Source organism: Leiobunum rupestre, chromosome 1 (assembly GCF_980474605.1).
Source record: "Leiobunum rupestre chromosome 1, qqLeiRupe1.1.hap1, whole genome shotgun sequence".
Taxonomy (NCBI): domain Eukaryota; kingdom Metazoa; phylum Arthropoda; class Arachnida; order Opiliones; family Sclerosomatidae; genus Leiobunum; species Leiobunum rupestre.
In genome coordinates this window covers 73,235,210-73,352,327 of record NC_143384.1, presented here as the reverse complement: position 1 = coordinate 73,352,327, position 117,118 = coordinate 73,235,210, and the positions used below count along the sequence as shown (strand labels likewise).

General features: G+C 35.6%; 5 protein-coding genes across 19 annotated transcripts in view; all 5 read left to right on the top strand.

Moving 5' to 3' along the window:
• Positions 1-5,952, top strand: part of LOC149966344 (prestin-like) — a 12,413-nt gene extending 6,461 nt beyond the window's left edge. Inside the window, exons 2-9 of the mRNA XM_090153059.1 lie at positions 1-348; positions 1,587-1,831; positions 1,894-2,061; positions 2,134-2,808; positions 2,881-3,167; positions 4,187-4,518; positions 5,186-5,364; positions 5,732-5,952. The exon at positions 1-348 is cut by the window's left edge and continues 126 nt beyond it. Coding sequence (XP_090009185.1) covers positions 1-348; positions 1,587-1,831; positions 1,894-2,061; positions 2,134-2,808; positions 2,881-3,167; positions 4,187-4,518; positions 5,186-5,325 — 2,195 coding nt within the window. The 3' untranslated portion in view covers positions 5,326-5,364; positions 5,732-5,952. The remainder of the gene's footprint in view (positions 349-1,586; positions 1,832-1,893; positions 2,062-2,133; positions 2,809-2,880; positions 3,168-4,186; positions 4,519-5,185; positions 5,365-5,731) is intronic.
• An 8,107-nt stretch (positions 5,953-14,059) lies between these two features.
• LOC149966343 (prestin-like) lies at positions 14,060-23,444 on the top strand. Of its 4 annotated transcripts, none has more exons than XM_090153032.1 (13): positions 14,060-14,089; positions 18,614-18,901; positions 18,992-19,160; positions 19,235-19,641; positions 19,705-19,775; positions 19,897-19,990; positions 20,051-20,098; positions 20,165-20,695; positions 20,813-20,908; positions 20,996-21,102; positions 21,165-21,234; positions 21,294-21,403; positions 22,442-23,443. In XM_090153032.1, the coding sequence occupies exons 2-13, from the start codon at positions 18,632-18,634 to the stop codon at positions 22,761-22,763; spliced, it is 2,295 nt and encodes a 764-aa protein (XP_090009158.1). In that variant the 5' UTR covers positions 14,060-14,089; positions 18,614-18,631; the 3' UTR covers positions 22,764-23,443. The 4 variants fall into 4 exon arrangements, with proteins under 4 accessions (XP_090009158.1, XP_090009149.1, XP_090009167.1 ...); XM_090153023.1 differs by lacking the exon at positions 14,060-14,089 and adding an exon at positions 17,151-17,224; XM_090153041.1 differs by lacking the exon at positions 14,060-14,089 and adding an exon at positions 18,141-18,302 and having other exon boundaries at positions 18,614-18,889; positions 22,442-23,444.
• Positions 23,445-24,693: 1,249 nt separating this feature from the next.
• Positions 24,694-33,766, top strand: Hcf (Host cell factor). 5 transcript variants are annotated; one of them, XM_090152996.1, is made up of 20 exons: positions 24,695-24,944; positions 26,082-26,391; positions 26,585-26,787; positions 26,909-27,364; positions 27,437-27,781; positions 27,897-27,950; positions 28,016-28,336; positions 28,396-28,571; positions 28,635-29,127; positions 29,200-29,361; positions 29,808-29,986; positions 30,056-30,173; positions 30,235-30,326; positions 30,400-30,985; positions 31,037-31,129; positions 31,198-31,347; positions 31,426-31,838; positions 31,910-32,215; positions 32,280-32,659; positions 32,865-33,766. In XM_090152996.1, the coding sequence occupies exons 1-20, from the start codon at positions 24,734-24,736 to the stop codon at positions 32,902-32,904; spliced, it is 5,088 nt and encodes a 1,695-aa protein (XP_090009122.1). In that variant the 5' UTR covers positions 24,695-24,733; the 3' UTR covers positions 32,905-33,766. The 5 variants fall into 5 exon arrangements, with proteins under 5 accessions (XP_090009130.1, XP_090009122.1, XP_090009108.1 ...); XM_090153004.1 differs by having other exon boundaries at positions 24,694-24,944; positions 30,400-31,129; positions 31,561-31,838; XM_090152982.1 differs by having other exon boundaries at positions 30,400-31,129; positions 31,216-31,347.
• Positions 33,767-33,962: 196 nt separating this feature from the next.
• Positions 33,963-36,138, top strand: LOC149966341 (mitochondrial glycine transporter A-like). The gene is made up of 9 exons (XM_090153051.1): positions 33,963-34,264; positions 34,367-34,528; positions 34,614-34,720; positions 34,799-34,895; positions 34,964-35,034; positions 35,105-35,210; positions 35,372-35,441; positions 35,548-35,909; positions 35,974-36,138. Exons 2-9 carry the CDS (start codon positions 34,424-34,426, stop codon positions 35,998-36,000), a joined length of 945 nt encoding a protein of 314 aa, XP_090009177.1. The 5' UTR covers positions 33,963-34,264; positions 34,367-34,423; the 3' UTR covers positions 36,001-36,138.
• Positions 36,139-36,331: 193 nt separating this feature from the next.
• Magi (membrane associated guanylate kinase, WW and PDZ domain containing protein magi) lies at positions 36,332-81,710 on the top strand. 8 transcript variants are annotated; one of them, XM_090153189.1, is made up of 24 exons: positions 36,332-36,419; positions 36,503-36,830; positions 36,940-37,327; positions 59,780-59,893; positions 61,869-61,988; positions 64,491-64,601; positions 66,695-66,917; positions 66,997-67,140; positions 67,212-67,294; positions 67,549-67,606; positions 67,687-67,751; positions 67,835-68,812; positions 69,323-69,544; positions 71,184-71,926; positions 72,898-72,982; positions 76,290-77,258; positions 78,013-78,389; positions 78,660-78,852; positions 78,960-79,082; positions 79,151-79,318; positions 79,405-79,439; positions 79,517-79,687; positions 79,762-79,900; positions 80,626-81,710. In XM_090153189.1, exons 3-24 carry the CDS (start codon positions 36,973-36,975, stop codon positions 80,781-80,783), a joined length of 5,634 nt encoding a protein of 1,877 aa, XP_090009315.1. In that variant the 5' UTR covers positions 36,332-36,419; positions 36,503-36,830; positions 36,940-36,972; the 3' UTR covers positions 80,784-81,710. The 8 variants fall into 8 exon arrangements, with proteins under 8 accessions (XP_090009315.1, XP_090009353.1, XP_090009344.1 ...); XM_090153227.1 differs by having other exon boundaries at positions 36,503-37,327; positions 67,835-67,939; XM_090153218.1 differs by having other exon boundaries at positions 36,503-37,327; positions 67,835-67,972.
• Positions 81,711-117,118: the final 35,408 nt, after the last annotated feature.

The window sequence follows — 117,118 nt, the reverse complement described above, 5'->3', positions numbered from 1 at the left end:
AAGCGTTGACCCAACGGACATTTGACAAAGTACACGAAGCTCGCAAACCGGTAAAGAAGGCTTTGAGCAACAGGGCTGAGACGTCAGTCAGGTCCTGCTTTACCGGACGCCGTTGCGTAAGCATGGTCAAGAATCGTTTCCCCATCCTTGATTGGCTGAAGAATTACGACGTCAAGAGTGACCTCCTGGCTGATTTGATTTGCGGAATCACCATTGCTATTTTTCAAGTGCCCCAAGGTATGGGCTACGCTATGCTGGCTCAAGTACCACCGGTTTATGGCCTGTACACTTCGTTCTTCCCGGTTTTAATCTACGCACTAATGGGGACATCAAAGCAAGCTTCGGTTGGTGAGTGAACTACCCCTTTTTATTACTGTTGCATTTTGGACAGGGCCGGATTAAGACTTTTAAATTTAGAAAATGCGGTGTATCCATAGATGTATTGGCGTTTTTTTTCATTTTACTGCTCGAGATTCGCTCAGAATCAATGTTTGAAGTTATTAATCTCTCTGCGATTGATAGAGAAATTGAACATAATTTCAAGATTGTTTCGGGGAATACGTAAAAATCTTGCTGTGAGAGACATCTCGATTCGTTGATCTATCCAAATCAAAAAAATGATCAGAGCACGCAAATGGAACATGAAACGTTGATCGGGTGATCTCCAGCGCGGGAGAGCAGGCAAATGTAACGCCTTAATTCAAAATATGAACAATAATTCACCATTAGCGAGGTTGAAAACCAATGTTTGTACTTTTGAAAAGTTTCCTCTTGCTCCGTAATCGCGAAGTCTCTTGATGCCATAAGCCTGAATCCTGTCTAAAAATATAGAAATAATCCACATCTCAATTTCTTCTTTCTCAATCTTGAAACAAATTTCGATTTGGGACGTTTTGGGTTGTTTCATTAAAGGGATTAGAATCTATATCTGCTAACAAGCGATACCACTTGGGTCTTAACGTAACTAGCGCCCTAGGTTCTGTTAAAAGCTTGGTGGCAGCTAAGAGAAACAAACACAAGGAGAACGCAGCTAGCCTTTAAACACGCTAACGAACGGTTGTGTACGAATTTCATTGGACGAGCGTCACGAGCCTTTACGCTGAACGTTTTACGGACGGGGGGGAAAGACAATTTCCGAATTTTCCCCTTCTAACGGCAGCAGGCGCTAAAGCGTCTAGCCAATGAAAAATGTACACAAAATCCACGACTTTTGACTGGTTGCGTTCTCCTTGTGTGGGGTGTTGTGTTTGTTGCTCCTAGGTGGCAGAAACTTTAAATTCCTTGATTCACCAATAACCAACATGATGCATATTAAAATTAATTGTTGTGAATCTCGAATTATTCGTAAAGATTTTATAGTTCCAAAACAAAGAAAATAATCTGAATTATTTCGCTATATTGTTTAGTTTCCACTAGCTCGAGCAACGTACAAACCTTTTTACTTGCGTAAGCAAAAATACATAATTTAGTGGAATTTAAGCTGAAGACAGTAACGCCAAACTATTCATACCATAAAATTCATTTTGATCTTGTGTAAACTAGGTTTCTATGGATGCTCTATTAATTACGATAAAATTATTTCGCAGGCGCATTCTCTTTGACCTCTCTGATGACGGGCGCTATCGTGATAAAATGGGCAGATTTCAACAAAGGACTTGACGAAACGCGTACCAACTCCTCGGTGCCGGGAAATCACAGCGTCGTATTCGCACCCGATGGTGGAACGCTGTCCATCGGAGGAGGACACGTCCGAAGCGACGACCAAGAATTCTTGGACTTGTCCCCCATCGAAGTGGCCATAGTCGTCGCTCTACTCTGCGGTATCTATCAGGTACATAGTGTCTTTTGCCTAGTTCGTCGATGGTTCGGGTTGTAATTTGTCTTTCGTAACAGGCTGCCTTCGGACTTCTTCGACTCGGCTACTTGGCCGTGTACTTAAGCGAACATTTGGTCAGCGGCTTCACCACCGGAGCGGCCATCCACGTCGCCACCAGTCAGGTTCAAAACATCTTCGGAATACCCAACTTCCCCGCCCATCACGGAGCCATGAACCAAATTTACGTGAGTAATTGCCCTACTGAAAAGCGTGGGACTCTTCTGGATTGAACCCAATTTTATTGCCATGTCCTACAGACTTACATCGACCTGTTCAAACACATATCAGAGACTCATCTGGTCACCTTCGCCATCTCGGCCACGTGCATGATTATCCTCTGTATCTTCAAGTTCGGGGTCAATCCGTGGGTTTCCAAGTACAGTCGCGTTCCGGTTCCGATTGAACTGTTGCTAGTCATAGCGGGCACCGTGGCATCCCACTTCCTGTTCCTGCATCCAGACCACGGGGTGGAAATTGTGGGTTACATTCAAACTGGATTTCCAACCCCCACAGCGCCTGCTTTCTGGTCCATGGGCAAGCTAGCGGTCGAGAGTTTGGCCGTGGCCATCGTCGGGTTTTCGTCCACGGTGTCCCTGGGCAAGATTTTCGCTCAACGTTACGGTTACGAAATCGACGCCAACCAGGAACTATTTGCTCTGGGAAGTTGCAATCTTTTCGGGAGTTTCTTCTCCTGCATTCCTTCAGCGGCATCCATCTCCAGGTCCAGCGTCCAGGATGGAACGGGCGGTCGAACCCAGTTGGTCAGTTTGATAAACTGCGCCGGACTTCTCGTGGTTTTGTTGTCGTTGGGGTCGCTACTGGAACCCTTACCAAATTCGATTTTAGCGTCGATTATCGTGATCTCTTTGAAGGGTATGATATTCCAAGTAAAGGACTTCGTGAAGTACTGGAAAGTTTCCAAAGTTGATGGGGTAGGTTGCCGCGAAAAATTAATAAATATTAATTTCGAAATGATAGTTAAAATATTTGTTTAAATCAAACAGTTGATCTGGATGGTAACATTCCTATCAGTGCTGTTAATAGACGTGGATATTGGACTGCTAGTCGGCGTTATTTTCTCGTTGATTACTTTGGTCTTCAGGTCTCAAAGGCCCAAGGTATTCCTCCTGGGAAAAGTGACCGATACGGATGTCTATGTCCCTGCTGATCGGTATGCGAGAGCCAAACAACATCCCGGTATCAAGATTTTCCGCTTCGGTGGGCCATTGCATTTCGGCAACGTGGAGTATTTTTCGAATGCGTTAGAGAAAGTCACGGGAATTTCAACGAGGTAAACTTAGATAGGAGAAATTGCTCAATATCCTTTACCATTAGACTATATATGTATACACTTTTAATGCCTACGGAAGAATATGGTGGCCCTGACTATTTTAATTGAAACGTGGTTTATGTAGCACACGGCGTGCTAAGTTAGGCTAGTCGACGTTAAACCTTGTCTGTGCTCTTTACAAAAGAGGTAAATGTGATTTTACGCGGAATAGGCGGTTAAATAAAACTTCACCCAAGGAAATCGCCAAGAAGTAATATTTCAGAGAGCCAGGACTGAAATAATGGAATCTTTGCACCTGTCATGTTTTTGATAAGCTGTAATACATTAAAAAAGCTACCCGGTTAAAAATAAACACTAATTGTATACCGCACCGGTGAAAAAGGTTCTATTAATATAATAAACACTATTTACAGTTAGGAGTAAGAAACACAAGGAGAACGCTGCTATCCTTTAAACACGCTAACGCAGGGTTGTGTACAAATTTCATTGGACGAACCTTTACGCTGAACGCTCTACAGGCGGGAGGAAGACAATTTCCCGAATTTTCCCCTTCCGACAGCAGCAGGCGCTAAGGCGTCTAACCAATGCAAAATGTACGACTTTTGACGGGTTGCGTTCTCCTTGTGTGGGGTGCTGTGTTTGTTGCTCCTAGATAAACAGTGACTTGCAGGTTCTGGCTCTCGGAAATATTACTTCTTGGTGATTTCCTTGAAGATGTTTTATTGAAGCGTCCAATATATAAGTTTCCCGAAGAACAGGACGTAGTTCGTAGCACGCAGTGGCGTAGCTGATGGTCCGCAGGGCCCGCGGTGCGGGGGGCCTCGAGCTTCGGGGGGGGGGGGGGGCGCTAACCATTAAAAAATTAAAAGGGGGGCGCATAGAAATTTTGGCGGAGGGGGGGAGGCTTTGAGTTCTCAGCTACGCCACTGGTAGCACGGTGCAAATGGATCCGTTGACATTGCAAGCGCATATACGCAGTTTCCTGCCTTTACCATGTAGTTGACAAATTTGTTTTCAAGTTTGGCTGGTGGAAAAAAGAAAAGTCAATCAACTTTAAGCTCAAACACGGTTGAGGAGTCTGTCTCGGATAGCAAAGCTGTTTTAGACATGGACATGGCTGTAGTTGATTTTCCGGATCACAGCGAATCGTCAACCACGAAGCCGGAAACCAACTCATCAGCGAGTAGCAACAGTCTTTCCAGTTGGAATTCCGACGATGGAATGATTCGTCACGTCATTTTGGATTGCTCGTCGTTCAGCTTCGTGGACAATTCCGGAGTCACCATTCTCAAACAAGTCTTTCAAATGCTCACGAAGGCCAACGTGCGTTGCTCCTTGGCAGCCTGTCCTTGTAAGTATGCTTTTGTTTTCTTAATTAATGTTAGCGCCCTATCACCCTTTAGCTGTAGATGGCGCCACGGTCAAAGAAATTATAATTTGAAAATTAACCTTAACAGAAGTTAACACTCTCCGCCATAGATGGCACTATATTAAGATTTTAAACTATCCAATCAGGGAAGAGAATTTTGTATTTTAAATCTCGACAAAACCGTTCTCCACTAAAAACTGAACTTTCAACCAATCGTTGAAAATGAAAATTATGACATGCTGCTATCAGAGTGCCATCTACTAACAAATAACGCCATCACCACGTTACCTCGGATGAATATTACCCCTTTAAAGACGTCTTTGCCCCTTAAAAATTGTAAATCGATCTATTCCAACGTTGCAATAAAACTGAAAAGTCAAGACTGATTTTAAGAAAGTAACTGCGTTAGCTTCTGATAAACTTAAAAAATATAGCTAAATATTGTCTAGTTGTGGACTTAAAAGGCAAAAATTTATATATATATATATTTTGGCAACCCTGTTAACAGATTTAGTACCCTATAATTGAGATTTTCGTAATTTTTGAAGAGTTTAAGTGTAATTTATTGGTAATATAGTCTCGTAACGCAAACTACCCAATAATTAAGAGTAAAAATGTTGCAGACCTTAAAAGATATTTTTTTTTACAGTATCAGTATTTAAAACATTAGAAAAAGGTGGCTTTTTCATTGTGGTCCCGTACGAGTATGTTTTCCCCACGATACAGGATGCCATCATTTGCGCCCAAAACTCCGAATCAAGCCCTACTATTCCAAAAGAACGTTATTAGTTCAAATAGACACCCATCAATGGAACCTCAAGAATCGGGGTACAGCTACATGGGTACAATAAGAAGTACATAACATATACATAACGATAAAAGTATCCATCAAAAAAAATGTTATGTATTACTGTCTAATGTAAAATGCACAAATTACACTCCTTATGGTAGGATGTAAAATTTAGACACGTACCACACCCCAGATATGATATAAAATGCAAATTATACTCATAATTGAAGTTGTTTCAACAGGAAAATAAGTTTTTAAAATCTTCTTACTAGTTAGCTGGAGCCTTTGAATGCCATCTTGTTTCAAGGTATTAACATTAGCGGTATTGAGAGGATACTTATCTGTTAAGATATATTTTGTGTACTTCTGGTAAATATTTCCATATATAACAACTTTTCATTTCAGATTTTAACTAAGAGATAATCACTCGATTTTATTGAAAATATAATTTTCAATATTTTAGACATTCATCTTCCATCTTTATTATTATTTGTATTTGTTATTCCTTTTTTCCCCAAAATGTAAAATGTATCTATTAGTGACTTGTTAGTGCTTTTGCGAACTGTCAAATCATGTCTTCATAAATCATTGTATATTAAGAGCGCTTTTTAATCAATAAACTATCAAAATAATTTGCAATGTTTTTGATACTCATTGAATTTCTAAAATTCTAATACATTACCATGCTTTTCCCATTATTTTAATTCCCAATGAACTGTATTCCTATTTCCTCCAAGGGGCGGAATTCGGAAGCTAATAAATAGAATTTGGGGAAGCCCATGAAATTTTAACCGGGTTTCCATGCAATAGAGTTGCAATGGTTTCACAGAAGTGAACATCAGTGGCGTAGTCGAAATAGGCGCTTAAATTAAACGTCTTCCCAGAAATTGCCAAGAAGTAAATTAATTTCCGACAGCCAGGACTCATAAGTTACTATTTATATAGTGCTTGTTGAAATATTAGAAAGCTGGAAACTTTTCTCGAACATATAACATCGGTTTTTTGCTAAGCCTTAACATGCCAAAAAAAGTTACGTGGTTAAAATGTAACACTTGTTGCATACCGTACTGCAAAAGTAATACTTTTAGTTCTAAAGCAATTAGTTTTCATCTTTTTCCGAAAGATAATTTTATACGAAATGAATTAACTCTGCCTCCATGAGAAGCCTTAAAATTGCCCGGTAATAAAAATATATTCCGTATAATTTTAATTATTTATACCATAAGAGGATGATAATAATAATATCTTCTTATACTTAGTTTTAGTAACAATATTTTATTTTGCCTTCAAATATATTATCGAAAATTAACGTTAGTATGTTCCTTATGCACGTGAGCCGACGCAATTCTTATCTGACGCAAAATTCTCATGAGGGCAAAAACGCGTCTCCAATTGGCTTAAGTATGACATTTTGGCTAGCCATTCTAACCGTTTAACCGACCGACCGGAAATAGCTACTTCCCAGATGAATTTGGAGAGGGGAGTAAAAACCGAGTATCTTTTATTGAAGCGTCCATTCCCATTGCTGGATAGTAAGTTCTTGGAGTAGAGAAGTTGAACTCCAAGGTAAGTTTTCCACGAATTCCCACAACCTTATTAAGCCCCGCCCACGAAAACTCAACGGAAAACATGCCATATTTTTTAAAATATTTGGAAAATGAACTTCATAAAATTAAATTTTATTGGAATTGCAATTTTTAAATATTTTGGTTGTAAGGCCTATGAATTTATTGATTGTAATATTAAGAGGCTCCTCCTTTATATTATAAAGTCCCAAGATTCACTAAAATACACCGCTCCAGATAATTTTGAGTTTTGTATTGATAGTCCAATAAAAAAAACATAGGATAAATACCTCCAGACATAAAAATTTCCACAAAATCAACGTTTTTAAAAAAAAAAATAACCTTTTTCCCACAAAGCCAAAATGTACCCCAAAAGTCACACAATATGGGAAATTTCCCACAAACTGGGCACTGGGAGCATTTTACGTTGTTTTTAATAGTGTGCGCCCCCGAAACAAAATCCTGGCTACGCCACTGCCATTATAGCTGTTAGAAAGAGCTTAAGGAGTACCGACAGATGAACACTTCGTTTTTACTACGCAGAGTTACGTAATTTCGGGCTACAAAGGATGTGCAATAAATTTGCCAAAAATTCTATAATTTTGAAGTGTCTTGTACTACAATACTCCTATATTAGAAGCTGGGTAAAAATGCCGACCCACCCAGCAAATTTTGAATTTAAATGAAAGACCAATAAGAAACTGCTCAGCTATTTCGTGACACATCATCTGAAACGCAGACGATTTTAAACCGAATGACTAAACTAAGCAAATCTGGGGAAAATCGGTTTTTTACTTGGAAGTTTGCTTGATGAGCGCTTATCGTCATAGTGACGTAGGACGTTATTGAACGGTGTGATTTCTAGCAAAGATAATTTAAACTCGTACCCTAGATTCGAAATCACTCTCTCGCACGTTGCCGATAGCGTTTACCCACTTCCCGCTGGAACTCAGAAAAAATTCGGTCCATGGTTAGCGCCTTACCGCAACCGATGGAGCCCGATTTTTCTGAGGTCACGTGCCGGAAATAGGTAAACGCTTCGTAACAAAACCGTCAATAGGAAAGCTCTCAGTATTCTAATCTAGGTTACGAGTTTAAATTATTTTTGTTTCTAGTCAGCGCTGTTTGACGTCAAGACATCAAAAAAACTTCATGGTTTTTTTTTATGAGCATCGGATGCCCATCGCGTGACGTCAAGTCGGAAACGTGAAAAATCGTACAGTAACAAAATGTTGGCATCGATTACTCAGCGATGTTTTTGATGAGCGTTACTGAACGTACCCAAGAAATTCGTCGCCATAAAATTCAAATTTCGTAGGGTTGGTCAACATTTTTACCCACCTTTTAATATAGGCGTGAGTCTAATCTTTACGACTCCATGCTGTTACTTCATGTTGTTTGGCTGATATTCCTCTTCGCGACCAAAACCATCGTTACGCACCCTTTGGTTCACCATTCAAACCTAGATAGGTAGCGCCTAAAGTTTTTCTCATGGTTGTTCGTAAATTTTACTTCATAAATAACGATCCTGGCATTTGATTTGAATATAATTTTTACAACGTTTGCTATTCACTCTTTTTCGCGCCTTTATTTGACCCCTCTTACTTGCCTCCCGCTCGTCGGCCATTGCCTCTGCTATCAGCAAAGATAATTTAAACTTCGTACCCTAGATTCGAAATCACTCTCTCGCGCGTTGCCGATAGCGTTTACGCACTTCCCGCCGGAACTCAGAAAAAAATTCGCTCCAATGGTGGCGCACTACTGCCATCTAGGGATAGAAACTAATTTTTTTTTTTGGAAGTTGCGGTGCGTAATTTGACGCGTTTTGCGTTCAACTCGGAAGTTTTAAAACATGATGGACCACAATTATAGCACTAAAAAAGTTTCAAATCGAAAGAAAAAACCTAGACTTACTAAAGGTGAGTAATATCATCTTACAAGCGATTCAAGCATAATTTGACTAAACTTAATAGTTCATTCAATTTCATTTACCATTTTAATAGGGTTCGTGTTTAACATCGACATTCTTAAGGAATATTTGCCTGAAATTTTAGAAATTCTTCAAGATTGGCATCATTGCCGAAAGAAGATATTCAAGCACCAGAATTACCATTTGTTAAAGTAAGTTTTTATTGGAAATATATGATTTACAATTAAGCGTGTTTCTATAAATACTCTTGTTTTAAATAAAACAAATCTAGGCCTAAATATGGCGCCTTACCGCAACCGATGGAGCCGATTTTTCTGAGGTCACGTGCGGGAAGAGGGTAAACGCTTCGTAACAAAACCGTGAATGGGAAAGCTCTCAGTATTCGAATCTAGGGTACGAAGTTTAAATTATCTTTGCTATCAGCGGGGATCCTAGCATCCACTCCTTGGGTATCCGTAATGGAGGATTGGGCTGAAAGGGGAAAATAAAACATGACGCGCCAAGGAAAATACCGCGAAAAAGAGTGTATATTCATAGACTAAGGAACCTTCCTTAGTCTATGGTATATTTTGATAGGTTTATTTAAGAAAAAAAAGGACTTGTGACTTTATAATTTGTCTGTAGCAGACGCTAGATGTAGATCATACGCGCTACTTCGGAGTAGCTAGCGCCGTTACCCCACCTAGACTCGATTCAATCGCGAATAGGCGCTTAACTTAAGCTTTAAATAAAACATCTTTAAGGAAATTGCCAAGAAGTAATATTTCAGAGAGCCAGGACCCGCAAGTTACTTTGTATATAGGCTACGAGCTTAGGAAATATAGCGTTATACGCCTTAATATCCGTCAACTAAATATGTGAAGAAATAGTAGACGACTTTCTAATTCTGTTTTGCGGTTGAACCTTCAGCTGTTGCGCAGAGATAATTTTGAACGAGCAGACAGCTTTCATATATTCATTTTAAAACTTAGTCGGTAGGTGGCGAATTTGTCGATAAGCACGAGGCCTATGGCAGAGATAGTATCATAGAAATCTTATAACATAGAATGATTCCGTTTAAATACAAAATGGGCCATTTACATTTTCGGAGGTTTCATCATTATCAGCCAATCACGATTCAAAGAGTGACTACGGCAACGACTCGTTGCCATCTAGTTTGAGTTACTGAACGATTTTAGATTACGTCACTTTAAGAACCCGCATTTGATTGGCCCACGTCAATCGAGTCACGGCCCCCTGCACGCGCTCACCAATGCGAAAGCGGTTGAAAGGTCACGCGTTTCATTGCCCAATTGTAAAGAAGGGTAAAGGCCAATACCCTATATAAAGCCATAAGTATTTTAATTTTACGGTCCACTAATAAGCGAGTTTCAATAATAAATAACTGACACGCGCAGATAGATAAAAGCAGACCAGGGCTGCGTTCAACAACTTTTAACGGAGAAAAACCGTTGAGTTATCGTTGAGTTCTTTTAATCAACACTACGTCACAAAAATCTAAAAGTTGTTGTACGATTTATAGTTCGCTGACTTAACGAACAAAATATCGTCTGCTACCCCTTCTTTAACTTTGTCGAATGACGTCACGACACCGATGAGCAACGGAAAAACCATCTCGCTCAGCCGATGTTTCCGCTGAGTCTCCGATGATCAACGTGACGTCAAAAAACCCGTTCAGCAAAAAACCGCTGACCGTTGAGCTCAGCGCTGAGCTTTTTTTGAGTTGTTGAACGCAGCCGAGGATGGTAATTTGACGTCATACCTCAGAGTGACCTCGGTGTCGGTGACCTATTTTGTTGTGGCACGGCCAACTTTGATCACGCGCTGTTAGCGCGCGCTACAGCGGCCAACACATTCGTCGAAATTCCGCGAGCAAGGATTTTCCCCCTATAAACTGTACTATAACGTGTAGGAGCTCAGCGCCACGCTCGGTTATTATATTGGCTTCAATGTCAAAACTATTATAAAAATAATAATCCGCTAGGGGCGCTCACGTCATACACATCTTTTGCTAATAGGTTAACACAGAAACGTTAACGAATGAGATCATAGAAATCTCATAGGTAACTAGAATGCTGCCGCCTACGGCCGAGCTTGACGCCAGTTCGCCTTGAACCTTCAGCCAATGAGAGGCCGTAGAGTGGTTCCGCCAAGGAGGATAATAATCCTCCTTGGTTCCGTTACTATAGCGGGAGATAGGTGAAGTCATTCTCTCCGGTGACATTAAATTCTTGGCAGAACCACTCTTTGAGCTCTGATTGGCTGAGATCTGGCGTCGTCTGCCACGGCGTTTGGGCCATTTGCCAGTTACACGGCAGCATTCTAGTTACCTATGAGATTTCTATGAATGAGATGGCCGCTGTAGCGCGAGAGATCGAAGTTGGCCGTGGTTGTGGCCAGTACTTTCCTAATAGTTATTTAACTTATTTTTAAATCAGACAGATGGCGGTGTGATTATTGAAATTCACTTATTGTATGTTCCATGTTACGTTTTTTCTATGGAAATGTTAGACAGATTACAGAGGCATACTTATTGACATTTATATACATATGATACTACAGTGGAAAATTGTAGTACCTACAGCATTGAAATACTTCTATATTTACATAATAATCAGCTTTGGTTTACGGAATAAATTGTAACAACAGTGCTAAAATACTTCAATGAATATAAGATCCCTTGGGCATTTTCGAAGGAAAGATCCTAAATATCGGCTTTTGAAAGCCAGACGGCTATGCTGAATTTGTTGATAATAAAAAAATCGGCCCGCTATCGCCATCTATTAACCATTAAATGAATTAAAAATGTTCGATTTTATAATTTATGCGCGAATTACGACATTGATCTGGTGGAAAATACGAAAGTCAAGCGTCTAAGACGCTTAAAGCATTGTTTTCACTTCGTTAATAATTTCTCGGTCACGTTTTTGTGAATCTTTCGACCAGAATAAAAGAAAATAAACAATTTTCAGAAAACGTCTTTGGGCCTCTTCACTCATTATCTACCAATTTCACCAATTTAAGCGTTTTTTGATAGGGCTTTCAGCCTCCAAAGTCTCCCGTGATAATTCATAATCGTGTTTACACATAAATTATTTCGCGCCGACTCTAAATTTTAATTAGGTAAACGTTATTTATTCTAACGTGTTTAAGTGAGTTAATCGGTCGATTAGAAATATTATACGCATAATAAAATCAAACGGAAAAATTACAGAAAAACAAATTTTCTTTGGAAGAAAGTTTAATTAGTCCAAAGTAATTGTTCAATTCCATATCAACTATTCCAATTAAGTATGACTAAAAGGAAAGTTAATTATTTCAGTCTGTTAGCTAAACTGTATTAGATTATTTATTTTTAGTTATAGTAGTTTCAGAAGCATATTATATACTTATAAAAGACAAGTGTCTATACTATTAATATTATTTGCTTGACCTGCACACAACTCACATTGTCTTCTCAAATACATAATTACATTGAGTTATTAACACTTAAAATTTTTGGAAAATGAACTTTTTAAAATTAAATTTTATTGAAATTACAATTTTTAAACATTTTGCTTGTTAGGCCTATACATTGTTTGATTGAGGAATTAGGAGGCGCCTCCGTTATATTATTTCTAAAATCCGAAGATTCACGAAAATACACAGCTCTAGATAATTTGGATAGTCAAATTTAAAAAACCGCAGATATGAAAATTTCCGCAAAATCCAAGTTCAAAAAAATAACTTTTTCCCCACAGAGCCAAAATGGACAATATGGAATATTTTCCACAATCTGGCAACACTGCACGAATTTCCCGCCAAACCGCGGATATGTACACCGTATCACGGATCAATATTTACCGAGCATATTACTTTTCCTAGGCATGTAAAGCTGTAATATTACACTGCAGGGAGGCCAGATTATCAACCAAAAACGCGCCAAAATAAAAATGAAAAAATGCCCAAACTCCGCCAATCCTTATTTTGAAAAGCAGCCCAAAACTGTCGATTTTCCCAAAAAATTAAACGCGAAAATTAGAAATTGTTTTTAATACGCGTATGAGTCACATGACCTAGAACTGATAAGTAGAGCTGTTTTTGGCGCGAAAATGGCAGACTCCTTAAGCAACCGACTCGAAAGTGGCAAGAGTCTTGCTTTACGAAGACGAGCGGATTATTTTATTTATTTTAAATTTTAATGGTTTTTGTCTTTTGGCGGTATTTTCTGTACAAAAAATAGTACGAAAAGCCCCATTTCCCACCAACAGCCAACCCTTTATTTCCAGCCAAATTTCTTGAAAAGAAGCCCAATTAGCTGCTTTCCAGCCCAATATGACATCCCTGTTACACTACAATCATGGACTAATTAATTAGTCCATGCTACAATGGAATAAGCACTAAATATTAAATAATTTTCCAAATGTAATAGTTTTAGTAACTCGTTAAGAGTCTTTACATGTTGAATTTGCGCTTTAGTTACGGCATTTTATTGTTAATTTAAAAATGATAGTGAAACCGTCAATTTTTAATGTGAAAATAAATTAAATTGTTTGATGTAAGGCGTTTATTTTAAAACTAGGGTATTCCCAGATAATATACTAAGAGTTCAAGATAGAAAAACTACTTTTTTTTACTTATTTCTCGAAAAATATTTTAGTCTATTTCGAAATCCGTATGAACTGTACCGTTTATTTTACTTTTATTACCAGAAGTAAATAAAATGGCTCTAACGAGATAAGTATCCATCTAGGAAGTAAAAATGGAACATTGTACTTTCGCCGGTTGAAAGGTTTTCACGTTTATTACTCCATCCCCCTCCCCCACGATAGGGGGAGGGAAACATGTCACCGGCATCTGCTTCAATCGGGTCACAGACGTCGGTTGCAGGAAACCAATGAGAAACTGTTAGAGCATGAGGCGAATTGAGAGCAATGCTAAAAATGAAAATTATGTAAAATATAAGTATATTTACTTATTTATGGTTATATGACGTATTTCAACGCGTTTTGAAAAATTAACGAACAACTGCGAATATATTTTTTATATATTTTATATATTTCATTAGCATTATAGGAAAATATATACTTATCTCTAAGAAAGAGCTTATATACTTCTGTCATTACTTCAAATCTACGCTTGACTGCTCTTATTGGTTGAACAACTGAAGGGGAGGTATCGAGAAAAAGCGTGCTTTTTTAGAAATTAGGAGACGAAAAAATCACCCCTCGAAATATAAAACTTAGTTTTCTATCGCCCTCGGAAGAGAGCAGTTGCATTTTTCAAAAGGTAAATAAGAAAAGTTTCTTTGTTATGTTTTTGTTTTGGTTATCTAATTAAACTTATAGACGCTTGATAGCTTATCGGTGCGGGAAAAAACCTTAACCCGATTTTTAGGAGGACTTACTCTAATTTATTTTCTATTATTTTTAATATTGAAATAACCTTGCGATGAGTTGACTTATTTTTTTATACTTTTAAAAACAAGTTGGTCATGAGACGGAAATAACATATTTTCACGATTAGTCCAATCCCATAAAAGCTTAACGAGTATGTTTTCATCTTTAGAGGGTATATACTCTCTAGTATGTCTGTCGCAAATATTAACCGCTGTCTGCTATGATTTTATAAACCCTTGTACTAAAATTTGTACCTTTCATTTGTGCAGAACGGACCTAGACTAAACAATACATTGACCTGTCTCCAGCACTGTCCACTTTGCACATTTAAGTAAAAACGGTTTCGGAATACCGCTTTCCCAAAAGGTTCTTAAAAGCCTCGTTGACAAATCATAGACCTGCTTATAAAGTTCACACGTACACCACAAGTATAATTGGCGCTGTGGGTAGCTTTCTGGTAACGATAGAAATCTCTTCCGCTAGCTAGTTTTCCTTTAGGGCCAAGGCTTATTTAAATTTAATACGCTTTCAGAAGTACAAATAATGCTTATTTTGGATAAATAATGGCAAATTATTGAAACCAGAAGTTGATAATATATCTGTGACGAGAGAAGTATCCACCTACGCCATTAACATGAAACATGTAAATTAGCAGGCTCCACGCAGATTCCGTTGGATGGCTCAAAATTCACCGCGCGTATCACTTCGCTTAAAGATGCAAAATGTAAAACTTATACATGGAGGTACTTAGACTAAAAACGCGTTTTCACTTGTATTTATGCGCATCAAGGTAGCCTGGTATCATATGTAACATAACCCCCCATAAGTATGCCATAAAAGCATTTAATTAATGAAACCATGTTCACGGGATGTGACTTAAATTACGTCACTAGACTCACTACCAACTCCGTGACGAAAAACGCGTCATCAACTTTACAGATGTGAAACGGAAGATAATGAATCGGATTTTGAATTCCTCGCGCATTTTTAACTTTAACAATCTGCTGCTTAGGTCGTGCCTAGTGATTTCGATTCCGTAACAACCTTAATAGGAGTATAAGAATTTACCGTTTTCTGACCCACTTATTGTAATATTTCCCTTGATAGTCATTCTGTCAGCAAAAACAGCAGCTGAAGTATATTTTTCAGCTATGTAGACGAAGATTTAAGCCCGTTTAAAATAAACCGGTGTGTTTTGACTGTCTTTAAGGTTTCATAAATTAACGGGTTTTCAATTAGAATAGGCTTTATCTTTATACTGCCAAAGCTGAGAATTTTCTATGCATCGATCTGGCAGCATTTTTCAACAAGGGGGCAAGACAGTCAGAGAGGGGTTTATTTTACGTGTGACTAACAAAACGGAGACACTAGACAATTAAAGAATGGACCTCAATTGAGGATATGGTTTGGGTATTTAATTAACCGTAAAATGTTGTAAATTTCATTTTAATTACTTCTTTGAAAAGAAACGTTAGTCTGAACGCTTGGATAACTTTTCACTTAAATCAGCTTTTATCAATTTCATTCCTGAAGGTTTTTGAACTCTAGTTTTTCCACAAGAAAAAATAATATTTATTTCAGTAGAAAATACTGGTTTAGGCGTGTAACGTATTTCCATATTTTATGTGTAAATGGGATTGTGAACTTCTATAAACGAATTTCACATTTCTGCCGCTAGGTTTAAGAGAAACTAGGGGTGATTGGCGCTAGTTACGTTAAAAACAAATTAGCGGATAATTGCTCGATTTAGTTCCTATTTGACATCAAAGTGACGTAAATTAATGTTTATGAGTTGCTGATACTGTCATAAGTTATACCATAAGTGTATAACATTATACCATAAGTGTGACACTTACTATTCTTCACATATAAAAGTTTTACTGAGAGCTATTAAGTATTCACAAGACAGACTGCATTCAGGGCTTCGTCGCCGTTTTTTGTCCGCTTGCTAACGCGTCACACGTAGTCTTTGACAGCGCCTCGCTAGGGGGAGATTTTCTTCTGACGTCACTTCGTTACTAGCTCTCAGTAAAATATTCCCCAAAGTGACAAACTTACGGAAGTATATTATAGACTTATGGATATACATTTACCAAAGAAAACCATAAAAAGGACAGACACAGTTACAACTAGGAGCAACAAACACAACACCCCACACAAGGAGAACGCAACCCGTCAAAAATTGCCATCTTGTTCTCAAAATCCATAGATTCCTCTTAAGAAAAAAGTCGGAACTAGCGAAACTACCGCCATCTATTAATCGGTTTTTGTTCTTGAAATCAAAATGACAGACAAATATTATTATTGGAATACTAGCAAAAGAGCGGCTCTTTTTATCATACGAAAATGTCGCTATCTATCGGTGGCACTTTACACTAAAACCCATAATAATGTAAAAAAATATATGACGGTCTATTTAAACTTACCCTTTACGTCGATTAAACTTTTATTGGAAGAAATTTGGATCACATTTAATATTTTTGACACATAAAATAACTCTTGGTTCTCTTTTTATCTCCACTAAATACAAACAGTCGTGGAAGGCCGTTTTTATAATGCTACGTGCGTTTGCCTGTGATGGAGTGAAGAAAAGATAAATATCAAAATGATTTCGCCGAGTCATATCAAAAACCTAAACACTCCAGATTCAGACCATCTTTATTAATTATCTTCACGGCGAAGTCATAAACCCTCCACCAAGACAGGGTATTCGGAAAATTGTTATTACGGATAAATCTTAGTCACAATCGTTCTTGGGGTTATCAACGATATTAACCTGGATTATAGTTCCTTAATTTATACCGAAAGCTTGATAATAAAATCATTTATACTAAAGACGTCATAAGACTTTCTTAATCCACCTATATATACATATCTCTCAGGTACAACATTTGGAGTCTATATTTTTTCAGTTAGCTTGGGATAAGTTGTAGGTTTTAGTGGAGAATATCTGAACAGGAATTTGCATTGTTTTATAAGTGAAAATTAATTCACGAAGTACTAGGATTACTCTCTGTTTTAGCTTGTAAGTACATGGAGACCGTATAAATTAATCTCTCAGAGATTGTCATGAATTGATATGGATGTAGTTACTTTACTGTTTCGTTGAATAGAAAAATTATGTACAAATGGCGTTTTGCACTAATTGTTTTATTTATACAGGTTTGCCACAAAATTTTAGATTGAAATTCCATGACTATTCCCTGTTTTCCCTGACTATAACAAATTTTCCCTGACCTTTGGCCAAAATTTGTATTTTATATCATCAGAAGTTAATAAATTTAAATTGATTTATATTTCAGTAAAAAGGTTATTGCGATGTTTAAAATATTAGCCAAAATTTCAAGGAAATAAATGATAATCATAGAATTTGTCATAGATCTAGAGTAAAATTACCTTCAAAAAGTGCCAAGATAAAATTTAATTCCTTGAAATTTCCCTGAGTTTATACAAACTCTTAGAAATCCCTGACTTTTTAGGCCCATTTTTAAATTATCTGACTTTTCTCTGATTTCCCTGACGTGTGGCAACCCTGTTATAACTGTTTAACCTTTTGCGTGTAAAAAGCTGTTTACAAAATTTGCATCGGATGGTCCATATTCGAAATAAAATCCAAAATAACATTTAAGAAAGTTAACTATACTTAAACGGTTAAAAACGTTAATCGACATTTTAATTCCATATTTTTCGAGACAGTTTGTTACGTTAGAAAGGTTTTACTAGAACCGTTAAAATATCATAGTACTTTGGCCTTTGCAAAATGATGGTTCAAATTTTGGCGGTAACCGGAAAATTACGAATGTTCCCAGTAATGCGGGCTAGTCCTATCGGCGAAAATTGGAACTTCAAACCATAATATTGCGTAATAATGTTTTGACATAAGGTTGACAGGCCGGGTTTTGTCACGTCACTTCTGTGACTTTTTGTGGAAACATGTTTCGTAGGAGGGTGTTTTTTGTTTTAAAGAAACCGGAAAAATGTTCTAATTTGATCGGTTAATTACCACTAATTGATAATTTATGCTTAGCTAATCGTTTAACAAACCGAATCCCAAAATCCTGTGATATTTTCACTAGGCGTAGGTACTTATTAAATAACAAAAGGTAATTAGATTTTACGTTAAAACTCTTTTAATTACATGAAGCTTTATTTAAAAAAAGTTTATGGGTTGGAAACTAAACGTTGCAACCACAATGCACCATTATTCGTTTAATTTTTTTATCCATTAATTTTAGGTACAGCTATCTGTTTACACAATGTGACAGCTGTTTAATTATTTTAATCATTTTGCTTAAAGGAAATACGTATAATTTTTTTTCTGTCGTAAAGAGATAGTTGTTGAATATTATACATTTCTCTTTGAGCTTATAATTTGATATATTATTTGAGTTGATCCCTATTTTCTCTATTTCAGTCTGATTAAAGAGCCAGCATGTCCGATGAAAGCAACCACTCTTTGCATCTTCACATCAATCCTACAAATGAAATACAGACAGAGATTACAGAAAATGGTATCTTGGACTGTAATTCAAATGGACATAGTCAACAACGAGATGTTAAGCTATGCCTAAACGGTCACAATGATTTGGAGAAGCAGTTAATCAAGAGAGTCCGTTTTTCCGTCCATAGAGATGCATTTGATCAACAAGAATTGGAAAACTTATACCATATTGAACAAGAACCAAAATCTGTTAAGTATAAAGTTAGTTTGGCATGATTGAGACTTTTTATGAACTTTTCGTAGTCTATTTTTAATTTTTTATGCGTTTCATTATTATGTATTGTTTTGCAGATCTTAAAAAGACTGAAAGCATCATTTTCCGTATCAGGATTGGACATATTAAATTTTTTAAGATCCATATTTCCAGTTCTATCTTGGCTTCCCAAATATAAACTGAAAGAAAATTTATTCAACGATGTTATAGCGGGTTTCACAATTTCTATTCTCCACATACCACAAGGTTTTTATTTTTATTTTAAAATTCGTAAGTGTACTATTTTTTAACAAGCTTAATTTGAAATAAATGTTTTACAGGAATGGCATATGGCCTTTTAGCTTCAGTAGAAGCAATAAACGGATTATACGTGTCATTTTTCCCTGTTTTGATCTACTTTGTGATGGGCACTTCGAGACACATTTCGTTAGGAACCTTTGCCGTTGTTAGTTTGATGCTAAGTTCTGCGGCTGATCAACTAAATGCCGTTGTTTCGCGAGAGGTACCTTCTAAATTGTCATCTGCAGCTGGAAACCTGAGCCACTACATGGTTTCCAAACAAGATGTACCATTAATGCCATTTGAAAATGATGCTTTCAATGGTTCCTTGGATTATAGTTCAGATGACCAAGTTTCGTCCACTTTTATTGGACTTGATCCAACTCTGTGGCCCCCTACGCGATTGGAGGTTTTGACAGCCATGTGCCTCGTAACTGGAATATGGCAGGTTAACATTTCCTATTCGTATAGTACCTTCAGGAATTTATGTTTATGTTTACAAATTTTGCAGGTTTTGATGGGAGCTTTCCAATTAGGATCCTTAACGGTTGTTTTGTCCGATCAACTTGTCTCTGGCTTCAGGTGAGAAATTTTTTATTTTATTATTCGAAATATTAACTTCATTATTCTGAATATTAACATCATTATTCTGAAAATTAACTTCATTATTCTGAATATTAACTCACGTTACTTAAAAAAATAGTACTGGTGCTGCAGTTCACGTTGCCACCTCCCAAATGAAAGATCTGTTTGATATAAGAGTGAAAAGATACAGTGGTCCCTTCAAAATTGTTTATGTATGTTTATCAATCTGTGTGTTAAAAAAAAGTTGTTATAAAAGTGTTTCACAATTTCAGTCGTACATTTCTATTTTTGGAGATTTGGGAAACGCTCGAATGGCTACGGTATTTATAAAAATTGTTAATCAAAATATTTATAGATTAATAATTCTGGTTTATTGTTTATGACAGATTGTAATTTCTGCGAGCGCTATTTTCATCCTGGCGATAGTGAAAGAGCAGATAAATGCCAGATTCAGTAAATCTTTACCGATGGCAATCCCCATCGATTTAATTGTGGTTATTTTGGGCACCTTGGTATCTTTCTTGGCGGATTTTAATGGCAACTTGGGCGTTAAAATAATGGGCACGATACCCACTGGTCTTCCCACACCGCAGCCGCCTAGAATAGATTTACTGCCTAAAGTTATGATTTCCAGCTTAGTCGTTGCTATCGTAGCATTTGCCGTGTCTTTGTCAATGGCCAAGATATTTGCAAAGAAGAATAAATACACCATTAGTCCTAATCAGGAATTATTAGCTCTCGGATCATCGAACATTGTTTCCTCTTTCTTCCAATGTTATCCAAGCGCTGCCTCTTTATCAAGATCCATCGTTCAAGAAAGATCGGGTTGCAAAACTCAAGTTGCAAGCCTTATTTCCTGCGCAATTCTGTTGATTGTCTTATTAGTCATTGGACCATTATTTTACACCTTACCTAAAGTAATAATTTAATTTACAAACATCTTTTTAAACTTCACCTATTATTTTATAATTTTATTTTAGTAAGCAAATTTATAATATTTTTATTTTTAGTAATTTAATTGTTTATTTTGGTAGTGCATTTTATCCAGTATAATTCTGGTAGCTTTAAAAGGTATGTTTATGCAAGTCTTGGACTTCAAAAAAGCGTGGAAAATATCCAGATCTGATGCTGTAAGTAATTTGTTAATTTTTCCCTTTATTTTTCACCTCTTTTCTAATCTAAAAAAATTTACAGTGAAATTATATGTTACTTCGTAGATGATCTGGCTGGTTTCCTTTCTATCCACGGTTTTGATAGACGTGGATTATGGGCTAGTTTGTGGGATAATCTTCTCGCTACTTACGGTTCTAATTCATTCTGTCACGTATGTTATTATTTTTAATCCAGCTTATTTAGATTTGGTCTAATCAAATCTTTTAAATACAGGCCACATAGATGTTATTTGGGAAATTTGCCACATACTGACATTTATCTCGACACTAAACGATATCCTGAGGTATAATTTTCTATATTTTTATGACACTTGATTTTTATTTATCCTTAATTATTCTACAGGCCAAAGAAATTACAGGAGTCAAAATCTTCCATTTTGGAGCAGCTTTGTATTTTGCAAATAGGGAAGTCTTCAAGACTGCGATCACAAAATTACTCGAAGATAATACAAAGTAATTAACTAATTATATTATTTTAAGGCTGTGCGAGTAGTGGTTTTAGGCAATCGAGTCGGGTATCGAGTAACAAATTGTTTTTCAACTATTTGAGTTGAGTAATATTGAAGGCAAGTCGAGTAATCGAGTAATTAATTAAGGGGAAATTTTCTCTTATTTGAGTCGAGTAATTAAGAAAAAACCTCGAGTAATATTTTTAACGAGTCGGGTTATTGAGTACTTGATTAGGAGCTGGTTTATTCAAGAAATTATTAAATTAAATTTAAAAGGAGTATAAAGTAACTTAAATCAATGCTGAAAAATATTCCTTTAATTTAAATGATCCACAGTTTCCACAACTTTGTAGGTACCGTTTATTGCCCCCCAAAAAGTTGTAAAAACACCTCTTTGAACTCTGAAGCAACGATGATAGAAAAAACAAATACTCGATGAGTTTAGAAAACAGCTTATTCGAGTAATCGGGTATCTGACTATGCAATTTTTTGGTACTCGATAATCGACGAGTATTTTCCAATTATTTATTCGAGTACTCAACGTCAAAAATTGGTGAGTAATCAATGATGTTAGAGTACTCGCACAGCCCTAATTTTTTTGCTTTTACATTTTGAATTTTTGTTGAGAATATGATAAAAAAACTTTTGGGGTTAAAAAAGTAAAAAAACCCATATTTGGGGACTAAAATATTTTTTATAATGAGTTAACAAAATATTTTTGCAGAAAATCAAAAGTTTTTAATATTTTCCTTTTTTCAAATAAGTATGACATTTAATATTAATAATATTTTCTGACTGACTCCCCCAGCTGTTATGTGGATTCGCAACCGCACTGAGTATTTTGTTATCGTCTTTGGTAATAGTATATCTCCCCTTGGGCACATTTAGACACGCCACTGAGAACTTAATCAATTGTTATTGATTGCGCAATTACTCTGAAAATCAGTCTGGTGATAATTTTTGCTAAATGTCATATTTACTATATGTTACGTGACTTATGATATAGTCTATATAAAATTGTTACACATGGAATTTTTTATAGAGACCAAGATTCTGCAAAGGAATCAAATCATAAAGCTATATTCCATCATTTAATTATTGACTGTTCCTCCTTTTCCTTTTTGGACTATGCGGGAGTCGAGATGTTGATCGAAGTATCCAAAGAGTTGAAAGAAGATAAAAAAATTAAGGTATTTTTGGCAGGCTGCAGTGTGCCAGTGTATGAAAGACTCGATTCCGCAGGTTATACCTCAAAAGTGGCCCAGCCTTCTATTTTTCCCACAATTCACGATGCTGTTCTGCATTGTAGTCAAAAGCCAAATCAACTTCATTTAGATGGAACATGTACTAGTTCAGTGTCTTGAAATTGCAGTGATCACATTTGATAAGGATTAAGTGAAACAAATCGTAGAACCAGTCTAGATTAAAACTAAAGAGTTTTATAAATACATAAAAAGAGTTATATAGTGGCCTTAATAAAATTCTTAGTCTGCTACTAAGTCATGTAATAACTAATAAGGCTAAATGGCTAACGAATGTATTTTTAAAAAATATTGAATGTTGATTTTAAAGAAGTTTCATACAGAAAGCCACCAGACAAAGTTTCTAGTATAAAACTATTTAATTTATTTCTAGTTTTGATAAATTAAATTAGTTTGGCATTTTTGTAGTCCTGTTTTAAGGAAGCCATTTCATAGCCTAGATTTTATGTTTACAGTTTTAGTTTAAAATCAGTATTTACTAAATAGCTTTATTATTATGCGTAATTGATGTTTATCATTTCAAGATTGTGTAATTACAAGAATTGTTAGAGCATTATTATTTACATTCCTTTTTACCAGTTTAATAATCATTGATGCCATGTAATGTTGTGATACGCGGTGTACTCTTAAAAGTATTTAAAAATTTGTACACTTTATAGTAACAAACTTGAGTGCAATATGTACAGAAAATACGGAATAACTATTTTTTAGGAAAATTGTAACATTTTTCTGTACAATTTATGCACAAAACGTTGTAAAGATGTAAAATTTTGTATTATTAAATAAAAACAGTTACATGGTTTTTGAAAGAGTTTATATCATCACCAATATAAATACTTTATTTAAGCTTTTTTGACTTGTTAGTTGCATTTAGTGATTCTACAAACAAACATACAAAATGGATTTGCATAAAATCACACACTTTAGACCAAAAATGGCCCGTTATGTGACTAAAGACATCTGGAAATAATTCTGATAACATTTTATCAAATACTTTAAGGAATACAAAACCAGTGCAACTTAAAATTGCTAATATAAAATAGAACCATTCTTTAGTGCGCCCTTTTTTAATTATTACCAATAATATTACAGTCACAGTTGCTATTATATGAATGAATAACGCTACATCAAATCCTAAATCCCAAATTAACGTTATAAAGAAACTGAGTATGGACACAGGCATTATGAATTTTATAAGTACCCTTGGAAAAGAAAGAGTTTCGCAGCCCCATAGGAAGGTCCAAGCGAAAAAAGGTAAAGTTACCCATTGATCTAAAACTGCGGAATGAATAGTTTGGTACACAATACGATAACATTGAATTGGTCCATAAAATAAACACATCCAGGAAAACATGCATAGCCAAAAATCATTGTTTTTGGATTTTACAAGCCAGTATGCACCAATTATAATGTATCCCAAGTTTACAACAGTGTTTGCAGGCATGTTTACATAATTATACAGCCATGGAGGAAAGCTTTTCGGATATTTTTCGGCGTAATGTTCTAGCCCGCACTCCACGTTTATCTTATCAAATATACCTTGTTGAATTAGCATAATATTAATAACTATAACGCTTAAAACGGGTAATAAAGCTTGCAAAAGCACACTTTCTTTATCTTTCATGCTCTTTTTTTTACATATAAGTAATTTAAACTGAATGAAAAAACCACTTCTCAAGTATCAAGGAACTACCTGAAATGCCAACGATTATTTTAGAATTTAGTACTCAATAATACTGAATCCTTGTATATATATTCTCCTTGGCTGCATGCATCCTGAGTACGGTATTTCTTCTTCAATTCTGCTATTACGGCCAACTTAGGAAGAGGCATTCTATAAAATTATTTTATTTCCATATTTTACTAATTAAAAGCTCTTTGTGCATCGGTAAGAAATTTTCATTCACTAGAACAAAAAATACTGATGAAAAAACAGGCAAACGGTAATCCTTTAAAAAAAAAACATTATTTTTCGATAATAGGGATAGTGAGTTCATTTTAAAAATTTCTTATTTCCACCCCACCTTCTACCTTCTTCCCCAAAAGTCAGCTGTCTTTTTGGCGGACAAAACATGGCGGCTCCCATCTACACAGCACCGAGTTTTATCGCTTTGACCGGTTCGTCGATGGCACCAATATTAAAATGGAAAAGAATTTCGCAAACAACAGGTCCAGCGCCGCGACCCAGGCACGGACATCGAGCTGTTGCAATTAAAGATCTCATGATTGTCTTCGGTGGAGGAAACGAAGGAATCGTCGACGAACTTCACGTTTTCAACACAAGTAAGTTAACCCTAACCGCTCCCCATGGTTGTCCCAGACGGCCAAATATCCAATATGGCGGCCCCCGGCCCTTAGCGTATCCGTGACAGTAGTGTTTTTCATAAAACAGGTCTTGGGGAACACTAAGCCTACTTGACATTTCCCTCCCACTTAATACCAGCTTTTATTCAAATTAATTCTCGTCTGAAAATTCTTCCCTCGATTTCTATATAATGGCGGCCGATATTTTGCCAGTTTCCTTCGTCATAGTTATTTTTTCAAGGATATTATCACCCTTTAACGCGGTGCTAAACTGCCCTTGGTATAAATTTCCAAAATGGCAGCGCCCCTAAATTCACACGCTGTTTTTTGTTTTACATTAAAAACAACCTCGGATTTATATATTATCAATATGCAGCTTTAAAGAAAATGACATTAGTATTCTCTTCATATAATCAGTTAACAATAATTAAGTGATAATTAAAACAATAGCACAAAATGTATTTTGTCTATAATCTATTTGTTTAGACAACGAATTAAAGCGAAAGAGAATGACCGGCTAGTTAAATGTACTAAAAGTTGTGAATATCCTAGAAAACACCGTCTTAAGGACAGGTTAAATAAACAAGGAAAGATAGTTTACAACAAAGTTTTAAGCCTCTGCTCTCCCGCCAAATTTAGGCGGGCTTTTTTGGGGGAGGGAAGCTCGTAGTTTTTAAGCCAGTAAATTGACGGCTTTCACTCCAACTTATTTCTATACTCTTCAGTGAAACGCTATCTAGTACTTTAAGTATCGATAGTGGCTGGGTCTAGTAGGCTTTATTAGGGCTTTCAGGTGACTTAGCTCTCAAGTACCTCTACCGGCTCTCTTTGGAAACCATTCGGGGATGGAGGAAGCTGTTTTATAGAGGGGTCTTGCGCAATCGTTGTTGTTTGGGGGACTTTCATAAAATCCAATTTGAAGTTTTTTGATAAGGGTTTATTCCTAAAGCCTAAAGTGTTTTCATTACTTGACCCGCCCATTTTGCTCTTAGATTAACCAACATTGCATTATGCATATATTATATTAACTTTTAAAAATTAAAAATATTTTAGAAGACTTTCACTAGGTAGTACAAGTGCAAATTTTTAAGTAATAATTGTTCCTTATTTCATTAGCAACAAACCAGTGGTTTGTACCACCAGTTAAAGGAGATGTTCCCCCAGGCTGTGCAGCCTATGGCTTTATTTGTGATGGAACCAGGCTTTTGGTTTTCGGAGGAATGGTGGAATATGGCAAATATTCAAATGAGTTATATGAGCTTCAAGCTAGTCGCTGGGAATGGAAGAGACTTAAACCACGGCTGCCTAAAATTGGACCTGGGCCATGCCCCAGACTTGGTCATAGCTTCACCTTGGTTGGAAGCAAAGCTTACTTGTTTGGAGGCCTGGCGAATGATAGTGATGACCCTAAGAACAACATTCCAAGGTAAATTATTAAAAAAACTCTTCCCCAAAGTCTATCACTGTATAAGAATATGATGAATTTTTGATTTAATTACCATCTTTCGGGGCTTAAACAGTTATTGCAGATAACATCAATATTCTGAAGAAAAATAAAATGATTGCTTTAATCATTTGGTTTTTATAAATTTGTTATATATTATGGTTCCCTTTTTCAGGTATCTGAATGACCTCTATATCCTTGATTTTCGCGTTCCAACCTTGATGTGGGAAGCTCCTCAAGTTTGCGGCCAACCACCACCCCCTCGGGAGTCGCACACTGCTGTTGCTTACGGTGGAAAAGATGGAAAGAGGCATAGACTAGTTGTTTATGGTGGAATGAGTGGATGTCGTTTAGGGGACTTATGGCAACTAGAAATAGGTAAAATCAAAATCCAGAATGTTTTAGGAAAACTTCCCTATTCTTCAAACCCTCTGTACTTTCTTGCTCTAGCTTTCCTTGTGTTTTATTCTACCTCCTAATTTTTAAATTTTTTTGCCAGATTCCTTAACGTGGATTAAACCCGTTGTTCAAGGTTTACCACCATTACCCAGAAGTCTCCATTCAGCAACTCTGATAGGTCAAAGAATGTTCGTTTTTGGTGGTTGGGTACCGTTAGTAATGGATGACAATAAAACTGCTACACACGAAAAAGAATGGAAATGTACAAACACTTTAGCATCTCTTAACTTGGAAACAATGACCTGGGAAGCATTCGCTATGGAAGTTTTTGAAGATGCCATTCCAAGAGCGAGGGCAGGTCATTGTTCAGTTTCGATCAACAGTCGTCTTTACATTTGGAGTGGTCGAGATGGATACAGAAAAGCCTGGAATAATCAAGTGTGTTGCAAGGACCTTTGGTACCTAGAAACTGACAGGCCACCTGCACCAACGAGAGTTCAACTTGTAAGGGCTTCAACTACGACTTTGGAAGTGTGTTGGGGGGCTGTTCCCACAGGTACTTTGGCTACTTAAGAACATTTATTTAAGACTTTGCAGAATACTTTAAATAACTTTTCTTTGCTCTTAGCTGACGCATATTTACTGCAACTACAAAAGTATGACATGCCTCCGGCATCTGGAGTAACTCCCGCTGCTACTCCTGCGACGACACCCACTCAGGCTCCATTTACCCCAACTCCAGCTCCCGCTACCATTCCTCAAACACCCACAACTCCAACCTCAGCTCCACATCAGACACCCATGCCTTTGTCCACAATCCAACCTCAAGCCCAGCCACATCCAGTGGCCTTGGGTACAAGTTTAATTCAACCCCCTTCCACTCCACCAACAACTGTGACAGTCATGCGCCCCCAGACTCCAAATCAGCCTACTTTAGCTCGTCCGTCATTACCAGTGCAACCTAGATTAACATGTGAGTTTTGTATTCTATTTACTAATTTACCTAGCCGTAGTTATTATTATTGTAGTAATAATAACAATATTGTAGTAGTTAAATTGGTACTTAGTAATTTTGATTTTATTCTTAGTGGCACCCACTCAATCTCCAGTGAGAATGACTATGGCTTCTCCAGGCATGCGTCGTATGTATTTTGTTTCCCGTTATTAACATTTTCAAAAGACTTGCAATAAATTTTTAATTATGTAGCTGGAACAGTTACTGTTGTTAGAGCCAGATCTCCAGGTCCGGGAGGAATGACTCAACAAATTAGGTTGGTTCAAGCTGGATCTCCCGGTGTTGGTCAGATCATCAAGACAGTCCAAGGGAGTCCGGTCAGCACAACATCAGCCAGTTCTAATATGAGTGGAATGGCAGCATTGGCAGCAGCCGCAGCAGCTACCCAAAAAATTAGCACAGCTAGTACAACTGTTGCCCAGTCCCCTTTGCAAAGTACCGCAAATATCAGAGTGATGTCCCCTTCGCTATTAACGTCTCAAGGTGTCAAAATAAGCCCTGTACCTGGAAGAAGTAATTATTTTGCCTTTGTTGCTTATATGTTATTTTTATTATATTAACTATGTTTCTAGCCATTACCGGAGCTCAAATGTTAAGAATGGGATCTCCAACTACAATTTTAAAAGCTGCTCCTGGTCAACCTGGTAAACAAATAATTACAGTGCAAAGAGCTCCAGGTTCCGTTGGGGGAAATCAACCTCAAATTGTAACTTTAGTGAAGACAGCTCAAGGTGTAACTGTAGCATCTGTAAGTATTTTGATCTTATTGGTTTTGGTTTGAGCCTAATGTAATAGTCAATTGTCCATGTAGATGCCCAAAATGAGTCTTATACAAGGGAAAGGTGGTACCATTCAAGGCCAAACCATACAGGGCAAATCTGGTATACCCCAAGGTGCCACGATTGTTAAATTGGTTACAACCCAAGCTGGGGTTGGGGGAAAAACTGCTTATCTTACATCTCAAGCTGGGCAAAGCCAGTTAGTAAATTTATCTTCGTTAACTGGACAAGCGGGTCAGGCAGGCCAGAAGATAATGACAACGTTACTAAGAACGCTACCTTCGAATGTCATGACCATGGCTAAACCAGGTCAAATGGCTGGCACAGTTACGTCAGTTGCTGGATCCACGGCAACAACTTCAGGAGGAATGCAAAAACAAACTATAGTCATAGCCGCACCAAAACCTGGCCAAATGGCTGGCACTGCTAAAATATTAACAACAGTTCCGAAAGGCTTGACCAATACGTCTACTTCCCAGATTATCATGAGGACTGTTGGTGGGACATCCACCACTGGTGAAGCTGGTAGGTTTTAAAAAAAAATATTTATTTTCTATTAGTGTTTGTTTTTATAATTTTTGTCAACTATAAATATAGGTAAAACGGCAACAGCTGGTGGAAATGTTTTTTCCATACCTGCTGGTGCACAGCTAAACACAGTTAGTGGTCCTGGAGGAGTTAAAATGATTGTAGTATCATCAGCAAGTTCCACTCCTGGCCAGCAAACTTACACTATTGTCAGTAATGCGTCTACCTCTGGTACTTAAAATTTGGTGTGAATTTATCCTTTTAGTTCCACATCAATGTACATATATTGAGTGGCCCTATTGCTATGGTCGAAATGTAATAGTAGTAGTTTAATGCCGCGACAGCAGTAGAAAGGGTGCTAGTGATGAGTAAATAGAATCTTTTTTAAAACTGGACTCCGTAGTTTTCGATCCATGCGCGAGACGGGAAGCTAACGCTCACATCCAAAGAGATAAATTATTTCCTTTTGGAACACCCTCTGAGTATGGAATGGTTTATAAAAAATTGATTTCTTAGAAACCACTTAGACCACATATGTAAATGATACGTCAATTCATGAGGTATAAAATTTTCTCAATAGTGATGCCCCTTTGGGGCCATACATTTGACTGATGTGGACCTAATGTTATGGCTGGGCCAACTTATTCTTACATCAAACTAATTCTCCCTTATTAAAGGACAATCAGCACTTGGAGGTACCCAACTGGTGGCTGTTCCTGCTCAAAGCATTATGCCTACTGGGTCCCAAGGAATTACAAAAACCATTATGACAACTGCAGGCCTTCAAAAACTTGTAACTTTGGTTTCGCAAAGTCCAAAGACTGTTACAACACCATCTGTAACTGCAGTTTCTGGGGTAAATGTGATGATTTTTAACTGTATTCAAAGTTTATATTGTATTTATTTTTATCTCATTCTCCTGCAGGGTATAAATAATGTAACTGATAGTTCCCAAGCAAAAGTTATGATTGTAACAGCCCCTCCAACAGCTGTTCCTGGCACTTTAGCTGCATCACTTGAACAAGAAAGCTTGGCAGATGCTGGTATGTTTTTTGTATATAAATAGATGTTATGTAATTGTAAAGGCTTACACTTTCACTTTAGTTAGAAGTTTGGATTCCTCTCAAGTTCTTGGTGCTGTTCCTATGGAATTGGACAGTTCACTATTGGGCTCCGGGGATTCAAATGTATTGAATGTATGTTGGTTTAAACATGATTTTCCATTATATTGTAATTTAAATTTACTCTTGTTAAATTCTGTATTTATAGGTTATGTCATCTTTGGAGAATCATTTAATAGCTGCAACCGAAGGAGCCCAAGTTGATGACAGTGGCAAAGCTGAATGCACAGATGGAATTCATTGTGGAACCGACGATGAAGATGAAAAACCAAAATGTACAGATGGTATTCATTGTGGCACTGATGATGAAGATGAAAAACCCAAATGTACAGACGGAATTCACTGTGGAACCGATGATGAAGATGAAAAACCCAAATGTACGGATGGAATTCATTTCGGAACCGACGATGAAGATGAAAAACCAAAGTGCACGGATGGTATTCACTGCGGAACCGACGATGAAGATGAAAAACCAAAGTGCACGGATGGTATTCACTGCGGAACCGACGATGAAGATGAAAAACCAAAGTGCACGGATGGTATTCACTGCGGAACCGACGATGAAGATGAAAAACCAAAGTGCACGGATGGTATTCACTGTGGAACCGACGATGAAGATGAAAAACCAAAGTGCACGGATGGAATTCACTGCGGAACCGACGATGAAGATGAAAAACCAAAGTGCACGGATGGAATTCATTGTGGAACTGACGATGAAGATGAAAAACCCAAATGTACAGATGGAATTCATTGTGGAACTGATGATGAAGGTGATAATAATGAAGCTTCAGCTCCCAGTGCTTCTGATCTAACAAATCCAACTGTCATGGACATGCCAACAACACTTCCTCCTCCAACTGAAACCCCAGTTTCGCAAGGTAAATTATCTTAAATTTTTTGAACATTTTTTATTATCAACTTGGGAATTTGAAATCTATCTTTTTAGCTTCCACGACGGGTGAAGCTGTAGAAGCCAGCGCAGCCATGATGTTAGAACAACCTGGAGAGGCTCCTCCGATGCAAATGTGTGCAGATGATCCACCAGCACCACAAACGGCAGCGGTGACACAACAAATTGCAACAGCAATAAAAAATAGTACGTAAATTTAACTACTCCCCAGGGAAATTCAGTTCACTAGGCTGAATTCAATTTATTTTGTTTCCTCATTAACAGTGCAAGAATGCAGTGATCCGGGGGCTGAAGCCATGGACACTACAAATCCTGTTGATGAGGGAGGGGGGATTACCACGCACACTACCGCCCCAACTACCTTAACTTTGAGTGAACCTGAACAATCTAATCCTTTAGCCGCTTTAGCATCAGCTGCAATTTCATCAACTCCAAATCAACCACTAATATCAACACCAGTTAAACCAGTTCTAACTCCGATAACCACTGTGACACCATCTCAACCTATTCCCGTAGCATTGATTCAGGCGGCTTCTAATGCAGGTGCTCCAGCCCAAACCGTTCCTACAACTCCAACAACACCATTGGTGCAAACCTCTGTTAATCAAACACCAACAGCATCAACCCTACCTTCTGCAAATGGTTTTAGACAAGATCCAAATGAAGGAAATAAACCAGTAAGATAGGATTTGCTGTAATTTCTTAGGTCTCTTAAATATTTTTAATATTTTTCAAAATATGATTGTAGGATAGTAATATAATAAAGAAAGAAAATCTGTGGTTTGATGTGGGAATTTTCAAAGAAACATCGAGCATTGTTGCCCATTTTTACCTACCATCCGATCAAATGGAAAGAAAAGATGATGACGTAGATGTTGTATCAATTCCTGATCATTCTATGTTGAAGAGACAAGAATTGCAGCCTGGAACTGCTTACAAATTCAGAGTTGCTGCTATAAATGCTTGTGGCAGAGGTCCGTGGAGTGAAGTATCCGCATTTAAAACTTGCTTACCAGGCTATCCTGGTGCTCCTTCAGCCATCAAAATTAGTAAAGTGCGTATTTCTTGTAGATACACTTTTTTTGGTTTATTATTAACACAATCGTTTAAAATTTTAGGGAGTAGATGGAGCTCATTTATCATGGGAAGCTCCACAAACAACATCTGGTGAAATTACGGAGTATTCCGTATATCTAGCTGTCCGTTCTGCCACAACTGGTGATACGAGAACGACGGTTACATCTAATCCATCTCAGTTGGCCTTTGTCAGGGTTTATTGCGGTCCCAGTCCATCTTGTGTTGTTGGAAATGTCAGTCTTTCCTCTTCCCACATAGACACGACGACCAAACCTGCCATAATCTTCAGAATAGCTGCCCGTAATGAAAAAGGCTATGGTCCAGCCACCCAAGTAAGGTGGTTACAAGATGGAAGTACCCCTACAGCTGGTGCCCGGCCAAATCAAGCTGCGGCGGCCAAGAGGCCTGGCACGACAGATCCGTGAGTTTTTGTGATACTATAAATCTTTTATCTTTTTCATGACTTGTGTGTTACAGGTGCTAAGTATTCATATTTATTAGTATGCAGATATTCATTTGTTAAAGCTTATCATTTTAACTCGTAAAATTTTAAATATCTTTGCTGGCTATTTTGTAAATATTTTTTATTTACAAAAATAAAATTTGAAAAAAATTTCTCCCTACAGCAGTGGCTTGTCTAAAAAATTTCGCCCGGAAGATACGTGAAAGTTTTTATTCATCGTTGACATTTGTTTAATAAGCAAAAAAACTTTGTGCCCATCCTCCAATTTGTTTTTCATTATTTTAAGAACAATTTTGCATCTATGGATTTCAGAAACGTTTTAAATATCTTCGAGCTGCATCTGTGAAACAAAAAATCATTTCATCCATTCTGTTTTTAGATTATCGCGAACTTTAATTATTGCTTTTCTTTTCGGTTTATGAACTTTATGAAAAAGAATAGTACATTCGCCCCCTACCTATCTTTTCAATGATAAAGTGTTTTTAACTTCGTCTGAGGATGGGCTTTTGTATAAAATACATTTTACTGAAAGAAATTATTCTTAAAACGTCATGCGGAAAGCCATCATATAAAACTAAAATGAATCGAAAAAAAATGTAAATCCGATAAAAAAACTTACAACAAAGTTTCTTCCTAAAAGTTTTAGGATAAAGTTTTTATTTAGTATTTCTTACATATTTCCATAGCTAACCAAACTGAAATTTGTATAATTGTTAAAGTTAAATGAAAGTTTTTTTTGAAACAACAGTTTCTCTGTTCCAACAATACTTTTAATATTTTATGGTTTTTAATGAATTGTATATTAAAAAGATCTGTCTATTAAATAATCATTTTGAGAAGGGAGTTTTATTGTAAGAGATCGTTTTCATCCAATGATTCTCTTCCAGTGAAATAAATTGCAATGAAACTGGGATTAAAAAGCAATGTGTAAAACCACTGTACATTTCAAAGAAGCATTTGTGTGTCGTTGCTTACCAAAATTTTATTTGTTAAACAGCTGGTTATAGCGAAAATGTAACCTGATTTTTGTGTATTCTCAACAAAATAAATCAAACAACTTTTAAATCTTGGTTTTAAATATTGTTAAAATTCGCTTTCAGTTTCAGAAGAGCAAACGTTTTCTTTAGTTCAGTTAAAGGCTTAATGCACGTTTTATTATTAGCACGTGGTTTCGGTTTGTATATGTTCGCAACTTCGCAGTCGCAGTGATATTTCATCTACAAACTCACGGTTTCGACTCTTAACTTAACTTCGAGGGTATTTATTAAATTACTCAGAAACCTAGTGTAAATATTCGTGTTTAATGTGAGAACTAACAAATTTATCATTAATTAGTTTAGCTTTGATGACAATCACCGTTTATAACCTTATATTTCTATAAAATAAAGCTCCTAAAATAGTTACCAAGGCTTATATACAGAAATTTTTATGGAAATATGCGATTTGTTTAGTTTAGTATTCAAAACATTACCATTGAGGTCCAGAATAGCCCCGCTAAATTATTCAAAAGAATCTAATGAGCTGATAAGTTTATCTTGTTGAAAAGAGTAATGAGTTGATAAGGTATTCTTAAATTTTTTTGTGTTAACGCCTCAAAAACAACTTAAAGCTATGTTCACGTGATAGAGCAAAGACTGATAATTTTCCTCATTCTTTTTTCCCCAGATAATCTATTTGTTACATTAAAAATAGGCCAAAGTCCTTGGCCTTATTGCGTCAACCATGAATCTGATAGAAGAATCTCATAATCTGCCAGTGCAAAATGTTACGTCAAACTGCGCCACTACCGATGAAGGAAAGAGCAGTATCATGGAGCTTATCAATGCAGTAAGTCGTAGGAATTTTTTACTACTAAATTTTTTGACAAATGGAATACATTAAACTGATTAATTTTTTTTCCCCGATTCTGTAGCACCCAGTTTTAAAGTCATTTCTGACAGGAGCATTTAGTGGGATATGTTCCACTTTTTTATTCCAGCCATTGGACGTGGTGAAGACAAGGCTTCAAAATACCACAGGGTACATTAAAACATTAATATTAAAATACTCTTATAACTTAATTATTTTTTAAGAGCTCTAACTATGCACATTCCATAGGTTAAGGCCAGGTATAAACAATGTAGGAATGGTTTCGTTGGCAATGCAAGTGGTCAAGAATGAAAAATTGATTGGTTTATGGAGAGGAACAGCTCCCGTATGTACCCTGAAAAAAATGAGTAATTTGCATTTAAAAAAAACCTTATGAAAATTATATATTTTTAGTCTGTAGCTAGGAGTGTTCCTGGTATTGCAATCTATTTTAGCAGTTTACACATGCTACAAGTTTCTTTCGAGTATTTTAATTTTTCTTTAACTATAATTTTAACTATATAAATATTTCATTGAAATTTTATTTGAACACAGAATAAACAACCCTGGTCCATTAGAGGCTGTATGTCTGGGCATTTGCGCTCGGAGCTTCGCAGGAGCCACTCTTTTGCCTTTTACAGTAGTGAAAACGAGATATGAGGTTGGTACTTTTACTTCCTAATAAGGAGTTTTCCCATTTTCCTTATCAACAAAAACACGCCACTCTCTTCTCCCCATCAGGACATTGGCGCGTCTCGTTGAATTCTTTAGTTTTATCTTATCAAATTTTTATTCGGTTTTTCACCCCTTACTATTTTTTAGAGTGGTATCTACGCGTATAAAAGTGTGTCTGGAGCATTGAAAGATCTGTATAGAAATGAAGGCACTAGAGGTACAAATGACAGCCTCGTCCTATAATCACCCAAGTCATAGCTAAATGTTGCATTGACTTGAATCCAATAATATATAGATTTATAATACAAAAACTTTATTTTTAGGTCTTTTCAGTGGGTTAATTCCTACACTATTTCGCGATGCGCCTTTCTCTGGACTTTATTTGTTATTTTATACACAGTCAAAAAGAATTTTGCATGTTAAAAATGTTGATAATGCAAAGTTTTCGCCTTATACAAATTTTATGTGTGGTTTAATCGCCGGTGCCTTGGCTTCAGCCATTACGCAACCTGCAGATGTCATGAAGACGCAAATGCAGTTATACCCCAAGAAATATAGCCATCTGAGAACAGTATTTCTGACAATCTATAAAGAACAAGGTCCGTCTGGTTTCTTCAGAGGCTTATTGCCTAGATTAATGAGAAGGACGCTTATGTCCGCTATGGCTTGGACAATTTACGAACAGGTAAACTGGAAAATTTGGTTTAATTTGAAATGTTTTTTATTAACTTTTATTATTTTATTCATAGGTGATGAGAGGAGTTGGTTTCAGATAAATATTTTAGTTACATGTTGCGCTCAAGATGTTTTTTATTGTTTTAAAAGTAAATATTAAAGAAAACGCGTTTAAGATAGCTGTGATATCCGCGAAAATTGTTAAGTTTTTATCTCAAATAAAAATTGCTTTATATATATCTTTTTCTTTTAAAATTATTTTGGAAAAGTACGAGTTCAGGGCCGGTCTGTGGAAAAGCCGTATTGATGCGTCCCCCTGCACGCCCTTGCGCACGTGGAGCAAGCGCGTACTGGGGGCTGTCGCTTAGAGGTTACGTCGCCATCTATCAGAAATAAATAAGTCAAAAAATATTTTAGTTATAGAAAGAAAAATGTTCTTGAAAATTTACTAAGTTTCTTCCACTCAAAAAAGAAAAATTAAATACAAATGGAACTATATTTTATTTCATGAGATGAATTGGTAAATTTAATAGATGGCAATACTAATCTAAACCAAAATTTATAGGTTATTCTCACGCAAGCGCTCTGACGTTTTTTTTGAAGTTGGATCATTTTTAGGGCTTCCCGCCGCCCGCGTCGTGGGTTTGATCGTACGTGAAATGTTTATTTAGAAGAAAATTCTTGAAATTTTAACGGAGAAAGCGTTAATTTAAAATACATGTCGAATTTCGATGGTTCTCGAGTATCGGAAACTGGGAATTGGTTGAAATTTAAGCCGTAAGAAAACTTTCCAACGGATTTCGCTAGGCTTAGTGCGTCTCCGAAGAACGCGTCTTTCGCCGTCAACAGAAAAGTCTTCGGCCCCATCACCGGATAAAAATCGCCTCGTAGCCGGGGCTCTAGGAAAGAAGCCACCGCGATTTTTTTCGCCGTAAGTAGGCTTAGCCGTTGCTTCGTCATCTTCTCTGGGAGAGAGATTTTTCAATTTTGCGGGGTAAAAGGTCAAGTAGGCCTGGAGGTAAACTAAATTTTGCGTTTAGGCCTAATCATAAATCGTTTGGAAATGCCTTAAAATGCTTAAACGCCCGGTAACACCGAACTCGAATCATATTAATAACGATTTCGGCAAAAATGTTTCCTACAAATCGCACTGGAGCGAGAAAATCTACGAATGCGTGGTTGCGTTGAGTTCCAATGGAATTTTGAATCTTCAAATAGACGGTGGTTCGGATAATGGTGAATTTGCGTATTTCGGGTCTCTAAACCAAGACAGGATTACCTACGTGAAAGGCAATGTTGACGATGGAGACATTATACTCGAAATTCAGGGTCAGAAGGTCGCAGGGTACACCCAAAGAGACATCGTAGCTTGGCTCAACCATTGCTGTCGGAGTGGAAATCCTGTCACCATTCTAGCCGTTAGAAGCGGTGAGATTTCAATTTTGGCTTTTATATTTACTTACAATTGTTAGTTCAATAGTGTTGCTCCAGATTTGCAAGCTAATTTATTAGTGTGTACAGTTTTAGGGTAATATTAAAAAATCGTTTTAATAAGCTTTACTATAATTCACCTCTAAGTAACCTAGGTAACTTAAGTTTTACCAGACAACAATTTATTATTATAAATAACTAAGTTTGTAATTGTGAATTTCTAATGCGAACTAATTATGTCCTAGTTTCTAAAATCAAGGACTAACAGTGTCAATTCAAGTTCTCTTTACTAAATTTGCATACTGTTTCCCCCTTTTATTGTATACGTCACGATTTGGCAATATATTTAACACTGGTTTGAGAAAAACCCAATTTTCTGGTTTTGATTGCGACTGTGTGTCTAACCTCCGGATTAAACGTTTTGTTTTGTGGGTTTATTTTATTCAAATAATAGTGTTCATTTTTCTAGGTTAAAGATTAAACTGTAAACAATGTAGTTTTAAATTTAAAAGAAAATTGTAAATGTTTTCTCTATCAAACCTGGCATGGTGGTATCCAATTCTACTCAAACCACCTGGTTTGAACCGGTTTAATAAATTAATACACGTTGAAAAACGGGTGGAGGAACTATGAAATTATTCTTTACTCATCAAAATATTAGCTTTGTTATATTTTACTTTTTTATATATTAAAGTACATTTTTCGGCTTGTTTGGTAAAATAGCCCTTTTGTAAGATTTTTTCAAATGAGTTCAAATTTCCAAACCAATCGTAACTAGACGGTGCATTGGGACCAGCGGTATTTATAGGGGCCCCCCAAGCTCAGCCGTCCGCCGTGACGGGTCGATTGTCAGTGGTTTAAGCCAATATAGGGCTCAATTTGCATTGGGACCAGCGGTATTTATAGGGGCCCCCAAGCTCAGCCGTCCGCCATGATTGGTAAATTGTCAGTGGCGTAAGTATAGAGGGGGCCCAATTTTTGCATCGGGGCCCGCGTTATTTATAAGGGCCGTACAAAAAAATCTTGAGCTCAAAAACGATTAAAAATTATTTATTAAGAACCTCATGAACTGCTAAGCAGGCTATAAATCACAAATTATCTGATTAGCAGAGGAAAATTCTGCTGTATTATGAGCTTCTAGCGTTGGCCGCTAAGTGGCTATGTGTAAAATGAAAAAGCATATTAAGATAAACTTAAAAATAAATACAAGAACAGAATGACCACACCTAGTATATTTTATAATTTTTTCTATGTTTTCAATGTGTTCTTATAATTACAATATTTTCTTTTATTTGTGGAATTTTCTGTTTCAATTATGTCTTTTGATATCAAAATCTACAAAAATTAAAATAAAATTTCGTACCAAATTGCGTCACCCAAATTCAAACCAAAAAATTGTCCACCGTATTTGAAATCTTCGCTAGGTCCGAGAGGCTATTCAGGCTAAACAACTTTATTAAACTGAGTACAGCCTTTTGTAATTTACTTACGTTATCAAAGCTACTGACTTGTACACTGTTAGGTCAGTCAATTATTCAACCACTTTCCCTTTAAAACTTTGGATTTTCACTACGTAAGCTTTTGAAACTTGAAACGTATATTTTCTTGTAATTTTAATGGAATTAATCCTATATTTTTCCTATATATATATATATATATATATATATATATATATCCTACTACAAATTTCCTGTTTTTCTTTAAAATATTTTTTTGTAAAACCATGGATTTTCATTTCATAAGTATTTAAAAATCTATATTTACCTATAATTTTAATGGAATTAATCGTATACATTCCCTAAAAAAATGTTCCAATAAAATCCTATAACTCAACTACAAAACTCCTACTTTTCCTATAAGATTTTTTTTGCAAAACTATGGATTTCCACTTCATAAGTATTTGTAACGTAATTTTACACCCAAAATTTTACCTGTATTTACCTATAAAATCATATAACTCAACTAAAAAATTCCTATTTTTCCTTGAAATATTTTGGAAATCCAATGAATATTCACTTCATAAGTATTTAAAAACCTATATTTTTCTCTAATTTTAGTGGAATTAATCTTATATGTTCCCTAAAAAAGTTCCTATAAAATCCTATAACTCCGCTACAAAATTCCTATTTTTCCTTGAAATTTTTTTGGAAACCCAATGAATATTCACTTCATAAGTATTTAAAAACCTATATTTTTCTCTAATTTTAGTGGAATTAATCCTATATGTTCCCTAAAAAAGTTCCTATAAAATAATATAACTCCACTACCAATTTCATATTTTTCGTATGTATTATATTTTACAAAACCATGGATTTTACCTTAATAAGTATTTGAAACGTATATTTTCCTGTAATTTTATGTCTAAATTTTTTTATGTATTTGCCTATAAATTTATCATATAAATCTACTACAAATTTCCTAATTTATATTTTTCTCTAATTTTAGTGGAATTAATCCTATATGTTCCCTTAAAAAGTTCATATAAAAACCTATAACTCCACTACTAATTTCGTATTTTTCCCATATAATTTTTAAAAAACCATCGATTTTACCTTAATATTTAATAATACCTGTAATTGTATATCTAAAATTTTTCATGTATTTTCCTTTAAATTTATCATATAAATCTATCACAAATTTCCTAATTTATATTTTTCTCTAATTTTAGTGGAATTAATCCTATAGGTTCCCTAAAAAAGTTCATATAAGATCCCATCGCTACAATATTCCTATATAATTTTATTATTTTTTACAAAACCATAGATTTTACGTTAATAAGTATTTCCTGTAATTTTATGTCTAATATTTATCTTGTATTTTCCTATAAGTGTATCATATAAATCTACTACAAATATCCTAATTTCCCTATAAGATTTTTTGAGTTTAAACTAGCCAAAAACATTGGAAACTTCGTATTTTAAATACTGTACTAAAAGAATAAAAAAAGAAACCAAGCAGATACTAATGGTAGTTTGCGAGTATAAAAGCAATTAAATAATAATCCGTGCCTTTGTCAATCGGCCAAAGTTAGCGTCGTCTTCAAATAGCGAATCTTTCAGTAGAAATGTCTTCGACCTCTATTTACATTTTACCATTTGTTGAGATTTACTTCCATTCGACGTTCACCGTACATTCAATCCTAGCCATTAATAAAAGACATCGTGAGTTTCGCCGTAGTGTCAACTTACGGTATACTACGATACCCTCGAATCCCCCCCCCGTTGGAAAATATTACGTGATTTAGTAAAATGGCTTCGGGTTCCTTAAACCGGATTTCTTCCCCGAGAGTACTATCAACGATTGGGGGACTCTAGAATAGGTGGCACCCTGGTCAATTTTTTTTATCTTTTTCTTGTAACACCAGTTTGAAAGGAGGGGGAATGCTATTTTACTATCATACTACTGTACAATTTGCTTGATAAGTTTCACTGACGAATAATACTCGGTTGCAAATTTAGATTTATAGTATAGTTCTCTTCTTATTTGGCGTTATTTTATTGATTTGATTTTAACCTGTTACCATTTTTTAGGTTTTGACGAGAATGCATTTAGGTGAACCGAGCGTTATCTTTCCGTCTGAAATGGTCCTATAAATTCCTATAATTCCATTTTTTATCCTTTATTTCCTATATTTTTTAGCATATTCGGGTAAAAGCGAACTTATAAAATTTTAAGACATACGTACCAAAAAGAAATATATTTAATTTGTCGTTTTTCTCAAAAAGCAATGAATTGAATCACGAAGGAGCGAATTTGAAAATATTTTGAATTTCCATTTAAATGCACGCGATAAAACTTACACATTTCTATATTTTAACGCAAGGAAACATTTTAAAATCGATGATTTAGTCCTATTATTTTTATTATTTTTATCCTATAATTTTGACCTTTTTAAAATCCTATAATTATCCTATAATTTTGAATTTTTATCCTGTAATTTTGACATTTTTATCCTATAATTATCGTCTAATTTTGACATTTTATCCTATAATTAATAATTATAGGATAAAATGTCATAATTAGACGATAATTATAGGATAAAAATGTCAAAATTACAGGATACAAATTCAAAATTATAGGATAATTATAGGCTTTGAAAAAAGTCAAAATTAAAGGATAATTATTAATTATCCTTTAATTTTGACATTTTATCCTAAAATTATCCTGTAATTTTAAAATTTTTGCCCTGTTATAAATTTTGTATCCTATAATTATCCTAAAGTTTTGAAATTTTTATCCTATAACATCATATAATTTTGAAATTTTTATCCTATAATTATCATATAATATTTAAATTTTTATCCTATAATTATCCTATAATATTTAAATTTTTATCGTATAATTATCCTATAATTTGAAATTTTTATTATTTAATTATCCTATAATTTTGAAATTTTTATTATTTAATTATCATGTAATTTTGAAATTTCGGTCCTATAATTATCGTATAATTTTTAAATTTTTATCCTATAATTATCTTATAATTTTGATCCTGTAATTTTGAACTTTTGGTCCTATAATTATCCTATAATTTTTTATCTCTGGGAGCCCTGGGTTATGGTAGTGGGCGTGGAATATCTTCCGGGATTATAAAAACAGATGGTATACTTGCGGCTACATATTCTCTGTTAACCCGTATAAATTCTTGATTTTCGTATATACCTTTTAAAGGTTTTTAAGAGAGAAATATTTGCAATTATAGTATTTGATAGTATTAGCCCCATGGGCGTACGAAAAACTTGTTTTTTTTCTCTAAACGAATTTTTTTATGATGTGATAGACTTGAACTCGAGGGTTTATTTTAACTTTTTTTTACGATAAATCTGTGTCTTTTGGTAAAAGTTATTTTTCTATGTTTTTGAGGTCGAACTAATTTGAAATAATTTCTCTTTTGCTATTGAAAATTCTCTAACTGGGTTACGTATGGAAATTTTATTAACTTTTATTTTAGATTTATAAATTTTGTTTTTAAAGATTTTTTAGAAGCTTCATTTGAAAAACATTTTACTATGATTCCTTATATTTATATGTAAACAAATATATTTCTAGATTAGCTCGTATTATATTTCCTTAATTTTAATGGAATTTATCCTATATTTTCCTGTAATTTTGATTGAATTTATCCTATATTTTCCTGTAATTTTAATTGAATTTATCCTATATTTTCCTGTAATTTTAATTGAATTTATCCTATATTTTCCTGTAATTTTAATTGAATTTATCCTATATTTTCCTGTAATTTTAATTGAATTTATCCTATATTTTCCTGTAATTTTAATTGAATTTATCCTATATTTTCCTGTAATTTTAATTGAATTTATCCTATATTTTCCTGTAATTTTAATTGAATTTATCCTATATTTTCCTGTAATTTTAATTGAATTTATCCTATATTTTCCTGTAATTTTAATTGAATTTATCCTATATTTTCCTGTAATTTTAATTGCATTTATCCTATATTTTCCTGTAATTTTAATTGAATTTATCCTATATTTTCCTGTAATTTTAATTGAATTTATCCTATATTTTCCTGTAATTTTAATTGAATTTATCCTATATTTTCCTGTAATTTTAATTGAATTTATCCTATATTTTCCTGTAATTTTAATTGAATTTATCCTATATTTTCCTGTAATTTTAATTGCATTTATCCTATATTTTCCTGTAATTTTAATTGAATTTATCCTGTATTTTCCTGTAATTTTAATTGAATTTATCCTATATTTTCCTGTAATTTTAATTGAATTTATCCTATATTTTCCTGTAATTTTAATTGAATTTATCCTATATTTTCCTGTAATTTTAATTGAATTTATCCTATATTTTCCTGTAATTTTAATTGAATTTATCCTATATTTTCCTGTAATTTTAATTGCATTTATCCTATATTTTCCTGTAATTTTAATTGAATTTATCCTATATTTTCCTGTAATTTTAATTGAATTTATCCTATATTTTCCTGTAATTTTAATTGAATTTATCCTATATTTTCCTGTAATTTTAATTGAATTTATCCTATATTTTCCTGTAATTTTAATTGAATTTATCCTATATTTTCCTGTAATTTTAATTGCATTTATCCTATATTTTCCTGTAATTTTAATTGAATTTATCCTATATTTTCCTGTAATTTTAATTGAATTTATCCTATATTTTCCTGTAATTTTAATTGAATTTATCCTATATTTTCCTGTAATTTTAATTGAATTTATCCTATATTTTCCTGTAATTTTAATTGAATTTATCCTATATTTTCCTGTAATTTTAATTGAATTTATCCTATATTTTCCTGTAATTTTAATTGAATTTATCCTATATTTTCCTGTAATTTTAATTGAATTTATCCTATATTTTCCTGTAATTTTAATTGCATTTATCCTATATTTTCCTGTAATTTTAATTGAATTTATCCTATATTTTCCTGTAATTTTAATTGAATTTATCCTATATTTTCCTGTAATTTTAATTGAATTTATCCTATATTTTCCTGTAATTTTAATTGAATTTATCCTATATTTTCCTGTAATTTTAATTGAATTTATCCTATATTTTCCTGTAATTTTAATTGAATTTATCCTATATTTTCCTGTAATTTTAATTGCATTTATCCTATATTTTCCTGTAATTTTAATTGAATTTATCCTATATTTTCCTGTAATTTTAATTGAATTTATCCTATATTTTCCTGTAATTTTAATTGAATTTATCCTATATTTTCCTGTAATTTTAATTGAATTTATCCTATATTTTCCTGTAATTTTAATTGAATTTATCCTATATTTTCCTGTAATTTTAATTGAATTTATCCTATATTTTCCTGTAATTTTAATTGCATTTATCCTATATTTTCCTGTAATTTTAATTGAATTTATCCTATATTTTCCTGTAATTTTAATTGAATTTATCCTATATTTTCCTGTAATTTTAATTGAATTTATCCTATATTTTCCTGTAATTTTAATTGAATTTATCCTATATTTTCCTGTAATTTTAATTGAATTTATCCTATATTTTCCTGTAATTTTAATTGAATTTATCCTATATTTTCCTGTAATTTTAATTGAATTTATCCTATTTATCCTATATTTTCCTGTAATTTTAATTGAATTTATCCTATATTTTCCTGTAATTTTAATTGAATTTATCCTATATTTTCCTGTAATTTTAATTGAATTTATCCTATATTTTCCTGTAATTTTAATTGAATTTATCCTATATTTTCCTGTAATTTTAATTGAATTTATCCTATATTTTCCTGTAATTTTAATTGAATTTATCCTATATTTTCCTGTAATTTTAATTGAATTTATCCTATATTTTCCTGTAATTTTAATTGAATTTATCCTATATTTTCCTGTAATTTTAATTGCATTTATCCTATATTTTCCTGTAATTTTAATTGAATTTATCCTATATTTTCCTGTAATTTTAATTGAATTTATCCTATATTTTCCTGTAATTTTAATTGAATTTATCCTATATTTTCCTGTAATTTTAATTGAATTTATCCTATATTTTCCTGTAATTTTAATTGAATTTATCCTATATTTTCCTGTAATTTTAATTGAATTTATCCTATATTTTCCTGTAATTTTAATTGAATTTATCCTATATTTTCCTGTAATTTTAATTGAATTTATCCTATATTTTCCTGTAATTTTAATTGCATTTATCCTATATTTTCCTGTAATTTTAATTGAATTTATCCTATATTTTCCTGTAATTTTAATTGAATTTATCCTATATTTTCCTGTAATTTTAATTGAATTTATCCTATATTTTCCTGTAATTTTAATTGAATTTATCCTATATTTTCCTGTAATTTTAATTGAATTTATCCTATATTTTCCTGTAATTTTAATTGAATTTATCCTATATTTTCCTGTAATTTTAATTGAATTTATCCTATATTTTCCTGTAATTTTAATTGAATTTATCCTATATTTTCCTGTAATTTTAATTGAATTTATCCTATATTTTCCTGTAATTTTAATTGAATTTATCCTATATTTTCCTGTAATTTTAATTGAATTTATCCTATATTTTCCTGTAATTTTAATTGAATTTATCCTATATTTTCCTGTAATTTTAATTGAATTTATCCTATATTTTCCTGTAATTTTAATTGAATTTATCCTATATTTTCCTGTAATTTTAATTGAATTTATCCTATATTTTCCTGTAATTTTAATTGCATTTATCCTATATTTTCCTGTAATTTTAATTGAATTTATCCTATATTTTCCTGTAATTTTAATTGAATTTATCCTATATTTTCCTGTAATTTTAATTGAATTTATCCTATATTTTCCTGTAATTTTAATTGCATTTATCCTATATTTTCCTGTAATTTTAATTGCATTTATCCTATATTTTCCTGTAATTTTAATTGAATTTATCCTATATTTTCCTGTAATTTTAATTGCATTTATCCTATATTTTCCTGTAATTTTAATTGAATTTATCCTATATTTTCCTGTAATTTTAATTGAATTTATCCTATATTTTCCTGTAATTTTAATTGCATTTATCCTATATTTTCCTGTAATTTTAATTGAATTTATCCTATATTTTCCTGTAATTTTAATTGAATTTATCCTATATTTTCCTGTAATTTTAATTGAATTTATCCTATATTTTCCTGTAATTTTAATTGAATTTATCCTATATTTTCCTGTAATTTTAATTGAATTTATCCTATATTTTCCTGTAATTTTAATTGAATTTATCCTATATTTTCCTGTAATTTTAATTGCATTTATCCTATATTTTCCTGTAATTTTAATTGCATTTATCCTATATTTTCCTGTAATTTTAATTGAATTTATCCTATATTTTCCTGTAATTTTAATTGAATTTATCCTATATTTTCCTGTAATTTTAATTGAATTTATCCTATATTTTCCTGTAATTTTAATTGAATTTATCCTATATTTTCCTGTAATTTTAATTGAATTTATCCTATATTTTCCTGTAATTTTAATTGAATTTATCCTATATTTTCCTGTAATTTTAATTGCATTTATCCTATATTTTCCTGTAATTTTAATTGAATTTATCCTATATTTTCCTGTAATTTTAATTGCATTTATCCTATATTTTCCTGTAATTTTAATTGAATTTATCCTATATTTTCCTGTAATTTTAATTGAATTTATCCTATATTTTCCTGTAATTTTAATTGAATTTATCCTATATTTTCCTGTAATTTTAATTGAATTTATCCTATATTTTCCTGTAATTTTAATTGAATTTATCCTATATTTTCCTGTAATTTTAATTGAATTTATCCTATATTTTCCTGTAATTTTAATTGCATTTATCCTATATTTTCCTGTAATTTTAATTGAATTTATCCTATATTTTCCTGTAATTTTAATTGAATTTATCCTATATTTTCCTGTAATTTTAATTGAATTTATCCTATATTTTCCTGTAATTTTAATTGAATTTATCCTATATTTTCCTGTAATTTTAATTGAATTTATCCTATATTTTCCTGTAATTTTAATTGAATTTATCCTATATTTTCCTGTAATTTTAATTGAATTTATCCTATATTTTCCTGTAATTTTAATTGCATTTATCCTATATTTCCCTTAATTTTGTAAAAATATATCCTATAAAATCCTATTAATCGACTACAAAATCTGAAATTCGACGATGCAAAAAAGTGGTCTTTTACGGCCCCCAGTAATTAACCGAATAAAAAAAATTACTTTTAAAATTGAGTTAAAACGTCACTTATAATCAAGTGGAGAGTTAAATGTAGATTCCACAGGGTTGGCTGTTTTAAATCAATTTGATTTCAATAACACAATGTATTTCTATGGAGGAATAAAAAATGACAAGAAATATGTTCTTAAAAAAATTAAAATACATCTGAGCAAACTGTATATTAAATAATTTAATTAAGATTTAATTTAATTCAAGATTAGCGCACAATCGATGTCGTGAACGATATCGTACAACTTTGGAGTCTGTGGCAGCTAGGAGCAACAAACACAAGGAGAAGGCAGCTAGCCTTTAAACACGCTATCGAAGGGTTGTGTACGAATTTCATTGGACGAGCGTCACGAGCCTTTACGCTTTACTTTTGACGGGTTGCGTTCTCCTTTTGTGGGGTGTTGTGTTTGTTGCTCCTAGGTGGCATAATTAATCTGTGGAATTTAATTGAATACCCTGTAACCTAGTAGCAACAAACGCAGCACTGCCCACACAAGGAGAACGCAACCCGTCAAAAGTCGTGGATTTTCTTGCGTACGTTTTTCATTGGCTAGACGCTTTAGCGCCTGCTGCCGTCGGAAGGGGAAAATTCGGAAATTGTCTTCCCCCCGCTGTAAAACGTTCAGCGTAAAGGCTCGTCCAATGAAATTCGTACACAAACCTTCGTTAGCGCTCTCCTTGTGTTTGTTGCTCCTAGCTATAACTATACGTCCATTGTGATACACTGTACGCCCACATATAACTTAGGCTAGCTTAGTGACCGATTTCTTTACTAAATAAATAAATAAATTAGCTAACTGATACAAGTAAAATATCCGTTAATTATACAGGAAAAAAGTCAATAATTTTATAAAAATTTATAAAAATCTAAAAATTCGATTTAAATAAAAAAATCGATTGATTTGATTTTTATTAAAAACCAAAAATTGTCAATCGTGTATGTTAAAATTTAACTGCGCAATTTGGCGTAAAATCTTTTGTTCCGAAGGTTGCGCCACGGTAGATGCGTATCTTCCCAGTCATCATCGTGTTTCTGTAGAGGTCCCTTAAGAAATGAAATTTGATTCCTTGTACGTGCGTCAAAGCCAATATTGGCATTTCGTTTCTTCAAAATCCTTCGTTCCCATTTCCGCCTATACACTATTCGGAAATGGCCGCTTTTATTTATACTAGATGGCGCCACAATTAAACCCTTTTGACGGGAAGGGAAAGAATAACGCTGATTTATTACCATAAACAACTACTTTTAATACTATTTTAAGCGATGTTTTATATAAAAACAGTATAAACAAAAGTTCTGCTCGGGACAACATTCAGACTGCTGGCGCCATCTGTTAAGACTTCGGGGATTTAAAAGTCGAGCTCTTATGGCTTTACCCCTGTAAAAGGAATTTTCCACGTTGACAATGTATCGGTTTATTTTTGGCATTTTAGAATCCTAGAAGCTATGGCCAAATTTAAATTACTTCGATGGACGATTTCTATTTTTAATAGGAAGCTAACAGTTCTACGTCACACGACGTCAGCCATGCTTTTTCCTATTCTACCCAACCGCCAAAGCTACGGAGTGTTATTTCCCTATAGAGGAAAATAATTCAAATTCAAATGACATTTTTGGCGTACAAATTATTTTGACATTGACCTATTTTGCCATGAAAAACAAATGTTTTAATTTTCCCCAAACAATTCAAATATTAAACTAAAAATATTACAATCATAAATATAAATTAATGCAAGGTTATTGATTTTTTTTAAATCAATTTTTTATTTTATTGGTTTTATAACCATTTTTCATGGCAAATTGGGGAATAATTTGCGTTGAGCGAAAATGTAAACTAAAATTTATAATTATTAAATTTAATTTATAATTTAGTTTGCTCTAAATTGATTGTCATTGTTACGGGAACTGTTTGAGTAAATGTTCCTAAATACATTGAAGTATATTTGCCAATTTAAATCGGTTCATGATTTTATCAGACAACCATAAATAGAATGATGGTAATAATTTGATGAATAAAAATTATTTATTAACTATATTATCTAGTTAATCATTCCGATTTGTTTTAATAACATATCATTAAAATATATGGTAATAGGAATAAAAATAAATAGAATGATGGTAATAATTTGATGAAAAATTGTATTTATTAAATATAATGCCTTGTAAATAATTTGGATTTTTTAATTCCTCGTCTAATTAAAATATATGGTAATATAAATAAGAAATAAATAGATTTATGGTAATAATTTGATGAAAAAATGATATTTTTTAATATTATTTCGATTTTTAATAACATTTCTGTAAAATATATGTTAATATGAATAAAAAATAAATATAATGATTTTAATAATTTGATGACAAATTGTATTTATTAAATATTACCTTGTAAATCATTTCGATTCTTTAAATAACATTTCATTAAAATATATGGTAATATGAAAAAATAGAATGATGGTAATAATTTGATTAAAAAATTGTATTTCTTAATATTTCGATTTTTAATAACATTTCTGTAAAATATATGGTAATATGAATAAAAAATAAATATAATTATGGTAATAATTTGATGAAAACTTGTATTTATTAAATATTACCTTGTAAATATATATTTTGATTTTTTAATTCCATTTCATTAAAATATATGGTAATATGAATTAAAAAAATATAATTATGGTAATAATTTGATGAGAAATTGTATTTATGAAATATTACCTTGTAGATAATTGATTTTTCAATACCATTCCATTAAAATATATACCTTTAATACTAAAAATAAATAGAACTATGATAATAATATGAGGAATTGTTTTTTAAATATCATGTATAATAATATCTGGTTTTGACAAATAATTTACGTAGCTTCTTTTCTCAAATCAAGCCAAATAAATAGGCAAGAGTATTCGTTGAAATGAGGTAGCCGTAAACCAAATGAAACCCGAGTAGAGTAGGTCACTGTTCTAATTTCACCTCTTTCGCTTTTAGCCACGAGAGCCCTTTTGCTTCTAAAGAAGGTTTCCTTTCTCACACGTGGCTGTGGCGTGTGGTGATTTTTTGAAGTCCTACTTTTCTTATTTGCTCGTATAATGAAGGTATCGAAGTTATTCCTTAAATAAAATAATGAAGTTAGGGAAGATATACTCTGGGAACCTTCTCTTTTGATCAACGCCACCTCGCGGCTATTTTCAAAAAGACAATTTATATTTTCTAGGTCATCGGGACTTCCAAATTCAAACCTCCCCGCCTCCCCCAAAATTTTCTGTTTCGTTTTTTTATCGGGTCTATATTTTTTTTGTTATTTTCGTCGTAGCGCGTGGTTTTATTTTGCTTTCGTTCCGAATTTGGGTAACTAGCGTTATCACTTTTAATGAATGGAAGTTATTGTTGAGATTATAATTTTTGATTAAGCGCGCTCGTCCGTGGTTGGAACATTTATATAATTGCGCATATGGAGTTGTGTATGCTCGTGGGTCAGGTACCCAAACCCGAATTTCATCACGAATCTATCGCCAGTAAGTTTGCTTTAATTTTAATTTTATCATTTTACTTTGGAATTGGTTTTTTTTATTGGGGGGTATGGACTAAAATTTGTTAATTTTGAAGGATCGTATAACAATTGGTAGTGTTGGTATAAATTTTAATAAACTGTTTCTTTATTTTGATTTTAAATGTATTTAAAATTTTAATCAACTGTTTCTTTATTTTGATTTTAAATGTATTTAAAATTTTAATAAACTGTTTCTTTATTTTATTTTAAATGTATTTAAAATTTTAATAAACTGTTTCTTTATTTTGATTCTAAATGTATTTAAAATTTTAATAAACTGTTTCTTTATTTTGATTTTAAATGTATTTAAAATTTTAATAACGTAAAGTTTATTTATATTTAAAGTTTTTTTATCATTTTGATAATGTAAAATATTTTGTTTAGGTATTGGACATTTTAATAAGTATGTTTTTTATTTTAATTTTTAACGTATTTAAAATTTGATAACACAAAGTTTTTATTTAAAGTTTAATTATTTTGATCATGTAAAATATTTTGTAAAGGTATTATACATTTTAATAATCGCATTTTTAATTTTTAATTGTTTAAAGTGTTAAATTTTAATTTTTAAAGTTTGATAATTTTGAGACTCGCACGACATTTTGTACATTATATACATTTTAATAAGAATCGGTTTCTTTATCAGAATTTTATATATGAAACATTTCATGTTATTGGAATTTTAAGTATATATTTGAAGTTTGATGATTTTGAGACACATAGGATACTTTATAGATATTATTTAAATAAGCACGTAAGTTTATTTATTATAATTTTAAAAGTGTAAATTTAATGTTATTAAAGATTTAAATATATATTTTTATAATATACCGATAAAATGCAATAGTTTGGTTCTCGATTCGGTAATTTTAGGCTGAACCAGTAGCGTTAAAAATACGGTCGATTAAATATATTATACAAATCATAAAAATGACAAAAAATATTGATATTTCAAAAATGCTCCATTTAAATAATAATTTTTCATACTGAAAGTTTCCTATGAGTTCCTTCGTATTATTATCTTTTAATATTAATTAATGGTAAAAGTGACCATTAAATATTTATATTAATTATTTTTTGAAATTATATAAGTTTCGGTCCTCTTTACCAGTCAACAAATAATTTGGGAAATTACATTTAAAATTTTTAACTTTTCATCAATTTCAAATATTACTGTTAATAATAAATAAACCCATTTGAAATGTAACCTTTAAAACTAGGAAGGGGTTAAAAACAACGTGAAAAAGGTAGCGACGACTAAATTACCTTAAAAAAAGGTATTTGATATAAAACAGATCCGGTTTAAATATAAAATTCCCTAATGTTTTTAAAGGACACATTTAATCTTTTTTCTACTCGCTATAAAGATTACGGTACATTGCCCTTACGTCACTCATCAACTTTGATATGAAGGGGGGAAATAAAGTTGTCGTGTTTTGGAACGAATTTTCTCCGCTAGCAATTCATTTATTTGTGACCAAGGGTAGGCCCCGCAACTAAACAGATCTTTCAATATCTCGAATGCTTCACGAAACTCTTCCTTTAGGCCTTGTCTTTAGCCCCCCCCCCCCCCCCTCTTCGGATGGCCTCCAATTTACGGTTTGAACTTCGAGTGAACTGAGGAAGCGGGAAAAATTTTTGGTATTTTTTTTTGTTATATTTGAGTGGGTGGGATTTTTGGTTGTAAAAATTACAGGAACCAGAAACCCCCTCCCCCCCCCCCCTCTTGTTGCTTTTAAGCCCCCAACTTGGAAAGCTACGTTGATTTATTTTGTGCTCTAATAAATACTGGAAAAGAAATCTTTCTGAATATTGACTCGCGAGTGCGCGTGCAACCTTCGAAGTTTTCCGACTCCCACGCGCTGCCCGTTTATCACACGAGGAAGCGATTTTGGATTTGTTTTTGCTATTCTTTTTTGTCATTCTGATATTTCTATTTGTAACGGTATTGATTGTGGCGCCATATACGGCGATTTAAAAAAAACTGCGGCTGTTTAGTTTTCGTTAACACTTGATATTTCTGTCTATTACAGAAAGTGTCACGGACATTTAAGAATCCATTAAGCTAACCCGCCCCCCCCCCAGCATGCACCTTATTGCACCCATCATGCACCGTAGTGCACCACCAAAAATATTTTAAGGTGGGAAATTCAGAAATCAAAGTGGGGCTAAGTTAACGACAGCCCCCCCCCCCCATATTCGATATCGATAATAATAACATGCCTAATCGAATGCACCAAATATTTTTGGTGGTGCACTACCGTGCATGATGGGTGCAATAAGGTGCACTAACTAATTTGAAAATTGCATGCTTGGGGGTCTAACTTAATGGATCCGACATTTAAGTACACACAATCCCGCCGATTTATTAAATATATTTGAAATATTAAATATAAATTGAACAAATTTTCAATCATCTTGTATATTAACTTAATAAACCTAAGAGGAATTTTATGTAAAATTAATTTTTCGAATTACCTGGTTTTGGAATTAAGTTAGCGAAACGCGAGCACCTTAAATTAAATAAAATTTTAGACAAACCGATTTTTTCGAATTACGTGGTTTTGGAAATAAATAAATTTTTAGACAAATCGATTTTTTATAGTTACCTTGTTTTGTAAATAAGGTAGCATGAAATCCAAATATGACAATAGTGCGTACGCGAGTTGTGGGGTCCCGCGAATTGGCTAGAAATCTCACTTGAAATTAAAATTTCTTCATATTGGGCTATTGAGGATCTGATATTTTCTATCAATTCACATATCATTGACCCTTCTAGACCTAATTGTTGAAGAGGTATGCAAGATTCAGCGGCGGCTACGCAGTACGTGATCTTAGGATTGTATGTAAAAAACCGATTTGGTGTATTGTGGCACCATCTACGCCAATTTATTTAATTTTTTGTATTCTATTTCTATGACCGAATTAAAGAGCTTTAGTGTATCGATTGTGGCAGCCTATCAAAAGTCGTGCATTTTCTTGTGTACAATTTCATTGGTTAGACAACACTGCGTTAGCGTGTTTAAAAGGCTAGCTGGGTTATCCTTGTGTTTGTTGCTCCTAGGTGGCACCATCTACGGCGATTTATCGAAAGCAGTTTCGATTTTAACTTTTGATATTTCTCAGAAACCGTTTTAAAAATAACATTTTTTTTATTATTTATAGTAAAATTTTAGTTTTTAAGAAATGAATTCTTTTTGAACTGAACTATTTTCTTAGTAAAAAAAACCCTAGGTTGTTCGTCTTTCAAATCATCCGACCACGCCCCCTTTGACAACGCCATCTATCGCCCTTCTAAAACGCGATGCGCTCGTTCGTGTACTTTTTTTTGGTGAAACAACGCGCACCTGGCGTCAACGGCGTGTTTAGCCAATTTGAAATAGATAATCAAAAGAGAATTGTCGGAAAAACAAGCGTTTCTTTAACAGGAAACGGAAGTACTGTTGTCCGTGTAACCGTCACTCATTTGTTATATATTTCTTTTGGTATTTGCGCGTAATTATATTTCGGAATTTTTTTGCCTGTGCTCTCTGACCGTGAATGGCTGTCATTGTAAGCATCTATCTTTTATACTTCAACAAGTGCCTAGTTTTACGGTTAATGAAATATTCTAACGTGTACGGGGTTTCCCATGGCAACTGCAACCACCGAATAGTTATAAATAATTAGCAAAAGACTCCTGTGTATAAGGTATTTAAAAGAATGAAAAAAATACTTTAGTTACATAGTAAAATATTTTATTTCGTTAAAAACAATTAAAAGTACTACACAGTAAAATATTTTATTTCGTTAATAACAATTAATAATAATAATATTTTCGTGAGGGTATTCTTTCCGTGAAGCCCTCACTCAGCTCTCTACCTAAAATAGAAACAAATTGACTGCCATACAAAAACAGCCAGAAACTTTTGATCAGGACTGTACCTACCCCGTTTGATGGACCAATTTCGTTAATTATTACAATTCTAAAATAACATAAAAAAATCTATAGAAAAAAATCGAAAAATGTTAACACGTGCGTTGTTACTGTCATAAAATGAAAATATTTCGAATATCCGCTCCTAAAAACAATGCAAAAAATGCATCTTAAAATCGTAAATAAGGCGTAGAAATCAGTGGGGCGTTAATAATAATTTTTCTTTTTTTTTTTGGTTTATTTTCTAACGCGTACCTGTATTCTTTTTTTAGTAAAATTCGGCAGGTGGCTTCTTGATAATTATGATGATATCTTTTCCACGTTAAAAAACACCCCACCTCATCCTGCATTACTGCCCCAAAAATAGGGGGAAATTTACATGGTCATTCTCTAGAAATGGAATGAAATAAAACCATTGTTCTAAATAAGAATTGTTTTCTTGGGAAAAAATTTACATTGGCGTTTTCCCCCAAAACTAACAGCTCTCAATAACTGGTTTAATAATTATCGAGATACAAGCCTATATACTCTATTTATATAATTTTATTTTTTAAAAATATATAGATATGGCTTCAACAATGTTTTGTATTCTTTGTAGGAGAAAAAATTGATTAATTAAATTTGTTCCTTTTACTTAAAATCTGATAAATTAAATTATTTTTGTGATTTGGAAATTAGCAGATTTTGGTTTAAATATAAATCCGTGTTCTTATATTTTACACTATTTTTCCGATATTTGCAATGCCTTGATATATTCTATATTTTAATATACAATATAAATACAATTTATGAAATTTATGGTGAAATAAATGATTTTATTTTTACCTAAAGTGGACATTTATTTGTACCAAAAGTGGACATTTATTTGTACCAAAAGTGGACATTTATTTGTACCAAAAGTGGACATTTATTTGTACCAAAAGTATAGTTTGTGTGAAGGTTTAAATAGATAATAAATTTGAAAATGCCTAGTCAAAATGGAAATAAAGGTGTAAGCTTTGACGACAGTAACGAGCTAAGAACGCTAGGCCTAACGTCGTACTTGGATAGAAATCTTTCCAATTCTTGACACTACGGCGCTGCCGTAATAGCACCAAGCGCGCCATTTGGTTTCGGGTCCAATAATTATTCGTCCATATTCCGCCGCTAGTACTCTCAATAAAGTAATACTCCTTAAGGGGGAAGAATACAGTAAAAGCTTTAATGTTTCTGTTTTAACAATTACATAATTGAATTATATTTTTCTTATTAGGCTGAACCTTCCTCTATTGCTTAAAATAATTTTGATAATTCTAATATTAATAGTTAACGAGATATAAGGTCCTAACTAAAGGGTAGTTTGGGCGCTTGTCCAACTTGTTAAGCTCCGGGGGTCCGAATTAAAACGTAATAATTTAATTACTTTTAAATTTAAAATTGTCAAAATTATTTCAGTCACTAAACAAGAGGCTGTTCTACACTTAAATATTAATTTTATAAGTTTAAATACAAAATTAAAAGAGTTCAGCTTGAAATAGCGCGAAAGTAGACAATGGCCACTGTAGTCTTCCCCATTAAGTATAAATATTCTTGGTTATACTAGATGACGTCAATTTAAATAGATTTATTCCACCAAAAAAATCTAAAACTATTTTAAGCGCTGTTTTATGTAAAATCTACAAACTAAAGTGAAACTTACGGGGGGAATAAAATAAACTTACACAAAAATATTATTTTTTCGCGGTTATAAAATAATTTGAAATTTCAACGTTTCCGACTGTTGGCGCCATCTGGTGAAACTGCGTGTAAATAAAAATCGAACCGTAATGGCGTTTTCTCCCCCTTTTCTAATCTTTGAAACAACGTAAACAAACTTCTTAAGAATAAAATAGCGATATATTGATCGTATGGGAATCGAGAGGCAGAGGCTGTGAGAAGAATAGTTTGGGCATCTGGGAAAGGTAACTCCGCTCTCACGGCCAACTCAAAAGATTTGGATATCTTTACGGAGTTTTTTTAAATATTTTGCACCAATACAAAAGAAGCCCGGGTATTCGTACTTCCTGCGAAGGAACCAGAGGTGCGGACCTTGGGGTGAGCTCTTGCCATGGTTGGACAATTTTCGCTAGCCCCCCTTATCCGCCTTTAATTTCTGCGAACCCCGAAATTTTGATAACAGCTACTAACGCGGCTTTTGTAAGGGGGAATTTTTGGGGGATGAAGAAGGTTCGTAACTTCGTAAGCCTATTTTTAAACGAAAATGTTTCTCTCTAAAGATAACAGTAATACGTAACAGAAGTAGCCCTCTGGGCTAAGAGTGTCTTTAATCTATTGTATTGTATAAACGGGGCTGTGGTACACCCCGTCAGTCACTAGCCCCTTTAAATCTCACGTCAATTGTATTAAGAAATAAGCGTAACACTTTTGAGTGGAAATAGAAATAAATTCTACAACAAAGGATGATGATGTAGTGGCTTAAATCGGGGACGTGTCAATTTTAATCCCTTCCAAAGAGAATGCCGCAAAATAGAATAGGTAATATAAATGTGTGATTTATATTGAGTGCTTTGTTTTAGAGTTTTAAATTATTAGTGTGACTATTTTTAGTCTGTATTTTGCTAATATAAAAGTCTATTATCACGTCTTTTCTGGGACCAAAAAGGTGCTGATATTTTGATTTATATTAAATACCTTGTTTTATAGTTTTAAATTAATAATAAAATAATATTTAGTTAAAAAAATTGTTTATTATGTCTTCTGTTTGCACAAAAACTCGAGTTAAAATTTTAATTTATAATAAAGTTGTTTCATAGTTTTAAATTATTAAATGTTGAGAATGTAACAATATTTATTTAGTTGCTAATATACAGTATATTATAACGTATTTTCTTTTCCCAAAATTTCGAGCTAAAATTTTAATTTTTATCAATTGCTTTGTTTTATAGTTTTAAATTATTAAATGTTGTGAATTTAACAATATTTATTTACTAAATAAATATTTTTACATTCTCAACATTTAATAATTGAAAACTTTATTGTTACATTCTCAATATAATAATTGAGAACTATATTGTTACATTATCCACATTTAATAATTGAAAACTATATTGTTACATTATCCACATTTAATAATTTAAAACTATATTGTTACATTATCCACATTTATTAATTTAAAACTATTGTTACATTATCCACATTTAATCATTTAAAACTATAAAACTAAGCATTTAATATAAATCAAATTTTATTTTAATAATTATTATTATGTTATAACATACAGTATATTATAACGTATTTTCTTTGCCCAAAATTGCGAGCTAAAATTTATATCAATTGCTCTTTTTTATAGTTTTAAATTTTTAAATATTGAGAATGTAACAGTACTACAGTAGGTGGTTTCTTTTCGCTTGTTCCGGGATTTCGGAGTAGGGTAAGAAGAGTAAGGCTATGACGTCATTTTAGTCCGATTCTGTGGTGGCGAATAGTTTGAGTCGGAGTAAATAAATGGCTGCTTGTGGCCTTTTTAGCCGATAAATTCTGGTTAGCAGACGACAAAATCATATTTACTCTTTTACACCTCCTTTTCAGAAGGAGTGAAAAGAGTAGCTCTAATACTCCGGAACAAGCGAATAGTTTGTGACAGAGTAATTCTCATCCCCGGAACAGGCGAATAAAACGATTTAGGTCAAAAAAGAGTACACTTTTAGTCCGAGAACAGTCTAATAAAACGTTTTAGGGCAAAAAAGAGTACACTTTTAGTCAGAGAACAGTCTAATAAAACGTTTTAGGGCAAAAAAGAGTACACTTTTAGTCAGAGAACAGTCTAATAAAACGTTTTAGGGCAAAAAAGAGTACACTTTTAGTCCGAGAACAGTCTAATAAAACGTGTTTTAGGGCAAAAAAGAGTACACTTTTTGTCAGAGAACAGTCGAATAAAACGTTTTAGGGTAAAAAGAGTACACATTTAGTCAGAGAACAGTCGAATAAAACGTTGTAGGGTAAAAAGAGTACACTTTTAGTCAGAGAACAGTCGAATAAAACGTTTTAGGGTAAAAGGAGTACACTTTTAGTCCGAGAATAGGCGAATAAAACGTTTTAGGGTAAAAAGAGTACACTTTTAGTCAGAGAACAGTCGAATAAAACGTTTTAGGGTAAAAAGAGTACACTTTTAGTCCGAGAACAGTCGAATAAAACGTTTTAGGGTAAAAAGAGTACACTTTTAGTCAGAGAACAGTCGAATAAAACGTTTTAGGGTAAAAAGAGTACACTTTTAGTCAGAGAACAGTCGAATAAAACGTTTTAGGGTAAAAAGAGTACACTTTTAGTCAGAGAACAGTCGAATAAAACGTTTTAGGGTAAAAAGAGTACACTTTTAGTCAGAGAACAGTCGAATAAAACGTTTTAGGGTAAAAAGAGTACACTTTTAGTCCGAGAACAGTCGAATAAAACGTTATAGGGTAAAAAGAGTACACTTTTAGTCAGAGAACAGTCGAATAAAATGTTTTAGGGCAAAAAAGAGTACACTTTTAGTCCGAGAACAGTCGAATAAAACGTTTTAGGGTAAAAAGAGTACACTTTTAGTCAGAGAACAGTCGAATAAAACGTTTTAGGGTAAAAAGAGTACACTTTTAGTCAGAGAACAGTCGAATAAAACGTTTTAGGGTAAAAAGAGTACACTTTTAGTCAGAGAACAGTCGAATAAAACGTTTTAGGGTAAAAAGAGTACACTTTTAGTCAAAGAACAGTCGAATAAAACGTTTTAGGGTAAAAAGAGTACACTTTTAGTCCGAGAACAGACGAAAAGAAACCACCTACTATTTAGTTTAAAAATTGCGTTCTCCAAATATACATTTCACTGAGTCGTTTCCTTTGCCCTCAATTTCTGGTAAATGATGAATTTGTTTACGTTTAGTATCCAATTTTAGCGTCAGATGGCGATAGTTTCGGCCCCTTTAAGCAGCTTTTAGTTTTCAATATCCTTTTCTTTAGAGAAGCGAGCTTGCTTAGTAGAGTGCTAAGGAGCAAATTTTACTCGTTTCGTATATATCAACATTAAGGTAATTTTTAATAATAATTACAGTTATTTAATTTTACAATGTTTCCCGCTCGGTTTTCAAATATTTAACTATAATGAAAACTTGAAATAATTTGATTACGAACACTCCCTCATAATTTAAAAACTTGTTTTAAGATTGAGGAAATTTTTTGGTTTTTCCCGTTATTGAAAATAAGAAGTATTTTTTGTTGTTTATTCAAAGTGTTTAACCCGTTTTCTTTTTGTAGGTTACTTGACCAAGGACCTGCGGCAATATTTGAATTCGCGCTTTCAAAAGGGCTCTCTGGATCATGATCTGCAAAATACAATCAGGGATAATTTGTATTTACGAACTGTGCCATGTAAGCTTAGTTTCCTTTTAAAACCATTGCTATTCTTTTCTCCCTACCTGAGATCAAACTTCATACTTTTATAGGGTATAGGATCGTTGGAATTGCCTATTGTTATTTTTATAGCTGTAGTTCTTTTGTTTAAAAATGAATTGATATTTTTTTTATAAATTTGTATTCCATGTTTTAACAATTTGTCAGGGGCGGTTCATAAATTACTTAAACAGGGTTGCCATACGTCAGGGAAAAGTCGGGGAATTTAAAAATAGGCCTAAAACGTCAGGGGAAAAACAGGGAATTCGGTTCAATCTTGACACTTTTTTTAGGTAATTTTACGCTAGATCTATGGCAAATCCTAATATTATTATTTAGATCCTAGAATGGTTTTTTATCGTTGAAATAACTTTGATTAAATTTATTATATTCTATTAAATGTAAAAGTTAAAATCGTCTAATTTTGGCCTTAAAAAGTCAACGAAAATAACTTAAAATGGTCCGGGAATTTGAATCTGAGAATATGGTGGCAACCCTGTATTCCGATCAGACATATTTCAGTGACCCTTCCCCTTTGTATATATTTAAGTGACGTCACATAATTCAGTTACCCTTCCCCTTTGTATATATTTAAGTGACGTCACATATATCAGTGACCCCTTCCCTTTCCTTAGTATAGAATTAAGAGACGTCACACATTTCTAATGAACCCTCCCCTTTCCTTAGTATAGAATTAAGAGACGTCACACATTTCTAATGAACCCTCCCCTTTCCTTAGTATAGAATTAAGAGACGTCACACATTTCTAATGAACCCTCCCCTTTCCTTAGTATAGAATTAAGAGACGTCACACATTTCTAATGAACCCTCCCCTTTCCTTAGTATAGAATTAAGAGACGTCACACATTTCTAATGAACCCTCCCCTTTCCTTAGTATAGAATTATAATAGTTGACGTCACACATTCAGTGCGTAACGCAATTTGTAAACCGTCCCTTAGAATTTTAATTTTAATTTTTTGTCAAAATTATACCTTATTCTAAGTGTATTATTTACCAATATATTTGTGTTTACGATAACCTTCAAGATTAAATATGAATACATTATCTCGCGACGTTACTCAAATCGTAGAAATATCCAAGGTTGATCCAGAGCTTACGCTTGAATTTTAACGAGTTTGCGCAGTTCAATATATTTAATATGTTAATTACCCTTAGCGTATTTTGAAAATCGAAAGTTTTTAGGTAGACGTAATGCGGGAATTTTCAGGGTCAAATTTCAAAGGTGTCTCTTAAAGATATTCAACTGATATTTTGGCATTCGCACTCGGACTACAAACTAACCGATATTATAATATCAAAATAAAATTAATTGTCGTATTTAATATTAAAATATCGTTTTTAATATTAGGTAGATTTCGAATCAATTTAGGTGTAATGTTCGTATAGCAGCTAGGGTTCCTAAATAGAGTACCATATTTTCAATAAAACCACTGTTATCTTAAAATATTTGCACACTTATCTGTTTTAACGAAGCTGAGGTTTATTGATACAAAACAAAATTTTATGATATCATTTAAAATTAAATATTTTGGCTTCGATAATTAAAAATTTAGTAAAATTTTGGGGGATAATTGAGTTTAAATTAAGATTTAATTTTCTTTAAACCTATTTCCTTATCTGGTTCCTAGTTTTATAATTTTTCAAAATTTTATTTTATAAAGTTTTGGGGATAATTGAATTTAAATAAAGATTTAATTTTCTTTAATCTTTGTTCTGTATCTGGTTCCTATTTTTATGATTTTTCAAAATTTATTTTATAAAATTTTGGGGATAATTGAGTTTAAATAAAGATTTAATTTTCTTTAAACATTGTTCCTTATCTGGTTCCTATTTATCATATTTGTTTATCGTGAAATTTTTTCTATATTTCGACGGAAGATTTAATTTTCTCTTGATTTAGTATATTTTATTTAAATGAATTATTTTTGAAAGGTACAACAAGAATACCGCGAGACGGCGAAGTTAACGGAGTAGATTACTCTTTTCTAAGTCCCGAAGAATTCATCGCGCTCGAAAAAAGCGGAAATTTACTAGAAAGCGGAGTTTACGAAGGTACGTTCCATTATTACTTACCTTAAGCGCTTAAGTTAAAACCAGAATTACTGCGTTGAGTCACAGGGTTGCCCCTCCTCAGGGGAAAGACAGGGAACTTAAAAATTTGCCTAAAGGTCAGGGAATTTTAAGAATTTGTAAAAATTCAGGGAAAAATCAGGGAAATTATAAATGTGCCTAAAGGTCAGGGAATTTTAAGAATTTGTAAAAATTCTGGGAAAAGACGGGAAATTTATAAATGTGCCTAAAGGTCAGGGAATTTTAAGAATTTGTAAAAATTCAAGGAAAATTATAAATGTGCCCAAAGGTCAGGAAATTTTTAGAATTTGTAATAATTCGGGCAAAAGACGGGGCATTGAAAAATGTGCCTAAAGGTCAGGGAATTTTAAGAATTTGTAAAAATTCAGGGAAAAGTCAGGGAATTAAATTTTATCTTGACACTTTTTGTAGGTGATTTTACTATGATGAATTCTGTGATTATCATTTATTTCCTTGAAAGTTTGACTAATTTTTTCAACATTGAAATAACCATTTTACTGAAATATAAGTCCATTCAAATTCATTAACTTCTGATAAAAGTAAAACGAGGTGGCAAAGTGTTTACTGATTAAAAGTGGCAAATAGTGAGCAATATGTTTACTAAAAGAAATTCGCAGAAAAATTATATCAGATACACTTATTCTGATTAAAGAATTAACAATTCGCGACCAAAACGAGTCTAGGTGGCGTAACGGCGCTAGCTTCTCCGAAGTTGTGCCTATGATCTAGCGTCTGCTACGGACAAATTAAAAAGTTATAAGAACGTTTTTTCTTAAAAAACTTATCAAAATAAAAGCAAACGATGCAAAAATTATTTTAAAATGCTAGTATCATAATTTACAAAGTCAAATTTACGAATACCGATGAGGAAAAACTAATAGTGTTTGCTTTAGCCGCTACCTATCAAGCTAGCGAACCAAAGAGGGCGTAGCGATAGTTTTCGGTCGCGAATATAAGTTCTTTAAATTATAAATACATCGTTTAAAATTTTAAATCAAGCTAGTTATTTTTGCATATTGATTTATTAACCCGGGGGATTGTAAAAATCCCGTACGTGTCATAGATGTTCATCTAGTGAAAACACTACCACATTCGAACCAAATCTGGAAATGTACGGGCTTTTTAAATCCGCTAAGTGAACCAATAATGCAAGAAAGCAGTGTACAAAAAATTATTAATATTCTAGGTGATTCTAGTCAAACAGGAATCCATAAGTATACTTGGAATGCTTATCGCGGCAGATATTCGTCTCGGTGTGGCTGACGGTTTTTTTGACGTCACTATGTTAACTTAACAAACAACAACTTGAGACGGGAGCGCGCGCAGAGGGGATTTTGTCTCTCGTAGGCGGGGCCAAAGCCGTCCGAGGGATCTTACCATACGCGATACGCCCGGCTAAGCATTCCAAGTAGAGATATGGATTCCTGAGTCAAAGTATACCGATGTGCAATAATTACAGAATTATATTTTTCTATATTATCCTATTTAGTGTCCTATATTATCCTATTTAGTGTCCTATATTATCCTATTTAGTGTCCTATATTATCCTATTTAGTGTCCTATATTATCCTATTTAGTGTCCTATATTATCCTATTTAGTGTCCTATATTATCCTATTTAGTGTCCTATATTATCCTATTTAGTGTCCTATATTATCCTATTTAGTGTCCTATATTATCCTATTTAGTGTCCTATATTATCCTATTTAGTGTCCTATATTATCCTATTTAGTGTCCTATATTATCCTATTTAGTGTCCTATATTATCCTATTTAGTGTCCTATATTATCCTATTTAGTGTCCTATATTATCCTATTTAGTGTCCTATATTATCCTATTTAGTGTCCTATATTATCCTATTTAGTGTCCTATATTATCCTATTTAGTGTCCTATATTATCCTATTTAGTGTCCTATATTATCCTATTTAGTGTCCTATATTATCCTATTTAGTGTCCTATATTATCCTATTTAGTGTCCTATATTATCCTATTTAGTGTCCTATATTATCCTATTTAGTGTCCTATATTATCCTATTTAGTGTCCTATATTATCCTATTTAGTGTCCTATATTATCCTATTTAGTGTCCTATATTATCCTATTTAGTGTCCTATATTATCCTATTTAGTGTCCTATATTATCCTATTTAGTGTCCTATATTATCCTATTTAGTGTCCTTTATTTTCCTATAATTCGCCTATTTAATTTCATATTTGCCTATATTATCCTATTTAGTTCCCTATATGTTCCTATATTATTCTATTTAGTGTCCTATATTTTTCTATAATTCCCCAATTTAATATCCTATATTTTTCTATAATTGGCCTCTAAAATTCCTATTTTCCCTATAAAATGTCCAAAGCCTTTCCCTGGTCACCCTGAATGTAGTAGCGCCTATGATGTACTTTTGGGGAACTATATATTAATTCTTCCTGTTCTGTGGCAAATGGTGTACCCTGTGTAGGTAATCTTTACGGTACTCCGCGGCCTTCTCCGACGGCTTCAGTCGCTCCTTCCGCTCTCGCTTGCACTCGCCAGCTCGCCTCTTCCTTCTCAAATAATCCAGATCTCGCACGTATGATGTTGTCTCTATTTTCTCATCTCTCTTTACTTAGCGCCGCGGAGCAGATTTCTTCAATTTTTAAATCTTCACTTTCCGAAGTTTTCATTTTCCTACTCTACTTAAAGGGCTTCCAAATCGTTTGGAAAATTCGGGCCTAATTTCACGTAGCACCACCCTCAAAATTCAAACGATCGTTTGGTTCTCAACTTAAAATGGGTTTACTTTTGGATTTCTTGGTTTTATACTCTACGCTGTATCAGTAAATAAGATATCTCTTGGAGCAGGGTGGTCATGATACCTGGAAAAGTCGGGGAATTTGACTGTGGGCTGAAATGTCAGGGAATTTTAAAAAATGTCTAAAAATCAGAGAAATGTCAGGGAATTTTAAAAATCGTCTAAAAATCAGGGAAATGTCAGGGATTTTTAAAAATTAGTCTAAAAATCAGGGAAAGTTTAGCGAATTTGAAAAATTATTCTAAAAATCATGGAAAAGTCGGGGAATTTTAAAAATAAGTCTAAAAATCATGGAAAAGTCGGGGTATGTTAAAAATTAGTCTAAAAATCTAACTTTTACTTAAATATAGGTTAAAATTACCAAATTTTGACTTTAAAAAGTTAGGGAATTTACTTTTAGCTGCAAATGGAAAAAATTACCAAAAAAGATATATTGTGCACGCAACGTTCCCTACATTTCAACCGCCTCCGAAATTTTACTCTGTCAACTTTTGAGAATTGAACGTCAATAACTTACTCCGCGGCGCTAAGCGTCTGTAGGTCCGTTTCGCCCATAAATTTAACTACTCATTTTAAAAAGCGTATTATCATAAGTACATAATAACAATTAGTATGGCAATTAGAAAAAAATAATCATCTAGGTTTAGTTCTCAGCACAGAGCCCCCTAGTGTCTGAATATGCCCAAGGCGAAATATACTACTACCAAGGACAATAACACGCTACTCAGTTCCAGCTAGGAGCAACAAACACAAGGAGAACGCGGCTAGCCTTTAAACACGCTAACGCCGTGTTGTGTACAAATTTCATTGGACGAGCCTTTACGCTGAACGTTTTACGGGCAGGGGAAGACTATTTTCCCCTTCCGACGGCAGCAGGCGCTACAGCGTCTAACAAATGAAAACTGTACACAAGAAAATGGACGACTTTTGACCGGTTGCGTTCCCCTAGGTACCAGTGATGGGCATTTTTTGTGAATTCAAACTCAGCTCACAAGGCGCTCATACTAACTTAACATATTTGTATCTCACGCTCCTCTCAAGAGCGGTTTAGATAATCAGGGTGACCATAGATCCTATATTTCCTATAAATTAATAGTATGGGATTTAATCGGTTTCAACTACGAAAATGTTTTAAAAATTTCAAATTTTAATTACCCATTTCGTGATTTTCCAAAAAAAAGTAATTAAAATTTAAAAAAAAATTCTTAGGTAAAACCGAGAAAATGCCATGCTTTTTTAAATAGAGATTAAAAAAAATGGTTTCAATCGGTCGAACTTTAAGTGTTATGAAAAATTTTGATTTAACGAGTTTAACGTCACTATTTCACACACAATTGAAATCCACCGCCAGTTTTCAGGCATACGATAATTTTTTCTGAGATCGATAATTTTTTGGCTGTGGTACGATAATTTGAGATTATGGAACTGGCAACGCCACCGCACTCCCCTCTTCCGATCATTTAATCAAACTAAAATTTAGTCTCGAAAGTCTCGCTCAACTAGAGGCAGCTCCGCTAAATTAATTCCTCTCAATTATTTAAAACTTAGCGCTCATGCCGACTCCAAACGCTCTCACCCTCTTCAAAATGAGCAGAGCCTGCCCATCACTGCTCAGTTAGAGTACAAGTCCATGTCAGAGCTTGTCGAGAGTGTCAGTGTAAAAACAAGTTCGTTCAGGAAACTAGCATTAAAACAATAGGATGTGTCATACTTACGTTTATTATGTTACTTATGGTATTATTGATGTCTTTCTTTTACTACTACTACTACTACCCCGTTTTAAAATCTTAAATTCTCTCAGCTGACATCTGATTAAAAGGAATAGCATATATTGTCGCCCTGTTGATTGTGCTTGTCTTCGATCACTTTAGGCAATCACTATGGCACTCCCAAACCGCCCAAAGACACGGCCTTACACTCTTTGCAAAGGGGCGGATCTCTGGCCAACGAAGAGGGTGTAATTCTACCCGGAGCTCACCCCTCCTCCGAGGGTAAACGTAGACGAAACCGATCCAATGTCGAGGCTATGGCTTCGAAAACTGTCGACTCCGAAGACCCCAATCACCCTTTAACATCGAACGCCTCCGCTAATAGGTACAAATTGACGTTATTGAATTTTATTAAAATCAGGGCTTCATTCATTAACCTTCTCTCTTTATCCGTTTGTTTCCAGTCGGTCTTCCACACCGCAATCGTCCATCATGAGGAGTAGGAGGCAATCCGGAGACATTCCTAGCGATTATAGTTTAGATTTGGGGCCTCTGCCGGATAATTGGGAAAAAGCTTACACAGAGACGGGGGAGCCTTATTTCATCGAGTATACTTTTCAGCTTCTAATACTTCAAAAACAAATTGCTTTATGTATTTGTTTTTATCTTATATTTTTAGTCACAATTCTGGAAATTCTCAGTGGCTGGATCCACGATTAGCAAGAGTACAGAAAAAATCCATCGAAGAATGCGAAGATGATGGTAATGTCGTATTAGCTTTCGTAATATTAATCTTTTTAGCTTAAAGCCCGCTAGTACCTCTAGGAAATGTAACCTCTAGTATTTCCAATATTGTCAGCTCCCCCTATTGCCTCTGACATTTTCAGCGAGACATAATGGTTTGTTGCGAAGGAAAACCTTTAAATGGTTGGGGTCTTCCGTAAAGAACGCGTTGGAGGTTATATTCCTTTTATGGTTGTTGCGATGGTTGATAAATATTTCAACCAATTTTACAGAGCTACCTTATGGTTGGGAACGAATTGACGACCCACATTACGGAACTTATTATATAGAGTAAGTTTTATTTTATCTTGACATAGTTTAGATTTAAATTATTAAATGGACAATTTTAATCATTTTACAATGCTCCACAGTCATGTAAATAGGAGAACGCAGTACGAAAATCCTGTAATGCAAGCCAGGCGTGCAAATCACCCAGGTGATTATTACCTTAAGTCCTCTACCATTAACTGAAAAACTCAATCTAAATTACTAAGAAGGTTTTTTTTAAACCTTTCCTAGGCGAATACTCGAACGGTGGAAACTTCTGGTATGTGAGGAATTCTGATCCAACGACACCGACAACGACAAGTAGCGGCAGTACCTTACCAGTCTTGCCATACAATGGTAGCAGTAACGGTCATACGAACGAACGCCCGAGTACGCCACCTCCCAATATTGGCAACCAACCTCAGTCATTCTTTTCGCCCGCCGATCCTAACTCCCTCTGGAATTCTTCCAATAACAATAACGACAGCTTCCCGCATAATCGCGGCACCCCCAACCATATGCGCAGTATGGTCAACAACCATCGCAACAACTCTAATAACAACCACAACAACAACAATTCTGCCAAACATGTCAACCTGAATAACGGCTCAGTTAACAACCCCGGATTGGGCCCGAATACTAACAGTGAGTCTCATCTAATATCCTCGGATTACCAACACCTTTTGCCCGATACCGATCCTTCCATAACTGCCCAAGCCGGGTCGCACGCTTCGCACGTTTCCTCCTCCCCGGATTCTTCTCCTCGCTTTCCCTATTTGCCTTGCATTCCTTGCCTGAACGAAAAAGATAACAGTAGTAGTGGCAGTAATAACGTTACTTCCGATACCCCTAATACTACCAGCCGTAACGCTAAATCTCCCGCTCCCAGAGATACTACGGTTATTGAAAATGCCGATGAGTCTACTTCTCCTCGTAAGAAAAACCCATCTGGTCAGTCTCCGGGTGCTAAAAAGAGCAAAAATTTAAGTAACGGTGGTAGCAATCTTAGCGGTGGGGCCATTGGTGGTGGGTCTCCTGGTAACAGCAACCAAGGCTTATCCAAATCCTTGGTCGAGGGTTGTAATAATGTCTCGAGTGAATTGCTCAATACCTGGGTCTCTCATTCCCCCACCGGTGACATGAGACGTATGTTCAGGGGTACGAGATCCCATTCGGAACCCCGCAATGGAGGAGACCTTTATAGGATGGGCTCTGTCTACAGTCAAACAGGTATCCATCGCTAATTTGAAGTCTGTAGATGAGTTTATGCTTCTAACCATTAGCTACTGAAGCCATATACAATTTGATAGTTTTATGGTAACTTTTTCATTTTCATGGTTAAACCAAAAATACCATGTAGTGTAAATGTTAAATTAGTTAACTAAGTATATTGTTTTAGTTGATTTTTGTCAATTTCAACCTTTGTTAGGGTAAAAGTTAGTAGATTTAGATTATTTTTGGGTTTGAACTAAATTGTAGTTTAATAATAGTGAAAGGATAGCTTATTTTACAGTAAATTTTATCTCAAGGAGAAGTCCTGCATGTACAGATTTCCTCCGTAGTGTGTAGAATTTTCTTCCAAATCTGACTAATAATTTTTTTCCACACAAAAACACAATTATGCACCTTATTAGTTTGTAATTTGTTATCGTAAAGAATAATTTAAATAATATTTGAATAGCGTAGGTTATGCCTTTTAGGCCTGGATAGTTTTGGGTGTCATGAAATATGTTTTTTCAGCTCTCTCTTCGGCTTCGGGTCCTTCCCGTTACCGCCCTTACAACTTCACACGAAATCCCACCGAACTGGAAGGCGAAATTGTCAGTACTTCTCTAATCAAGAGCACCAGGGGTTTCGGTTTCACTATCGTCGGTGGAGACGATTCTGGTTCGGAGGAATTCTTGCAAATTAAAAGCGTGGTACCCAATGGTCCCGCTTGGAGTGATGGCAAACTTAAGACTGGTAATAAATTCTAATTTTTGGTTTTCATAGTTTAAAATTTGGATTTTAAATCTCTATTTTTGGGTTTACTTAAAGCAATTGGCAGCTCTGCTCTAGTGTAGTACTTGGACAGTATGATGTATGTCGTTTTTGGCAGCTTGTTCTACCTAGTGTATTAGGTTCGATGGGTTGAAATTGCCAAAGCTTACAAATGGGTATCATATAATTGCAATAGGGCATTCAGCATAGCTATTAAAGTCTTGGTCTCAAAATTAACACTGCTGGGACGTCATTTCAAGATTTTTCAGGGGGGGGGGGGGGGCAGAACTTGAATGTCCGATGGGACTGTAAAATCGATATAGTTATTGCATAATTGCAATAATAACATTCAAGCCTAAACAATGAATACATCAAATTAAACAGGACGATGTAGATCATGTAGTTTTATACAAATTTATTTGTTAACTTTTCGAGCAAATGACGTACCTGGTTCACTGTCTTATGACCGAGGCTTAGCAATAAATTTTAATTAAATTATAACATTTTCGATTGAACCAAAATAGGTTATAATATGAAGAGGTACACGCCTACATTATGTTTATAAGCAGAGATTCTTAGTTTGTTCGTAGCCATGGTAACGCGTATAGGTCGGCCATGACATTAAGACACCCATGGTGTTCACATGATTATTTCGCAGAATAGTGCGTCGTTTTGCCTCGTGATCTTTGACGTGAAATTAATGTCATGGCGGCCGTTTCAAGGCGGGTCTTAGCTACGAGCAAGCACACAATTGTAGTAGCTCAGTGGTGTAGACAAGGGGAGGGTTTCTGTGTCCACCCCCCCCCTCGCTGAGTGTAGCTTTGGCTGTACTAATATTTCACCCCCTTCTCGACCCTCTCAGGTATTTTACATAGTTTGGACCCCTCCCTTGAAGGATTTCTGGCTATGCCACTGTAGTAGCTTAAGAATTTTGTAAATATTTATCCGGGATAAATGGTGAAATGGCCACTAGCTTTAAAGGGGAACGATCAAGCTTTAAAGGGGAACGGTCAAGCTTTAACCAGTTAGATAACCCTATAGCCCGTTAAAAACTAAAATTTATGGCGAAAACCGAATTAAAAAATATTAAGTGTTTAATTTTTAATTAAAAAAAATAAATTTCAGGAAATTGAAAAGCGCGCGTCCGCCGCGACACTTGCTGATAAATCGGCGAGACAGCAAAACAACATAAAAGCGCGCGTTGCTGAAGCCGCGAAAAATTTATTTTGCACGCGCGGCGCGTTCCAGTTATACGAGATCTAAGCCTAAATTGCGTGATTTTAAAAGTTAGGATAGTTCGCAAATCGCTCACTAAGGTGCTGCTGGCGCTGGTGATACACCTGAAGATGGCGGCGAAAATTCAATCCAAAATACTGGGCGTTATTTTGCATTTCAACTTTTTAGGCCAAAAACTATTTTTTCAAGGCAAAATAAGGTACGTGTAAGTATATTGAACGTCTTGTTGATCTTTTGATATGGAAATAAGGCCATATTTGGAAAAGCTTGGCCGTTCCACTTTAATAAATACTTGCAATCTTTCTTTAGTTTTATAGCTTTAAGTTTAAATTACTTGAAGTATTTAGTTGGATAATTAAAGACGAATTTGTTGATTGTTTAACAGGCGATGTCTTAGTATACGTCACCGGAACCTGCGTGTTGGGTTTTTCGCACCAGGACATGGTATTACTGTTCCAGTCGATACCACCCGAAGAGACGGTCCATCTTGAAGTCTGTCGCGGTTACCCGTTACCTTTCGATCCGGAAGATCCCAACAACGAAATAGTGACCACGTTAGCGGTCAATTCGGAGGAAAACAACGGCGGCGAACCGGGTAGTCCAATCTACGGTACTTCCGGGCGGGCCAGCGGACGCAACCAGCAGCAACAACGAGGCAACAGTGGCGCTGAAGGTCAAAACGGGGAAGCGATGGGTCGGGCGGCCAAGTCGATGCCGGACCTGAGCGTCCGGCAGTCCGCCGATAATTCCTTGGCTCAACGGCACAATAGCGCGGATTTACTCAGCGGCGGCGACAATACCCCGGACATTCTGGATTTCAACCCGCAAAGTTCGAGTAAACCCGAATATTTAACGGTGGAAATTGTGAAAGGGACAGCCGGATTCGGCTTCACGATAGCGGACAGCGCTTACGGACAGAAGGTGAAGAAAATCTTAGACCGTCCCCGTTGCAAACTGCTGCAGGAGGGCGACATTCTGGTCAAGATTAATCAGCTCGATCTACGAGGTTTGTCCCACTCGGACGTCGTACAAGTGCTGAAGGACTGTCCTTGCGGGGATTCGGCTCAAATTACCGTTCAAAGAGGCGGCTCTCTGTCTCCGAGCAAAAGCAAAGGAAAGGCTGCAAAGGTAAGCTTTCTTTATTATTAGTCTGCCATCAGTTATATAATAACATTAGTGTATAAAATTTTTACATAAGTGTGACACTTCCTATTTTTCAAACGCCAAGGTTTTACTGAGAACTATTCACGAGACAGCATTATGGGCTTCGTCGCCGTTTTGCGTCCGCTTGCTAACGCGTCACACGTAGCCTTTGATAGCGCCTCGCTAGGGGGAGATTTTCTTCTAGTGATGAGGTCACTCCGTTACTAGCTCTCAGTAAAATATTCCGCAAAGGGACAAACTTATGGAACAATATTATAGACTTATGGTATGACACTGAACAGGATTGGCACTTTTTTAATTTTTTTAATAAAAATTAAATCAAACAATTTTTTGGATTTTATTGATTTTTATACAATGGCTTTTTTCCTGTATAATTACCGGATATTTTACATTTATCAGTTAGCTAATCTTGAATTAAATCAAATCTTAACTAAATTTAATTACGATTTAATATTTTATTTTGCTCAGGTTTTCTATGTATTTTAATTTTTTTAAGGAACTATTTTGATAATTTTTTATATGATTTAAATCAATGATTTTTCAAGAAAATCCGTTGATTTTAATCTGGATTTAAATCAGCCAACTCTGACACTGAACTTTTCCGGGAATCCGTTTATTGATAGTCTGTCGTATCACTATACTATTGCGTAATCGGAAGTCACTTAACCGGAAACTCTCCCCTTCTACCTTTGCTGGCGAAATCACTGCCAAATTAGTTTGATGGATATAAATACGAGCGAAAACGCGTTCAAGTCTCAAATTTGAAAGTTACTAACTAATATAATATTATATTAAATAGTCAATTGCCACATAATGATTCACATGGTCATTGAGGAAACGGACTATCATTAAAGAAGTTAACATTGTGATAATAGAAAGTGTCATACTTATGTTTATGATCTGTTAAATAGTCTGATTTTGTTTTCTATGGACAGAATAAGGCTCTCGACGCTAGCAGAAAATCTAGCAGCTCTCTTTCGCAGTCTTTTCATTTTCCAGAAGATCTGTCTTATTCTTCAGGTGAGATATCATTAAGTCACTCCTTTATTATTACCTAGGAGCAACAGCACCCCACACAAGGAGAACGCAACCCGTCAAAAGTCGTGCATTTTCTCGCGTACAGTTTTCATTGGTTAGACGCTTTAGCGCCTGCTGCCGTCGGAAGGGGAAAACTCGCTAATTGTCTTCCCCCACTTGTAAAACGTTCAGCGTAAAGGCTCGTCCAATGAAATTTGTTCAAAACACTGCGTTAGCGTGATTAAAGGCTAGCTGCGTTCTCCTTGTGTTTGTTGCTCCTTTATTGTACCAAGGGGAAAAGGACGGAATAGACACTTAAAGAGATGGTGTCAACTTGGACACATTTCGAATTTTGTGATTGAGGGTACATCATAAGATAGATTTTATGTCCAGAATTCTAAAATATAAATGTTATAGCACTTAAAACAAATATTTCGTTATTAAAATTAACTTTAAAATAATAATCAGCTAGGCTAATACCCAAGGCACCACCCTAGGCCTAAGTCATCGAGTGACTTATAAAACCTTTAATTCAGGGGGCCGGGTTACAATGCGTAGGAGGGTGGTGGCAAGCCACGCGAGCCAACAGCTCCCTACACTCACTATTACCGTTAACCTCAACAAGTTTTTATGGAAGGGGAAATCGAAGAGCTAGAGGGAAAACCCCTTAAACCAGTTGTTCTGAGTTTTCACCCAGTGCCACAAGCTGGGATCGAACCCGGCTCCTCTAGCTGCGAGGGGAAAGTGCTAACCACTCCGCCACGCCACCTAATATCTATTTCTATGTTTTTGAGAAAGAAAAGATTTCCTACCTAATTTGCCAGTTTCAATAACGTTACCGCCATCTATCGGTTTCCAAAATTTGCACCGAATAAGGCAGCCCGTTCTTAAAATTAATCTCGAGCAAAGCGAGTGTCAAAACTATTCCAATATCCCACTATTTGGCTTTCCGTTGCTACGCGTTTGGAAATTATGAATGTTTAGGCTTAGCTTCTCTTTTCGGTTTAGTCGCAAGCCAGATTCCCTGCGCGGTACAAATGAACTCGAAATAGGGCTATTTTAATTCCATTTTAATTTGTTTTGACTCAAAGATCTATTTGGTTCGAGTATTTCGTAAGTTATTTTATCATTACTTTAATTTGTTAGGGTTTAGCTTTTTTGCCGCTTTTTATTATGGACTTTTCTACTTTTACGCGTATTTTAACTGCATTATAGTCCAAAGGTGGTTTTTATTAACAATTGATCTACATTATTGAAACTGGCTAATTCCTTACGTACTAGTTTTTGTTAGGATTAAAGCAACTGTCGGCTCTATCATTGCCACGTGTATTATGAAAAGGCCCCTGTTATTAGAGATGGTCATGAATCTATCCGATTCTTCGAAAAACGCGACTTTACTGGAGAGCGTGGTGCCATCTATAAATAGCAAAGGAAGCTAAAATTTAAAATAGCCAAATGATAACGTCGTCAGAGAGCCATTGTAGAGTATTATAGTTATACAACTTATACTATATTTAGTGGGCTTTAACCTAAATTATATATCCATGTAAAAATATTGTTTATTATTTCTGTAATTTGCGGAAAATTTTCTGGAGATTTTTCCGCATTTTATTTTTCCGGAAAATTAACCACACTACTTACAAATAAAACTAACATAAACACCTGACTATTTTATTCAGTAACTCGCGCATGCCCGTAAGTGAGGAAATAAAAAGAGAGCGGCATTTATTGAAGCGCCTATTTTGTGCTGTGAATCACTCCTGACAATTATAATGCGTCACTCTTTTTGGCGAAGACACCAGCTGGGGAATTATTAGCTTTGACGTCATCACGAGTAAATCACCCCTTCTTGTCAGCCCCATTATCCCTCTAGTATTTAGGACGCGTTAAAATTATTTTTGTAAAACAAATTCTTCCCGTGATTGTTCCACGACTATTACCGGTCCGTTACGTACTTGTTTGTTTGATATTTGCTGCGGTGAAAGATAGGCCTGTTTTCTTTTGCAAAACGGATAGCCCAAGACTTCAATAAATTACTCATAGACGATATGAAATAACAAAGACCATTTACGTCCTTTACGCTGGTTTGCACGGGAAATGCTTTTCTCTTTATGACAGCAAGCAGAAGGTTTAGCGGGAAATGAGATAATACAGAAAATGGCTTCTGCGTGATCCATATGTTCTTTTATTTTCTCTAGTCGTCTAGTCGCTTTAGGGCAGTATATCATTAATATAAACGTTGCAAATTGAGTAAATTTGTAGATAAAATACTCTTTTTTTTAATTCAAAATACTTGCTCCATAACGCAAAATGTAAAATCTAAAATACTGTCTCCATAACTCAAAACGAAAAATACAAAATGCATTTTGAAAATTGGTTTTCCTAAATGTAAAATGGTTTTTGCAGCTCAAAATAAAAATACAAAATGCATTTTGAAAATATTTTTACAAATGCACTCTGTGTACTTTTTATTAGTCACATATATTTACAATGAATTTATTGAACACACGGAGAAAATTAATTAATTGTGAATTACTAATTAATTATTATTATTAATTAGTAATTAATAATAATTAGGTAGAGATTTCAAAACCATCCTCTCAGCCACCATCGGAAAAGTCAGGGAATTTGAATATGGGTATAAAAGTCAGGGAATTTGAATATGGGTATAAAAGTCAGGGAATTTGAATATGGGTATAAAAGTCAGGGAATTTGACTATGGGTATAAAAGTCAGGGAATTTGAATATGGGGATAAAAGTCAGGGAATTTGAATATGGGGATAAAAGTCGGGGAATTTGAATATGGGTATAAAAGTCGGGGAAAAGTCAGGGAATTTGAATATGGGTATAAAAGTCGGGGAAAAGTCAGGGAATTTGAATATGGGTATAAAAGTCGGGGAAAAGTCAAGGAATTTGAATATGGGTATAAAAGTCGGGGAAAAGTCAGGGAATTTGAATATGGGTATAAAAGTCGGGGAAAAGTCAAGGAATTTGAATATGGGTATAAAAGTCGGGGAATTTTAAAAATTAGTCTAAAAATCAGGGGATTTCAAAAACTAGTCTAAAATCAGGGAAATGTCGGGGAAATTTAGAATTAGTCTAAAAATTAGGGAAATGTCCGGAGATGGTCAGGGGAAAACCTGAAAAAGTCAGGGAATTGGATTGTGAAAATACCGCGGCAACCCTGATATTATAGACACTTGGTATTCCCAGTTCAACCGAATACATTCTTGGTTGAGCTTGTGCAAATCAATATGTATGATCACGTCTATCAGTCGAATTAAGACGCCGTTTTTGTGGCATTTTTCAGGCTTCTTACCTCCTCTACGAGGAGCTTACCGTAGCAAGACTCCAACGGCAGATCTGTACAGCTCGCGGGACAAGGAAACGGTGTCCGTCAACAGACCAAAGACCCCTTTAGTCGACACTCGCAACTGGTCGCGCAGTTCGGCCCCCGAGAGCGGACTGGGCCTGCCCAAAAACATTCATTCTTCGACGGCGACGCCACCGAACCATTCATCTCCGCTCTCCAACTCCAACGGCGAACATTATAATAACGCGTCCGGCAGCATGGACAACAAGCAGATGGACAGTATTTATTCGCCCTCTCTCAAAGACACTAGCGTCGTCGTCGATGGTGGCGGCGGTGGTGGTGGAGGACATCATAATACCAACGCGTACAATTACAAACTGTCGAACGGGGCGTCATCCTCGCGTCATCAGGACGTGGACGCTGGCGTAAGCGCTTGGCCCTCGGATTTGGGCCGAACCAAAGATTATCCGTGGTTGAGTCGCAGTTTTCGGGACACGAGGACGTTGCAAAGGGACCGCCATTCCGGGTTCAATCCTCGCAATTCCGACTCTAAATTGCGCGATTTGTACGACAAGGAGAACCAATTCGGCGGCAATGGACCTTCGCAAAGGATGCCTCTCGATTTGAACGGTTTTTACGGCCTCGACGACGGACTGTTGCAAAGGCAGCCCTACAACTTGGAGGATTGGCGTAGAAGGATTAATAACTCTTCTAATTACGCCTACCCAACCAAGTCGACGACCGTTCCTAGTTGGTTGCCTCCCGAACGAAGCCAAGTGGACGGTGGTTACGATACCCGCGTGATCGGCGGTGGTAGTTCGACCTTGGGCAAACAACAGCTCTCGAACAGCGGACCTTTCTACACGTCTTATTTCAATAGTCAACATCAGTTTGGAAATTACGACACGACTGGCATTTCCGGTTACGGCAGCTCTCCAAATTCAGCCAGCGCTCAACAGTCAATGAGTAAGTTTTAAGCAAAATGTTTATTTCTATTTTCTAACCTGAATGAAATAAATTTGTGGTGTAGATCTATTTAGCCTCAATAGTATAGAGGCTGTTGTTTTCTGTGCAGCAGTGGTGGTGAATACACCGCAGCGCTAGCTCCAAATGTGTCCTCGCTAAACTTTGATTACTCCTTAATGATATTTGATAATTTTGATTACTCCCTTATGATATTTGATTACTCCTTAATGATATTTGATAATTTTGATTACTCCCTTATGATATTTGATTACTCCTTAATGATATTTGATTACATTTTAATTAATACTTCGTTATATAGATATTAGTTCCCTCTATCTACCCATGCTAGTGTCACATCTCGATCATTAATTGAATCGGGTGTTTTCAACTCTTAAAAGAAAATTCATGATATAGGTAACGACAAAACAAATTTCTGTCCAACAGCACTTGATCAGAATTTGTGTTGTCATTCGATTGGAATTAGTTACTTTTATCCAGCCACAACAGTATGTTAATTCAATTGCAATAATAACAATACTAATTTCAATGTTAATGATACAACAATCAATAGGAAATATCAAAATTGGTGATTTGATGATACATTTACCAACGATAAATTTCTGCCTCCATGATGGCAATGTAATATATAGTTTACCTATTTTTAAAACTATATTGGGATTTGCTCTTTAGGATTTAAGAGTTGCTGTTTGTTTAACATAAATATAAATTGATGCCATTTACCTCAACTTCTTAGGTCATTTTCAACCGCCAGAATCCAGTTCAGGGTACTACACATCCGCAGCGATATCTCCACACCCTTCAAACACATCTCAGTCTTTGAATGGCTCTCAGTATGACAGTCTGACCAGGAGGAAACACAGTACTTCGTTCGAACACGAGCAGCCTATCACCTCACTGATGGTGCCTGGCAGTCAGTACACCAAAGAGGGCAACCAGTTCTCTTCCCCCTATGGCCCCACGGCATCTGGAAACAACCCACAACGATTGCTTACAACGTCTGCGCACCAAATGGCCAATTCTTCTGGTCAGATGGACATGGCCATAACTCTCCTGAGGCAGGAAAGTGGCTTCGGATTTCGCATAGTTGGTGGCACCGAAGAGGGATCCCAGGTGGGAGTGAAATTAAAATTTTTACAGCACGTTTATGATAATATTTAGAGATAGTTCTTGTAGTACCTATATTTATATCATAGAATTTTATAGTTTTTTGTCTTATAGGATTTGAGTTGTTTATTTCTATATAGAATTTTGGGTTATTTATCATTTTATAGAGTTTGAAAGTTAATCATTTAAAGTATTTGGGGTTAATTGGCTTACTAATAAACATGACTATCTGGTATTTAGAGATTTAGAGAGCTTGGTGTTGATTTGTCTCGATAGGTCTCAATTGGTCATATTGTTCCTGGAGGAGCGGCGGACTTAGACAGCAGGCTGCAAACAGGGGACGAGATAGTCTCTGTGGACGGTTCTTCCGTTCTCAACACCTCCCATCATCATGTCGTCCAGCTGATGGGTAATGCAGCCCAGAGTGGAAAAGTTGTCTTGGGTATTCGCAGGAAGTTACCCAATTTTGGTAAATATTATATTTAATCTGTTTTTAAGGAAATATCAGATTCTTGGGTTAATTTCTTGTTTCTGCAACCACAGTATAGAGGCTAAATATTTAGTTTTTTTTTTTAGTTGACTCTCTATCAAAATCGCAAGATGGAATTTTTCCTTATGACGTCACTGTCACTCGAAAAGAAAATGAAGGATTTGGCTTCGTTATTATCTCATCCGTAAGCCGTGTTGGATCCACAATTGGTAAATTGGACTCTTTCCTCTTCAACTCTAATATCTAGCTCTATTTTAATTACCTATAACTTCTTTAGGTCGTATCATAGAAGGAAGTCCGGCAGAACGCTGTGGACAATTGAATGTTGGTGACCGTATATTAGCTGTAAACTCTGTCAGTATTTTAAACATGCATCACGGGGAAATAGTAAACCTTATTAAAGATTCCGGATTCTCCGTTACTTTGACAATCGGAGCTCCTCAAGGTAGATTTTGACTTTCATTTTGATTCTTGTAACTTTTATATTGGCTTTCAAGACTCACTTGTTTATCACACAAATTTTTTAATCAGATGACGCATCTAGCAGCGCTTCCATTTCACAAAGGGTAAATTGAAGATTTATAATCGTAGAAATTATAAGTTGTTCGTAACTAATTTTTATTTATTTTCTAAATTTATAAAGGGTGATGATCATTCTTTGGAACATGATGATCATTATTACGCTGTTGAACTACATCGAGGCTTGCGTGGATTTGGTTTCAGTATTCGTGGTGGACGTGAGTTCCACAATATGCCACTTTTTGTCCTGAGAATAGCAGAAGGAGGTCCCGCTCATCAAGACGCACGATTACAAGTAATTATCATAATTTTACTTTATATTTAAAGTGTTTATATTCTAATAAGTATTATATTTTTTAAATTATTAAGGTTGGCGATCAGATAATCGAAATTAATGGTATAAATACCAAAAATATGGCTCATTCAGAAGCCATAGAGATAATTAAACAAGGAGGCAGCTCCGTTCGTTTATTGGTGAAGCGAGGCAATAAGATGACATTAGCCGTAGGTGAGTTAAAAGGTTTTTAAGGTTTAAGATTTTCAACTAGTTGGTTGTATGAAAGGCTGTGTGTGGTTCAGTTAGGTAAAAATAAATAATTATAAATTTTACCATAAGTAACATAATAAACATAAGTATGGCACAGAACGAATTTGGTTAATGATAGTCTGTCGTGGAGTGATTGCGAAATAGGAAGGAAACTCGTCCCTTCCCTTTCCGTTGGCCAAATATTTGGTTAGTTTGATGGCGAGAAATATGACCGTACACGCATTTAGGTTTGAAATTCGAAAATAACTAACTTCTGAAATTGAGCCAGTGTTTATAATAGTAATTTTTATCTATTCAATAATTCATTATTTTCCAAAATTAAGTGTTATTTACAGTTTTGAAAGTAATTCAATTTACAATAGGCGTTGGCTGGTCCGTTGAAAAGGCGGCCGGCTGACCGTCGGTGATTTTCCGAACTTCTTCCAAATACTAGGAAGCAGTTTGTGGAGAGTTGTCAGTCTGTCGGTACTTAATGGCTTACGTTGTTATTGGTGAAACAGACTATCATTAAAAAATTTACATTGGGTGAATAGAAAGTGTCATACTTATGTTTATTATGTTACTTTTGTTTTTACTAATAAACAATAAAATATGAAATATAGACCAAAATTCTTACGTATTCAGTGTTAATATAAATTTGCGAAGGGGTCTTTTTCGTAACATGTGGTTTTTTAATTATTTTCAAGTGGATCATCCTAGTCCCATAACGCCTACAGGCTCAGCTGGAACGCCACTGTCTGCAGGGTCGTCCATCATGAATGGGCCCATCTGTCAGAGTTCCCCCAGAGATATAGCGGCTAACTACGAGATCCCGAGGGATTTATGGAACTACGAACCTCACTGAGTAGTATATAACAATGATTTATAAAGAGAAGTATTGAAAAAAGTTTATAAATATAGATAGATATTACTACAATCTTTGTGTTAGAGGGGATAAAAAAACATGTTGACAAAATGTTTCATTCGCTGTTGAAACTCTTTCCAAAATTGCCTTCCTCGAGCCCCTTCGTATAAATACGTTTCAGCCGGCTGGTCCAGGCTACGACGTTCTTGTTATTACCTATAAAAAACATTTTCAAGCCAAATAAATGAAAAAAAAAACTTATTAGTACTTCCACCACCAATCGTAAATCTATTCCTAAACATCCCAAATATTAAGCTACAAATTTAACTGTTGTTAAAGAAATTGATATTTTAAATCCTTTCAGGCGTTAAAACCTACTTATTTTTTTATGAAACTATTTTATTTTTGGTTAGTTTTTTAAGGGCCTCTAATCTTAATTTCTTCTTTAACCAAGCAAATCTGGTTTTAAGCAAGGCTTAGCAAATCTGGTTTTAAGCAAGGCTTAGCAAATCTGGTTTTAAGCAAGGCTTAGCAAATCTGGTTTTAAGCAAGGCTTAGCAAATCTGGTTTTAAGCAAGGCTTAGCAAACCTGGTTTTAAGCAAGGCTTAGCAAATCTGGTTTTAGCAAGACCTAACGAAAATAATGAAACAGCAATACACTTCAGTTTTAATTTTCAATATTCAATAACTTGGTTCTTAAGAGTTAAAGAATTACTCCTTAAATTAGTAAATTAATTATGAACTATAAAATTTCAATGATCCTTGTTAAATGTCACGGCTCATTTTGTAAGATAAGAACGCTTTTTAAGACATTCCATTGTGATTTTTTCATCAATAAATATTATTTTTTATTAAATCGTACAACGCAAAATCCATGTATAGTGACGTAAATAAATGTTTCACAGAAATATATATGTAGAAGCAAAATGTTGTACATGGTATTTTTCCTTCCGCAATTTTTTTTTTACCTTTCAGTCTCTCAGTAATTAAAACAAAGTAATTATATTTTAAGCAAAAATTATGCAGTAGTTTGAGGACTGTGTTAAACGGTGCAATTGTTTTGTTAAATATCGTATGTTGATTTTAGCTTAATCGACAATGTTCGCAGTTGGTATCTTCCGACACCAATTTAAGTTTATTCCCCCTTAAATTGTTGAATAAACATGGGGGAAAAGTGTAATTTTTAGAAGTAAAAAAATATTTAAATTGTTGCTTAAATGAATGAAAACATTTTTGTGCCTTTTGTATACTATATCATTCCAAAAAATGAACTTAGAAGAAAAAATGTTTTAATAAAAAATATTACATATTCTTGTACAAAAATATTCATTTTATTTATTCAAAATCTCCATCCGCATTTATAGTTTATTAGGTGGGGGCCCGCCTTTAGCGAGGCAGACAAACACACAGACTGACATTCAGAAATATATAGTAGAAAAAAATCAAGGTAAGTAGAATAGCTATTAGAATCATATAATACAGGGCCCCCAGATGTCCTATAATTCCTATAAAATCCTATATTTTAAAAAATGTCCTATAACATCCTATATTTTTTGCAAAAGTCCTATAAAATCCTATAATTTTGATATTTTTCCCATTTCAAATCCAAGCACGCATCATCATCGGCATTTTTTCGGACGCATCCTATTTAACAAGGTTGTGCTTATATTAGGGTTTTTGCCCGCTCTTGTTAAAACGTTGGCACGGCCCTGGTCTATACTTTTGTTATTGTTAACATAGCTACTAGTATATTTTTGTGATAAAATGGTTATATAGTTTTTATTTTTCAAGTGAAAATCAAAGATTTATTAATCTAAATATAAATTTGGTCCTATAAAATCCTATAATTTTGTTAAAAAAAAGTCCTATATTTTTATAAATATAATCCTATTTTTCCTATAAAAAAATGAAGATTTGAATGGGGGCCCTGGATAATATTACAGGGTAGCAGATAACATAAGCTAAGTTTTCTAGTTGTAAACTATTACTCCCTTATTTAATGATAGGTTCTCGTGAAGTTAGTAGTAAAAATGCGAGGGCTGACCACTGCGAAATCGGTGTACACGCTTCTCTTAAAGGGTGCGTATTAAGCTGTGTGCACGCTTCTCGTAAAGAGTGCGTATTAAGCTGTGTGCACGCTTCTCGTAAAGAGTGCGTAATCGGTGTCCACGCTTCTCGTAAAGAGTGCGTATTAAGCTGTGTGCACGCTTCTCGTAAATAGTGCGAATTAAGCTGTGTGCACGCAGTGTTCCGAAGTGGTAAATGTCAGGTGTCAAATAATGTGGCAGAAAGTGGTAAATACCGACATGGCGAATAATACTTTTACTGGCTAATATGCCAAATAGTGGCAAATAATAAATTTTAATAAAAATAAAAAAACATTCCATAGGAAAATATATTTGTGCTATTTTAGACAAATTGACGGAGAACATTAACCCTTATTTAATTTTTAAGTGAAACAAAGCCCTTAAAAATTAAATTAGGGTTAATTTTCATGTTTTCCGTTATCACTATTTCTTGAAACTGAAACCAGATTTGGTTTCCGAATATTATGACGCTTCGACCAAAGATAATTTAAACTCGTACCCTAGATTCGAATACTGAGAGCTTTCCCATTGACGGTTTTGTTACGAAGCGTTTACCCTTTTCCGGCCCGTGACCCGTTGCGGTAAAGCCCAAACGGCTCCATTAACTTGTCTCGCCATAGTTTCCTAACTTAAGAAAACATAGCGGATAATATTGCACCCATTTCGCACCATTATGCACCACCACTTTAAAATTTTGCACCATCACGGTTTACGAGTTATTTAAATTTGGAACTTGGCAGGCTAAGTTCATGGCAGCTCGCCACTTTCTTAAATTCAAAAATTGAAGTAGTCTATCTCGTTGCACCAATTTTGCACCATTATGCACCATCATTTTAAAATTTTGCACCAAACTGGTTTAAAAGATATAATAAACTGAAAATGGGCGGGCCAAGTTAATGGTAACTTTAAATGACTTTTGTCCTAAATGTAAAAAACCTAGCTGGTCGCACTAGTTTTGCACCATTGTGCACCACCATCTAAAAATTTTGCACCAAACCGGTTAAATATATATATTGATTTGAAACCTGGCTTGCCAAGTTAATGGTAGTTTGCCACATTGTATTTTCAAAATGGAAAAAGTCAATCCTGATGTACATAATTTGCACCATTGTGCAGCAATTATTTCAAATTTTGCACCAAATAAATTTAAGTTATATTTACATTTGAAACCCGGCGAGTCAAGTTAATGGTAGCTCGCCACTTCCAAAATTTTGAAAAGGTATTATCACATAGTGTTGTGGGTATTTCGCACCATTGTGCACCATCGTTTTCATATTTTGCACCATACCGGTTAGTGTCATACTTCCATTCGAAAAAAGCATATTATGACCGGCCAATAGGCGGGCCAAGTTAATGGTAGCTCGCCACTTCCATATTTTTGAAAAGGTAATATCACATAGTGTTGTGGGTATTTCGCACCATTGTGCACCATCGTTTTCATATTTTGCACCATACCGGTTAGTGTCATACTTCCATTCGAAAAAAGCATATTATGACCGGCCAATAGGCGGGCCAAGTTAATGGTAGCTCGCCACTTCCATATTTTTGAAAAGGTAATATCACATAGTGTTGTGGGTATTTCGCACCATTGTGCACCATCGTTTTCATATTTTGCACCATACCGGTTAGTGTCATACTTCCATTCGAAAAAAGCATATTATGACCGGCCAATAGGCGGGCCAAGTTAATGGTAGCTCGCCACTTCCATATTTTTGAAAAGGTAATATCACATAGTGTTCTGGGTATTTCGCACCATTGTGCACCATCGTTTTCATATTTTGCACCATACCGGTTAGTGTCATACTTCCATTCTAAAAATGCAAATTATGGCCTTCTTCAAGAGCATGGTTAACTAGACCATACGTCCCGTTTTGAACGGGACAGTCCCTTTTTACGGTACTCCGTCCCGGTACCCCTAGGAAAGCTTCGGAACGCAGAATTGTCCCGTTTTCAGTGAAGAGTCTCCGATAGCATCGAAATATCACGCGTTTAAATGAAGCCGATAGCATCGAAATATCACGCGTTTAAATGAATCCGATAGCATCGAAATATCACACGTTTAAATGAAGCCGATAGCATCGAAATATCACGCGTTTAAATGAAGCCGATAGCATCGAAATATCACGCGTTTAAATGAAGCCGATAGCATCGAAATATCACACGTTTAAATGAAGCCGATAGCATCGAAATATCACGCGTTTAAATGAAGCCAATAGCATCGAAATATCACGCGTTTAAGTGAAGCCGATAGCATCGAAATATCACGCGTTTAAGTGAAGCCGATAGCATCGAAATATCACGCGTTTAAATGAAGCCAATAGCATCGAAATATCACGCGTTTAAGTGAAGCCGATAGCATCGAAATATCACGCGTTTAAATGAAGCCAATAGCATCGAAATATCACGCGTTTAAATGAAGCCGATAGCATCGAAATATCACGCGTTTAAATGAAGCCGATAGCATCGAAATATCACGCGTTTAAATGAAGCCGATAGCATCGAAATATCACGCGTTTAAATGAAGCCGATAGCATCGAAATATCACGCGTTTAAATGAAGCCAATAGCATCGAAATATCACGCGTTTAAGTGAAGCCGATAGCATCGAAATATCACGCGTTTAAGTGAAGCCGATAGCATCGAAATATCACGCGTTTAAATGAAGCCAATAGCATCGAAATATCACGCGTTTAAATGAAGCCGATAGCATCGAAATATCACGCGTTTAAATGAAGCCGATAGCATCGAAATATCACGCGTTTAAATGAAGCCGATAGCATCGAAATATCACACGTTTAAATGAAGCCGATAGCATCGAAATATCACGCGTTTAAATGAAGCCAATAGCATCGAAATATCACGCGTTTAAGTGAAGCCGATAGCATCGAAATATCACGCGTTTAAGTGAAGCCGATAGCATCGAAATATCACGCGTTTAAATGAAGCCAATAGCATCGAAATATCACGCGTTTAAGTGAAGCCGATAGCATCGAAATATCACGCGTTTAAATGAAGCCAATAGCATCGAAATATCACGCGTTTAAATGAAGCCGATAGCATCGAAATATCACGCGTTTAAATGAAGCCAATAGCATCGAAATATCACGCGTTTAAGTGAAGCCGATAGCATCGAAATATCACGCGTTTAAATGAAGCCAATAGCATCGAAATATCACGCGTTTAAATGAAGCCGATAGCATCGAAATATCACGCGTTTAAATGAAGCCAATAGCATCGAAATATCACGCGTTTAAGTGAAGCCGATAGCATCGAAATATCACGCGTTTAAATGAAGCCAATAGCATCGAAATATCACGCGTTTAAATGAAGCCGATAGCATCGAAATATCACGCGTTTAAATGAAGCCTATAGCATCGAAATATCACGCGTTTAAGTGAAGCCGATAGCATCGAAATGATAGCATTCAAATGCACTTATTTCGCACCATTATGCACCACAGTCGATTTATTATGCACCATAATAGTTAGCGGGAAAAAAATAATTTTGAAATTTGGAGTCTCATTTTTCACTTTTTCACGAGTTAAGTCACCCCCCACTTAAAACAATCACACTAAAAATTGCACCCATTACGCACCATTATGCACCACACTCGATTTATTATGCACCATGTGCACCACAATGCACCCGTCATGCACCACAGATATTTTTCATTGCACCATGCTCCTTCAAAATATATAGGAACTCGTCATAACCATATGGGGGTGCTAAGTTAACGGTAGCACCCCCACTCTCGATATCGATTCTTTTAACGTGCTTAATCGAATGCACCAACGATGCACTACCTCATTGCACCAAGTTAATTTTTAAATAAGAAATGTTTCTGTAAAATCTAAATAATTAACTATAAGATAGTCGACATTTTTAGCAGCTTATAAATCATGCGTAAACGCGAACGTCTACGGTTTTTTCTAACGTTGGAACAAGAAAGTCGTAGATGATAGGGATTACGGTTGTCTTATTAGCACTGGTATATAAATTCTGACCACATGTCTTATTAGCTGTTGAAACTGTGTAATAGAAAAATGAAGATCAAGCTTGGCTTCTTAGTCGTGCACGACATCAAGTGGCTTAATCTGAAGTCAAAGTCAAGTATAGGGCCAATAATAAAGTTGCGTATTCTACAGCGTGTTACGGATAAGAGTATCGAAACGTTTATAATTTATTCTATCGGTCCCTACGAGTTTAAAATGTCAAATGAACCATGGTCCTAAAAGCCCCGTTTCAGAGTTACGAGCTCTCAAAAATGATTCTGAAAACATCGAAATCAACGCTACTGTGAAATCTTTATTCTTCCTTGACCCTAATGGTTTTCATAAATTTATCGGTTGTTTTTAGCGATAAAGTGATAAACAGATTGTCGAATATCAAAAGATCACTAAGAGTCGTTCAGGAGTATGCACCACCAGTTTTTGAAATTAATAATTAGTAAATTTTTCCAACTTAAATTTAGTAACCCTTTCAAGTTAACGATAGAATCAGCTAAACTCTTGTAGTGTGTGATACGCAAAAACCAAGGACACATAAAGAAATTGTTATCATTTTTTAAAAAATTAAAAAATAATTTTTAAAACCACTATTCTAAATGCCCACCTTGGGCTCTAATACACAAACGTCAACTGCTAAAAATGTCGACTATCTTACAGTTGAGGAGTCATTTTTGAAATAAGATCATTAGTTGGGGCTGTCGTTAACCTAGCCCTAACGTTAATATTTTTGTTTGAGCACCCCGAACGCTTGATACTGAATATACGCCATATATCCAAAAAGAGTGCGGTGCGATGGAAACTAACTGCGGTGCATAGTACTACATTAAGGGTGCAATCGATTAGGCGCGTTAAAATTATCAAATTCGAAAGTGGTGAGGCTGTCGTTAACAGCAAACATTTTCATTTTTTAAAAGCTTGGGTAATGGTGCAATTAGAAATCTCTGTGGTGCACGGTAGTGCATTGTTGGTGCATTCGATTAAGCACGTTAAAAGTATCGATATCGAGAGTGGGGGTGCTACCGTTAACTTAGCACCCCCCATATGGTTATGACGAGTTCCTATATCTTTTAGAGGAGCATGATGCAAGGAAAAATATCTGTGGTGCACGATGGTGCATGACGGGTGCATTATGGTGCGCATGGTGCATAATAAATCGCATAATGGTGCGTAATGGGTGCAATTGAATGGCACTATTTTTAGTGTGATTGTTGTAAGTGGGGGGGGGGACTTAACTCTGTCCCCGTGAAAAAGTGAAAAATGACACCCCAAATTTCAAAATTCATTTTTTCCCGCTAATTATTATGGTGCATAATAAATCGACTGTGGTGCATAATAGTGCGTAATGAGTGCATTTGAATGGTACCATTTTTAGGGCGATTAGTAAATGTGGGGCGGGCAGACGTAATTCCCCCCCGCTAAAAGTTCAAAAAGGAAAGCCTAAATTTAAAAATTAATTATTTCCGCTAACTAGTATGGTGCATAATAAATCTTCTGTGGTGCATAAAGGTGCCTAATGGGTGCATTTGAACAGTACCTTTTCAGGGCAATTGGTGAAAGTGGGGCTAACGGAAATCTGTCCCCACTAAAACTTTTAAATGGATCTTCATTCAAGCGCAAATTTTAAAAATAATTATTTCTGCTAACTACTATGGTGCATAATAAATCGACTGTGGGGCATAGTGGTTGCATTTGCATGACACAATTTTTAGGGAGATTGGTGAATAGCTCCTGTTTAAAGTGGTTATTTTTACCACAAATGTGTATATTTACGGATTATTTCTGCCTTAAATCTTAATTAGGGCCTTATGGGCCATTTGATGTTTATCGCGTCTGTTTTTGTCACACATGGAAATTGTTTTGGGGTATCGGGGATATGAAGAGATATATTTAAATTTCACAAGCATTTTGTATCGATTTATATTACCCGATACCAAAATGGTCTTGTGCAATAAGCATTTTGACAATTTTCATTAACAATCTTGACTACCCACAAATTTTTATTTATAAATTTCTATTTTATAATTTACATTATATTTTGAACAGCGAACTTGTAAAGGTCTATTCACACGAGCCAACTTTTTGATCCAACTAGATGAGTCAACTTTGAGTTGAGTAAACTAGTTGGTTCGATGAGTTGATCCACCAAAAAAGTACGCGAGAAAAAAATGGATCACTGATCCATTTTTGCTGACTCAGCATTTTGATTTGAAAAGTTGGCTCGTGTGAAAAGGTCTTTAGTGTGATGCGAAATTATTATTAATTGAAATCCGGGAGTTTGCGGGAAAAGCTGTCCAGATAAATAATGTTATTCTTTTGCGGAGCATTTCATTAGATTAAATAATTAAATAATGATATAATGTAATGGTGCCTAATAATTTGAGTACGGAAGATAATTCTACGCTAAAGCTAAAATTTTGGATAGACCAAAATGTAAAAATTCAAAATTTCTATTAAGTAGTATAGTGTATAATATATCGAATATGGTGCATAACGGGGCGTTATGGGTGCGTTAGAATGACACCGTTTTTAGCGCGATTGGTGAAAGGGGGAGGGCTGAGGTAAACCTGCCCCCCATTTAAAATTTTAAATAACTCTATAATGATACTGATGCGTAATGATTGGTGTGTGGTGCATGATGGTGCGTAATGAGTGCGTTTGATTGGTTAACTTGTCAAAGTGGAGGGGCTATGGTAAAGTTAGCCCCCTTTAAAGTGGTTTTCCCTTCCGAGTCCCATGGGTGCGTAATGGTGCGTAGTGGGTGCATTTTAAACAAATAGTCAATTTATCGAAATGGCGATGGGGGGGGGGGGGGGGGAACTTAATCAACCACCACAATTCGCAAAAATCAGGAACGAATTGCAATGAACAACAATTGCAAATCACATCAGTCGATGCCCGAGTGAATTAGCCAGTGACGGGACGTGCGGGTGGCGGGTGAAGTGCCACAGATTACTTCACTTAAACGCGTGATATTTCGATGCTATCGGCTTCACTTAGACGCGTGATATTTCGATGCTATCGGCTTCACTTAAACGCGTGATATTTCGATGCTATCGGCTTCACTTAAACGCGTGATATTTCGATGCTATCGGAGACTCTTCACTGAAAACGGGTCAATTCTGCGTTCCGAAGATTTCCTCGGGGTACCGGGACGAAGTACCGTAAAAAGGGACTGTCCCGTTCAAAACGGGACGTATGGTCTAGTTAACCATGCTCTTGAAAAAAGCATTGTAGCGAATTTGTTTTATTTGCTTTTTCAAGAGGACGCGGCTAATATATTCCCGAGGAGGTGACCACTCTCAAAGTGAATATATATTGAATACGCGCGTAATCAGCACAGTAGAAGGCAGGAACTTTAAAGAGTACGCGTACAGCCAAAAGTACGGCAGTGTAAAACTTTTACACAGAGTGATCAACTTCTCGCTAATTTCCTTCTGGCTTTTTCTTTTCCCGAATTAGTAGTGTTTTAGGCGGGCTTCTCTGCTATCTAATATAAACACAAATATAATTTCACACACCTAGGAAAATTATTTTCGCTAAAAACAGCGATGATATAGTGAAATAGGCATCTTAATTAATCTATAAAAATTGAACTTGTCAACTCCAAAAAACAGAAAAAAACTGCACTTTGCCCGGTATGGTGCTAAGTTTTAAAACGATGGTACTATGTGGTATTACCTTTTCAAAAATATGGAAGTGGCGAGCTACCATTAACTTGGCCCGCCTATTGGCCGGTCATAATAGGCTTTTTTCGAATGGAAGTATGACACTAACCGGTATGGTGCAAAATATGAAAACGATGGTGCACAATGGTGCGAAATACCCACAACACTCTGTGATATTACCTTTTCAAAAATATGGAAGTGGCGAGCTACCATTAACTTGGCCCGCCTATTGGCCGGTCATAATAGGCTTTTTTCGAATGGAAGTATGACACTAACCGGTATGGTGCAAAATATGAAAACGATGGTGCACAATGGTGCGAAATACCCACAACACTCTGTGATATTACCTTTTCAAAAATATGGAAGTGGCGAGCTACCATTAACTTGGCCCGCCTATTGGCCGGTCATAATAGGCTTTTTTCGAATGGAAGTATGACACTAACCGGTATGGTGCAAAATATGAAAACGATGGTGCACAATGGTGCGAAATACCCACAACACTCTGTGATATTACCTTTTCAAAAATATGGAAGTGGCGAGCTACCATTAACTTGGCCCGCCTATTGGCCGGTCATAATATGCTTTTTTCGAATGGAAGTATGACACTAACCGGTATGGTGCAAAATATGAAAACGATGGTGCACAATGGCGCGAAATACCCACAACACTATGTGATATTACCTTTTCAAAAATATGGAAGTGGCGAGCTACCATTAACTTGGCCCGCCTATTGGCCGGTCATAATATGCTTTTTTCGAATGGAAGTATGACACTAACCGGTATGGTGCAAAATATGAAAACGATGGTGCACAATGGTGCGAAATACCCACAACACTATGTGATAATACCTTTTCAAAATTTTGGAAGTGGCGAGCTACCATTAACTTGACTCGCCGGGTTTCAAATGTAAATATAACTTAAATTTATTTGGTGCAAAATTTTAAATAATTGCTGCACAATGGTGCAAATTATGTACATCAGGATTGACTTTTTCCATTTTGAAAATACAATGTGGCAAACTACCATTAACTTGGCAAGCCAGGTTTCAAATCAATATATATATTTAACCGGTTTGGTGCAAAATTTTTAGATGGTGGTGCACAATGGTGCAAAACTAGTGCGACCAGCTAGGTTTTTTACATTTAGGAAAAAAGTCATTTAAAGTTACCATTAACTTGGCCCGCCCATTTTCAGTTTATTATATCTTTTAAACCAGTTTGGTGCAAAATTTTAAAATGATGGTGCATAATTGTGCAAAATTGGTGCAACGAGATAGACTACTTCAATTTTTGAATTTAAGAAAGTGGCGAGATGCCATGAACTTAGCCTGCCAAGTTCCAAATTTAAATAACTCGTAAACCGTAAGTTAGGAAACTATGGTGAGCCAAGTTAATGGAGCCGGCGCGGACCAGAGCAGGAAATAAGAAATTAAAGTTATCGGACATTTGTCCAGTGACCCTCCCTCATTTAAAAAATTTTATCGGACATTGTCCAATAATTTTACGTTTTTTTATTTTGTAGAAAAAACATTCCCAGTTTATTGAAAAAGTTATCGGACAAATGTCCAATGACCCCCCTAAGATTTTGAAAAAGTTATCGGACAATGTCCAGTGTCCTGTGCTTATTTCATGCCCTGGCGCAAACCATGGAGCGAATTTTTTCTGAGTTCCAGCGGGAAGTGGGTAAACGCTATCGTCAAAGCGCGAGAGAGTGATTTCGAATCTAGGGTACGAGTTTAAATTGTCTTTGCTTCGACCAAGCGTAGACACAACAAATTATATTTAATTTTTCATGGCGTCATTTTGGAGGGGTTTGGCTATTTCCGGCTTTGCTCGTGCCCTAATTGTGGTAGGGCACTAATTTTCACTGCATATTATTTTCGTGAGGGTATTCTTTCATAAAAGCCCTCATTCGGCTCTCTACCTAAAGGTTTAAAAGGTTTAAAGGTTTTTATTTGCCGTAAGAGAACTTACACTCTTTTGGAACAGAGCGACTCTGAAAAATGGAGCTCAGCAGCGCGTAAAAAAAATATATATTCAGATAAACATTAATGGCAGCACTTTCAGAAACAAAAAACAGAGATTATTTGAACAGGTTAAACAGGAAAAATAAAACTAAAAGGATATAGAATCCATATACAAAGGGAATAAATGAAATGTAAAAATACAAATTGTATACAAAATTACAGATAGATACAAAAAATATAAATATAAATGGCACTGAAAATAGGCAAGAGAATTGAGGGACTAATTAAGGCAAGTTGCTTCGCCGCCACTCCAGTTTGAGTTTTTGCCAGAGTGTAAGGATGGATGCGACCATTTCAAAATTCCAAGGGGAGCCGGTAAGACCAAGTAGTAGTTCTAAAGGGTCGTCACGATGGACCAAACGCCAGTTGACCTGATTTGTGCCGAGGGAAAGCAGAGGACAGACGAGTAGTACATGGAGAGTGTCCTCCCTAGCTGCTCCACAGAGTTTGCACTCAGCGGAGTAAGGGCCTAACTCGGCTTGCCGGACGCTGGTTAACAGGGAGCCTGTGCGTGCTTGGAATAGTAACCCACTACTGCAACTGCCGGTATAACAATCCTCAGTCTTGGGAAGTCGTTTGAGGGTATATATGCCTAAACTACGCTTGTGCCCTACCTGACTCCGCCAAAACTGGGCAGCAGAAACCGTTATTTCGGAATTTACACAATTCAACCACTGCCTATAGTTAGTCACTTTACCACGTTTAGTACCGATCCCATACTTGCGGTCTAGCCGTGCGATGCGTGCGGTCCACGCTACCTCGTAGCCATTAGATCTAATGAAGTCATAGACCCGCTTCACAATGCGTGAGTGATCGAGAAATGTCAACCGTCTCAGGAACCTTACCTTGCTACGATATTCACGGAGGTCCATAGTGGACCAACCCATCTCGCCCTGTATGGCTGGGGTGGCTGCAAAAGGGCCCGTATGAAGCAGCGCTTGCCCAACATCACGTTGATTTCGATCGAGACAGTCAGCTGTAGACTTAGCGTAGCAGACCACCTCGTCCCGTAGGTGAGGGCGGGAACCGCCACAGCCTTCCACAACGTACGGCCGACGGTATATTTGTTATAGGAGTGTGACGCCATATTGGTGACTGCCCACCTCAGTTTATTTGCCTTAGCCTTCATACGTTTTTCCATACCATGAAGATAATCCGCCTGATTTGTAATAAAAATACCGAGATAAGTATAGCTATTGACGACCGACACGGGTTTACCTCCCAGAGCAAACGAGTCGACGGCGTAAGTATTACACTGTGAACTTTCAAAAATCATTATATTAGATTTCTCTAAACTATAAGTCAACCCCTGCCTCGCAGCGAAAGTAGCGCAAACATTCAAAAGGCGTTGTAAATCAGTTGCAGTGTTAGCCATTAAGGACCTTGTCATCGGCATAGATCAGACACGAAATCCGTAAGATTCTAGGCGGGCCAGACCGACTCGGAAGAGGTGCCCCCACAGTTAAAGCTTCAATATTATTTGCCAATTCATCGATATAGACAACGAACAGCAATTCCGACAGCGGGCAACCCTGTCGGAGGCCTACCTTGCTCTGAACGGGGAGAGTAGTGAAACCAGAGAGGTTAAAAACGTAAGGGCAGTTACAGTATAAAGCGGAAAGTTGACCTATGAAGGGTTCTAGTACGCCTTTACTTCGAAGACTAACCCATAATTTGTCGCGATTGACACTATCATAAGCACTCTTAAAGTCCAGAAAGGCGAGATAAAGAGCACGCCCGGTCTTTCGAGACAGTTCAATTAAAGTAGTGAGCACAAAGATATTGTCGGCAATTCTACGGTCAGTCCTAAAACCACATTGAGCTTCGCTGAGAAGCCCGTAAGATTCAAGATACCCACCTAACCTATCCTTGAGGATCATAGCGTACAACTTATACATAACCGATGCTACGGCGATGGGACGATAAGAGGCCAAATCAGTGATATCTTTACCTTTCCCTTTATAAATCAAAGTAACTCGAGTAGTGGACCAGTATACTAGGGGTGGTATTACCTAATCGAATCTGATTGAAGACGTGTAGGAGTGCCAGTTTGGCTTGAGGACCAAGCGCTACCAGACATTCCCCGTAGATATCATCTAACCCAGCTGATTTGCCCCGCTGAAGTTTCCTAAGGGACGACTCCAATTCTGCCATAGTGAACCGAGAAGCAGACTAGAGATAACCGGGTTGGGTGGAGCGGGAGTGGCTTCGGTAGGGGGAGGAGGGGTGACAAGGGATGGATTCTGCGACGATTCAGCCGGGGCTGAGGGAGACAATAATTCTTCTTCTAGATCTCTGAAATGTTCCTCAATTCTCCGACCTATCTCATGCTGACCGAACAAATGTGAACCATCTTTCGCGCGAATCCCTTTGAACTGGGTGGCTAGCTTTTTGCCTTCCTTTCGGAGTTTTTTAATATATTTCCAGAACTTCTTACCGCGATCCTTGCCAGCATCTTGAATGTTTTTCTCATTTTTTTTTGTTAACAGCTTTCGTTTTGGCGTTGATAAGGGATTTAACCAGCAGCTTGGATTGTTGGTATGTGACCCACTTGTCCTTAATAACGTCTGCAGCTTGGTGGGTGCGAAGGGCCTCACGATGATCCTTGTTGGCGGTTTTACGATCAGAAATAGCCCACGCTATATCTTTATCCCACCAATTTTTGGGAGTGAGTCCATTAACTAAGGAACGAGAAGTTTTTCGCCTAGGCAGGGTTTGGAGCATAGAATTATAAAGGGTTTAACAAAAGTAGTCGTATGTCATTTCTGCAGCGGTATCCTCAATAGCACTATCCATTTCCTTTTGAAAGGACTTTAAACTTTCAGTATCGTCTAATATCCAGAAGAGTCTAGGAGAAGAAGCGGTGGTGGAGCCCGGGCGTAGGGTTGGAAATTGGGGCGAGGTCGACGAACAGCACGTTATGGTCACTGCCAACACTTAAGGATCCTAATTCATCGATTTCCATGCCTGTCAGGGTATCATAGAGTGGTTCTCTTAAGAGAGCATAATGGATGGTGGTCTGAGAGTGATGGTCATGGCGAGTGTAAATGCCTTCGCAGCGAGGGGAGAGGTTTCCGATTACTAAAGAGTGTGTCTCAACAAATTCCTTAAACATCTGGCCATTCGTGTCTTCAGGCCCAAACTCGCTGATGTGGGCATTAAAGTCGCCAAGATTGCATACTTGATGTTCAGCGGTAAATTCCCTCAAAATATCTTGGCTCAAACAGGCATACAGAGCTTCATTAGCGGCTATGGCCTCTGGTTTCGTACCGGCCGTACAGTAGACTATGACAAAATACACGTTGGGACTACTTTCCAACATAAACCCCACATGGTCTCGACAACGCTTGGTTCTAGTAACAATTTCGTTGGCCGCCAACAGCACTCCCAGTCCTCCGCCTTTCTTGTCGCCAGTGGTACGGTTAGTTCCAACCCATTGGGCATTACTCAGGTAAGGGGGCTCCTCGCCATCTCGAAGATTGGTTTCAGCCAGTCCCAGAAAAGTCAACCTTTTAGCCAACATAACACAGTTCAATTCTTGCCATTTTTGCATACCACCCTTCTGAATATTTAGAAAACCACATCGAAAATGCTGCGCGTCAGATTTTTTCTGACTGTTCCGTTTCCCTCGTTTGGTTTTCCTACGCTTGAAAGCAGGGCTACGAGCAAGTGGGTGCCCTCCAAGGGCTGGCTGAGCCTCGAGAGAAGCTGTACAAATTGGAACTTCATCCACTGGCCGAGGAAAGGGGGACCCAAGAATAGTTTGTAGAGCAACACCAAAAATGTACATAACACTCAACATTTCAAACAAGTTGGCAAGCCAAAATATACCTCTCCTCGGAAGAATTGTCCCTAGTGGTTTTAATCTCTCGAGATGACCCTTAAAGATATATCCGCAATTCAGAGTTATTTACTAAAAACGTAATCCCGGTTCAATCCCGCCCGGTATAAAATTTTAATTTTAATTTAAATAATTGAGACGAAACAACCGAGTTTAATTTATTCAGAATAATATAAATTAAGTAGTTACAACAGCGAGTTAGACGTACTAAAACAATTAACAATTGAATTTAACCCTATTTACAGAACAAGTTTATCAGTTAAATATAATACAAAGCAAATTTTAATGAAAGAAATATCTACAGAGGGTATTTGTATTTTTCTCACCCAGGAAATCAACGACAGCATTAGGAATCGTAGATATCCAAATTTCCACACCAAATCTATTAACAAGAAGCAAAAACCTTACCATCAACAATGCACAGAGAGCCACTTAACGAAACGACCGCTCTTACATCAATACACGTTAAATAAACGCTTTTGCATTATCACAACTTTTAAAGACGATAATAAAACTCGTAAATAAATAACAAAAAACCCACAGGTTCTACCCTTTAACCCTCTTATCTCTGCTGAGTGCTTTCTGCGCTAAAACAAGATTTGGCCTTTAAAATTTCACACGTATCGGTGGTTCTGTGGTAGAACATTAGCCTGCCATGTAGAAGTGTTCGGATTCAAAACCTGGGCGGCGCATTCTTTTTAATCAACAGAGAAGACGCTACATTATAATATCTCCGATGCAATAATTTAAATGGAACACGAAATTTCGTTATATTTTAATAAAAACCGAAATTTAATACTCGGTTAAAGGGAATATAACCTCTGGTATTTCTGTCGCCCTCCGAGGGTTCCATTATTGTCCGCTGCCTCCCATGGCTTTTCACACTTGTGGCGCTGATAATCGCTGATTGTGAAGGGAATAAAGGAAATTGATGGGGTCTTCCATAAAGAACGCGTTGGAGGTTCTATTCCCTTTAATTTGTAATAAACGCTTCCGCTTAAGCTGAGATTATAATTTTCTGTGAATTGTAACATGTAACGGTGGTTCTGTGGTAGGACACTCGCCTGTCATGCAGGAGGGATCGGGTTCGAATCCCGCTCGATGCTATCGCAAATTGAAACTAAGACGATTACCGTAAACAAATTTTTTGCGTGTTTCTTTTAGATTTTTGGTCAAAATGGAAGACCAAGGCTTAGAACGACGCAAAAATTCAAATTACTAGCTGACGAAAAACAAATAAGCATGGGAATATGTTCATGGAAGGTTCCATTTGCGGTTTTACTCTAGTCGATCGGGGTGAGATCTAATAGCATTTTCCATTTGATTGTTCAAGATTCGCTCTGAATCTGTCTCTGACGTCATAGATCTCGCCCCAATCGACTAGAGTAAAAAAGCAAATGGAACATTCCATGAACATATTCTCGCGATTTGTTGTTTTTCGTCCGCTTGTAATTTGAATTTTCGCGTCTTGGTATGCCAGTTTGCCAAAAAATCTAAAAGGAACACGCGAAAATTTGCTCCGATCTCGATCCGTTGATCTGTCGAAATCGGCAGATCGGTTTTGGGCGATCTCGGAGCACCCGGGAGCGGGAAATGGAACACGCGAAATTTGATCGGAGAAGAACCGAGCCCGCTGAGCGATCTAGAGTGCTCGAGAGCAGTCAAATGGAAAACGCTATGACTTCAGAGACAGATTCGGAGCGAATCTCGAGCAATCAAATGGAAAACGCTAATGGGTGGTTTTTTCGCTTGTCCGGGAACAAAAAGTGTAAACTTTTTACCCTAAGACGGTTTATTCGCCTGTTCTCGGGGTAAGATTTACCCTGTCCCGAATGTTGTTCGCTTTACAGAGCTTTAAGGTTACACTTTTTACTCCTCCTCGAAAGGAGGTGTAGAGGAAGTAATCTAGCTTTGTCATCTGCTTAAATTTCGTTTCACGAAAACATGACGGGCAAGCTTTTTATAAGTATCCTTTAACCTTTAACTACTCCCTTCTTACTCGAACTCGTTTTTTCCGTCAAGACAGAATGGACGCTTCAATAAAAGATACTCGGTTTTTACTCCCCTCTCCAAATTCATCTGGGAAGGAACTATTTCCGGTCGGTCGGTTAAACGGTTAGAATCGCTAACCAAAAAGTCATATATAAGCCATATGGAGACGCGTTTTTGCCCTCATAAGAATTTTGCGTCAGATAAGAAATGCGTCGGCTCACGTGTATAAGGAACATACTATACTAATGTTAATTTTCGATAATATATTTTAAGGTGAAATATATAATGTTACTAAAACTAAGTATAAGAAGATATTATTATTATCATCCTCTTATGGTATAAATAATTAAAATTATACGGAATATTTTTATATTACCGGGCAATTTTAGGGCTTCTCATGGAGGCAGAGTTAATTAATTTCGTATAAAATTATCTTTCGGAAAAAGATGAAAACGAATTCCTTTAGAACTAAACGTATTACTTTTGCAGTACGGTATGCAACAAGTGGTTCCTTTTAACCAGGTAACTTTTTTGGCATGTTCAGGCTTAGCAAAAAACCGATGTTATGTTCGAGAAAACTTTCCAGCTTTCTAATATTTCAACAAGCACTATATAAATAGCAACTTATGAGTCCTGGCTGTCGGAAATTTTACTTCTTGGCAATTTCTGGGATGTTTTATTTAAGCGCCTATTGAAGTAAAATGACGTCATATGGCTACACTTTTTAACCTGCTCAAAAACCTAGAACAGGCGAAAAACCACCTTATATAGTACATCCACGGCCGTCTCGAGATCTGCTTCGCACTCATAGCGGCCTAGGCAAAGATTTCCTCTCCTATGTATTTTCGCGAATACCTTTTTTTAACACTAGGAGCGCTGTCCGAGCCCCCCCTTAAATGTAAAAAATTAGGGGGATATTTAATAGTTTTCTATGGCGGTAAATTCAACTAGTTAATCCTTTTTGCATTGTTTTTCAAAAACTTCTGGAACGTTTGGGATGTACAACTTATGATTTGATCTTTATCTAATAAGTTTTCATTTAAAACATTTATTTAATTTAAGTAATATGCTTATATTGAGTTTTATTAGTTAATTGCTAAGCCTAACCAAAGTTTTTCACAGGATTCAAGTTTTTAAGTTTTCAAACCAGTATTTGCATTTATTTTATCAGAATTTTAAATAAACAACCACAATATTTTTCATATTATTTAAAAAATAGCTTTATTATTCTTTAAATTAAGTTCACATTTCTCAAACTTTAGTTTTAAAATATTGCCAATTTTTAAGATTCAAAAATGCCCACAACAAAAATTTGTTGTGTTCCATTCTGTGAATCTAAGAAGAATATCAATGTATCATTTTATCAGTTTCCAGTTGATGAAAATTTATGCAAATTATGGACTAAGAACATATCTAGAAAAGTTGAGTGTAAGGCGAGCAATAGATATATTTTCAACTCCTGTCATAGCGGCTTTGGAATACCTAATGAACTACCAAGGAAGTCATCCACAAGCGCACAGTTTAAAACAACGGGTTCAACTATCACTTATATGAAAGTTATTCAAAAGTGGTATAACATTCACAATGTAGCCACTATGAGTCTTGGATACAGGTCCAGAAATCAGAACAAGTGTCCATTCTTCTCTGTTAATGACGAGAGACTGGCTTGGCTAGAAAATGATTTTCCTCAATATCTAGAAAAAGTTCAAACCAACTGCGAGAAGAAAATATTGAAAAGGAAACACATGAATCTATTAGAATAACTTCATTGTCTACAATATCTTGCGTGTCATACCTCCTAAAATCTGGTTTCCAGAAAATGAAAGAACTTGTGTATAAGCCTCTTTCTCGAAAAGTACTTCCAAGTTTCCAACACTATTTTCATTCATAGTGATCTTCCAAGTGACAGTTAGTTTATTAATCCATGCCAGTATAAATTATCATTATTCTATTCTCATGTTTTTGCATTTTTTTCGCGTTGTCTGGTTTGTTTTATTCCTCCAAACAAATACGAGTCATTTTGGAAAAAGGCGCAAAGAATTTAGAAATGTTTCAAAACAAACCAGACGACGCGAAAACAATGATATAAAATGAGAATAGTTGCAAAATTCCGTATGCAGCTGCAGGGCCGTAACCAGGGGGGGTGCCACACGGGCCGTGCCCTCCCTGGAATTTGAAGTGCCCTACCTAGAATTTTGAGATGAAATTGAAATCTGAGGAAAGTGCCCTACCCAGATATTTTGGAGATCATTAAAGTTTTTCAGTTGTACGCATTTTTCTTTTTCTTTTATTTATTATTATAATTATTAATATAAACAAATAAAATTATAAAAAAAATATAAACTAAAATTTTCCATAGTCTATATATCTCTCTTCGTCATTACACCTGATATACAAAGATATTTCTATCGTGTGAGTTAAACGGTGTGTACCTACCCCACTCGAAAAGTTAAGATTATGAACTTGCAGTAAATCTAATACAAGCGGGGCGCCCGTCACTCGTTACAGGCATAGCTGCACACCAAGACTTGGTCTCGCGCTCAGTATCACCAAACGTTTTGTTTGGCCTTAGTCTCGTCTCGGTCTCATAAGAATTTCCCCAAAAACACGAGAGCTCGTCTCGGGCTCATAAGTTTGTTTTCCGAAATACGAGAGCTCGTCTCGGGCCCATAGATATTTACCTAACTACAAGAGCTCGTCTCGGGCTCATAGTTTTTTTTCTAACTACGAGAACTCGTCTCGGGCTCATAGTTTTTTCTAAACTACGAGAGCTCGTTCTGAACTCATGAATTTTTTTAAACACGAGAGATCGTCTCGGTTTCATATTATTTTCTCCCAAACACAAGAGCTCGTCTCGAACTCATTCCTCTCCATAAACATTAGTGCTTTGTATCGGGCTCATACTTATTTCTGTTACTAACAAGGGCTCGTATCAGTCAAGTTAATAAGAATTTGCATAACTCGTGGTTCTCATTCCAGTCTCTTAATATCTCTTTTAATTCTTATGATTTATTTATCAATATGAAAAATAGGAAGTCAAACGAAACCGCCGGGCGACCAGGCTTGGTACTCTCTTCACTACAACAATCTTCGAAAATACCAGAAGGTATACTACTTTGGACCAATCAGAAAACGACTGGGCTAAGTCACGTTATCCGAAATAGCCAATAGGCGCTTAAATAAATCATCCTCCTAGGAAATCGCCAAGAAGATATATTTCCGAGAGCCAGGACCCGCAAGGTTTTTGTTTATATAGTGCTTGTGGAAATAACGGAAAGTTTTCACCTGTAAACAGAACGTCGTGTTTTTGCCAAGCCTTATTAAGTCGAAAAAGCTAACGGGTTAAAATATAATGCCATGGGGAACGCTTGTGGCTTGTAAAGGTAAAAAGTGTCAATTTTTTTTAACAAGCACTATATAAACAGTGACTTGTAGGTCCTGGCTCTCAGAAATATTCCGAAATATTCCTTCTAGGTGATTTCCTGGGAGGATGATTTATTGAAGCGTCTTTTACGTAAACTCCGAATTAACCCTGTAGGCCAGAGCTCTCTTCACACGGCCAACTGTGCTCACGCGCTGTTCGAGCTTTAGCTATAAAATGTCACGCCAAACTATAGGGCAAACAGCACGTAATCAAAGTTGGTCGTATCGGAGAGAACAAAAGTGGTACGGTTACGGCACGTGTTGCTATGCGCCGCAGCACTCCCTAGTGGCCAAGAGAAACATAATCGTGGGAAAACGGCCACATAAGCGTCTCTTAAAAATTAGAAGGTCTCGTTACAAAAATATGGTACAGTTGGACTTTATAATATTACTCTGCTCAGGCTCACAGCAATTTACTATATTTGAATGGTCTCATCTCGAGATCACAAAAATACGCTATATTAAAATGGTCTCATCTCGGTCTCACATTAAATGAACCAAACGTTTTGGTCTCTTCTCGGGCTCGAATCATTTTCTTAATAAAGCTTGGGCTCAGTCTCAAATCGAGCTCGGGCTCTTAGTGTGAGACGAGCCCGTTCAGCTTTGGTTACAGTCTCTGATTGACTGCCTATCGCACATTGGATGGCAGTTAAAACATTATAATTTTCATCAATAGGCCTTTCCATCAATTTTTTCTACGTGCTTTCACTGTTTTTTTCTACGTCACCCACCACCAATTTCGCTCAAACTAAACAAAAAGTTGGCTGTACTTTTTGCATTTTCCGGTAAAAATTTCCCCAAACATTTTACGCGGAGCTCGGGTTAGGCTTAGTGACTTCGGAATTCAAACTGATTTTAATTTATTTTTGATACTAATTGAATGAATTATTATTGCAATACTTATATCAACTCTGTGAAAGTATTGTTAATATATTTATTAGTTAATATTTTATGATAAACAACAATTAATCTTAACCCGATACACTACTGTGGCTGTCAATGAAATGTTAAGCCTTAGTTCACAAGACTATAAACATAATTGTTAAACATCATCGAAACCATGTAAAATTTTTCGTTATTTTAAATATTTAAATCCCCTCCTATTATGACTAGTGAAGTAAACGAAATATTTTATACTTTAAACATTTGATATAACAAATTTATTAAAATTACTGGGATTAATTTTAATCTGCCCTGTTTTGTAAATACTTACACTCGGCAGCAGACGACATACCGAGCTCAAGAATCGAGCGAGGGTAAAAACAAGGAGTAATATATATAACGTTGATCTAAAATATCCTTGCAAAAACAGTTTTCCTTCCCCGTAACGAACATTAGGAAAGGTCTATTTAAAAATATACATTGCGAAGCGCCTCGCTCGCTCATACTACGCCACTGAAAACAGTGCCCTACTAGTGCCCTACTCAAATTTTAAGGCTGGTTACGGCGCTGTGCAGCTGGCGCTAGTCGCGTTTGAACCCCTCCGTCTCGCGCGAGTTCACGGTCACTGACGAAACCGATTTCGCAGCTCTCCGCAACTCCTGTATACTTGTTTTATTCCTCGAAGACATGGCTACGAATTTTCTGAAGGGGGGGCTACACTAACGCCAAAAAATGATGTGAGAAGTTTTTGAACTAATTTCCCATACGCGATTTTCGTACGATCGCCTGGGCCGCTATGAGCGCGAAGCAGATCTCGAGACGGCCGTGGGACATCTATAATAATTTCAATTCTTTCCGACGCACGCGCAGTTAGACAAAAAAGCAGACGAGGATGGTACTTTGACGTCATACCCCAGCGTGACCTCAATGAACTATGACTTCAGCGTAGGCTTTTAAATTGTTGTGAAAAATACCAAAATAATAGTTATTTTTAAAACTGATAGATGGCGGTACTGTTATTGAAGCTCATTAAGCCATTTTCTCTTCTGAAATGTCATTTAAAAAATCTGTGGAAGCCTGCGAAGGTACATGTTTCAAGAGGATAGTATTAGTAAGATGAATGAAAACTTCTCTTGTAAGAGATATAATTTGTACTTCCGGTGTTACGTTTTATTAAACCTTCTTTTTATTTGGGAACGACTCATAATTACGAAAATCACAACTCCGAATACAAAATTCCCATAAATTCCCATATCGCCGAATTCCCATTTCTCCGAATTCCCATAACTCCGAATTCCCATTACGTAGAATTCTCATATCTTCGAACCAAAACCCCGAATACAAAATTCCCATAACTTCGCATTCCCATAACTTCGAATTCCCATAACTTTGAATTCCCATAACTTCGAATTCCCATAACTTCGAATTCCCATAACTTTGAATTCCCATAACTTCGAATTCCCATAACTTCGAATTCCCATAACTTTGAATTCCCATAACTTCGCATTCCCATAACATCGAATTCCCATAACTTCGAAATCCCATAACTTCGAATAGTAGTTTTTTGGGTACGGAAATGCTAATTATTATTCTCAACTCAATGGTGAAGTTTGTTTTCGTTGTAAAGCTCTCTTGCGGAAGTGAATAGGAGAAAGCGTGTTGATTTCAAATAAATGATGAAAAAAGGACTATAATTAACGGAAATAATGGAAAGATTCAATAGGCCATATCATAAGTAACATAATTACCAAAAGTGTGACAATCCCTGTACTTACGTATGCTAAAGGACTCGAGATCGACCACATAAAAGACAATTTATTGTCGCCTCTCTGGACCTTTATTTAGTCTATGGTATTATATCGTAGGTAGATGGCGATAGCGTCTCCACAGAACGACGAAAAATAAAAAAATACACTAACTTTGACCAGTGCTACTTAGTTCCTCCGTTCCTCACTACGAGCAGTGATGTACGTAATTAACAAGTGAGATCAGTCAATTCTACTCTGACATTTTGACTCTGATATGCTTAATCTAGTAGTCCAGTCCACCACACTTTAATTCAAACGCCAAAACTAAAAGCATCAAAGCTTTTGAGCTCATATGTTTTCCATTTTGTTGCTAGTTTCGCTTTAAATTCGCAGTTCAATGTTATTACGAAAGTTTAGCTACTTGAAAGTTCAATTATGGATCGATTTTTAATTTAAACTAAAACAAAAACAGCCAAAGTGCTCTTATTGAATAAAACAGACGGTGACGATTGCGACGAACCAGGAGTATCCGGATACACTAAACCAAAGAGACAGATAATTGCCGATGTTTTCCAAGAAGAAATACTAGGTGATGCAGAATCGTCTGATTCTAATTCCTACTTTAGCCATAGCGCTAAACGGATCATGGAATACAAAGAATTCCAAGACTTTGTGAAAGTTGAACCTCATAAGCTATTAACACCCTGCCAAACGCGTTGCCTCTCTTTAGGAGCTGTGGTTTCTAGAATGCTTGAACAATGGCCGGCTCTAATACTTTTTTTTCAATCGGCTGCCCTAGAGGACAAAGTAGCTACGGCTGCAACAATTCTTAATGCATTGAGAAACCCAACGAACAAATTATACTACAGTTTTTTAAATTAAATTTTAGGTCACATTTACAAAATGAACCTTATTTTTCAAAGCGAATCTCCAAGGATCACAAAACTGCACACCGAGATTAAAGCTCACTATGTAACGATGCTGAGAAATTTTTTGCAAAAAAAATATGTTGATGAAACTTCCGTCAGTAACATTTGTCCAAAAAATAAATCGAAACGGGTATCTCCCACAAACGTCTATATCGGTACCAAAGCAGAAATAATGATTTCTGAAGTCAAAATTGCCCAAATGATTTAACAATGTTTTATGAAAGAGTAACCGAGTTTACGAGGAGCTGTGCTCCCAAATTAAATCCCGATTTTCATTCGATGATCTTTTTTTAACGAAAATATCGTGTTTGGAACCATATATCGCCGTATCTGGGGAGGTAGCGAGTCTTGTCCCTTTAGCTACGCAATTTCCCAACTAAGTTTCCGCTAAAGAATTAGAAACTCTAAACGAAGAGTGGAGAATGCTGCCAAATTTTGATTGTTTACAAAATCTAGGAAATAGTGATGAATCACTAGAGGGATTTTGGAATAAAGTTGGCCAATTTAAAAATTCATTAGGAAATCAAATGTTCCCTACACTCGCTCGTTTTTCAAAAGCGCTCATTTCTTTGCCGCACTCAAGTGCTAACGTTGAGATAGTGTTTTCACACTACAAACTAATTAAAAGCGATCAGAGAAATTTGTTATCAACAAAAACTTGTAATTCCCTCATTTTAACTAAAGAGCTTATTGGAAAAACCACAACAGATAGATCTTGTTTTAACTGGGAGCCGAGTCGTTGTTTGATTAAGAAAGCAATTCCCCCTGATCTTTAATTCGAACTTTATGTCTAAACAATTACATGATACCTGAAATTATGCCAAAAATTTTTATTCAATTATTCATTATTTCATTATCGTATTAAACATTTCTAAATTGCTATTGGAGTTATTCTTTTTAATTAAATTAAAATTCGCACCTATTTTATAGATATTTCTTGCCATTTCGTTTGAATTTAAAAAAAATTGGCGCCTTTTCCGTGTGAAAACTCTAGATGGCGCTCGCAGCGTCGACTAAAATACGTAAAGTACGTTTGCTCCTCAGAAAGTACGTTTTGTTTGGGGTAGAAAATACTTTCTTAAATCTAACCGGAACATCACTGACTACGAGGCGTTATTTGTTGGTTTTAACTTCCCTCCGTCCCCAAGGCATATTTTCCCTTCTCACCTCTAAACTTGTATTTCGCTGGTAACATTCATTAAGAAATAGGTAATTATGTCACTTTTGGTCTTATTTAATCAAAAAGATTAACGAACTTGTTTTATTATACCGAAGAGACCCCGTAAAGTATCGCCCCCTGTCGTTGCAGCAGCGCTAAACATTTTCATTTTGTCACTCGAAGAGTGCCTCGGCGATAGGCTTCGTGCGTAGTTTAAATTTTGGTTATAAGTACCGCCGCTTACCGACATATTAAGTATCCATCTAGGCCATTCGCGACCGAAAACTATCGCTACGCCCCCTTTAGTTCGCCATTTAAATCTATAGGTAATACATATGAAAAATATCTCGTGTTCCGTTCAATAGATGGGGTTCTATACACTCTTTTTCGCGGGCTTTTTGACCCCTCTTTTTGGCCGCCCACTAGTCGGCCATTACCTGGAACCACCGGTGGGGGGTCTAGGCTCGGGTCTTTGGTCCCAGGATATGGAGAATGGGGGTTAAGGGGGGGGGGTAAACTCCAGATGAACGCGCCCAGCAAAATTAAAAAAAAAGAGTGGTTAGCACTTTCGCCTCGCAGCAAGAGGAGCCGGGTTCGATCCCAGCTTGTGGCACTGGGTGCAAACTCGGAACAACTCCTTCTGCGTTGAGTTTGCAAGTTCTCTCCCCACTGGTTTAAGGGGTTTTCCCCCGAGGTCTTCGGTTTCCCCTTCCATAAAAACTTGTTGAGGTTAACGGTAATAGTTAGTGTAGGGAGCTGTTGGCTCGATCTCGTGGCATGCAGGGCTTGCCACCACCCTCCTACGCATTGTAACCCGGCCACCTGAATTAAGGGCTTCAAAAGTCACATGATGACTTAGGCCTAGGGTGGTGCCTTGGGTATTAGCCTAGCTGATTATTATTATTATTTATTATTATAATCAAGATGGACCCATTGAGTTGGGAATATTAATCTAGAGGTCCAATCAAAACGTCGGATTTCAGTATTTCGCGAAACAAGTTTTTAAAAAATAAGAATACTGCCGCCCAGGCTTGGAAATAAGGTTTATTTCTAAACTGGTCTATTTGGCCAGTGACTCCCAACTCTTGAATTATTTAAGTGGTCACGTAGACCAGTTGGTTAATAATACGGTAGATAATTTTGAATTAATAAACCCTAGCTTTTGAATAAAAAAACTGGTCCGAGCAATTAATAAACTGGTCTTTGACCCAGTGACCACCGCTTATTTCCAAGCCTGCTGCCGCCTGTTCCCAAATGGCGAGAAAACTTTATCATTCTACCCGTGACGCCGTCTATCTCTCAATGGTTCGTTCAAATAAGAAGCGTTTTCCGGCAACAAGATTTTTTTTTCAAAAATAATGGATGGCGCCACGGGTCATATGATAACGTTTTTTCGTCATTTTAGAGGAGACGACACATTCGTAGTTTTCAAAAACTTGTTTCGCGGGGAGCAGATTTGATTGGATCTCTAGATTAATATTCCCAACTCAATGGATGGACCCTGGAATAGGGCGGGGCGTCGGTATAACCTAGGAGGATTCAAATCAAGTGTCCCCTTCAATTCTTGGTTCTTCCACGGACATTCAGTATATTGAATGTCCATGGTTCTTCCTCGCGTGAATCGGTTCTTGCCATTGAATTGGGAATAGTACCGCTAGAATGACAATTTCAATCTGCCTTCCGCGAAACAATTTTTTCAAAATTGAGATCTCTATCATTTGTTGGTGGCGCCATCTGCTGTTAGAGGCGAGAACTATATACTATACAATTGAATTAATAGTACTAATTTACTTTGAAAGTGATAGATGGCGCCACCCGTATAATAGAGTTGACGGCTGAGTGCACCGACTCGAAATTTCAGTATTTGTTTCGCGAAACCACGACTCCCGAACGCGTCTTTGTCATTCTAGCGGTACTATTCCCAATGGACGCTTCAATAAAAGATACTCGGTTTTTACTCCTTTCTCGAAATTCATCTGGGAAGGAACTATTTCCGGTCGGTTGGTTAAACGGTTAGAATGGCTAGCCAAAAAGTCATATTTAAGCCAACTGGAGCCGCGTTTTTGCGTCAGATAAGAAACGCGTCGGCTCATGTGAATAAGGAACATACTAATGTTAATTTTCGATCATATATTTTAAGGTAAAATATGAAATGTTACTAAAACTAAGTATAAGAAGTGTTTCCTTTTAACCAGGTAACCTTTTTTGGCATGTTAAGGCTTAGCAAAAAACCGATGTTATGTTCGAGAAAAGTTTCCAGCTTTCTAATATTTCAACAAGCACTATATAAATAGTAACTTATGAGTCCTGGCTGTCGGAAATATTACTTCTTGGCAATTTCTGGGAAGATGTTTTATTTAAGCGCCTATTCAATGGTTCTTGCTTCTATCGTAAGATGAATGTTATATACTTTTGAACGTCATGCGGGGTCCCTCAGGGCAGCTCCCTAGGCCCCCTACTATATAATATATATGCTAATGACCTCGCCGAGGTGGTGCACCACTCTAATATAAAGCAGTTCGCCGACGATAACAAAATCTACCGTAACGTTAGCTGCACCGAGGATAGTCAGGCCCTGCAAGACGATATAAACAGCGTCGCCGATTGGTGTGGTAAAAATAATCTACTAATCAACGGATCAAAAAGCATTACCATCTCGCTTACACGGAAAGTAACACCTCTTATGAGTCACTATACGGTCGCGGGCAGCAGTGTACCACGTACCACGGCCCTAAAAGACCTGGGAATCATTTTCGACAGTGGCCTGTATTTCCGTGAACAAGTTTGGAACATCGTTGGTCGAACGCGCCGCACTCTCTTTGGTGTACTGAAGCTCGCTAAAGAATTGAAGTCCTTATTTTGCTTTAAAACCCTATATTACAGCCTTGCGCGATCAAAGTTAACATATGACATGTTATCCTGGGGAGGCTGTGCGGAATACCTGCTCACAGCTATTGAAGGAGTTCAAAGAAAATTCCTTGAACTAGTCCATACGTACTTTCTCCCCAAGCACCCTTACGATCACGACCATTTGCTACGCTACCTGAATATGGAAACTATACGGAGCTATGCAAAAAAACGAGAAATTATATTTATTTGGCGCCTACTGAAATACTCTAGCTTCCCGACACTACTGTCTTCCTTAAATTTCCATGTCCCGACCCACGCCACTCGACTCAGAATAACATTTTGTAATAAATTTACCTTCACGCCTCTAGCACGTATGCAAAATACTTGTAACATGTATAGTACTGAAATTGATATATTCTCTTGTAAATATTCATCTATTTTAAAAATTGTATAACTTCTTCACAATGCCATTGGAATAGCCATATTAATTTGTAACTATCCCTTTTCCAGTGTATAACCATGTTGGTACTATTTGTACTGTTGTTATGCACGTTAAATAAACCATTTCATTTCATTTCATATCAAATTATAAATTTAACAAACTAAAACGAACCCCAATTAATTTATCTTACGCCATTCACATAAAAAATAGATTTATAAATTGTTTTGAGATAAATCGTCAAGTTTAAGATAAATTAAAACAATAACTGAATGGTTAATAAAAAAACCGATCTGAAATAAATTCGAGAATCCGTAGTCCGTACTATCAGCAATACTTCTGATATTATGGTTTTAGCCATAGAGATAGAAAAGAAATAGAGGCACTATTGTATCTGGTGAAGTTGACCGCGAGTGGCGACCCCCTTTTCGCCAATGTAGGAAGCCATGAGATGGGCAGATTACGTGGCGCCATCGATGCGCGGTGAAATGAAATACATTATGCCTTTTGGAAAATCAACTGTAATTTGATGTAAACAAAGGAAGGATAGATGGCGTTGCAAATTCTGCCCATCTCCGCTTTCATACATGCGTGGGGGGGATGAATTTTCTCGGTCAAAAACAGGGGTGCCTTAACGCGGTAATCTTCCCTCTATTTCTTTTCTATCTCTATGGTTTTAGCTTAAAAAAAGAGCCATTATACCGTAGACTAAATTGAAACATAGACTAATTAACACATTTATGAAATGATATTGGTAGAAAACAAAAGTCACTTAAAAATATAAATTATTTTTGTTCAAAGTTACAATGGGTACGTTCAACAACTAGGTAACGTTCATTCAACGTAATCTTAAAAAAAAACTCAACGCTTCAACGGTGGGTATCGTGACGTCATCAGTTGTTGAACGGCAAAATAAATTCAACGGTTCAGCGTTGAGAATTTATTTGTTGAACGGGGGATGCGATGCGTTGGATTGTTGAATTTTTTTGGGCGTCGTATTCAAAAGTCATGGAAAGGAAAAGGAAGCTTGCCTCTATAATTTTCGTTAATGACGATGAAATAGAGGATGAGTTACATCATGAATCTATTTAACCCATGAATATTCAACTGGAATACCCTAGGTCACCTCTGGCGACGCGTGGGGCGGAGCCAATTTATAGTGACGGAGTCGAAGTAGAACTGCTGTGTCAGCTGTTATTTATAAGCAGTCGAAGCGTTAGTTCCTAAAATGACACGTTATGGTTATGTTTCCTTTTTGCAGTACTTATCATTAATCTATTTAAATAAATAGATCTATTTCATATTATTATTAGAATAGATTTTATTAGAATAAAATGATAACAGAGCATTTATTATTTAATAATAATATGGCAAAAATTGACTCTGGTTTTCTTCCAAAGTTTCACCGAGGCTTAGCTTTTCAGAGATAGTTTATATGTTTAAATTGTTATAAATCTCACAGACACTCGATAGCATAAGATTGCTTTCAAAATATCGGAGTAACATTCCTTTTTAATTTATATTTTTATACTAGAAATAATTATAACTGTAAAGCTTATTTTGAACAAAATAACGTGAACCGTACCTGAGAAGTCATTTCGCGGCTATTCTGCTCTCCGAGCTCTCGTAAACTATCTGGCGCTAAAATGACATCATTTCCGAATTCGCTCTTATTGGCTTAAAGAGTAAATCACTCGTATGGCGCGAAAATAGGCTCCGCCCCACGTTCCCTCAGAGTATACCGTGGCTAATGATATAGTTGGATATTCATGGGTTAAATAGATTCATGGTTACATTCAAAATCCCGGTTTAACAAAAGAGTAGCGTTAGGTTGGCAAAACTGATCAGACGCTTCTGCAGACGACCTTTTAGCGCACTCAACGTACTTACAACGTCTCCCCTAGGCGTTGAGTTTTTTCCTCAACCGTTGAGCATCGTGACGTCAATACCGGAAGTTCTAAAAGTCGTTCAACAACTTTCAACGCTCCAACGCTGCCACCGTTGACTCCGTTTCCTAGTTGTTGAACGTACCCAATAATTGACTATAATAAATAGGGCTGTGCGAGTATTCGATCATCATCGAGTACCTGACATATTTTCAGGTCGGGTACTCGAACTCGTAACTCGATTAAGAAAAATGTAATACTCGTCGATTATCGAGTATTGAAAATTGACATATTCGGGTACTCGAATACTCTAATAAGCTGCCTTGCTGAGTTCGCTGGGTTATTAGTTTCCCCATCATGTTCGGCTACTCGACTATTCGACGAGTATTTGACTAAATTTTGTGTTTCCGCCGCAATAATTTCAACGCGACGCTCTGATATTACCATATGGCTTTTCTTCTCATTGAGTTCGAATGGCGCTTTGGCGGTTTCGGCGCCGTTAGGCTTAGGTTACTTAGGTATCAATGTAGTAGTTTAAATGTTTAATAATACAGTTAATCAATCCACTCATCTATGAATTAAGTTAAGTTTTAAATCGTTAATTCATTATGAATTATGATATATCTAGTTTAATACAGCTATGAATATTCAGGAATACCGTTATGAATCATTGAGTTGGGAATATTAATCTAGAGATCCAATCAAATCTGCTCCCCGCGAAACAAGTTTTTGAAAACTACGAATGTGTCGTCTCCTCTAAAATGACGAAAAAACGTTATCATATGACCCGTGGCGCCATCCATTATTTTTGAAAAAAAAATCTTGTTGCCGGAAAACGCTTCTTATTTGAACGAACCATTGAGAGATAGACGGCGCCACGGGTAGAATGATAAAGTTTTCTCGTCATTTGGGAGCAGACGGCAGTATTCTTATTTTTTAAAAACTTGTTTCGCGAAATACTGATATCCGACGTTTTGATTGGACCTCTAGATTAATATTCCTAACTCAATGTTATGAATAATTAAAGAAAATTACCCGAAAAAAACTCCATCGACTACTCGAATAAAGAATTTTTTGGCTTAATCGAGTAATCGATTACCCGACTCGACAAAAATACTATCCGACTCGATACTTGACGAAATAATTTTCATATACTCGGTACCCGACTCGATTGTCTAAAACCACTACTCGCACAGGACTAATAATAAACTAGTTAACCGAAAACGGCATTTTCAACGCTGACTTGAGCAGCAAATCCAGTGGTTAATTAGGCTTAGATTAATTAAACCCAAGTAGAGAAAGAAACGCGAGAGAAATAATTTAGTTTACCAAATTTTACTGTTTATTTGATAAAGATAAAACAAAATAAAAATCGATAATATCTGTACACAGCTATTGCTTATCTTATTTGCAAACTGTCCTATGTGGTAATACCGCAAAATATCTTAAGCCTTTCAAGTTCTGTTTTTTTTGCCAGATAATCCCAAAGAAAATATTGATAATCCACTCTTATTGTTAATTTTTAAGAGGCGCGCAATATTAAAACCCGGGTTCCGACGGCAGCAATCTTTTCTCTAGAGTCGCTTTCCGAAGCTCTCCTTTTCCTTTCCCCCAATGCGCGACGGACAACCAACTTTCCCGGCAACTTTCCTGGCAAGTTTCCACAGTGACAGCTACGCTCAATAGGTGCTAGCATAAATTGCTTATGTCTTGTTCAACTTGTTAAAATGTTCCACGCGCTCTTTAATATTTTAGCGTAAAAGGCTCGCGAATTTTTATTATTTTAATGAGCTCGCGCGAAATCGCTCGAGCCCGTTTACACTAAAATATAACGACGCGCGTGGAACTTTTTAACAAGTTGAACAAGACATAAATAGAATTTATGCTAGCGTCTATTAGTCCATGATTGCGGTAAAAGTAATCCAAACACATTTATAAAATTATATTTGAAGAAAACAAATTCACTTAAAAAATATTTTTGCTTTTAATTTAATTTACGTATTTCTCTAGTTAGAAACTTTGTGTCCAAAGTTACAATTGACTATAATAAACTAATTAATTAGTCCGTTATTGCGGTAAAACTAAATTAAACACATTTATAAAATGATATTTGAAGAAAACAAAATCCACTTAAAAATCCGCTGGTAAAAATCTAAATTAGTTTTGCTTTTAATTTAATTTACGAAACTTTGTGTCCATAGTTACAATTGACTATAATAAGCGTATTTGTTGTAGGCTAAAACTAAAAAAACAAAAAAGGAAATAAAGGATCTTTTATTTTTCTTTCTGTCAGCCACATGTCTGTCGTCATCTTGTCCAACCACTGAGGTCGGTTTAGGGACAGTGGTTAATGTGTCTGCTAGAATACTCTGCCTGTCCTCAAAAACATCAGCTCCTCACTTAGAAAGGCGCACCCTCCCCCTGTGGAGAATCCACCCCCGCTCAGAGGGGAATATTTTGATATTTTTTTTCAACGACAAACGCCGAAATATTTTTCTCCAAATCGTTCTTTAGCTTCGCATCGCGACGGTCGCGTTCGCTGGTATGAGGAAATAAAATTTCATTTAGTTTTAATTAATTTAATCACCAGATTTCGCGTACTCTCGGGTTCGGGAGAGGTCGTTTCCATGGCGATCTGCTAATTTCGCTATTTATGTAAGTATGGTTTTGGAATTTTATATTGCGTATTATTTAATTTTTATTTTACACTTTTAAACCGGTTAATATTTTGAAGGTTTATTGTTACGCGTTGTTAATTTGATATTTTTAGTACTTTAAGAAGCGTTGGGGAATAAAATATTTCTCTTACGTCACAAGACAGAGCTTAGATTACTGCATAATCTCTAAACACGAGCCATTTTCACGCGCACTAGGAAATACTAAATTCCTCGCGACTCCATCGCGCGCTCGTAGATTTATAAAAGTAAGATACGGTGGCGTAAAATAAACATTAAAACCAGAAGGCCACGTTACTTTATAGAAAGCCCTTTTTATAATATTTCGAATACTAGAATAATCGTTGCTATGGTTACGGGGTTGTTATTTTTTAAATTTAAACTGTTTGGAACAATGAAAACTGATAAATTTCAAGCGTCTTGATTGCGAAATGTATATTTAACAGCCATATTTATGGTGGATCAACGAATATTATATTTCTGCCAATTGGTTTAACAAAAGCTAGAGGTGATTGGCGCTAGTTACGGTAAAAACAAACAGTAACTCGTTTTAGCAAATACATAGTATGCTTTAAAACTATTATGTTAATTATAAATTAGTAACCATTGAGTACTTTCTCGAGCCGCTGAATCTATTACCATAGACTTCTGGTCATGCTAAATCTGTCATTGACTTCTGGTCATGCTAAATCTGTCATAGACTTCTGGTCATGCTAAATCTGTCATAGACTTCTGGTCATGCTAAATCTGTCATAGAGTTCTGGTCATGCTAAATCTGTCATAGACTTCTGGTAATGCTAAATCTGTCATAGACTTCTGGTAATAATAAATTTGTAATAGACTTCTGGTAATACTAAATCTGTAATCAATTACGTGATCAGTTTAGTAAAATCAAATCTACAAAATTAAAGAGATTTCTTAGAGTAATCAACCCTCGGTTATTTGATGTTTACAGAAGTAAAGGAAGTTAATTTACTTCTGGTATTTAAGGACGTATATCTAAGCTGCTAGTATTGCTCATATCAGCCATAGTTTTGAATCGCGAATATTCGCGTCATTTTAAAGTATGAAAACAGTGGAATATCTTTGTCATTCTCGGCAGTTCGACTTCCTGCTGGTTCCTCGTGCCTCTTTTCGACTCCTTTACGGAGATGTAGAGGATCATTTCCGTAACAGAGACGTCTTAGCTTCAAGTTAACATTTCTTTTTGTTAAATTAATCGAAATAATTTACACGCATTTTAGTCGGACGTAATAGATAATTTCAGAAGTTAATTATACTTATTTTACGAGAAAAATACCCGTCTATGCTTTAAAAATGAAACTTGTACCCATAGACTAATAAAGCTACATAGACAGGAACGTCATTGTTAAAAAAGTGGCGCCATATAGTGGTCAGACCTGGTCAACTTTTATAGAGCTTGTCACTGCTTTCAGATCAGAGTATTTTTATATTTTAGAAATTTTATAGTCACATAATGGATTTAACATTTTGATTTCTACTTATTTTAATTTTTTTAGCATTCGACATTCCTATCTATATAGCGTAGCTTTATTAGTCTATGCTTGTACCCGGGGCAGAAAAATATTAATATAGCCGTAACTATTGGCGATAAATAGAGTTTTTAATTTTCCGGAAACATTAAATGCGGATCGGAAAAATAAAATATTAAAAAATTAATTTATTTTATTCTAAACTAGTGTTGTTAGTTTTCCGGTAAATTTTTTTTTTCATGGTTTTTATTCTAGACTAGTGTTGTTAATTTTCCGGAAAAATAAAATGCGGAAAAAATTCCAGAAAATTATCCGCAAATCGGAACAATAAAAAATTGAAACATAAATTACTTATTAAGGGTTTTAATTTTTTTTTTAACTTTTTATCGATAAAAAATGTTTAATATCAGTAAACATACTACAAAACATTAATAGTGCTATATTGTTAATCAGTTTAAATCTAGTCTAAAGGTTTAATTTTACTTTTAGAGTCGAAAAAAGCCGGGAGTAGTGGCTCACTCCTGTAATCCCAGGCGTCCGGGAGGCAGAGTTTGTGGATGGTCGTGTGAGGACGGCTACCAATTCCCCAACGGGTGGTCGGAATACTTCCGCCACGGGTGTCCCCCCCCTGTCCCCACGTATCCCCCCCTGTCCCCACGTATCCCCCCGTTGGCGTGGCCGTTACACATATCTCGCCCTGATTAATCAGATGGTGTTTCGCCGGGCTCGCGGTCTTCTCAGACTCAATCAGCCCTTTCTTCCTTGAATAAAAAGAAAAAAGTGTCGAAAAAATGAGGCGAAAATGCCGCTTTATTTAAATTTGCGAACAATATTAGACTAATCATGGAATTAAAATTTTTTTTTCGGAAAAATACGGAAAATTTTCCAAACTTACATCACTATTCTAGACTAGTCTAGAGGTTTAGTTTTACTTTTGGATTCGATAAAATGAAGCGAAAATGCCGCGAAATTTAATTTCGCGAACAATATTAGGCTAATTATGGAATGGAAACCTTTTTTTCCCTTGTTTTCGGAAAAATGAAGAACATTTTCCGAAAAAAAGGCCTAGCTCATTTTCGACGAAAGATTTTCCGACTTACAAATCTAGCGATAACTATAACTATACCTTTTCTAGCATAAGTTTATGGCATTCGTAGCTTGCTCGTGGGTGTTGCTCTGCTTGCTCAAGGGGGTCTCGATCAAAAAGATGTTTGAAAAAATATCTGTACGAGTT

Bases quoted from the DNA above. Each gene is read 5' to 3' on its own strand.
- LOC149966343 (XM_090153032.1), top strand. From the start codon at position 18,632: ATGTCCGATGAAAGCAACCACTCTTTGCATCTTCACATCAATCCTACA. The intron at 18,902-18,991 runs GTTAGTTTGGCA...ATTGTTTTGCAG, and splicing joins CAAAATCTGTTAAGTATAAA to ATCTTAAAAAGACTGAAAGC. The intron at 19,991-20,050 runs GTATGTTTATCA...TCACAATTTCAG, and splicing joins GTCCCTTCAAAATTGTTTAT to TCGTACATTTCTATTTTTGG.
- Magi (XM_090153189.1), top strand. From the start codon at position 36,973: ATGCTTAAACGCCCGGTAACACCGAACTCGAATCATATTAATAACGAT. The intron at 67,295-67,548 runs GTAATGTCGTAT...CCAATTTTACAG, and splicing joins CGAAGAATGCGAAGATGATG to AGCTACCTTATGGTTGGGAA. The intron at 79,901-80,625 runs GTGAGTTAAAAG...ATTATTTTCAAG, and splicing joins TAAGATGACATTAGCCGTAG to TGGATCATCCTAGTCCCATA.
- Hcf (XM_090152975.1), top strand. From the start codon at position 24,734: ATGGCGGCTCCCATCTACACAGCACCGAGTTTTATCGCTTTGACCGGT. The intron at 29,362-29,807 runs GTACTTAAAATT...CCCTTATTAAAG, and splicing joins CAGTAATGCGTCTACCTCTG to GACAATCAGCACTTGGAGGT. The intron at 31,839-31,909 runs GTAAGATAGGAT...ATATGATTGTAG, and splicing joins CAAATGAAGGAAATAAACCA to GATAGTAATATAATAAAGAA.
- LOC149966341 (XM_090153051.1), top strand. From the start codon at position 34,424: ATGAATCTGATAGAAGAATCTCATAATCTGCCAGTGCAAAATGTTACG. The intron at 35,035-35,104 runs GTATTTTAATTT...ATTTGAACACAG, and splicing joins ATGCTACAAGTTTCTTTCGA to AATAAACAACCCTGGTCCAT. The intron at 35,910-35,973 runs GTAAACTGGAAA...TTTTATTCATAG, and splicing joins CTTGGACAATTTACGAACAG to GTGATGAGAGGAGTTGGTTT.